This window comes from Gordionus sp. m RMFG-2023, chromosome 3 (assembly GCF_954871325.1).
Source record: "Gordionus sp. m RMFG-2023 chromosome 3, tfGorSpeb1-WG-v2, whole genome shotgun sequence".
Lineage (NCBI taxonomy): Eukaryota > Metazoa > Nematomorpha > Gordioida > Chordodea > Parachordodidae > Gordionus > Gordionus sp. m RMFG-2023.
In genome coordinates, this window is record NC_088777.1 from 29183206 (window position 1) to 29327384 (window position 144179).

Consider the following 144179-nt stretch of genomic DNA (forward strand, 5'->3'; position numbering starts at 1 on the left):
GAGTATATGGTGATAAGAGGAGATGAAACAGAGAGTATTGATATAAATGAATGGCAGATATCGGCAATTGAAAGCTGCAAATATTTGGGCTCCACTATACAAACAAACGGAACAATAGAAAAAGAGATAAAGAGTAAGATTAATCAAGGGTGGCTAAAGTGGAGATCTTAATCTGGAGTGCTATTTGATAAAAGAATCCCACACAAATTAAAGGGAAAAATTTACAGTTTCATAATACAACCAACTATTCTATATAGTTCGGAAACATGGCCAACCATAGAATCAGACGAGAGAAGCCTACAAACCATGGAGATGAGAATGGCGAGGATGATTGCTGGGGTAAAAAGAGTGCGCAGTACAAGAATACTAAGTAGCTTAACGGTAGTGCCCATTAAGACTAAGTTAATGGCAGACTTAGGTGGTATGGGCACACAATGAGAAGGCCTATGAACTACATAGGAAATAAAGTTAAGAGTTTGGAAGTGATGGGCAAACGTAAAAGAGGAAGGCCAAAACTTCAATGGGGCCATAAAGTTAGAGCCAATATAAAGAAGTATAAATTAGATAAAAGAGATTGTATTAATAACATAAAGTGGAGAGAGATGTTGAAGGAGCTTACCACCAGAAAAGGTGAAAGCTAAAGAGAAAAAAAAAATTAAACCCCCATTGGTTACGCGCCTGATCATATTTATAAAAAAATATTAATGATAAAATATAAATTTTTAAGAGTTATTTAGTTATTACAAAAAATATTAGTAATTTTAAAAAAATGTAATTTCTAAAAAAATAATAATTCCAAAAAAGCAAATTAAAAAGTGATTTTTAAACAAAATATATTTTTTTTTTCTTTTGTAAAAAAATGTAAAAACTTTCAAAAAATTTGATTGACGTTGCAAATTTTTAGTAAAATTTCTTTCTTTTAAACCAATCACAAAATTTAAAAAAAAAACAGATTGACATTATATATATATAATTATTTATATAAAAATAAGATCCACGATTACAGGCCACCCCTTTATGGACCAACGGCATTCACCCCAAGAAATAAAATTTATATAATATCAATTAACTATTCGAATAATGACATTGTTTAAAAATTTTTTTAAATCGTCGAGAGTGGTTTTCCTGATCACCTTTATTTTCCTGATTGATATTACGAGGATAGAAACAAAGTCAGATAAAAGAGTCAGCGATTGTATTACATTGTTCCGAAACTGTCGAGTAAACGATGATTCTCTGTGGTCTGGCTTGATAACTAGCTTGAAATGGTGCATCATACGTACATCCGACTGATAATGGGAATACGTTTTTTTTAAACTATTAACAATTTGTTTTTAAAATTACGGCAATTTCATGTTGGCATTTTTAAAATTAAAATTGATCATATGTGATTAGGAAGGTATGGTATATTATATTCGAACTACTTTTACTTTTTATAATCTATTTTATGGATCCTTAATGATGATAATCGCGGCATCAAAAATTTGTGAAATAAAAAAAAAATATAAAATAAAACAACATTATCATAAGTTGCTGTTGAAAAGGGTAAAAAATATTTTATCCATAAGAAAAACTAACCCGGTCATGTGGATCACCAGGTTCCATTATTATTCTTCCCTAAAATTAATACATAATTAAAGGCAACTTCAGTTTTTTTACTTTTCACTTTGCGGCATAAATCACAATCATATATATAAAAATAAGTAGGAGAAAGAGAAAAGAAAAAAAAATATTTATCGAAATATAATTCTAATCGATCAATGGCCGTCATTACCAATAAAAACAAAATTTTTTTTATCAAATGTTATTAACTAGTAATTCCCCTCTTTTTCGCCATAACCGAAATTTATTATCTCGATCAAAGAATATTTTCTTCTTAACAAATGTCATGTATATCCATAGTACAAAAAGTCATTTAAAAATCAGTGAACTCATTAATAATGTACTTTCATTCCAACAAATATGTACTTTTATGTATGGCCATAACACCATAAGTATCAATAAAAAGAGGAGAAATTTTTTTTTTCCTTTCAAACAAATATACTTTCTTTCAAATAAATATGTATATGTACTTTTATTTATGACCATAACACCATAAGATCAGAGAGAAAAAAAAACTTTTCCTTTTAAACAAATGTACTTACGACTGTAATACAAAAAGGTCATTTATACATTAATGAACTTGTCTAAACTGAACCAGGGGGATCAGATCCCTTAATACCAAAAAGATCATTTATACATTAAGGAACTTGTCTAACTGAACCAGGAAAAAGGGAAAAAACCAATATAATTACAGCCGTAATATACATAGGTCATTTATCAATCAATAACCTTATCAGCAATTCCTAAACCTTCTAATCATTTCTCTTTTCCTTTTACTTTTTATATCCTAATCTTGAGGTGATCGTTATGCCTCACCACCCCATTGTCCAAATTGACCAGATTTAATTTCGATCCCATATTCTGTATTATTCTTCCCATTTCCCATTTTTTATTCTTATTATCGAATAACCTAGACCAGACCTTTTGTCCCACATAAAACCTTGCCCCTGCTTTTTCTCCCAACATTAACATTGCCTTTTGGTTTCAAGAAATCGAAAGACCCCTGTGTTCGTCTACCTAAAAATAACTCCACAGGCGTAACCCCCTCTCGATTGCGAGAATTAAGGTAATATAATTGAGACATGTACACCTCATCTTTATGATTACCAGCCTTTTTAATCCAATTTTTAACAGTCGCTACCATCCTCTCAACTTGTCCATTCAAGCTGGGATGATACGGTAGAGCAAGAATATGTTGGGTCTGTGACTCAGCACAAAACTGTTTAAACTCATCACTTATGAAGGATGGGCCACCATCAGACACTATTGTGCCAGGTAAACCAAATCGGGTCTCCTGTAAATTTCCTAATAACAATTTTTGTGGTATAACCGTGAACCTCTGCATATTCTATCCACTTTGAATATGAATCTACCACTAAAAAATCTGACCTTTTATTTAGATCAAAGAAATCAACGTAGACGCTCTCACGGATTCTTTGATCGGGGCCACATTTGACCTATCTCTTTACGGGGCATAGGTTCACAGGTATTAAATGGAAAACATTTCCTTGTAATCTTTTCAATATCATTGCCTATACCAGGCCACCATACATATTCACGAGCCCAATATTTCATTTCATCCCTACCTTGATGTCCAGCATGTAATAAATTAACAATTTTAGCACACAATTTCAAAGGAATTACTGCTCTATTTCCCCTCATTAAACAATCATCTACCACGGACAATTCATTTTCAATTTTTTTAAAACTTTTACCATTATTTCTCCACGGTTTCTTTTCCCTTAAAAATAATTTCATCTGACTCAATTCTTTATCTTTCAAAGTACTGAATTTAAAATCTTCCCAATTGGTAGGATGGATCCCCTTTAAGTATATATGAAAGAGAACAAACCAATGCTTTCTCATTAGCCATAACTTTATTTTTATTAAATTCGAGATCTTCTTCACCCGATCCCAACCTGGATAAAATATCAGGCAAACAATTTTCCTTGCCTCGACGATATCTAATTTCCACATTGACTTCCCAACCATCGTTGTTATCTGGGAGATAACATTAATTCCCTATTATCTTTTTTAAATAAATAAATTAAGGGTTTATGATCGGTATAAATTACAAACTTCTTCCCGATTAAATATTCCCTACATTTGGTTTAACCAAAAATAACAGCTATCACTTCCTGTTTAATAACAGAATATTGCGTTTGCACTTCTCTAAAACTTGAAAAATATAAAATCGGTCTTTCCAAACCATCAACTCAATTATGCCCCTCCAACACCTTTGTTAGATGGCTAATATTATTTCTAAATCGTTCTTAAAACTTACTAAAATGGGTCTTTCCCAATTACTCGTTTCAACGTTTCAAAAGCAATTTGTTGTTCCTCTGCCCCTTTAAAAAGAACTCCCTTTTGCAATAATTTATATAAGGGTACGGCAATCCTTGCAAAATCATCCAAAAATCTATGATAATAATTAACCACACCTAAAAACGATTGAACTTCCGCCTTATTAGTTGGCTGCTTTATATTCGAAATATTTTTCAAATTTTTATCCAGAGGTTTCACCTTTATTCCATTAATTTGATGTCCTTAATAGATAACTTCGGTTACCCCAAGAACACTTTTTTCCTTGTTAGCTCTCAAGCCCTTATCACGAATTCTCCTAAAAACTTCCTCAAGACGCTGATTATGTTGCTCTGGCGTCATCCCAGTGACCAACACATCATCCATATAATAAAATACGCTTTCCAAACACTGGAAAACCGATGTCATTGTACGCTGGGAAATAGGCGCTGATACACTTAACCCAAAAGGTAATCTACAAAAGGGAAAAAATAATCCTTTAGGCGTCGTTATTGTTAACAATTTACTAATTTCCTCCCTTAAAGGTAACTGTAAATAAGCCGAAGAAAAATCAACTTTGGAAAAAAATTTTGCCCCCTTTAAATTGGCCAAAATTTCCTCGATTCTGGGTAATGAATACTTAACTTCCACAACCCAATGGTTTACAGTTACTCGAAAATCAGCACATAGTCTCAATTTTCAATTTGATTTTTTAACTGAAACCAGTGGCGTGGCCCATTTACTATATTCAATGGGAATAATTATTCCATCTTCCACCCATTTGTCCAATTCGTCTTCTATTTCCCTTTTCCATTCAAAAAGAACTTTTCGACAAGCCAAAAAAATGGGTGAAAATCCTCTTTTAGTTTTACACCCACTTGATAATTATTAAAATCCCAAAGTGTTCTCAAAAATTATCTCATATTTCTCCATTAAAATAGATATATTTTCACACATTTTATGTAATTCATTAATTTCAATAGCAACAATTTGCCTTTCATTAATTTTAATATTATTGTCAACCATTAATTCCGTGGAAATTTCATACCAGCATTAACGAGTGAATTCCCTTCCTCGCTGGTTAAATATGTCCTTTCTATTTCACAAATTTTATTACGACATCATCAGCCATAATTTTCAGCTAGGCTTATTCATTACCAAATCATTATTTATTGCATCAATATTTAATGATTATTGGGAGGACCTAGCTTGGTAATCCAATCCCATCTCATAAAGATTTCAACATTTTTCTTTACCACCCATAAATCAAGAAAAAATACAATTTCACCATCGAAATGTCTGACACACATAGACTCATTTTTGAGTGTACCCCTAGGCCAATACTTATAATAATTTTCCCTAGACATTATCGAAATCCTAGCCCCCGTATCGAACAACATATCAATGTCCCTCGAGACTCTTACTTTAACCCTTGGACAAGGACATTGTTCGATTAATCTCTCAGCCATTAAAATCTCATGTTCTAATTGACTGATCAATATTTATTCTATCTGAAACATCATTCATTAGAATTCACATTTGAACATAAATTCAACTCGGAATTTAGAGGTTTTTTAATAACATTGATATATTTTTTAACAATATCACTAGGATATTTTTCCCATAAAATTCTTATAACTCTTTTTATTCGAATTATAATTATAACTAATATTTTCAATTTTACCATCATGATAAAAAAAATTTCTATTACCATTGCTTTCATGAGAATCATATCTCATTTTAGCATTATACTATTTATTAAAATTTTGACTTCTCGGTCTCTTACCCACCATATGATTACACCTGCAATCATATAGTCAGTTTTCGGCACAGTTCACGGCTACATGCCCCGATTTATTACACTTAAAACAAACGATCCACTATAATCTGATTGTAAAACTTCAAATTTATTCGTGTTAGTACCAGAAATTTTTCTAACATTCTAATTTTCCAATAACGATTTCCTTAACGGAAAACCTTCACGAAATTTTGTTCTTTAACAATACCGTTTCTACCTTGTGGCCCTTAAAACCACAGCGGGTACATCTCAAATCATCATCAATTTTTTTGTTCCCCGAAAAACTATTTTTTTCATCGGAAACAGTCTTTCCATCTGAACCATTACTGCCACATATCTGGCCTTTGCCATTATTACTGATCAAATGAATCAATTTATGTACATCCCTGATATATAATCTTGATCACATCTTTCATTTCTTTCAATTCCTGGAGGATAACCACAGATCACTCCACAAATTCCGAACGATTATCGTTATTATATTTCATCGTTTCCACCATTTCTGGTCTGCGGTTCTTGATTTCATTTAAAACCCCGTTTAAACTACTTTTCAAATCCGAAATTTTTTTCAAACAGTCAGCCGACACTCAAATTCCTATACCTTTGTCATCATAAAGGTACATTTCCCGAATAACAATTTCAATGTAATATATAATAAATATAAACTTAATAAATATAAATCCAGCTCCACCCATATGCCATCTTGGATATGAATGGTTAGAAACTATCCCTAGCTCAGGCCTACTACTTATTAACGAAGAACTCAGAATAGCTATAGGCCTTCGCTTAGGCTGCGATATCGTAACCCCTACGACTTGTGTCCTATGTGAATCTCACATTGATAGTCTAGGACACCACCCCCTACACTGTCGTTTCTCAAAAGGCAGACTTCCTAGACATTATGCCATTAATTCAATAATCAATAGAACGCTGAGATCTACAAATACTCCCTCCACACTGGAACCTACCGGTCTTAGCTCCGATAATTAAACCAAACCGGATGGTTTGACGTTAGTCCCTTGGAACCAAGGTTTACCTCTCGCTTGGGACTATACCTGCGTTGATCGTTTTGCCAGATCTTTTTCTGCGAACTCCATCTCAAAAGCGGAGAATACAAAAAACAAATAAATATTGCCACCTTAATAATATTTTATTCGCTCCGGTAGTCTCAGACACCTGTGGATCATTCGGACCCCAAGCCTTAAAATTATTCAAAACAATAGGGCAAAGGTTACGATTAATCACAGGTGATCCGAAAGAAGGTTTCTACCTCCGCCAAAGGATTTCAATCGAAATCTGTCGTTCAAACTGTATATCCATTCATGGGTCATTAAGCCCCGTGGACCACACCTAATTAGATATCCCTCTTCTTTTTTTTTTATTAAATAATTTTTTAATTTTTTTTTTTCTTAATTTTCCTTCTTTTAATTATATGTTTTTATATTGATTTTTTTGTTTTTAATATATATTTTTAATTCAATAGTGTATATAAATGTTCATGTTCATGTTTTAACTTTTTTACCGAATAAAGTTTATTAAATTTAAAAAAAAAATAAAAAAAAATAAATAAAATAAATAAATAGTAATCCTAACGTAATTAATTGATTTCCTATATCCAGTTCATAAATGTTTTTATGCAAAATTTGATGACCCAGATCCTTATATATTGAAATCTTATTTTAAAAAACTAGGCTCATTATACTTATTAAAATACAAACCCATCTCATATTAAAAGTTTACTTTTAAAATTACGTTTTTACAAAAATTTAAAATATTAAAAAAAATTTTGTTTTTATCTTCCGCAACCGAATTAATCAAAAAATTTTCTTACAAAATTCGAATTACTTTGCAAATTAATTCTAAGAAATATTTACAAAAAAAAATTGCATTGTGTATGCACTAAATTAAATATAAGACAAAAATTTTACCTTTATATCCTGATTGTAATAATTTATTCGTCTAAATATTTAATTTAACCAGAATTCAGATCTTGGTCACACGGTCAACACTAAAAAAACTGACTTCAATAAAAAAACTGATACTTATTGACAACAACCTAGAATTTCTTCCGAAATATACTTAACTCAATTACTTTAATACTATGGATATTTTAAAAATTGACAACTTTGTTATATTTTCGAGTATTTTATTTTCCAAATACATCATTAAAAAAAATATTAATGATAAAATATAAATTTTTAAGAGTTTATTTTCACAAAAAATATTAGTAATTAAAAAAAAACGTAATTTCCAAAAAAATATCAATAATTTCAAAAACGTTAAGTAAAAAGTGTTTTAAACAAAATATACTTTTTCCTTTTGTAAACAAATGTAAAAACTTTAAAAAAATTTAATTGACGTTGCAAATTTTAATAATAAAATTTTCTTTCAATCACAAATTTTTAAAAAAATAAATTGACATTATATGTATATAATTATTTATATAAAAATAAGACCCTGATAACAAACCCCTTTTAAAAAATTCTTAAAAATAGGTGATCTGAGAGCGAACGAAAATATTGGTTTGACGATATTGCAAACAATCTTTGCTAGGGAACATAACAGGATAGCTGATCACTTAAATAAGCTTAATAGACAGTGGTCGGATGAAACCATCTATCAAGAGACCAGGTATATTCCTTCTTTTCCTATATAAATTTTTTTAATATTAGCCTAGTCTTAACTAATCCTAACACAAGTTTTATATTTTAGTTTTGATAATTTACAATTTTCCCGATAATTCTTGATCTTAATAATTATTAATTAAATTTGAAGTAGGAATGAATTTCTTCATTCAAAACATCGGATTTAACATTCAAATTATATTCAAAAATTAATTTGTATTTTTTTGGTTATTTATACGAGGAGAGAAATTCAATTCATCAAATAAATTAATAAATATAATTATAAAATTATAATTCAATTTAGGATTATTATATTCTAGAAAAAAATATATATATTGAAATATATAACTTTTTTTCAAAATTTATCTTTCAAATTTAGAAATGACATTTGTAACCCCTTTTAATATATTATTAATAAAGTTACTTCCAAAACATTATATTAATTTTCATTTAAAAAAATATGGAAAAAGTTTTTGAATGAAATTTATCAGCCTCTGAATTACATTTCAGTGTGGGACTCCTTTAAAAAAAGGTTTAGGGTCCTGGTCAGTTTCAGGAACAAAATTTTAAAAAGGGTTCGGGACCGGGTTCAGGGTTTGGAGAAGAAAATATTGACTCAAAATAACACAATTTTTTTTCATTTATTATCTTTTACCGGTCACGTTTGTAGATAAAATTAAAAAAAACAGTTGAAATTATAATTTAAAAATTTTTTAACAAAAATTATTTTTAATTAGTCACTTACTTTTTAAAGCGGTTACTTAAAAGCTTTACAAAAACAGCCTAAAATATCATTTAAAAATTTTTTCAAAATGGACACTAACTTTTTTAAAGCGCTCACTTAAGGAGTTATTATTACAAAAAAAACAACAGGAAACAGAATTTAAATTTTTTTAAAAAAAAATTAATAAAAACCTTTTCAAAGTGGTTACTCATTATTAACGGACACTTAAGCAGATATAACTGTAATTGCAAAGAATAGGTTAAAGAATAATTCAGGAATTTAATAAAAATCTTTTCATCACTAAATAGGTCAAGTTAGCCGACTAAATGGGCTGACTTAGCCGATTAAATGGGTCCACTTAGTCGATTAAATAAATCGATTTAACCGTTAAATTAGTCGTTTTAGTCTACTAAATTAGTCGTTTTAGTAATTATTTGTATTAAGGGTAAATTTCATTATATATATTTATCTATCCTTCAAATAAAATAATCGTTTTTCTTCATATGGTCTAGTCAGGGTCGGGCAAAGCTGGATGAAACCGGAAAAAGAATATAAGGGGCTTAACGGGCTGCCGTGACAAAAATATAGCCCTATTTAAATGAGGATGACATCACAATCTCCATTATTATTAAGTTATCCAAGGTATTAGGCTCATCCCATCTTGGCTGGTTTAGTTGTCGGAGGAAGAGCGTTCTAGTGAGGAAGGAATACTTGTGGCTTTCTACATTCTATTGAGGATTGGTGCCTGGGCAGTTTGCCCTTTGAAAAGAGACTCTACAGAAGATGGTGGCATAGGCTGTGAACATGGGTGTTACTAAGAGTGCATGTCTGATTTTACAATTTATCAGCCTAATCGAAAACCAATGTTATTTTAATCTCTTAATTGGTAAAGTTTTGCAATCCCTTCAAACTCCAGCTGATGTATATATGAAATCTCACCTGTATTATTTGAATCGATTTTTGATATATTTACATGGCCATCCTGATAAATTTTTAAGATGATGGTGAGAGAAGGATAATTCATTTGCGCAATTTTAAAATAGGTATTTACAAAATGCTACGTTAAGGGCAAATCCTAATCTTGCATGCATGAATTCAGATATTCTGCTTCCTTAGCGAAATGATTATTTGTTAGAAATAAACATTGTTAATAATCATATGGTTTGGAGCAGTTATAAATGTTATAGAATCCATAATATGATTTATAAATTTCTTTCTAAAACTATTATTGGCCTTTTAACTGCCTATTGATTAATTCAGATGAATAAAATTTGTTATGCCGGTGATTAAAAATTTATCGGGAGGTTCAGTGTTTTCGTTAAGCGAATAAAATTTACTTGTTGAGATTTAAGAGACAAGTGAATAAAATTCACATTTTTGGGGAATAGATAAAGGAATAAAATTCGCATTTGTTGGGAAGAGACACACCATTCATGTGAGTAAGTTGATTTATAATTTCTGATACTTTAATGATCTTATCGTGGCGGCCTTATTAAATATCAGAGACTGCAGAGGTACCATTTGCACGGCCCGGAGTGGATTATTTTTTTAAAAAAATATTCCGAAATCTTTTTTGGAATAATTTTATAATTTACCTAAATAAATTAAAAGTATAAGCTATTTAATTGCTTTAGTTGTTTGCCATTTAAAAAATAAAAACTTAATAAAAAAAAGTTCAAGGAAAAGTTCTGAACAAAAACGGAAGAGTTCCGATCAAAAAAGAAAAAGATTTGATCAAAAACCTCATAATGTTCAATCAAAAAAGGAAAATTCTAATTCAAAAAGTCAAAATCATTGTTTATTATATTTTTTGCAGTTTAAAATGCACTTCAAAATAAAAGATCTTCAAAGATTTTTTTAAATGAAGATCTTTTTAAGATTACTTAAACAGGATTTTTGATTAAATTTTATCTAAATAAATCATTTTTTGTAAAAAATATTTTATAAATCTTTTGGAATTTTTGTGCATAAATTTTGATCGGATTTTTCTCCATTTTGATCGGACTTTTTTCTTTGTAATTGGCCCCTTTCTTTTTGATGGATACCTATATTTTTGTGAACAGACCTCCTTTTTTGATCTAAACCTTTCCTTTTTTTGATAAGGACCTTTCTTTCTTCTCCGTTTTGATCGGGACTTTTTTTTAAATTAGGATTTTTATTTTTTTTGAATGAGAAACAACTAAAGCAATTAAATAGCATATACTTTTAATTTATTGAGGTAAATTATAAAATTTTAAATGGATATTCCAGAGATTTATTTTTCTCAGACATAGAAAAATATAAAAACAAACCATAGAAATTCTTAGAACAGTAAATATTAAAATGAGAAATATAAATAATATTAGATTTTCTTTAAAATTCTTTATAATATCTCGACCCCAAATAAAGGAAAATTATAGGAGCATTTATTCAGCACATCCAATTTAACGAGTTTTTGCCAATAATTGTGGGCCAGGATATAATGAACGACTTCGGACTCACATTAAACTCGTGTGGATATTTTGCGGGATATGATTCTGAAATTGAGGCTACAGTCCACACCGAATTTTCGACTGCCGCTTACAGGTTTGGTCATAGCCTGATACCTATGCAATTAAATTTTCTCGATGACAGCTTTACACCATTAGCTGAGCCATTGCTTCTGAGAGATGTTTGCACATACTATATACTTATTTATGCATATAATATAATTTATAAATGGTAGAAAGTTGCAGAAGTAAATTTTAAGTTGAGTCCTATTTTTCAAGTTTTACAAAGAGAAAACTAGTATCAGTTGTTTCTAATACGTTTTTTTTTAAATATGATAAATGAAATGCGAAAAAATGATTTGTGTTAATTTTTTATGAATTTAAAAATCTCTAAATTAGGCAATGCTGAATCCACTTTTGCTGTATCAATTCAGCGATTTCAACGTGTTCGATTCTTTGCTGAGAAGTTTAATTTTTGACAACGCACAAAAGTTGGATCAAATTATAACAGGGGAAGTGAGGAATCATCTGTTTGAATTGGCAAAAGCTAAATTTGGTAATATCTAACGGTCTTAGCTATCATATTTTTTATGCTTTTAAACTAGAATATCATTCGTATATTTAACTGTTGATATTCTTTTGCTTTTTCAGTATATATCAACTTTTATTTTTTAACAAGGTCTCACCTTTAAAAATAAATTAAATTTTAATTAAAATTAACTTTGATTTTTTTCGTTTTAACATTTATTAGCAAAATAATAAATTTACAAAAACCTTTATTAAAAAATGGCAGGTATGGACTTACCAGCCCTAAACACAATGAGGGGCCGAGATCATGGGATTCCAGGGTATATACAGTATAGAAAAGCTTGCGGGCTTTCTCCCGTAAACTCTTTCATTGATTTGGTCGGAGTCATACCCAACTCCACTATAGGAGTAGTCAGAAATCTTTACCGAAGTGTCAATGATATGGACTTATTTCCATTAGGATTATCAGAATTCCCACTTAAGGGTGCAATGTTAGGACCAACATTTGCTTGCATATTGGGCATTCAATTCAAGGCTCTCAAATTTGGGGATTCGTTTTGGTATGAAAATATCCGCCCTCGACGAGTCTTTACCAGAGGTCATTTTGCTTCAAATTTTTATTAATTTATATGATCACCTTTAAATCCTTATATATTTAACGCGATCGCGTTATCAGGAAAAATTAGAGCTACTTATATCGATAGTTCTGCATTCACCACTAAATTCAATAACTATTATATATTTTATTTAAAGATCAATTAAAAGAGATAAGAAAAATCAGCTTGGCCAAAATTATATGTCAGAATGCCGATGATATTCCCATGATACCGAGGAACATATTTTTATTAGTAGATTCATTTAGGTATAATAAATTTTAAATTATTTATGCTAATTTTCCCCATGCACTTCTGTTACTATATTGTCTAACAAGCCAATTATTTTACATTAGTTTTTGCTAAGAATAATTTAAATATGTGGCCAAAATCATCAAAAAATCTGAATCTGTGAGCTATGGCAAGTCAATTTAGGTCACCCTTTTATGCTATTGGCTTTCAAATGTTTAAAAATGGGTGTAAAATCTAATGAGCAACAAAAAGATGAGTTAGATGATTTTATTTTGTACTAAATTTCTTTCAAATCTGAAATACGAATTAAAAAAATTAAATATCTTTAAACCTATATGATGAAGATGCGCCGCTGTTTAGATTGGCGGCAGCCTGGCGAAATTTATTATCTTGAAAAAAAATTTTCGATATTTCATTTTAAAAAAATATTGAACACAAAAATTGATAATTTATCTGAAACAAACTTTTCTAAATAAAATTATCAATTCAATTCAAAATTTAAAAATATGATCAGCAAAGAAAAATTTCTGATTTAACTCAATATTTTATCCTGAAAAATATTGGCTAAGCTTCGAGAATTCGTTTATAGATATCCAAACCTTTCTGCCATAAATAAACAAAATATCCAGGCATACGCAATATCTTTCTAGACAAAATATTAAGTTAGCCCTTTTTAAAAATCGGCTCAAATCCAGCCATTTAACAAGACTAGTTCTGATTAAAAAAGAAAACTGCCAATCAAAAAAGGAAAAAGTTGGACCAAAAAAGGAAAAGTTACATAAAAAGGGAAAGATTCAATCAAAAAAATAAAAATTCCTATTTAAAAAAGAAAATTTATTATATTTTTATTGTGGGTTTATTAAATCTGAAATAACTTATTTTTTTTTTAATTTTGGTTATTTTTAATTTTCTTTCTTTATTTTTTTTTAAACTTTTTGCAATCTCCCTTTAATTCTAAGTCATTTTTAACCATTCTTTTCCCCTTTTTTCACCTTTAACTTATTACGATTGCGAGAAATAAAATACCATTAAATTAAATATCATGTTTTTTTTACTGTGGATATAATATTTATTATATTTGAAAATGAGATGAAATTTTTCAATTTTAGTAATAATATATTTTTATTTAGGTATTATAGGTGTTTAACACAATAAAATCGGTCTGGACTACGATTGGTTTCGGTCTTTATATTGTTATTGACTGTTCAGATTTTTTAAACTTTGGTTTACAGTTAGATTTGGTTTTTACTAGATCGAACGGGGCTGAACTGTGACCTTCGCTAGATAATAAATGTTCAATTCATTCTGAATAAAGTAAACTATATTCCAAGTTAAGATTTTTGCGATTAATTACGAAATAAATTTTATTAAATCATAGAAATCCCTTCATTGATTGTTCGAGACTTGCTAGCACCGACCTTTCCAAATGGAGAGTCAATGATAGCTAAAGAACTTTGCTTTCAGATTTTGATTCTGTATTTAATCGTTTTTTTTATTAGATTGCAATTTATAATCTTAAATGATTGAATTATATGCATATTTTGTGGTTATGATATCATATAATAAAATATAAAAGATGAAAAAAAAACGATTTCTAAAGGACTAGTTTTCACAAATTTAATGACTTTATATATCGAAAAAGGGACTATATATTGCATGTAACTAGGAGGAAGCACGGTAGTAACCGGGCACCATCAAATTAAAATTAGTTTAGCCATTCTGGGACCAAAAAGTGCAAATGTTTTTCAAAAAAAGTGCAGAAATTATCACATTCCTTATTTAAAAATGTTAAACTGTCTCAAAAAATATCACTTCCTTTTTTATAAGTTTAAAATCGATTTGTTTAATCAGAACTAGAGGTCTGCATTGGGTGGGGTTTCGGCCCGCCCGCCCACACCCGCCTATCTAAGTGGGCGGGATGTGCGGGTAAAAAATTTATGAAAATGGGCAGGCGGGCGGGTTAAAAAATTTATGAAAATGGGCAGGCGGGCGGGTTAAAAAATTTTGAAACTAAGGGCGGGCGGGCGGGTTAAGAAATTTAAACAATGGGCTGGCGAGTTAAGGAAATTTAAAATTTTTGTTAAAAAACAAACTAAAGAAAATCATAATTAATTGTGATCAGTAACAATCTTTCTTTTTATTGTACCAATCGTTTTTTTGATTGAAGAACACTTTACTAGTTTTTCGACATCTTTATCTAATTTTTCCCACCATATATAATGTCTCGTAATGGATTTCATTGTTGTAATACCCGGATGTCCCCTATGCAATATCTGCTAAACTCTTTTTTGAAGTGAGTACGGAATGATTAATCTGCCATTCCAAAATGAAATACCGTCATCGTTTTCTATTTCATCTATTCATGTTTTAAAAGCTTGAAATTCTGATGCTTGATTTTGTATATTTGTACCATTTCTTTTCTTGATAGAGTTAATGTATCATAGTAAGATTTCTTATATATTTCACTGTTTTATTTTCACTTGTTATTCTATCATCATTTTTCCCTATTGGGTTTCGCGATAAAGGATCTGCAATTATATTATTAGCGCCATTCTTGTACATTATATTATAATCATATGCAGATAATTTATAAACCCAACGTAATAATCTTTGGTTTGTTAATGAGCTTAAATCTCTGTTATTACCAAATATCTTTATTAAAGGTTTGTGGTCTGTTCAAATTTTAAATTTTCGTCCATACAAATAGTTATGAGATTTTTCTACGTATTTTATTATTGCTTTTGCTTTTTTGTCTATTCTATTCAGCTTGTAAAGTTCTTGAGGTGTAAGCTATTAGAAATTTGTTACCATTATCATCAAATCCTTGGTTAGATGCATCTGTTTCTAATATTAACTCGAGGTCTGGTTTATAAAACTGTATAGTATTTTGTTCTGTTACTATTCCGAATAGCATGAAACGATTACGAAAATAGCACGGTGTTTTATTTTGGAATGGCAGATTAATCTTCGTACTCACTTAAAAAAAAGAGTTTTATATATATTGCATACGGGACATCTGGATCTCACTTGAGGAAGGGGATATACTTCAGATGGATATCCTATTTTGGTGGAAACGACAAGAGATTTACCAAAGCTATCAAGATTAGCAAGAAAAATATTGGCGATTCCTGCAACTAGTGCTTCTTCTGAACGAGGATTTAGCATTGCTGGAAGGTTTTTAGAACAAAGAAGGTGTTTGAATCCAGAAAATGTCGATTCATTATTATTTTTGCATTATAATTACATATAATATCAATTTTATATTTATATTTTTTCATAAATATTCTTATTTGGTCAAATAAATTGTTAATAATTTAAATTGAATATTTTTTTTATTCTTAAATTAATTTCCTAAATTATAAACTTTTTGTAGAGGTGTAATGCTGAAATATTTTTATTATATGCTTAAAAAATTGAAAGAATGGCCATTATTAAATTTTATAAGTGGATTGGGTTAAAATTTTTTATAAATAATGGTGGGGCGGGTAAAAAATTTTATACTAATGGGCGGGCGGATAAGAAATTTTAGACAAATGGGCGGGGCGGGTGGGTATATATTTTTTTGAAAACTATGGGAGGGTTGGGCGGGAGGGTTAAATTTTTTTAAAACATTGGATGCAGACCTTTAATCATAACTACGTGATGGTTCTTTATATCTTGAAACACGAGTCTAAAAAAAGAAAAAACCGCAACAGCTAGTCTTCAAAATATATTTTTCTAATTAATTATAATATGAAACAATTGCCTTCTTAATATTTATTGGATTACATTAATGGAATTCAAATTGCTCCTCAAAAATCAATAAAGGACCTGGATTTTGCAGTTACGACAATAAAATCCTTGAATCTTTTTTCTACCCTTAATGAGATAAGAATTGATAAAAATATATCCAAATGGCTGAGGTTAGTTACACCCTTGTAAATAGAATTTATAAAGAATAAATGATATTTACCCCCTTAGTAATATTTACCCACTTGGTGGTAATAGTTCTCCCCCCCCCCTCCCGAGTGTGTAAATAGTATTTATAAAGAATAAAATATTTACCCTCTTTGTAATAATATTAGCTTCCTCAGTGGGCAAATAAAATAAATATAGAAAAAAATAATATTCGCCCCTTTAAGAGAACTGCAGAGATATTTTGCAGGGCCCGGATTTTTTTTGGAATATTTTTCCGCCAACTATGGCCCCAAGTTTATACTTTCAGGTTCTGCCTGGATTTATTTTAAAAAACTCGGCCAACCCTGGATTTTCAATAAATATATTACATTTATTAATTTTTATAGCTAATAATAGCGATTTAAAATCGGGTATGAGATATACGACCCAGCCGGGTTTTTTAAAAAATATTTTAACAGCATGTATATTTAAAAAATTAAAATTGGCCCGACCCGTATACCCGGACAGGCTTGCAGGTCTCTGATAAATATAATAAATTATATTAGCTCACTTGGTGATAATATTCGCCCCCTTAGTAGGTAAATAGGAAAAATGAAATAAGCTCACTTGGTAATAATAGAATAAATTTTAAAAAAAAAATTAGCTCCCTTGGTGAGAATATACTTCAGTAGGTAAATAAAATAAATATAGAAAATTAATTTATTGGTGAAAATATTTGCCCCCTCAGTGGATAATTAGGAAAATATAGTAAATTACCTTCCTTGGTGATAATTAATTGTCCCGTCAGGGCAAAGTTAAATCATATTTGGCTGAAGAAATAAGTAATATTGACATATTGTTTATAAAATAAATCATAATATTAGAGAATACAAATTAGATAAACAATCTTGACTGTATAAAATTCAACAACAAAAATGTAATATCATTGATAAAAACTAGGCTTAAATTATTTTTAAATAAAAAATATAATATAATGTATAATAAAATAAAATATAATTATATTTTCTATATTTTTTAAGAAAAAATTTAAAGTAGCGAATATCGTTTTGCATTACTGTTACTCAAAAAAAGAAACGAGATACTAGTTACTTTGAAACAAGTAACGAATGGCGTCCTCAAAAAGTTAAGGCCATTAGTAACGACTCTATCGTTGTTACCATAAAGCCTTATTTAACGTTTTATAATATAATAAAATAATCTAATCATTGAAAAAGCAAGATTCAATTTTTAAATTTGAGCGTTTCAGTTCTTTTATCAGCAATATCACAATCTAGTTTTTTTATTTGAGCTAAATGATGCTTATTTTATATTATTTTTATTGAGCGTTTGTCATTAAATAAGAAGTTATTTAAAATATATTTTATTTTAACAAATAACTTAATCTAAAAAATTCACGGTCACAGAGAATATACTAAAAAATTACACTTGCTGAAATATCATTTATAAACATTCTTTTTTCGATGATGTTTTTTCTTCTTTGTGCTTAAGCCAGATGGTGGACTCTAGGGCTTTTAAATATTCATCCATCGTGCACACATTTTTCTAATAAATTTTTAAAAATTATTATAAAATATTTTAAAATAAACTAAACAATTATTTTAATACTTTAAGATATAGTGCATGTGCTAAAAACGGTATTTTTCTTAGGGTCCTACCACTGAATCCTTCGCTTATTTTACTGATATCATATAGCCTTATGCTGTGAGTCGTCGACAATTGTTCTTGGAAATGCATTATTCGGAGACATTTTAAGTCCACCAATGTCAATTTTGGTTTTATTATTCCGACCTACGTGTTTAATCATTAAATATGAACATATCATATAATCACAATAAATTTGCACATTTAAAATAAAATAATTGTAAATATTATTTATAAACTCAAGTATTTCAAAAAATAATTTTTTTTAATTGAAAAATTACTCCTAAAAAATATTTTATTTTCAATTTTTTATTTGTGAATATTATTCTACTTAACTTTTGCTCAATATGTAGTGTAGTAGCTAATATTTAAGGGACCCTTTTTGGGAGTGAAGGGTCCCGAACAGGGTTCAAGGTAAAAATAATTCGATTGTGGAAGATTTTCGTTAAATAATTTTGGTTTGGGCTAAATAAGAAAAATATACTAATTATGGATTTACTTTTCAAATATTTATAAAAATAAAAGAGTTTTTAATAATGATTGCTTTATCATTTTGAAACTTATACAAAAGAGGAAAATTGAATTTTTTGATTATAAAATTTCATTTTTGGACATGTGGTGGGCCTGAAGTTTGGTCCCGAAGTAAGTAAAAATTCAAAGTTCAAAAAAAACTAGCGATTTTCAATTTTAATGATGAGCAAAATTCTTCTACGTTCATTTTAACTGTAAATCTTGATTAAACAACCTTTTTTATTTCACCAACTTGTAAAACGTTCATACGTGCATTCTTTGAGATAAAGTAAGTTCACTACATTTTTATATTTAGCTTTCTTATCACATTTTTCTATATGTTTTTTTAATTTTCTACCGAAATTATTAAATATTGATTAAAAATGTTTTTATTTTCTTACAATACTTTTTCCTATAATAAAATAGTTTCCTTTTTAATTTTAAACCTAATCCTAACAAAATAGACTCTAACTCTAACATTATGATTAAACTCATTATCATTCAATGATGAAGAAGTTTTCCCAAAATATAAAGTGAAAATATATAATTAAAGTTTATTCTATTAGCTCAGACATTCATATGTTATATGTAATATTTTAATTTAGAAAAATCGGAATTTTATTTAATTTACATAGATCTTAAACTGAAAATTGGCATTGGCCTGATATATGAAACAGAGATCAATATTAGTTTTAAAAAATTACCCATGGTTAGATAAAAAATAAAATAAGGTTTTAGTCAGGGTTGTAAATTTGACCGGTGAAATATACGATTTGGTCAGTACCAATATTACAATGGTGAAATACGGTAACCAAGTAAATGTTTTTAAGACAAATGAATCTATAATTTTGATTATCACTCCCTTATAAAATGCCTAATTCTTGTATTATATCACATATTTCATTAATTCAATACTTGTAAGATGCTCCCATTGATATTGGGGACCAAATAAATCAGCATTGTGAATACATGTATTTATATAGTATTTTCTTTCATACATATTTTCTTTAGATTTTTTAAAGTATTTGTCCTGATTTGACCAGGTTAAATTTCTTCTGTATTGACTGGTCAATTGACTGAATTTAACCAATCATTTGTTAGAGTTGCCAATGGTTTTGGATATTTATATGTGTTAAAATAACCATTCCGCAGCAAAGAGGGATGCGCATTATTGTACGACAATCCTACTAAATCATTATTGCTAAAGATGATAAAGATAGAACGACATTAAAGAGTATGAGGAAAAAAATGGCCAGTCATTTGTCAGAGTTGCCAATACTGGTTTTGGATATTTGTATGTGTTAAAATAACCCTTCTACAGTAAATAGGGATGCGCATTAGTCGTAAGACAATCCTACTAGATCATTATTGCTAAAGATGATAGCGATAGAACGAGATTAAAGAGTATGAGGAAAAAAATTGTAAAATATTAATACCAGTTTTCACAAAAGAGTTGATACATTTAAAAAAGCTACATGAACCGAGTTTAATATTTGACATGAGTAAAAAAAGATGAAAAATATTGAAAGTTTTTCGCACTAATTACTACATTACTAAGCTTAAACTTGATCCAACAAAATGATATCGATTTGGGCCTAATTTTTTTATTCATTTTATAAACATTATTATAGTTATTGCTGAAGAGAGTAAAAATGAATAAATCAATTAATAAATGTCGAAAAATTACAATTTTAATTATTGAGTTAAGAACGCTTTCAAACAGATTCTAAGCATAACGATTATCGGTTCATGTTTAGGAACAGATAAAAATAACAAGGCTATCAAAAGAAGCAAAGTTCATGTTTAGGAACAGATAAAAATAACTAGGCTATCAAAAGAAGCAAAGTTATTTATCCATGCTTGGTATGCAATGTTTAGAATTACTATACTTTAAATAATATGTAGGTAAATATTTAAAGATGTCGCTCGATTCCGAAACAAATCTCATATTTAAAAAAATACCATTCATAAATTCTTTGGAAAATATAATGCTGTCCCGAATAATAAATACCCTTGATACGAGGAATTTTAAAATAATTATTTTTTGTTTGAGAAATTATTTATGATATATTCTTTACCCAAAATGAAAATCGGCCGATAAACGCTGATGTGCGATTTGGTAAAAATCAAATGAGAATTTGCCAAAGATTTATATTAAACAAATAATTAACTGCTCAGAATGTAGATGAGAATATTCATTCCGACAAAATTAAAATATTTCTCAGCGCCTTATAAGGATTTTTACACTGGTGGAGAATAGGGTGGGTGGTTGTTGAAAAGATTTATCACCACGCCAAGGCTTCGCGCCTTGTCGTGCACCGAATTGCCCCTCCCCTTAAATTTGACGTGTAACCGTGGGAAAAAGAACATTAAGTCAATTATTTTTCAAAAATATGTAGCACAAAAAAGCGAATAAATATTGTGTGCAGCGCAAAATGGGTTATTGTATAGATATTAATAATAAAAAAAAGATTCGTTATTATATTTAAGATATTTGTAAACCATCTTCCCCCCCCCCCCCGCCGGGGCCAACTTTCAGTAATCGTTATATTTATAAAAACGTCTTACTTTTTTATTATGAAGCAATGAATAGTTTAATTGATATTTTACTAAAGAATCATAATATGCATCTATTATAAATAAAATAAGAAAAATTAACTTTCATTAATTCAATCATGCAAGTTCTATAAATGTGAAATATTGCATCAACAGATGGAACTCCTATGTAGATTTTCAAATCAGTCCTATCAAGGAAAGCTATATCCAAGACATCGCTTAAATTAGAGGTTGTCAATATCATTATGTTTGGATGTCTAAATTCATAAATAAAATATATATTTATATTAGAAGATACCAAATGGACTGTGGTAGGTAATTTTCTTTTTATCGATAACAATTTTGTTGATAATCATATTAAAAATAAAATTATAATAACAGCTCTATAATCAATGCATAAAATAAAAAATTCCCTATATTTCTAAATATCATTTTATAGTTAGAAGATATATCCATAAATGTGTTAAGGGTTACTATTTTGCGATTTACTTCATGCCCTGGGCATCGGTACTATCAACTTAAAATAACGGCAATGCTCCTACACGTTAAAAAAATAATTTGATGGTTGAGGTGGCAGCCCTCTCATAAATCTTACTGGGTTTAGGCTTAATTTTTTCAGGAATATGACTTTGTTATATTTTCCTAAACATTATATTGGGTCTGAACTCTCTTTTCTTTCATTGTTCTTTATATAAAAATTTCAATTATTATTTTTGAAAATTATTGAGATATTTTATTCAATTTTGGGGGAGTAGAGGCATTGTAGGAGGGGGTTAGATGTATAATTTTTATCATCTTGAATTGATATTTATGAAAACTTTTAAATTTGCCAAAGATATCTCCTCCCCTTGTCTCTACTCTATTTATGAATACCACATATTGAAACACCTGATTGTATTAAAATATATGTTTTATTTAATTTATTCAAGAAATCAAAGTATATTTATATCCGAAAAATAATAATAATGAAGATTAATTTTTACGATAATTTTTAATTTGGATGTATTTTTTTCTTAGATATAAGAATTAATTAATTTTTTTCATAAAATTTTTGATAGGAATTTTTTACATTAGATGAAATAAAATGAAGATTGAAGTCTTGTATCTGAATATTTAAGTTTGTAAAACATTTATTCTAAGTTCCTAATATTAAATAACTCTTTTTTAGAGAGTGTTATCTCGAGCCCAGTATTTACTTTTCAAATAATTTTAAAACTGATATAACTAAATATTTCAAATTTAAACCTTAATGTATTTTAAAAAGATGCTCCAATGGTTCTTTAAATGTTTCGCAGCAATATGCTCATGAAAAGATTTAAATGCAAATTTAAATTTTAATATGTCAAAAGTAGTTTAATTACACCATTACTAATAAAAAATTTTATAAAAGTTATTTAAACTAATTATCGATTCCAAAAATGATAAAATAATTTCAATTTTATCATGCATAGAAAATATTGACAATATTTGTGGTAATTTAATATCTAGAAATCAAATTTTAATTAAATATGAAGACCGGAGTAGGTTTTGTTGGAAGCATATTGCCCGTTTTTAGGTAGGGATTTATTTTCAATAAAAAATCCTAATGATATATAAGAACACTAGAAGACACTAGTTTTACAAGGGTTATGAATGACAATAAAAATGGTTGACTTGTTTTTATAAATTATATGACAGTTTTAAGTGACAACAAGATCTTCCCGGTGATATAAATAATGCGGAGATGTTGAAACATTTAAAAATGTATTTAATTTATTTACTTAGGATTAGAAAAATCTGAACAATAAAGAAGTGCTATAACATGAACCGCGAAAGATTAAAAGGTACCCCGGGTATTGTTCTCTGATTTTTAAAAAAAATTTAAATTTTCTATAAACAAAAATACTAAAAGATCTTTTTCTAAAATTTAACTTCTACGATAGAGATATGTGAAAAAATAAAACTACTTTTAAATATTTAGGAAAAATTGCTTCGTCTATTTTTTAGAGCACTTCAATTTTTTTTTGTAAAATTGTAAACAAGACTATATAATAAATCGAAAATATGTTATTATATTCCTATTCCACGTCAACGAGTTTAAAATAAACAACAAAGTTCTTTATTCACACTAGGTCTTCAAAAACGAATCGAATATTGCAAATTACTATTCGTGTTCATAAGAATAATATCTACTTTGTATTCTATTCAAATTATTCCAATAATTCGTTTTTTAAAAAATTTTACAAAATAATTTATACGAAAATATATTTATTTTTTTGTATTTAATTTTAAACAGAAAAATTTTTTATAAATAAACTAATAAAGAACAAGGCATTAACGAAATTATAATGCATAATTAATTTATAATACCATAAATTCCATGACAAATCAACAAGAGTTTCAACCCGACCCCGATTTTTCTAAAATATATACTTACTAGAGTTTGCATATATTATAATTAAGAAAATAAAATTTTATCTTACAACTCCAAATAGTGGCTGAGATACGGGCCTTCAAAGGTCGTAAAATTGTGGCATTTTGGGCAAAATTCTCCCCACTTTATTTTGGATATAAATGAGCTAGAATCGTCATTTAAATTTCTTTATATAGTGTAATGGTAGGTCTTTAAAGTTATATAATGTTAAGATTGTTAAAAAATGAAATGTCAAAAATTGGGAATAGAAAACCGGTCTCTCGTTTTTATATATAGATATAGGACTAATTAATAAATGTGCAAAATTTCAAGTTGGGCCGAATTTATTAAAAGATACAGCATTTTAATCATTAGTCAATTGTAAAAATTCATAATAAATATTTGATAAATCATTAATTATAATATATTTAAACTAAAATCTTTTAAATATTTTATTCTTTTAAATAAAAAATTAAATAAGGGTATATATTTATTTAGTTCCTAAAATTCGCACAATTTGGACAATATATACATTGTGAAGTTTAAGAAACGTACCTCTGGGAATGTTTCTCAAGAGGATACTATAGAAATTATTTTAAAATTTTATAATTCCTATGAAAACTGTCGTAAAATGACTGGGAAAACCATGTTATATTAATAAAGGTTAAAGGGGAGAAGTGCCAATTGATTCTATGCAATCTTAAGGAATTATATTCTAATTTTAAGTGGGCTTAACAAATTTGCTTATTTAAGACTAACATATTGTGTCTTAGCTGAATAACCAGAAACCCATGCATGTGCATATGCACTTTATCTAAAATTGATGTTGAACGGCGGAAGATTTGCCCAACTAAAGTCTAGTAGTATATTCCCCATTAAAGATTATTAAGATTGTATTTACAGTCTTTTTGTAATCCTGAAATTCCTGATTTTTACTTTAGAAAATGTAAATTTTGCCCGGGTTTCCATAATCTGAGAAAAAAGTTTGAGATATCATTAGACAATGGTGCAATTGATTATATAACTTTTAAACATTGGTTTTGTTGATCGACCAACTCTTGTTGGATATAGGAGCCTATTTTATATGCCCTTGGAAAAATATCAGAATTACCTGATATATTTCATCTGAAGCTAACACATTATTAGATTTAATAAGATTGCCGATTTTTTTCATTGGAATGTATTAATAAATTATTTATTACACAACAATTTTATGCAATATTTTTCAAAAAAATGGATTTAACTTAAGTTAGAATTGCGAATATTATTATATACAACTTAGAAGGCCATGAGATAATATCGCCCAGGAATTTCTTGATATTAATGTGTTTGTTCAGGTGAAAGCTAAATTATAGGATTTTGGGATTCACAAGTCTCGACTTTGCCGACAAAGAAATCGTTCCAATATTAACGTGAACTCAATTGAGGATCATTATAAAATGACCATTTTCCACATTTGGATTTAATTTTGACAAATCAAGAAAAGGTTTTTAATTTATGAAATTGCTCTATTCAATTTATAAAGACTATACCTCATAACTCCCTCTAATCTGAGGATATATCAAATCTTGATATTGAAAAATTAAATATTTAGCTAAATTTTATTCAGAAGATAATAGTATCTGAAGGCTAATTAATTTCATAATTTAAATGGTATGATTCATTTTTGTAGATAATCCTCCAAGAAATACAATTAAAACATTGCATACTTTTTTATAAATTTTGAACAAAATTACTGAATATTTTGGCACTAGCTTTATTCTTCGAGATCTAATCCCATAAACAAAAAATTATTTAAAAATTGGCGCAATCGCAAAGTAGATTTTTATTTATGAACGCATTATAAATGTTTAATTTTATATTTTATTGTGATTTATATGCCGGTTTATATAACTATAATTTTTTTATAACTGTATTATATTCGCGTGTTTTTTAAAGAAATCAGAGCGTAAATATTTAAAAAAAATAAGGATTTGGGCAAAGCTTAAAAATAAAAAACCCTAGCTGGGTCTAAAATTCAAAAAAAAAATTTAATCCGGCCTAGGCCATGCAAATAGAATCTTTGCATCTCTGATATTTATATGAGAAATTTATTAAAAAATTAAGATAGAAAATATTTTATAAAATAGAAAAAATAAAATTATTCAAATATTATTAGATACAAGATAGGAAAGTCTTGTAAAGGCTCAACAATTCATTACAATTTTGGGGAAATAAATGGTATTAAAATACAAACAAATCAATATTCAATAAAAAAAATTGGAATTTATTTATACAATAAAAATATTGTACTATATTTTAATAAAATTAAATTATCTTAAATAAATTCCAGCCTTTATTATGCCAATCATATCCTCCATAATGATAATAAATCGAATATTATAACCAGGAGAACTCGAACCCAAACCCTGAACCCTAACTCTCGATATTTCGCTGAACCCAAACCCGAACCCTTTTTTAAAATTTAAGTTTCCAAGCTTTTTTTTAAAAAAAAATTTTTTAAATTTTTATTTTTATTTTAAACTTTCATTTTATTTATTTTACCTTGCATGTTAAAAATAATATAATATAAAATACATGTAATTTACGATTTTCATTGTAAAATATTTCTTATTTAAAAGGAAAACAATTATTTTTATTCAAAAATAAAATATTAATTTTAAAAAACATTTTTTGATCATTTTTTCGTGGAATCTTTATATTTAAGAGTAGGCCATTTTTCGTAAAATTTTTAAATTTTACCCAGCAAAGCTGATTTTAAAACTTTTTATAAATGATGATAATATATAATAATATCTATTTTAGGATATTGTTGTTTTGTGGATTATTAAATTGAAAGTAAGACAAACAGAAGTACAAAATAACGAATATATTATAATTATAATTATTTTTATGTCAATCTCAATACTAATTATAAATTTTTTAAAAAATGATGTTTCTGTTATTTTAATTTATTTTAATAAGTCATTATTTTTCTGGTCTCCGAACCTTGAACCCACTGAACCCAAACCGGGTTTAGAGATTTTTCACTAAAAATCCGAACCCATTTTTTTAGAAGGAGGGTTCACATCCCTGATTATAACTTCATTTGATTCAAGCATTCGATTATTTTACTTAAATGACAGCATACATTTAAGATCAAGCCTAGGTGGGTTTTTACCAATTGTTCTTCAGAGAATGATTTTAAAATTAATGGTTGTTTAAAAGGAGAAAATATATTTTTAAAGGTTCAAGATGTTTAAGCTTTTCTGCAGAAATAATTGAAAAATACGTTGTAGGGACATTTTCTTCAAAATTTGCCTATTAGATTATTACATTCGTTATTTCTTTCACCTTATTTGTCGATCTATTAAATTCATTAAAACACTTCATCCTTATTGATTCAATATTGAAAGAATATCATGCCTTTTTTTAGTTGCATTATTGGCTAAAGAACGTGTTTCAGATTCTAAAGTTTTATTCTGACAAAAGGCTAATATTATTCTGCTAACATTAGCATTGAATATTTGTAGGGCAGCACTGCCTATGACGCTACCGCTAATGTACTTCTTTTCCGACTTTGGTGTAGCATGAAAATAACAGATATTATAAAATTTGATTGAAATATGCAGCTGCCTGTTTAAATATTAATTAATTTACATTAATAAACATTTTATGGAATTTTAATATTTATGATTATTTAGAGAGATTATAAGATTTTCTCAATTTTGAGGGACATTCGTGAGACATTTCGCTATTTTTCGATAGACATTAATTTATCTAGCTGGACTACGCAACCTAAAGAGGGACGTTTTATTTTAAACAACTAATTTCTCGTTATAAATAATAGTCATTTAACATGTCAAATCCAAGCAATCATTAAAAAAATTAGCAAAAAAAAAAAATTGATCCTAACTTTAAGTTTAAAATTTGATTTTAGAAATAAATAATAAAGATAAAAATTATTTAAAATAATCACTAAAAAGTAAAAAATGTCCTCAATAGTTAATAGTATCGATCCCGCTTTAAAAATTCAGAAATAAATAATATAAATTAATATATTTTGAAGCACTAATTCCCTATCGTTATACGTTAAAAAATTTAAAAAATATTAATATTGAGTGTTTTTCATTTTTTGGCGCCAAAACTTTAACGGTCATATGTGGAAAACAGTAACTGCACAAATCAAACTGAAAACGATACAAATGATTCTCTAACGACCAATAAACATTTTATTTCTAAATTCAAATGTAGGGGGTTCATGAAGTAGGCCTCCCATTACCAATCAAACTGAAAATGGTACAGATATGTCCAATAGATAACCCATTAAAAATTCAAAAATGTGGAGGGGAGGGGGGGGGGTAGAGGCATAATTTGCAGATCTGATAAATTTGATTCTAAATAACATGTTATAAGATAAGTATAATTATATTCCATAAATTTTATTAGTTAGTATAAAAAATAAATAGATGATTTAATTATAATTAAATTTTATGTATAATAAAAATAAATAATAGTTAATATTGCAAATATGATGACTTAATTTAATTATAATTAAATTTTATGTATAATAAAAATAAATAATAGGTAACATTGCAAATATGATGACATAATAACTTTATTGCAATTCTTTGATTTGAATTTAAAAAATGGTCCACCTCTAAGATTTTGCTACATCAAGGATTAAATCTTTATCTAAATTAATCTCTTTATATATATTTAATAGGCTAATCCATTTAAACGGCTTTCACTGGTAGTTTCTCTTAAATAAGTTTTTATTTTAAAGTTAAGAAAGATCTTTCATTAATGAAGGTACTAGTGGGTAATATAGCTAAAGTAATAAAAAAAAATTAATATTAGGCAAGGAATTCAAAGTGCAAATATACATGGAAAGTGATTGCAAAGAGTTTTTTGGTCTCAGAATACTCAATTTTTCTCAAACTTGCAAAACTCTACATTACAAAGTAACTTATCTACGATCCTTCTAAATCAATTGAGTAAAACTCCGCGACTTTCTAAATATCTACACGCATTTACTGTGTAATCAACAATTCAGATTCTACTGTCTAAGGAAAATAAAAACATTTTAAAATAGAATTATAGTTAATAAATCTTTCCCTTAATTGAAAAAAAATGTATCAATAAGAGGAATAAAATACTTCATTTATAATAATCCTTTATTTTAAAATGGATTTAAGATTATAAAAAATAAATTTTCAAAAATATGTAATTAATTTAAATTTGTAATTAATTATTTTAATAAAATTCTGGGTAATTGAGAGGAACGTTATTCCCACCCCCCACAAATGTCTACGCCACTATCTTTATATATAACATAGAAACGTTGGACGACTTTTAATAATATCCTAGGAATTCTAGAATGAATCGAGCATAATGAATTTTCATTTGTTTATCTACTATTTAAAAAAGCAAAAAATGCCATTAATATTTTTACAAAACAAGTCAAACTAGGAGGCTCTCTTCAAAAGAACACATAGTTGAAACTATGTATAAAACATATATTTGCTCCCAATTTTAGGTAGTGTTGTTAATAGCTCATTTGAGCGGTTTTTAAAAAGAGGCCGACTATGATGTTAGCAAAAATAATGTTTTGCAAGCCATGAGATTTTGCTCATAGATGGCAAAAAAGTTTGAATCTATTTGCCAAATCTCGAGGCTTATATAATATTATTTTCTATAGTCTTAATGGACCGTTTTTAAAGATCGACCCGAATCGGATTTTTTAACAACACTAATTTTAGCCTTCAAACTAACATAACCAAAGAAGGGGTGATCCCCCCTTAGCAAATTTTTCAGTTCGTAAATATCTATTAAGGTATAAATAGCAAAATTATTAAAAGATACTTTTCAAATGAATCTAAATATAGATACATCGTCGAAAATGGATCTAGTCACAGATATTTCGTAGGTAACTAGATACAGATACAATTTTTATTCTACTTGTGTAAGGTGTGCATAATTCTTAATTTAGGATTCTATTATAAAAATTTAAATATATACAAATTTATAATTAAAATAATGTTTGTTAGATTTAAATAATTTATCTTAAATAATTATAAATAATTGTTAGATTTTAATAATAAAACATTCTCAAAATTTTTATCATTAAGGTAACACAGTTTATCTGTATAAACATTTTTAGCAATACTAAACTTTTTTACCGGGGCACCTGATGACAGAGTGGTTGTTATTTAATAAATTAAAATCTAGACACTCCTCTTTATAAAATTTATTCAAAATTTGATGAGTGTCAAAACTTATATCAATATTTATTTTATCTAAGGGATGCCCAAAAAATCTATTTAATGTTAAACAAAATTTTATAGAAAAATTGATCTAAAAATATAGATATATATTTTTTTATAGATAAAATAAATTATAAAGTTTACCATGTTGTCACCCATTACATAAAATAAACCTTGTCTGGTTAGTTTTTATAATGAAGTAGACTTGTATATATCTTGATATATGCAGCTTTATGGGGGAAGCAAGATTTCAACTAGTCAAAATGGATACAATGTCATACTCCTATTTCTATTAGATATTCTTTTTTATGGACGGGAATTACCTCTAACAACAACTTTCTATCGCCATACATAAATCAAATTAGATTATTTTCATTGGAAGCCTCCTTCCCAAGGAGCCAACCTAACTTTTTTAATATTATTTTATTAATTTTTTTCAATTTTTATGTATATGTCGTAATTTTTAAAGGGATCATGACTATCCGGGATCTTCACGGGACTTAAAGGGATCCCTTTAGAATTTCAATTTTTTAAAGGATAAAGAACTATACGGCATTATCACGTTTTAATATGATAAAGAGGAATCTTATTTCAAAAGCGTACACGAGTTTCGTTGCGTTTTATAATTTTATTGTTATTCATTAATTTTCAATGTTGTTTTTTTTTGGCCTTATGATATAAGATATGTCTAAGTACTAAATAAAGGTTCCATGTCAGTTCAGCATAACTTTTATCGCGAAACACTTTCTCACGAAACTTTTATCGCGAATGTCGTTTATCGCTTGCATTCACAGTTAGCAAATAATCAAAGAATTTTAAAAATAACGATTATAAAAATTGTCACTTTTCAATGGTATATCTTATCTTCATGAAATTTTAAATTAGCATGTTACAATCTATATTTTTACACATTTGCAACAAAAAAATTCAAAACACTTTATAAACAACGATTATGACAATTGACACTTTTCAATGGTAGATCTTCATGAAATTTTAATTAAGCATGTTTACAATATATATTTTTACCCATTTGCAACAAAAAAATTCAAAAAACTTTATAAACAACGAATATGACAATTGTAACTTATATCTATGGTACATCTTCACTGAAATTTTATTTTAACATGCAACAGCTTATATTTTTGCCCATTTATTTCAAAAAATTGTAAAAAAACTTTAAAAATAATGATTATGGCAATTTTCGCTTTTATATGGTACATCCTAATTGAAATTATAATTTAACATATTAAAAATACATATTTTTGCCCATTAGCGTTAAAAAAATCTAATATGTTTAAAAATACCGATTATGATTGCCATATTTCCAAGAACATCTTCATTGAATTTAAAATTTAACATCTTTACAATATAAATGATATTTTTACCCTTTTGAGTCAATAAATTTCAAAAATCTTAAGAAATAACGAATATGACAATTGTCAAATTAAATTATTTTCCTTACATAAATAAGTTGAATATAAATATTTAAAAAAATTTTTTTTAGAAAACCCACCCCTTTTAATATATTTAAGAAATAGATAATTTTACAAAAAAATGATAAAAAAAACTATAAAAGATTTTACTTAAAAATTGTATATTTATAATAAATTTCACAAAAGAATTCCTCAAAAAAAATATATTTACAAAGAAGATTTAAAATTTTTATCAAAATATGTTCAAAAATCTTTTTAAACTTCAAGAAATATTTTTTACTTAATATCTTGAGCGTGAAAATCACTAATAAATTGTAACAAAAATAATATTACAATAGTAGCTTATCATTTTTTATTAAAAAACATCAAATAATAAATAATATTGTTTTCTTTTAAATAAATGCATTCGCAATATATTTATTGTTTCGCGGTAATGCGCTCGCGAGAATGACTTCGCGCAAACATATTCGCGATAAAAAATTCGCTGTAAAGTGTTCGCGTAAAATGTTGCGCTAAAATGTATTCGCTCTAATAAATTCGCTGTTAAGGTTTCCCGGAAATAAATTAGCGACAATGGCTTCGCGAAATTGTCTTCGCTATAAATGTTCGCGGAGATAAATTCGCAGAATTGGTTTCGCGATTTTACCTTCGCTATAAAAAACTTTTCGCGATAAACGACATTCGCGATAAAATTTTCGCGATAAAAGTTTCGCTGAATTGACCTGATACATTTCAAAGCTAATTTTAATATGGTTTGACTGAAAGTCTTCATTCTTGGTCTTGATGGGTATGACTTGGTCTGGGGGGTGGGTGTAAAAAAAATATTTTTTTGATATGGGTATCAAATAAAAGCTAATTTTAATATGGTTTGACTGAAAGTCTTTATTCTTGGTCTTTATAATATGACTTGGTCTGGGGGAGGGGGGTAGAGGGGGGGGGGGGTGTAAAAAATATTTTTTTTTGATATAGGAATCAAATAAAAGCTAATTTTAATATGGATTGACTGAAAGTCTTTATTCTAGGTATTGATGGGTATGACTTAGTCTGGGGGGTGGGGGTGGAGGGGGGTGTAAAAAATAATTTTTTTTGTATGGGTATCAATAAAAGCTAATTTTATTGTGGTTTGACTGAAAGTCTTTATTCTAGGTATTGATGGGTATGACTTGGTCTGGGGGTGGGGAGGGGGGGGGGGGTGTAAAAATATTTTTTTTTTGATATGGGTATCAAATAAAAGCTAATATTAAATTAGTTTGACTGAAAATATTTATTCTTGGTCTTTATGGGTATGACTTTGTCTGGGGGGTGGGGGTGGATGTAAAAAATAATTTTTTTTGATATGGGTATCAAATAAAAGCTAATTTTAATATGGTTTGACTGAAATTCTTCATTCTTGGTCTGGGGGTGTGGGGGGGGGGTGTAAAAATAATTTTTTTTGATATGAGTAACAAATAAAAGCTAATTTTAATATGGTTTGACTGAAAGTCTTCATTCTTGGTCTTGATGGGTATGACTTGGTCTGGGGGGTGGGGGGAGGGTGTAAAAATTAATTTTTATGATATGTGTATAGTTGTGTTTTAACTAGTTTATAATAGTTATTATGTCTTTGTTCTATTGATATGTTTTTATATTACCATTTATATTTTTGTTTTCTTTGTTCAATTAGAAGTGATGTGTTTTTCTCATTATCATGTATATCTTTTTTTTCTTTGTTCACGTATACCAAGCTTGTTTTGATTTCATCCTCAAAACTGGTTCTAGCCAGTTTCGAGATGGGCCTGGATTATTAACATTCTTTTCTTTTATTATTTAATTTATCTATGCAAAGACCACGAAAAATGAAATTCGGGATCGTAATTTTTTTTTATGTAATGATTTTATTATTTACTTTTTTTTTAACTATTAAAATAAATTTGTTTTACCTTAATTCGGTTGTATTTACTTTTGATTAACCTTTAAAATAAATTCGAGTTACCTTTATTACACTACGTTGTCCGCTTGATCCCATGACAAAATCAATACCCAAACCCGGCCCCCTGGATCCCATTATCGACCATCCCGGACCCCCGATCACGGATTGTGTTTTCCCCTTTCTGACGGTGGGACCCGTCGGTCAAAATTCAGCAGGTATCAAATAAAAGCTAATATTATATTAGTTTGACTGAAAGTCTTTATTCTTAGTCTTGATGGGTATGACTTGGTCTGTGGGGGTGCAACATTATTAGATGCACTCCTTGTGATTATTTCTAATTGATTATTAAAACAGACTAAAATTGGTTCTTCGCCAATTTTTTATTTTATAATTTTGAAAGCAATTTGTTATTCAATTTTTCACTCAAAATAAATACCTTTCTTTAACAGGTTAAATAATACAACTTTAGCAAAATCCTCCCAAAGTCAATGATAGTAATTCATCATGACTAGAAAAACTTAACATCAACCTTACTCATTGGTTGATGGATGGCTACTAGATTCTTAAAATTTTTATATAGAGGTTGCACTTCAACTTTATTGTTCTTGCGTCCTAAATAAACACTTTAGTTACCTTAAGAACCCTCCTTTCCTGACTGATTTTCAAATTGTCACGAATTAGCATAAAAATCTCTATTTTAATCCTACGTAAATTAATGAAGATCAAATATGTTAAATGTACCTGATTCTTCCATATTATATATATCACCTGGAAAACCTTGTTATCACTTAAAATTATCATTTAAAAAACAACATTGACAAACTCGTGGCTCATGGTGTTTTTATAAATAAAGTTAATTTTTTTTTATTAAAATAAATCCCTGCTTAAAAATGGTTAATACTTACTCCACCAAAACCTGCTCCAGGTCTCCATATTTATTTAAAATTCAATTTCAAGATATTGAATTAACATAAATATCGTCAATATTTTTATATATTATTCAATTAAGATTACTTTATCATTTAGATTAATCTGAGTAACATTTATAAAAAAAAGTTATTCGTAAAGTTTAAAATTAAAAAAGTTACTTTTGGGCATGTTAAAATTAAATTTGCATTTAAAACATTTCATGAGCACAATTTTGCGAAACATTGTTATAACCTGAAGCGTCTAATTAACATGTATGGTTTAAATTTTAAATATAAAAGTTTATTAGTTTTAAAATATTTAAGAAATTACCTATCTCGGGATACTATCCCGGGTCTGCTCCCCTATAATTACATTAATACCATTTTGTTTATAAAACATGTTATGTATATTTAATGACAAAAAATTATAAAAAATAATTCAAATCTTTTGGAGCCCCCTACTTTTGGAAATTTCTGGCAGGGCATGATAATTTTCTTTAAATCGGCAAGAGAATTGTGTGCCCCCCCCCCTCCAACTACATCCCTGCTTTACAGCTACACGTCTCCAGCAACCCTCTCCCAAAAAAATATGTCGATTACATTATATACCATATTTTTTTTAAGAAAGTAAGTTTAAGTTGATAAATTATTAAATAATGATTTTTGGAACTTTTTTTCAAAAAAACAGGTGCAAATATTAGAATGAAAAAAAAGCAAAAATCCCCACCCACTTTTACGATCCTGAATATGCTTATGTCAAGGGGTTAAAAAATCAAATGATTACTCATTTACCCCGCCTGCCTCTCAGTTTCAAGTAATTTATTATAACAATCAAACGAATATTATTTTGTATCCACTTTTTAGGTTTTATTGATACTTTTTAAATAACCTTTTAATTTGGTCTATTTGGGTAAGAATGGCATTGACAACTCTTATTGCATCCGATGGTTCAGAATTGGAAACAGACGTATTTCTGGCTAAGGCCAAGCTTTCCACCTTTAAAATTTTAAATGAATGATATTATGAGATATAAACTTCATCAATCAATACAAATACTAGTGCTTGGGAATCTATAACTAAATCATTAATCCTTTGAAACAATCGCTGAACTAATTTCCCACTCTATTGATATAAAATTTTAAAAAAAATATTACTTTAATTAAAAATATTGGTAAGTCATTGAATCACATAGAAATTTTTTATTGGTTTATTTTATTAATTTTTATAAACCAGTGATTTTATTAAATTGCCAGAATATAATTTTATTAAACCATTTTTTTTATTATATATTTATCCTACTCCATATAATTTTATCTAAGAGATTGGTTTTCGATTCCCCACGATTCAATGACTTACCAAAATATAATTAATTTTTGTATAAAATTAATTTGTTTCACCTCTGAAAACCACTTGGAAAATAAACAGTGGCTATTGACTTCAACTAAATAACCGTAAGAGTAAACTTCTGACATTCTTATAGTAATTTTCTGACAAAGTGCTTTACTTAAAGATGTTTTTCCAGTTCCTGGAGGTCCTATGGAAACTAAGAAAAGAAAATTACATATACTACAAAATACCGTGAAGCAAAATAACTTTGTTCCAACTAATAATAGTAGTATCTATCATGTGACGTGAAAAAAGTATAGTGGTATATGCATAATCTAATAGCTTTAAAAAATATATAAAATTTGATTTTATAATTTCCATAATTGATAAAACTAACATCATTTTTGATATGAGAATCAAAAACTAAAGTATCCCACAAATTATGAAAAGCATAGGAAGGCAGCATCCAATTTTTTGAAGATGATAAGTTTTCTGAACTACCGCTACTGACTTGATCCATATCATCCCCATTTATAGTTTTATTAAATATGTTATTTTCATGAACCATATTTAGATGATATAAATGAACTTGAATATTATTATTATCAACATCTAAAAACTTTCGACAAAACTTATTTAAAATATAGGCAGAATAATGTACTATGCCTTCAGGAATACTCGATTGATCAACTGATATTGAAATAACTTTATCTTTTAAATAATCATCTTTAATCTTTTCGATTAATAAATGGTGATCGATAAAAATCATGTAAAATGATTTTAAGTATAATAATACGCGTTTTTTTATCATATCATATTCATAATTCCTATCAATAACATTTTAAATATATATTTAATAGTAAATAATATTAAAACTTTTTATTTTTCAACAAAACTTCTATATGAATAACTTCATTTTGATCATTTTCAATATTTGCTTCTGTGCTCATAATACTAGCATTAAACATTTTATTAATAATAAAATTAAGAAAATTCGTCTGCTTAAAAATTAAGAAAAATCATCTGCTTAAAAATTAAAAAATTAATTTACTGAAAAAGCAAATCTAAACTAAAATTTGGCATTATTTTAATTAATATTTATATTTTTTAAAAAATTGCTATTCAAAAATGAATCAAATGTACTATTAATCGATTGATAACAATACAAAAAAGTAAATTATTTATTCGAATAACTTGTTTAATTCGAATCGAATTATTCAAATATTCGATTCGACGAATATTAAATTATTCGGAATAATAATATGTTTTAATAAATTTTAATCACTTGTCATTTCTATTGATAAACTGTCAATTTGATAGATGATGTGATTAAAAAGCTTTTCTTGTTTGGAACATATTTATTGTTAAAAAATCGTATGTCTTATAAAAAAGAAACAGGAAAAACTCTTCAGACCCGGCCCAGCCCGGGTTTATTTAAAAAAATTAAAATACGGCTCGGCCTATGATTCCAGGCCGGGCCTGCAGGCTTCTGGTATTTATATTTAATTTTAAAAAATTTATTTATATTTAATTCAATATTTTTTAAGGTGTATTTATATTTAAATATTTAAAATTTGTCCAAAATAGCTTACTGCTTAAAAGTAGTGTTGTTAAACGGCTCAATTTGAGCCGATTTTTAAAAACGGCTAACTCAATATTTTATCCAGAAAAATATTATGCAAGCTTAAAGATTTTGTTCATAGATGGCACATAGGATTAAACATCTATTATCAAGATCTCGATACTTAGGCAATATTTTCCTGGATATAATGTTGAGTTAGCTGTTTTTAAAAATCGGCTCAAATCGAGCCGTTTAACAACACTACTTAAAAGATTGCTTATTTGTATAAATTAAGGAGGAGTAATATTTTGGATAAAAATTGGGTGCATATTAGCATGGAAAGGGGGTTGGCTATGCCCAAAAAAATTTGGCCCCTAAGCCTGGTCTTCAAGTTTTTTTGGCCCCCAGAAATTGCTTCCAAAAATAATAATGACCACCATATTTTTATAAAAATATTATTTATGACTTTTCATTCCATCATTTTTTAAATTAAATAATAACAAACCATATCCGCCTTTTTTAATCCTTGAGGTCTCTTTTCATGTATCTCTTACATTAACTGATTCAGGTAAAAATATAATTTTTCAAGATTTTTTATCGCAATGTTTCCATATACCTGCTAAAAAGCTTAAAAAAAATATATAATTATCAATAACAATAAATGACCAATACACTTCACCTAAACGAAAAGTAGTCATATTTATTTTGGCCGAAATGGTATTAGACTCCATTTCAATAAATTACAACAAAACGAGTTGCTATTTTTTAGTCTAAAAATTATGAAACTCGTCATCAGGAATTTAAAATTAATTATTCGATAATTTATTGTGTAAAATTTAAAAGAATTTAGGCATAATTAAGATTTATTGTAGATAAAATGGCTCCATTATATATCGCCGGGGTGGCCTAATTGGTTAGATGTATGATTAGAAACAGAAGGACGCATTATACGCAGGTTCAATCCTGGTAAGGAGCATAAAAAAAAACTTTTAGGTTTTTCTTCGATGACTGATGTGTAAAGACATATGGTAAGATGAATTTCGGAGCTTAAAGATGACACCCCGGTCACCGACAGGCCTGGACAGCCGGGTGCTAAGGATACTTGTCCAATAAACCAAATGAAGGAAACAAATGAAAATATGAATATGAATATGAAAGCTAAGGCGTTCCCTCCAAGCGACGCGCAGGGTGTAGACCTCCATCCTGTGAAAAGTAAAATAAAGGTCAAAGAAAAGAAACAAGATTAGCAAGTTTGAATATTGGTACACATAAAGGTAAGACGAGAGAATTGGCATCAATGTTGAACAAGAGAAATGTTGATATAGCCGTGCATACAAGAGAAGAAATGGAAAGGACAGAAGACTTTGATGATTGGAGATGGGTATAAATTGTACTATAATGGAATTGTTAGCAATAGGAACGGTGTCGGCATCATTCTCAGTCAAGATCTAACCTCCTCAGTAGTAGAAGTCAACAGGATCTCTGATAGACTAATGAAGATAAAACTCTGCATTGGTCAATCAATACTATACATCCTTTCAGTATATGCTCCTCAAACGGGTTGCAAGGAAGAAGAGAAAGATGACTTTAGAGCTATCCTCGATGAAGCTCTAATGGAAATCTCTAAGGATGACCTTGTCATAATAGGTGGTGACTTAAATGCGCATGTGGGAAAAGCAAGAGATAGCTACAAAAGGTATCTGGTGGTTTTGGATAAGTAGAAAGAAATGATGAAGGAGAGCATGTACTGAAATTTGCGCAAGCCTTCGACCTTGCCTTAATAAACACCTACTATAGGAAAAAAAACAGTCATAGTCATCCCAGGAGAAGATATCGCCGCTCAACACAAGCTACTAGTCATGGATTTACACATCTCAAATAAATCCACTCAAAATAAGATAAAACAGGAACCATGCATCAAATGGGGCAAATTAAAAACAATGATAGATGCCTTTGCAATCAATGCAAACATTGAAACAATAAATTCCTCACAAGTCAATGAAAAAATGTGGACAGACCTTTCATCCAGATTAATAGACACTGTCAAATCGACACTAGGCTTGACAAGGGGAGGTAACAAATCATACAAAAAACTATAGTGGTTGAATGAAGAGGTACAAACCACTATACAGGAGAAAAAAGCCCTTTATAAAATATGGTACAAATCCAAAAACCCAGATGACAAAACAAGATACAAAAAACTCAAGAGATTAGCTACAAAGGCGGTGGCTAGGACCAAATCTATGGCATACAATGACATGTATGAAGAACTACATACCAAAGAAGGACAAAACAAAATATACAGATTATCCAAACAGCGAGAAAAGAATTCTAGGGATATAAACGGAGCTCCAAAAGTAATCAAAAATAAAGATGGGAAATTGATAATTAAGGAAAAAGAAATAATGAATAGATGGAAAGAATATTTTCAGGAGCTTTAATCCCCACATACTACATCTAGATGAAGACTCCCCATGTCAAAACCTTGTACAACCTATAACAGAACAAGAAATAATCACATGCCTGAGGCATATGAAAAACAACAAAGCTAGGGGTCCAGATGATATTCCAATAGAAAGCCTTAAAGCACTAGGAGATGATGGAATACATCTCCTCACAAATCTGTATAATAAAATACTGGGAAACAAAGAGATCCCTCAGGCAAAGCTATCTAGTTCCTATCTTCAAAAATAATGAGGATCCACACAATTGTCAAAATTACAGGGGCATAAAACTAATGTCACACTGTCTAAAACTATACGAAAAAATAATAGAAAAAAGATTAAGAGACATAATCGAAATAGGAGAGACTCAGTTTGCTTTATGCCTGGAAGATCAACAACCGATGCTATCCACGCAATTAGGCAAATGAGTGAAAAATACAGGGAAAAGAACAAAAAGCTACACATGTTTCTCAATCTAGAAAAGGCATTCAAATTTATCTGGTGGGCGCTACACAAAAAGATCCCGTATATAAGAATAATACAGGATATGTATATGGGCCATACAACAATGGTCCGTAGCACAACAGGTACTTCAGCAGGCTTCACAATAGCCGAAGGAGTTCATCAAGGGTCGGCTCTCAGCCCACTTCTCTTCATTACAGTAATAGATGTATTAGCACAGTCTATACCTCAAACAGTCCCGTGGATGATATTTGCAGATGGTATTGTGATACTTGCCTAATCCAAGGATGAAATGAAAGAAAGATTGGTGAATTGGACAAATATCCTAGAAAAGCACGGACTAAAAGTAAATAGAGAAAAGACGGAGTATATGGTGATAGGAGCAGATGAAACAGAATATTGATATAAATGAATGGCAGATATCGGCAATTGAAAGCTGCAAATATTTGGGCTCCACTATACAAACAAACGGCACAATAGAAAAAGAGATAAAGAGTATTAATCAAGGGTGGTTAAAGTGGAGATCTTTAAATGGAGTGCTATTTGACAAAAGTATCCCACACAAATTAAAGGGAAAAATTTACAGTTCCATAGTACAACCAACTATTCTATATAGTTCGGAAACATGACCACCAAGAAATCAGACGAGAGAAGTCTACAAACTATGGAGATGAGAATGCTGAGGATGATTGCTGGGGTAACAAAAAGGATAATGGGCAAACAATGAGAAGGCCTATGAACTACATAGGAAATAAGGTTGAGAGTTTGAAAGTGATGGGCAAACGTAAAAGAGGAAGGTCAAAACTTCAATGGGGCCATAAAGTTAGAGCCAATATAAAGAAGTATAAATTAAATAAGAGATTGTATGAATAACATAAAGTGGAGAGAGATGTTGAAGGAGCTTATCACCAGATAAGGTGAAAGCTAAAGAGGAAAAAAAATGGCTCCAATATCTTCCTTATTAAACCTAATATTGAAATTTGCATCATAAAAGGAAAATTGGAAAAAGACTATTAGCAGTTGAACGGAAAGAAATATACAGGATTAGAGGTGGGTCTCGGCCGTAAAATTAAGCGTGACACGATGGGTCACGTAGTGAAAGTGAATAAATTTTAAATTATTGGGCATTACTGAGTGTGACGGGTTTTCCCAAAATTTTTGCCTACCGTGATTGGGTGTGAACATAAATTTCCCGTGAATCACGGAAATTTTAATTTTTTTAATTGTTTTTTTATGAATATAAATTTGCAATTTTATAATTATAATATATAATTTATTTAATTTAGTTCTTTAAAAAAGAATAATTAGTGAAATCAAAAAAAAACTTCCGCATTTTATAAACAACATTTTTTTCCGTCTTATAAAATTTCAATTGAATGAAAAATAATAAATCTCTCAACTCTCGTTCAGCAATAGAAATTTGGTTATAATAAATTTAATTTATATATGTTTTATTTTCAATTACCTTTACTAAATTTTTTTATCAATATTGAAGAAATGCTCCAATAATCTGAGCCCAGAATCTCGTCCCACAGTAAATGAAGTTTATTTATGGAAACTAGTGTTATTAAACTGCTCGATTTAAGCCGATTTTTATAAACGGCTAACTCAATATTTTAGCCAGAAAAATATTGCCTAAGCCTCGAGATTCTACTAATAGATGTGCAAATCTTTGTGCCATCAATGAGCAAAATTTTAGGCCTGCGTAACATCTTTCTTGATAAAATATTGAGTTTGCCGTTTTAAAAATTGGCTCAAATCGAGCCGTTTAACAACCTAATGGAAATAATAATTAGTAAAATTTTATATACCTTCTGAAGGTGAAACAATAATAACCAAAACCATAAAAAACAGGACAACATTTATTTTAAAGGAAAGATTTATTACGTAGCCACTTTCTAGATCTAATTTCAAAAGTCTTAAAATTTTAATAGCCGAGGAAAAGGAAGATATATATATAAAACAACCTTAAAAATGCGAAATGATATAAAATTAGATGATATGCTTAAGTCAATGCCAACTATCATTTAAAACCTTTCTAATTCATTCTGAAAGCATCAACATCAACCGATGAAAGTTGTGAAGATTATTTTAAAGATTCATAGCTCATAAAAGAAATAACAATTACAATATTTTGAAGCTTTGGGAGCAGGGTAATTTATTTCCTTTTTTTTTGAGAAAATTATCTAATAAAATTTTGTCAGCCCCGGCAAATTCGGTTTCTAGTGAAAGGTTATTTTCCATAGCCAATCGCTTATTAGAAAGGCGAACACAATTGAAATAAAAAAACATGGACATTCTTCTTTTTCCAAATAAAAATTTTGATTTAAATTGTAATTATTTTGTGTTATTAATATGGAATTAGAGAAATAAAAACTATTGATAAAATAAATTCAAAAAAGCGTAAGAGTATACAGGCTCGTACGCAGGAATTTGGTCTAAAGGGGGGGGGGGGGGTAATAAAATTTTTTAAGAAATATAATTGTTAATTAAAAATACTAAGCATAAATTTATTAGGACTAATAACTTTTCTAATACACAATTTTAAACTAATGTGAATTAAAAAAATTATATAAAACCGGCATTGAAAAACTATAAAATAAATGTGAATTATAAAATATAAAGTGAATATAACCCATGATATGAATCACTTAAATGACCTAAAATTGAAATTTGAATTTTTTGAGCTTTTAAAATATATAAAGTATAAAAAATTTAAATGTTGGAAATATAAATTAATACACAAAAAGTTTCTTAGGAATAATTGTATCTTGTATGTTTTGAGCTAATTTTTCAATTATCTATCCTTCCTTGGCGTTAAATGCCTATGAATATTCAAAAGATTCAAATCATTCAATCTACTTTCAGATTTTGTATTTCATAGGTATGTTTTTCACAGACTTGCAGGCCCAGCCCCCGAGCCGGACCGTATTTTAATTTTTTTAAATATACACGGGCGGGGCCCGTAATTTTTTTATAAAAAAACACCCGGGCCGGGCCTGAAAATTTTTTTAGAAAAAATATCCGGGCCGAGCTGTATATTTTAAAACCAAATATTTGAAATCGCCATTGTTAGCTATAAGAATCAAAAATAAATATAATTTTTTTTTTAAAAATTCGGTCCGGGCCTGGAAATTTTATTTTCAAAAAATCCGGGCCGGAAAAAATTTAAAAAAAAAATCTGGGCAATGTCCTGCAAATAGTACCTCTGCAAAGCTCTGTTATTCTTCTTAAAAAAGAGAATGTTCTCTCATTAGTTTACTAAAGAGCTGCTAATATATATAACCATTTTAATACATTGGGAGTATAATCTAAAATGTGTTTGAAATAATGCAAAGCATCCATAGCATTTTTTGGGACTGTATCAACCATAGTTAATCTTTAAATCATAGTTATTCAGCTAATAAGGCATCATAAGATATTTTAACATCTTCATGATAAAAATCTAACAAATATTTATATTTTTTTTCTATCACCATATGAAAAAGGTTGGGAGAGGGGACATTTGTTTTATAATACTCTTTTACTGATCCTATATTAATGTTTTGACGATGAGCTTGCTTGCTGCAAGTCGAGGGAACAAATATTAAACTCGTATACCTCTGCTTTTGACTCAACAATAACATATAAAATATGAAATTCTTCATCAAATTTCCTTGAGTTCTAATAAAATGCTCTCCGCTATTCTCATCTTCTTAAACAAGTCAATGTTATGTTTTTGAAAAGTATTACATAAAGTTGTATAATTAAATAATACATTCTAATGAGAAAAAAAATTTGGAATAAGTATTGAATCCAATAATTTTGCTTCTGAGGAAATATTTCTTTCAAGCCATTGTGATATTTCAGTAATAGCATTAATAATAGGCTCTTCTAACTCCATAAAAGCTGTTACTGCTTGATGGCGGAGACTCGATCTGGATAAGCTTGCGATTTCTTTCTCCCTGTTAGACAAGGAGTTTCAGAGATAATTATTATTTAACTAGAAATTTAGATAAATATTACGCCACTAAAATTTTTAAATAACAGGTAAATTACGCCAAGGAAAACTTGAAATCAAAATTAATTGATAAAATAACTTAGTAGATGAATGTGATAAATAAATGTAATTAAATATATATATGAGATAGTAATAAATATTAACAAATATAAATTAATATTAACAATAATATTTTTGAAAAATATAATCCGGCATCTGCATTTTTTGGCTTTGGGGGGGGGGGGATTTGTCCCCCTGCCCCCTCCCCCGCTGCGTACGCCAATGAGAGTATAGCAATAAAGTTTTACAAAATTTTAAAACTCTGTGAATTTTCGGGCGTGATCAAAATATGGCGGGTCGGGTCAAATCTTTTTTAGTAGTAATAGTGAAAGGGGGTAAATTTTGTATTTCCACCGTGAGCGAGCGGGCCATGAATAAAAAATTAGGCCCGCGCATACCTCTATATAGATTTTAAAAATATTATAAATATTATGTATGAAAAAAGTATCACATTATTTTTAAAAATTAGATAAATGTTATTCAGCAGCGTTTATCATTGTGTATCAACAGTTTCTTGTGATGTCTCATTATCTACACTTTTTACCGAGCATAAGAGAATATGAAAAATAAATAAACCCAAATTTAGTTCTATAGCTTATGAAAAATACACCCAAAACTTGAGTTAAAATTTAAAAATAAAAATCGTGGTGTTAGATTTGAATGTTTATAATTGTTTTCATTTGCAAATTTTCAATAAAAAAACTTTCTTTTGTCTCATTATAAAAAAAAACTATTACCACCCCAAATAAAAATTTGCCCACCCCACTAAGAAGTTGCGGATATCCTGTAGTGATATTAATTAAACTTACAGAAGGGTTACAGGATAGTTATTCGATCCTATTTAAAGAATTGAATTAAGATCGGAATCTTTTCAAAAAATATGTAACAAAAATTTTTTTAAAGAACGCTCCTTTTATGGATATCACAAATTTTTTTAATGAAATATTTTCTATAATCTTGATTGAGACCAAAGCCCTGAAGTTGAAAATTTTTGTACAAGTTGCCCGACCCGTCCAGTTATAATTTTTTAAATAATTTGCCTGGCAAGTTAAAATTTTACCAAAAGCCGCCCTGGCCTGATAAATTTTTTGTACACATATCAATTAAAGCGCTTTTTTGGTTTCTCATTCCAAACGAGAATAGTTACAATCAAAAAAGACAAAGTCCTATCAAAAAAAGGTGTCAATCAAAAAAGGAAAAGTTGCACTGGAAAAGGAAAAAACCCGATCAAAAATGGGAAAATCGTGAATTTATTTGTATATTTTTAAAAAAATTATAATTTTTTTTATTGTTAATTAATTCCCTTTATTTATTTTATATATATTATCCCAAATCTGAATCTAAAAGAAAATGTGTTTTTTAAATTATAAGATTTTTCCAGAATTCAGGATCCTAATAATGAAGAGGAATGTTTATAGAGCATTGAGAGAAAGAAATAACCGAAAAGAATGTTATAGAAGACGGAAAATTATTAATGAGGTATAATATTTTGTTTCTTACAATATATCATAATAATGAAATAATTAGATATACAAAAATTTTAAAAAAGGATTTTATTGCTAAAAAGAAATAAAGAAATTGGGTGAATTTAAAAAAATAAAAATAGGAGGAGAAGAAAAAATTAAAAATGATAAAGGGACAAGAAATTTTTATTATAAAAAAGGGAAAAGAATGGTTAAAAATGGGGGAAAAAATGGGGAATTGAAGAAAACATGAAAAGAAATTACTTTTTAAAAGATAAAAATAAAAGATTAATCAGAGGAGAAGAATAATCGGAGACGTGCAGAGATACCATATGCACGGCCCAACCTGGCCCCTATTCAAAAATATTTTTGGCAGGACCCGGTCCTGGTTGTATACTTTCAGGCCCGACCCGAATTCTTTTAAAAGATTATTCGGTCAGGGGTGTAAATTTTTTATGGCCTGGGTTTTAAAAATTTTTTAAATATAACTATTCGGCATTTTATGAATCGTTTTTCAGCGAATACGAAATTCATATATGATAACTTTTCAAATCTTATCTCCCCATTTGTAGTAAAAAAAAAAGTGTGTTTGAATCATTAAACTTTAAATTTAACATGTTCTTGGTAATTCCCATATTTTCTTTTCCTTTTTTAATTTGATATAGTCTTTGATATAAGTAAGGGAGACAGGGGTAAAACGATTGGTATTTTGCATTTTTACCATAATATCTTGATGAAACATTAACAAAACAGAACAAATAATATATTTACAGAGTATTTCATTCAAAAAAGAAAAAGCCCAATCAAAAAAAAAGTGTCAATCCTTATAATCAAAAAAGGAGTGTCAATCAAAAAAAGAATAGTTCTAAAGGCTTAGGATAAAGTCCGATCAAAAAAGGAAAAATTTCAATTAAAAAAAGAAAAGTGTCAAACAAGGGAAAGGTCCAATCAAAAATGGAAAATTCCCATTCAAAAAAGAAAATATTTTTCTTCTCATTTTTGATATTTCATTTTTGTCTTTTTAAAAATAATTTATAAATCTTATTATTTCCCTTATATTGGAAATTTGATGTTCTTCTATTTTTATCTCCATTTAATTTCAGTACTTAGATGTACACTTATTACATTGTCTTACCAGAACTATTATAGTAATGTAGGCTTATCTGTGCTCTGATGCACCTATAAAAATTATTCAACCTGAATGAGATAAAATAATCATCCTTCCTTTATCTTAATTCTAATGTATATTTGTGTGTACTATGACGTATGCCTGTGAAATTATTCAACCTGAATCAAATAAATAATCTTCCTTTTTCTACCTTAATTCCAATGTAGGTGTGCATGTACTATGACGTATGCCTAAGAAATAAATTCTGGCTCAGATGTAAAATCGATAAACTACCCTTTATTAACTCCTTATATTTTTAGTTATTAACTTCTTTATTATCTTAAAAACTTTATTATAATCTTATTCAAAAAATTCCTTACTTGTCTAATTTATATTATCAAATTTATATCACTGGACTCTAAATATTAATTCATCTTTCATGTAGTTTCAAATTAATTATTTAACTTCTCTTTTTTCCATAGTTTAATCTCCTCCCATTTTCCACTATATCTATTTCTATAATTTAACTATTGATATTTCCTTATAATTATTAATATTTCCATTCTAATATCCCTATATCCTATAAAAAATATATATTTATAAAATTATGTTTTAATTTATACAGATATAAATTACAATTATTCCTAGTCTATCGTTAAAATTCTCGTAACTTTTCTCAAAAGATTAATTACTTTTATCAATTCTTATATATACAATACGTGATACGTGATATATAGCGCTTTTGCCCTCTAACGTTGAAGATTCAACAGAGCTACGCTAGGTTTTCCTCATTTCCATCTAATTGGAACAATTTAATTTGGGTATAAAAATAAAAATATGAGGAGCCCTCCACACGTTTGTGGGCAAGCCGCACGTACTTGTAGGCACAACATTTCGAAAAATGTTGCTTAAACCTCTATAGGCTTTAATTTAGAAGGAGTGGGACAAAGAAAAAGCCTATACCCGAGAACTACAGTATAATTTAATTACTTTAAAGGTGGGTGATGGCTGATTTTAAGCTTAATTTCTTTAATGTAAGTTATATCTGTAAATAAATATGATTAAAATAAAATAATATTTACCACCGGATGAACCGAACCCATCGATTCATTGGTAAGAGACCTAAATAGCAAGTATCATAATAGCCAAAAATGAGAATATTTACACTAATACTCACACAAATATTCACAAAAATGGCCGCCATATTTTGATATGATTCCAACTGTAGCAGATAACCTTAAAAATTATCTTAAATATATACAACTTGAAATAAAAGTAATGAACCATTTTATATGTTTATTATTTATGTTTTCAGCAAACACAGAAGAAGAAGGATTATATATGCTACCAAGGGCATGAATATTTGACCCATACAAGTGGGAAAAAGGCCGTTTACCTTACATGTCGCAAAAGATGTGGTGGTAGGGCCAAATTAATGATTGGCCTCGATTTAATTATCACCATTCAACATTCCTTAGACTGTCAAAACTTAGTAGCTGCACAAACTTCTAATGGTAATTATTTTTATATAAATATTTTATCATTGAATCGATGTTTTAACATTAGCCCCTCTAACTTCCACTTCTGATGTCATAGCCCATCAAAATATTAATTCAAGTCAAAGTATTTATGATGTTATTACTTATAACATTAACTTTTAATAATTAGCTCCACAAATTATAAATTTTACTTCCCCTCTAACTTCCACTTCTGATGCCATAGCCCATCAAAATATTAATTCAAGTCAAGGTATTTATGATGTTATTATTTATAACATTAACTTCTAATAATTAGCTCCACAAATTATAAATTTTACTTCCCCTCTAACTTCCACTTCTGATGCCATAGCCCATCAAAATATTAATTCAAGTCAAGGTATTTATGATGTTATTATTTATAACATTAACTTATAATAATTAGCTCCACAAATTATAAATTTTACTTCCCCTCTAACTTCCACTTCTGATGCCATAGCCCATCAAAATATTAATTCAAGTCAAGGTATTTATGATGTTATTATTTATAACATTAACTTATAATAATTAGCTCCACAAATTATAAATTTTACTTCCCCTCTAACTTCCACTTCTGATGCCATAGCCCATCAAAAATTAATTCAAGTCAAGGTATTTATGATGTTATTTATAACATTAACTTATAATAATTAGCTCCACAAATTATAAATTTTACTTCCCCTCTAACTTCCACTTCTGATGCCATAGCCCATCAAAATATTAATTCAAGTCAAGGTATTTATGATGTTATTATTTATAACATTAACTTATAATAATTAGCTCCACAAATTATAAATTTTACTTCCCCTCTAACTTCCACTTCTGATGCCATAGCCCATCAAAATATTAATTCAAGTCAAGGTATTTATGATGTTATTATTTATAACATTAACTTATAATAATTAGCTCCACAAATTATAAATTTTACTTCCCCTCTAACTTCCACTTCTGATGCCATAGCCCATCAAAATATTAATTCAAGTCAAGGTATTTATGATGTTATTATTTATAACATTAACTTATAATAATTAGCTCCACAAATTATAAATTTTACATTAGCCCCTCAAACTTCTGGTTTTGCCATAGCCTTTCAAACTTTTATCTCAAATCAAAATAATTCAGGTGCTTATCATGTTATTAATTCAGATGTTGGAATTGAAAGTATTCAATACACAAATTGACAATTACTAAATTATATTTATAGGTAATGGTGATCTCCCTTTAGAAGTAGCCAATGTGTTAATAGATTTACATCAAAATATTAGTGGTAAAAATATGTTTATAAGGCTATTTTTTTAAATTTATTTTAAAAAAAAATTAAATACAGAATGTGACATATTAAGTAACCCCTGATGTATAATATAGCTAGGCTATTTTTTAATTATATTTAGGCATGACCTTGGAATAATTAAAAAAATATTACATCTTTTTTAAAGATAAATAATAAATCAATAATTATTTATTTGCTTTATTTATTTTTTTAAGTATCTGGTTCTGTCTGATTAAATATTAGAGCTCCATATTAATCATATTAATATATGATTTTTATATTTATTAAGATCCTCAATTTATAAAATCTCAAAAAGGAAAACTGCTTCTCTTTTTCCAAAATTATTTATATCGATATGCTTATCAAAAAGATGATAGAATACACTATCGTTGCAGAAAGGTTGGCTGCAAGGCTTCATGTAAATTTGATGGAATTTACACAACCTCTGGTTTGCATGAACACCAAAATGAAATCGGTCAGTTTGAAAAACTGAGAACTCACAAGGTTCTAGAGGATATTGTTGCCGAAAATCCTCTAGAGACAAGGCACAATATTTATGAAAAGGCCTTGAATAAAAGATGCCTAGAAACGCCCTCCATCGAAATGTATCCAGAGGCAATGCCCTCATTTGTTTCAATTAAGAGTACAATTGACAGATTGTTACAAAAAAATCGGCCCACTTTGCCTCAGTCTGTGGATGAACTAGTATTATTACCAGAATACATCACCACAAATAAGGGGGAGATTTTTTTAATTAATAATGATAATAATAATAATATGCTGGTGTTTGGTACATGTGAAATGCTAAAACTTGTAGAAATATGTGATGGTGATAGCATTTACATGGACGGCACCTTTTATGTCGTTCCTCGACTGTACTGTCAATTGTATAGTATCCATATAATGTATCAAGAAGTTATGATACCGATTATATATGCCCTCCTCCCCGATAAAAATAGAGGGACATATATTGAATTATTTCAAATTATCTTACAATTTTGCTCGATGAAAAATATCCGATTCAATCCTCGATTTGGACAAACTGATTACGAGGCCGCAGCTATATCGGCGCTTAGGTTTGTTTTTCCCAATATGTCCATAAAAGGTTTATTTATAACATTGTATATTATAATTAAAAAAATTTAGGCTGTTTTTTTCACTATTCCCAGGCTCTTTGGCGTAAATGTCAGGCGCTGGGTTTAGTTAGCGGTTATTTGCACAATACTACCATTCATCAAGTTGTTAGACGAATGACCACTTTGCCATTTTGCAAAGAAGAACATATTTCCGAGGTACGGGCATCATGCCATGCTCTGTCTGCTGAATATCCTTTGCTCAAAAATTTTATGGAGTATATGGATTTTACATGGCTCGGAGTTAATGCCATATTCCCCCGAAATATATGGACCAGGTAATTAAAACATTTAAATATTAACTTTACTTATAATCAATTTAGGTATCAAGTTGACGGCCCTAGAACAAACAACCACCTGGAGGGGTATCATCATGCCCTCAAGAGAAAAACAAACGTGGCTCACCCGAATATTTATTGTCTGATAAATATTTTAAAAAGACATCAACATTCGAGTGAGCTTAAGATCTTACAAATTAATAGTGGGTTGAACGTGAGAAGAAAAAATAAAAAATATGATCAATTAAATATTAACATTGATAATCTAACTCGTATATACGAGCGTACAAATGAAATATATCCTTTTTTAGATAATGTTTCATATTTTATAAAACAACAATCATAACCCGTATTTATTTATATTTCTTTTATATATTTACCTTGCTATATATGGTATACTTTATTTACATTTTTATAATTATTTTGTATAATAATGTAACTTTAATATAAAAATTTATAAATATTTTTTTTTCGCGCATATTGTATACATCTTTCAGTAATAAAAATACTTATTTAGTAGATGCTTTGACCTAAAATTGTTGCTTATAGATGGCAATGACATATAATAATACATAAACTGATGATTCATTCATTAAACCTTACTTTAAAATGTATAGTCGTAACATTATGTAAATATATTTTTAACTGCTTGTCAAAATTTTGATAAAATACGAATCCTTTGGGTGAAAATAATTTTTTATAAAAAGAAAGACCAAAGCATTTAAAAGAGTTTTTTATTCTGCCAAAATATTGTAAAAATTATAGAATCTTTATAAAATTCTAGTGACTCACAGGATTGTTTAACACACATGTTCAAGTGGTGTCTTATGATTCTTTTCCGATTTGGGTTGATTTAAAAAATTATTTTTTTGTGAGTGTTTATTTAGTCTTCATTTTTCTAATAAATTATATCAGCGTCTACCTCGACATGATAGAAAAAACCCTAACTCCACCCAAAAAAGATTTTTTACTGCCTATCCCCAAGAAGCATACACTCTAATTCTGAAATAAAAATAATATATATGTATACTATTTTTAAAAAATTACTATTATTTTTACTACCTTAAAAAATTACATGAGTGAAGCAAATTTAATATTATCTATTTTTTAAAATAAATAAGGAGAAAATAAATAATATGTGTTGGGGAAGTAAATAAAAAAATGCCTATTTTTTAAATAAATAAAAGAGGTTGAGAATATTTTTATATTATATTTTTATCTGTGTCTAATAATTGCAAATTGTATTATTGAAAATTTATTAAAAATGATTTAATTTAAAAATTTTTGATGTGAAGCAATGGATTATTAATAGGAAGATAAAAACCAAAAGGATTAATATGAAAAATATGAATGGCTCACTGGATGTGGATTTTCTATATCCCTATATTGTTGGTCGCCTATTATTCTTGAAGGAAAAATATGTTTGGATATGAATAATTTTTTAAAGGCAGTTTTACAGCATGAAGAATCAACCGCTTATTTGAAGTCGATAATTCTATTAAAATCATTTGCCAAAAATTGAATTAAAAATATGATAGATTCCAGACGCAAAATATGAAACGAAATTTTACTCAAAAACAAGGACGAATTCTGCTTATTTATAAATTTTAATTTTTTGTATGGTTAGACTTATAAAAAGAAAAAATGATTTTCTATTGCTTCCCTGGTAGTATTTGATGCTTCGTCACTGTCTGAAGATTTTGCGTAAGAAGATTTGTTAGGTTACCTAAAATTATTTTGAATAAAATATTATCGGGCCATTTTAAAAAATCGAAAGCGGGCTTTTAACAACACTAAATTACTTAATAAAGAATTAAAATATTTATATATAATAATAGTTAAATAGTATAGCCATAATTTACAAAATTGTAATATTTATTTTAGATTATATAATTAAAGTTTTATAATATTTACTACAACTTTTTATATAATTAATCGTTTAAAAATTGTATAAAAATTATATGGGAATATATTTATAATTATATAACAATAGTCTCATAATATTATAATGATTTTTATATTAATAATTTATAATTACATATTATAATTTATAAAATTATTTATATATTAATAATTTAGACTTCTTTACATTTTCATCATTTAATATCTCGCTATTTTGATAATCGCTATTGGGTTTAGTTAGCTTATATTTGCATAATTTTGCCATTTTGCAAGGAAGAACATGTTCCTGAAGTACAATCATCATGCCATGCTCTGTCTGCCGAATATCATTATTCTGCTTTACCGTTTTAATAAATCAAATGAGAGATAAATGTTTTTCATTGTTTCCCTAGTTTCGTCACTGTTATAGCTATTCACCATAAGCTATGTTAAAAGTAGCGCGCTACATTATTTAAATAGCGATAGTTAGTTACTATACTATTTTGAAAAATAGTAGCTAATTAATAGCGCTGCCATTTATTTAGAGTAGCCATAACTAAAAAAGAGGGGAAGCTTGAGAGGAGATTGTAGAAAAATCTCTGAAAATATTTAATACGTAACTTATTAGGTTTATTTTAATATTTAATTATAATTTTTTATAGTGTAGTAAAATTAGTTTTCATTTTTCTAATAATTTATGATTTGCTCCTTATCAACGTCTACATAGAGAAAAATAACTCTTACCTCCTACCCCTAAATGATTTTTTATTCACTATTCTTAAAGGCGATATGATGGCATGTACCTTCTCCCCTGCATGTCGCTATTGCTTCTTATTAGTATTCTTCTTTATTAAATTTGTAATTATATTATAATACCCCCCCCCCCCCCCCTCATATAATATAGAAATTATTTAAATACAATTGCAATATACATGTTTATAATATCATATAATAAACATAATATTAATATGGATAAATTATAGTTAAAATTTATAAAAGATATATGTGTTTATTTATAATTTAAAACAATTTATAAAATATTATTAGATAAAAATTACCCCTAATATATTATATTATACAACACTATTAATATATAAAACTTATATATGTAATAATATAATTATATAATTAAAATAATATAATAAAATGATTTACATTTTAATAATTTATAAAATAATTTATATATTATTAGGCTTCTTAAGATTTTCATTCATTTAATTCCTTGCTATTTTGATTCTTGCTATTTAGAGGTGGAACCGATTCATTTTCATCTTTGAAAAAAGAGGAAAGAAATAACAAATTTTTTCTCTCGTATGATTTATGATTTAATTCTATTATTACTCACAAGTGCTGTTGAAAACTGTCTCAAATTTGATATTATATCGTTGTAATATTAATATCTAAAACTGATATTAATAGACGAAATAGGGTAAAAATCTTAAAAATATTATATTGTTGTAGCTGTCGAAAATTGTTATGATAAATCAAATTCCATTTTTTATAGTGAAATCTTGATAAAAAATCTATTATATTGTTGTAATAAAGCTGTCAAAAAAATTGCTATGATAAATAATGATATAAGTTGTCTGAAAAACTTTATTTTATATAGTGAAATCTTGATAATATATATTGTCGAAATCTTGTTTTATAAATCGTTAAATAAATTGTCTGAAAAACTTTATTTTATATAGTGAAATCTTGATAATATATATTGTCGAAATCTTGTTTTATAATTCGTTAAGTAAATTTATTTTATTGTATAAGTTGTTTTAATCTAGTAATATAAATTGTTTCTCTAATTTTTTAATTACTAAATAAATTTACTAACATTACAATGAACGATTTTTCTGGTTCTCTAAGAATTATATCGCTAAATGCTAGATCCCTAAATAATAATAAATTTGCTCAACTAAGAATAATATTAGACACCCTAGCGGTTGATATTACTTGTATACAAGAAACACATTGGATAGATACTAAACTAAATTGCAAAGGTTACCTCCTCTTTAACTCGGGCGAAACTGAAAAAAACTGGTGTGGAGTTTGTATATTGATCAAAAAGAATCTATCGGGCTACATTTCAAAATTCGATGGCGTAAATAGTAGGGTATGTAGCATAAAAATAAATACGAGATGTAAAACCCTAAATATTGTAAATATTTATATACCAGTGAACTAAACTAAAAAACAACCATTCTTCATTTTTCTTGACGAATATCTAAATAAATTTCCGAAACGCGAAAACTTACTAATTGCTGGTGATTTTAATGCGAAAGTAGGAAGAATCGATATAAAGAATCATATTTCCCTTGGTTCAGGAACACTAAATATTAAATCCGATATTGGAGGAAAACTACTATTAAAACTCTGTCATAAGTTAGATTTTCTAATAGCTAATACTTTCTTCGAACTTCTGATAAAAGAGAGATATACACATATTTTAGCCCAACTTACAATACTTGGTCTCAAATCGACTATTTTATTTGTAATAGGTCGACTATGAGTTGGATAAAAAATATTAAAGTTCTTCATCAGGTTTTATTTAACTCTGACCATAAAATTATAGATTGCTCTATGGTAATAGACCCGAAGATATGGCATATGAGGAAGAAAAGAAATGGAAAGTCACTTATGAAACGTCCCAAATTAGATATCGAAGCATTAAATGATCACAATATCAAAACAGAATATATAAAACTAATCAGAAATAATTCTCATAAATTTATCGATCTAACTAACAACTTATCCTCGGACACACTATGGGAAAATACCCGTGACATTTTCAACAAAGCGGCATCAAATTCCTTACCAGCCAAGATGAATTATTCGGACTGAATCTCAATAGAATCAAAAAATCTTATTTCAAATCTAGTGGGGAGTGGTCATTATAGGAGAAACAGAGCTATGTATATCCTAAACGATATAAGTCATAAACTCAGAAAAGATAAGAGGAAATTCCTTGAGGATCGTGCCACTGAGATAAGTAATTCGTTCAGTGCAAATGATTCATATAAAGCTTTTAAATTATTGAAATCCTTCACTTCTTTCAAAAGAGAGCAATTTTTTAAACTTAGTCACAACTCAAAAGAAATTACAGATCCAGAGATACAAATGAAAATATGGGTTTCACATTACTCTAAAATATTTAATAGTAATGAACCCTCCTCTACATCAAATAACCAAATAGTAATAACTCCCATTGTTCAAAATCCATCTACCTCAAGTTTCTGGCCTCCAAATCTGTTGTTAAACCTTGGACTTCCTCAATACCTTCCCGCTCAAAATTCTTATATCTCAAATCTTTTATCTAACTCTACGAACAACTTAAATTTAGAATCTCCCATTGACCAAAATTCATCTACCTCAAACTCCTGGCCTCCTCAGGTGCAATTACACCAGAACCCTCCTAAATGGCCTTCTGATCTATGTCTCGCTCAAAATTCTTATATCTCAAATCTTTTATCTAACTCTACGAACAACTTAAATTTAAAATCTCCCATTGACCAAAATTCATCTACCTCAAACTCCTGGCCTCCTCAGGTGCAATTACACCAGAACCCTCCTAAATGGCCTTCTGATCTATGCCCTCAAAACTCTTCTTCCTTTAATCTCTTGCCATCAAAATTATTACATTTACCAAACCAAAGTGAGTCTTTCATTCATCATGGTCCATCCACTTCGTACCTCTGGCCCCCACAATTATTTCTCCCACAAGATAATATTACTCATAATACTACATCTTTATCTACACATTCTTCCCTCTCTACCTTATTCCAAAATACAAATAGAATCATAGATCCTATCAAGAGTGAAACAGAGTTGTACAAAAGATCTTCTTTGAAGATTTTTGAGCGAGATCTAGCTCAAAAATTTGAGCAAGATCTTTGAAGATCGTAAAATTTGAAGATCTTTTATTTTTTAAAAATTTTGTGTAACGATCTTCAAAAATCTTCATGATATTTATTTTTTTACCCCTTTATTAAAAGCCCAGATGTTTTTCAATTTTCATCAAGGCAGGAGGAGAGGTATAAAACATAAAAGAAATATTATATTAATAAAATTGAAAAACATCTGGGCTTTTAATAAAGAGGTAAAAAAATAAATATCATGAAGATCTTTGAAGATCTTTACACAAAATTTTTAAAAAATAAAATACTTTAAATTATACGATCTTCAAAGATCTAGATCTTTGAAGATCTTTTTATTTTGAGCAAATGTACAACTCTGGAGTGAAATAATAAATATAATAAAGAAACTAAAAAATCACAAGGCGTGTGGTCAAGATAATATTCGTAGTGAATATTTAAAAACGGACCCTATATTATCCGCCGAAATACTATTCCCTATCATATCGAGAGTATAGAAGGAAGGGATTTGCTACCCTAATTAATTTTCCCAAAAACTAAGTACCCTAAAACTCTAGAGGATTGGAGAGGAATTTCACTAAATTCTATAATATATAAGATTTTCACTAACATTATCCTAAATCGACTCAAACCTTTTATAGAACGAGATTATGTGGATTCAATAGTTTCATTTAGAAAGGGACATAATGCTCTTGAAGCTATTCTCAACTTAAAGATTCAAATAGAAAAATCTATAATACGGAAAAGGCAATTAATAATTATAGCTCTTGATTTTAGGAAAGCTTTTGATACGATTATTCATGATAGTTTATGGAAAGCATTAGAAGAAGTTAATACTCCAACTTCTTTGGTAAAAATATTAAAAAATATCTATAATGATTACTCGATACAAATTATCCATGCGGGTCATAAATCAACAAAAATACCAGTTAAGATAGGTTTGAAACAGGGATGTGTCCTTTCTCCTCTTCTTTTTAATTTTATTACAAACTATATCATAAAAAGAGTGACTAAACAATATTTGGCTCAGATTCTCATCGTGAAATTTAATATTCTTGCTTTTGCCGATGATATTTGCATTATAGGAGATTCTATATCACACCTCCAATTGCTAGTGGACATGATGACCCAAGTTGCTGATTTTTTTGGTTTAAAAATAAATATTGATAAAACAAAGTTGATGACATCAATATTCTCCCCTCCAAACATGAATCTAACGATACAAGGGAGAAAAATAGAAGAAGTTCAACAATTAAAATATCTAGGAGTGATACTGGATAGAAAAGGAAATACTAAACTAGACCTAATAGCTAAATTAAATAAAGGCAGACTGAAATATAGATCTTTTATGAAAATATGGAGTTCGAATCAAATATCAATTCCTTTAAAGATTCGATTATTTAAAACTTTAATATTCCCCTCCTTAATCTATGGTATAGAAACTTGGAAAGATACCAAACAAGAAAGTAAAAAGATGCAAACTTTCATTAACAAATGTCTTAGATATATTACCAAAACTTTCCACCCGTATAATACTTCGAATCATAATCTTTGGTCCAGATGTGACATCCTCCCTATATATAGACTATGTGAATATAGGAAAATCGAAATATTAGGGCACATTCTCAGACAAGCCCCAAACAACCTAGTATATCAAGCCCTTTTTATTACCCCTTTGGAAGAATCATCTCTCAAACCTTTCCTATCCTACAAAAATAGTTGGTTTGGTAGAATAAATCGATCATTATCGGACATAGATCTATCTTGGGAATTCATAAAACGTGCTTCGTTGGATAGAAAAACTTACAAAATCGCATTAAGACTTATATACGAACATTTGACGAATAATTGCTGAGAACGTAACAAGTAAAGAAGAGTAAATTAAATTTATTTTAGTATATTATTTAAAAATACAATTTCATATATTACTTTGATATATAACAAGTAAAGATGAGTAAGTAAAGTTATTTTATTTTATTATTTAGAAATACAATTTCATATATTGCTTTGATATATATCTAAGAGTTGAAGTTATTTGAATAGGGCTAAGTAAATGAAGGCAGATTAAATTAGTGCACATTGTAAGAAAATTTCTAAATAGATTACAATACATTATGAGATTTAAGGTCTAATAGATTAAATAGATAGATATTTTAACTAAATAATTATAAAAATTTAATATAATTATATCTTCTAACTAAATAATTGGGAACAAATCGTAAATAAACTAAATGAAATTTAATAATCATAATAATAATAATAATTCAAGACTAACAATAAAAAAATAATTTTTTAGAAAAATAACTAATATATAATAATTTGTATTGGATGATACAGTACTACTATTTTTTTTTCTTTTAAAATATGCTCATAATCTTATTCCCTACGCTATTATTATTATTGGATTGGGTGAGTTCCACTCTTAATAATTATATCTGGGTTACAAGGTTTGTTGGTATCCTTGAGGAAAAAATCGGCATAATTATTATGGAGGATAGGGCCTCTATAGTAATTCACGTTCGCTCATTTTGGGCAGGTCCATGACCAACGTGCTAGATAAGATAAGATAAGAGATATAAAGTAATGAAAGAGAAATAGTTGGCTTGAGGATTTAATCTAGAACGGTTATTAGGATGGTCGCACAGGATAAAAATTAGACAGAAAAAAGACACTTTATTAAATTCGATAGTCTTTATTGATTATATTATTAGAATATTGACGTTGATGTAATATCTTTTTATTTTATAATATGGTTATACAAAAAAGAGCAAGTGGTGTTCGAAAATGAAAATATATATCAATATATATATATATTTAATCCCCTTGAGATGTATTTATATACATGTTAATTTCATTGAATAAAAAGGTAATATGAACATATTTAAATATACAATTACAACAAATTGAATAAGCGAAATATTTAAGAAGTATTTAAATATACAATGAATTACAACAAATTAAGCGAACATGTAACATGCACCACTTCCAAAAAAAAATATATATATATAAAATTAAAGTCTTGAAAACACAACATGGTACAAAAAATGGGGAAGGAACGTTTGGCATGCGGGAGGTAACTCTTATAATGTTAAATGAGTAATAGGGTTAATATTTAATGTTACAATAATGGTTTCATTATTAAAATAATACCCAATACTTACATTAAGATTAACAAGGAATTATATAAAAAATAATATATATATGGGGATAGTAGGAACTACAATTGGGAAGGGAGAATTATTGTCATTATTTCCTTCTTTTTTTTGGAATATAATAAACAATTACATTTGGAAAGGGAATTATTGACATTATTTCCTTCTTTTTTTTTGGGATATAATAAACAATTACATTTTGGAAGGGGAATTATTGTCATTATTTCCTTATCTTGGAATATAATAAACAATTACAATTGAGAATGGGGAATTATTGTCATTATTTCCTTCTTCTTTTTTTTTGGAATATAATAAACAATTACATTTGGTAGGGGGAATTATTGTCATTATTAACAATGTAACATTAATCATAATTATAATAACTAGGAAAAATGGAATATGTATGATGTTTTAGTAACCAACAATATATAAGTAAAAAAATATAATGCAATATATTCCTATTGATAATTTCTAATGTGATCAATATGAACAAAGAGAAGGAATTATTGTCATTATTAACAATGTAACTTATTAATCATAATTATAATAACTAGGAAAAATGGAATATGTATGATGTTTTAATATTTGTAACCAACAATATATAAGTAAAAAAAATATAATGCAATATATTCCTATTGATAATTTCTAATGTGATCAATATGAACAAAGAGAAACTTATCATCTACCTGAATTTCCCAAATGACGTTACTAATTCTCCTAACGACAATCCCCACACGCCATTCTTAATTGGAGCCCACTTTAATAAAGACAAAGTTGCTTAATGTTAATTCTCTGAAATTTATTCTTTTTACATTGGGTCTATTATCACAGTCATCGTCTTTTAAAAAACTCCATTTCCATCTTAACTCCCTTCCGAATAATCTAAAAGCAGGTGATGACTTATTAACCGCATGTTTAGTGTTGCGATAATTTAACAACACATCTTCCAAAATGTCATCCCAGCCTCCTAATTTATATATCATATTTTTTGCTGAGCGTACAGCTCTTTCAGCCATACCATTTGACGCAGGATGGTATGCAGGAGTATATATATGTAGAATTCCCTTTTCTTTTAAAAAGTTATTAAAATCAACAGGCCTAAAAGCTGGTCCATTATCTGATACCAATTCTACTGGATACCCAAATCTGGAAAATATATTATTTAATACCATAATGGTGGTAGTCGCATTAATGTTTTTCACCTTAATTATCTCTAACCAGCGAGAGTACCCATCAATAATTACTAATCCGTAAAAATTTTTAATAGGTCCAAAAAAATCAATAAGACTTGGTACCAGGGTTTGTTAGGTTGTACCCAATAATTTTGTTTAACTTTTGGGAGTTTAGGCGCATTGATCATGCACATATTACATCTAAAAATTATTTCTTTAATATCTTTATTGACTCCTGGCCACCAAAAATACCTTTCCATAGTATCTAACATCCTATACAACCCAATATGTCCCTCATGTAACACACTAAGAAACTTTTTTCTTAACCTTCGAGGAATAATAACTTGTTCGCCCTTAAAAATACAATAATTCTTAATATTCAACAACTTACCGAATGCATTGTAACCTTTAATCAGCGTATCATTTTCACCTTTTTCCAACACAATTTTTTTAACTTGGATTAATTCTGAATCTAGAAAGGTTTCTCCTTTAATCAATTCTAAATTGTTAATTATTCTTACATCCTTCATATCATTATTAACATTAACAAAACAAATGATATCTTCCTTAATTAACCTTGATAATCCATCAGGAATGATTTGATCCTTACCCCTCCTATAATTAATGTCAAAAGCAAAACCGGCTAAACAAAAAGCCCATTTCTGTAATCTTGGAGACATATTGTAAAGCTTAACTGGATCTACTCCAAACAAATTCACCAGTGGTTTATGGTCCGAAAAAATGTTTTTAAATCTCCTACCTACTACATATTCTTTCCATTTTTTTACTGCCAACAACAGACAATCCTTCTTTTTCAATAATTGAATATCTTTTTTCAGCTCCAGCCCATGCCTTAGACATAAACTCAATTGGCCTTTCTAAACCATCTTCTTCTACCTGAAATAAGACTGCACCCATGCCTTTATTGGACGCATCCGTTGAAATAAACAATTCCTTATTTCTATCATAATGTGCAAGAATTGGTGCATTACACAATTTTTCTCTAATTTCGTAAAAACTAGTTCTTTCATTGATTCCCCAACAAAATTTCTTACCCCTTATAAGTAAATCATATTAATTAGCTGCTAATTTATAAAAATCTCTTATAAATCTAGAATAATAATTCATAAGACCCAACCAAGAATGTAATTCATCCTTATTCTTAGGTTCGGTCATTGTACTTATAGGATCAATTTTTTCTTTGATTGGCAGTATGCCTTTGTCACTTATTAAATAACCTAAATATTTTATACTCTCTTTGTAAAACTCACTTTTTTTTATATTTCCAATCAGCCCAAATTTCAACATTCTTTCAAACACTATTTTCAATTTATAAAAATGGTCTAACTTATCCTTACAAAAATTAACAAATCATCTAAATAATAAATGACCCCCTTAATATCAGCAAATATTTCGTCCATAGTCTTCTGGAAATAAGCAGTTGATACTTTAAGCCCAAAAGGTAGTCTAGTAAATTGAAAAAGACCCTTGTGGATGGAGACGGTCAGAAATTTGGAAGTTTCTTTAGATACAGAAATCTGCAGATATGCCGATGAGAAATCTATTTTTGAAAAAAACTTTCCATTACCTACTTTAGCAATTATGTCATTAGTCCTTGGAAGCGGATATTCGAACCTTTCTAATTGTCGGTTTACACTAACTCTAAAGTCAGCACAAACTCTCAACGTATTATCTTTTTTTTAACTAACACTAATGGAGTGGCCCATTGTGAAAATCTGACAGGCTTAATTACTCCCTGCTGGCGCCATTGCTCCATAGTGTTTTCTAATTCTTCTTCTAACTCGAAGGACACTCTCCTGGCTATCACAAATTTTGGCTTAAAGTCATTTTTTAATAAAATATCTATTTCCAAATTTTTGACTTTTCCAATTCTATCATTAAAAACACAATCAAATTTCTTAATTAGTTTGTTGATGTCACAACTCTCTTCAAAATACCCTTTTTTAGTAAATAACGATTGAATGACATAATTTTTTTTATAAAATTTATCAGTATTTTTGAAAGGATTGTTAAAAGTTAAAAAATTTACCCTATCTCCTATCTCATTCTTATTAATAGTGTTTAAATCAACGTTGAATTTGATTATGTCAAATTCTTTAATCCAGTCTTGACCACATAGCGGTGGTCCCTCTCCATCCAATACATACAAATTTAAATATTTAATTGTATTCAAATATTTAACCTTAATATTTGAGACCTGACCAACGACTGTGATAGGAGAACCCTCATAAGAGAATAATTTTTTAGAACAATTTTCCAACTCAAATTCTTCATAATTCTCCAATTTTCCAATATCTTTAATGGGCAAGGATGTCACCGGAGAACCCGTTTCTATCAAAAAAGAAAAATTTAGATTATTAAGTTGCATATTAATCATAAAATCATAAATAAAATTTATCTTATTCCTTGGCCTCAAATTATATGGAGTTTGTATCATTTATTGTTTTTTGAAATTGTTGTTGTTGTTGTTATTGTTGTTGTTATTGTTGTAGTTGTTGTTGGCCTTAAAATCCTGCTTGTTCTCTTTCCAAGACGAATAGCTTTGCCAATCGGCTATATCCTCTCTTCACCAAGAATCTTTCTCTACATATGTTTTATTATTATTAATCTTCAACGATTGAAATTTGACAACAATGTCCTCTATAATATTAAGCTCTGTAGTATTTTCTTCTATCAACCTTGTTTTTAGCTTGATAAAGTTAGCTAAAAAAAGGTAATTTTGTAAATAATTAAAAAAAATTTTTTTGAACCCCTGAAATTGTAAAGGCTAATGATGCCCCTTGCCCTTAGCCGTGGTTGTAATGCAGTTGTACCCTTCATTTACGCCGGTTTTGGCCAGCCCATTATTACCAACATTGTAGGTTCTCCCGCAGACGTAACTCAGCCATAAATCCATTAATAACATTCTCCTATGCCCTCAAAAAAGTATATTCCATTTACTCTTGAACCATTGGGTCTTTCAAATGATAACACTATACGCCTGGATGGTATATCCTTTCTTCTGGACGAACAGTCTCTTACTGAACTGTTAGGAATGTTCGGAAAGGAGGTTCTAATTTTATCAATGCTATTGGTAAAAAATTAAGATTTAATAGAGATGACCTCAACGAAGGATTCTACCTTCGTCAACAGATTTCACTCAATCGCCTGTCCAGGTGATAGTTTCCTTTTTTTAAATGTTTTTTAAAATATATTTTATTTTGATAATAATCCATATTGTATCTCTTTCTTATTTTTAAATTGAAACCCTGTTTTAAAAATTTAATAAATAATATATATAATTTTTTTAAAAAGTTGCAAAAGTACAAGATACCTAGCATATATCACCGTTTTCCCCCACTAATAATAAATTTTATTAAGCAACTGAAATTTTCTTATATTTAAATTGCTGTTATATTATTACTTATTAAGTATATACAAATTATTATTATTTTTAGGATCAATTTTAATTTATCAAATTCAATGCAAATTTGTACCATATCATATAATTCCTTTATTTAAATTAGTAAAATCATAATTATATATTTATTCATACCAATATAATTTTTGAATTCTCATAAAAATCTAAAAAAAATTTAAAATAAAAAACATATTTAACATAATCACGATATAATTAATTTAAGTATAAGGGGATGTTGATAATCTTTTAAATCCTGCAGTTCAATAAAAACCATGGCATTTTTTTCATATTTAATTTACAAAAATAAATGTTATAGTCTTATGATTATATCAAGGTTGTCAAATAGAAATAATAAGGGATTAATAAATTGCCTTATCAACTTTCGCCATAAGCTTCCATATTTCCCAGTCAATGCCAATCATTATAAACACACCCTTTAATTTCATCACTTATTCCAATTATTTGAACTTCATCTAGTTAATATGGTGAAGTTATAATTAGAAGCATACAGCGATCAATACAATTATTAGCCGTATACTCTCATGAGGGTCTGTATACCGAACATATTGGAGCCTGTTAATTTATCATCAGATTAAGGAGGCTATTTATTTAACTTCAGAACCTGAATCTTTATCTATAGGTAAATTCTTAATTTGGGCAGAGACAGTAAGAAAGACCCAAAGAATTTTATATTCTTAAACAAAAAAATTCAAATCATTATTTTAAAATAAAATTAAGCTTGTTTTTTGGGAACTGGGAGTCCTCCATTCATTTTTATAAATGACCATTTTTATATTTTTATTTTAAATTTTGTATGAATATTACATAATAAAAGTTTAACTTATTTGAAATATGAATATTATAACTAAGCGCAGTAAATGTTTTCCATCAAACAAAGAAACAAAGATTTTATTTAGATGACCTTGTCCAAAAAAAAGTTAAAGTCCTTGGCCAAAAGTCTACAACTTCTACGAAATTAGATACATTTTAGTAAAGGAGTTTTTTAAAAATACACTATAAATTTCAAGATGTTCTGTCAGTCATATCCTGCCATAAAGAAATTCTGCGGTTTGATATAAATGATTCTACGAATCTCGGTATACACTATAAATTTATGTTCTGTAGTCATATCCTACCATAAAAAAATTCTGCGGTTTGACATAAATGACTCTACGAATCTCGGTTCTACGTCACCAAGCCTACATTGCCGATAAAAGTGTAAATAATACCAATAGTTAATCGTGTGATATAAAACTCACACATGATAGAATAAGATTTAGGTCTTCATTTGGCACATTATTTGTGGTGCCTAAGATTAATATTAAATAATTAGATAAAGAATTTGCATATTTTGCAACTTTTGGGGTATAAAAGCTCTTATTAGTATAAATTAATAATAAGTTTACCTGAAAAAGTTATTAAATATTGAGAGGTGTGCATCATAATTTGTTATCTTACGATTAAATTTCCGACCTTAATCTTTATTAGTTTTTTTTAAACATATCACATGTTCTGGGGACCTACCCGATCTCCCCTATATGTCCGTTAAATTTTATATAATTTGGCTATGAACTCTCTATAATATTAAGCTCTGTAGTATTTTCTTCTATCAACCTTGTTTTTAGCTTTTCATTACAATTCAACATAAATTGCACCGACAAAAATTCAGGATTGAGCCCCGAACCATACCCTTTCAGCCTATCGAGATACTCTCTGGAAGAAAGTCTGTCCGGATAAACAAAAAAGAGAAATTATAGGCTTGAGGATTTAATCTAGAACGGTTATTAGGATGGTCGAGCAGGATAAAAATTAGACAGAAAAAAGACACTTTATTAAATTCGATAGTCTTTATTGATTATATTATTAGAATATTGACGTTGATGTAATGTCTTTTTATTTTATAATATGGTTATACAAAAAAAATCAAGTGATGTTCGAAAATGAAAATATATATCAGTATATATATATTTAATCGCCTTGAGATGTATTTATATACATGTTAATTTCATTGAATAAAAAGATAATATGAACATATTTAAATATACAATTACAACAAATTGAATAAGCGAAATATTTAAGAAATATTTAAATATACAATGAATTACAACAAATTAAGCGAACATGTAACATAAAGAAATAATATTTATTATTGAAATTGTCACATATTTCTAACAATTGAAATAAAAATAATCAGACTTCCAAATAAAAACCATATATCCAAAAATAAAAATTAAAAGAAAAAGAAAAAAGAATATGCAATTTAAAAATAATCAAAAATGTATGTATTCAATATTCCTTTTCTTCTTTCTATTTGTCACCACATATATCTTCATATATGACAGACCTCTCGTGGTAATTCATTAAGCGGACTTCAGCCGTAGCTTAGGCTAATTTACGATCATCTGATGAACGACGGGTATGACTAAATACTGCATTGTTTAATTGCATTGCTAAAATGCATCTAAAAAGTAATCATAATCAATCAAAATTTTATTATAAAATCTTTTTTTAAAAATAATTTTCAGAAACATTTTTTTAATATACATAAATCAATTTTTTATTATATAAAACATGGATATTAACAAATAATTTATAATTCTATTCAGAGACCTGCAGAGGTACCATTTGCACGGCTCAGCCCTGCCCGGATTTTCTTTCCAAAATTTTTTACGGCCCAGCCCGGCCCGGGTTTAAAAATTTTAGGCCCGGCCCGGATATTTAAAAAAAAATTGTTTGGGGCCCGGCCCGGCCTGGATTTTATAAAAAATAAATTTAGGCCCGGCTCGGAATTTTTTAAAATTATATTCGATCTTGTATATTCAAAAAAATCATCTATTTGGTATTTTATCATATTTTTAGGCGAGTATTATCATTTAATAAGCAAGCATATTAGCTAATGTTGTTAAACGGCTCGTTCTGAGCCTATTTTAAAAACGGCTAACTCAATATTTTCTCCAGAAAAATATTGACTAAGCCTCGAAATTTCGATACTATATTTAAATTAAATCTAAATTTCGAAGAACTATAAAAGACCTTTTATGTAGACCTTTGCTCCTTCTATGAACAAAATTTTCAGGCTTGCATAATATTTTTTTCGATAAAAAACTGAGTTAGCCGTTTTTAAAAATCGGCTCAAAACGAGCCGTGTAAGAACACTACGTACATATTTTTTTTATTATTCTAAACAGATATTTAGTATATTACAAATTGATACTATAAAAAATTTGTGTAAATAATATTTTGAGAATATACTATATAAATTGTATTTATAAAAAAAATAAAACTGATATTTTAATTAATAAAAAATATAACATATTATTTATTGTATTTAATTTACTATTTATAATTAAAAATATATATATATAAAATCTAATGATATATAAAAAAGAAATATAGTACATACTCGGAAAAAAAATATATATATATATATTAAAACATAACTGTTTAATTATAACGAAAAAATATTTTTTTTTGTGGTTAAAATCTAAATAGAGTTGCGATGCAAAATATATATAAAATTAACAATGACTATATTTGATAAACTAGGAGGGAAATGGGAGTGTTTCGAAGAAACATTTGTAGTTCCCCTTTAGGATTTCAAATTGGACTTTTTGTTTAAGAGATAGGGACTCGTTTTTGACCCCTGTCCTTAACGAAATTCTTCTACCCAATTGATTTAAGAACTTTAGGGATTGGGGACCGGGGTTTCCAAGGACGCTAAAAATTAGGGGAATAAATATAAAAGAGTTAGGGAGGAATCTATATTTATTAAACTTATTGGTTTCTTGTAGTTCCAAGGGGTCGGTATTTCCGTTAGCCGGAAAGGAGGTAACACAAGAGACGTCCCAGACAAGTCTTTTGCCGCCGTGCCAAGACGTTAAAGACATGCCGTCAGGGCGCTTACCGTCAGCATTTAGGAGCCCCAATGGCTCCAAGCTATTGGGGAAACCGGCCGAAATCAAGGCTTTGCCGATTAACCTATTAAGGTTGTCGTGCCTCAGGAAACGGCCACTGACTTTGAGGCACGAGAAACAATGTCTGGATCAACCTGTTTGTGACAGGCGGCACAGGTGTCCACAGAAGGGATAAGGCAACCAAGCCTATGGCCAATGGCAGTTTGAAACTCATCGTCTGTGAGTAACGTTTCCTTTTTACCACTCGGAATCGCGTCTAGCCATTCATGGCCGTTAGAGTTTTTTTTGCGTTTCTGAGCAGTTGAAGGTTAGTTAGCTCAGGATACATACAAAGTTTTTCAAACGAGCATTGATAGCATAGGGACCAGGAAGCTCTTTAGATGGCAGGAAATTGGCTGCTCGGAGCCTTGGGTGATTAGAGTAAGCCACTCTTGTTTAGCTGAAGATAGAAGGGGATCCAACTCGATAAGCGAGGAAATAGAATCGGCGAAGGATATTCGAGATGAAAGAAAACACGCAATTGCCATAAGGAAGGGGGGTAACAATCCAAGTCCACCCTGGTAAGCGGGCATAGAGGCGAGGGACCAATTGAAATCGGAAAAATTTAAGCCTAAAAGGGATTCGATAAAATGTTTAAATTTTAATTCGAAGACCTTAAGGAGAGTATTGTACTGGAAAACGGGGGAAGATTTAAATAAATGTAAGAATTTAGGTAGAAAAAGACATTTTTTGGTGAGAAAGAAGAACTGATGTTTGGGGAGATGAGGAAGATTCTTGAGTGAATTGGAAAGGGAATGGATCAAATCGTCAAAAGTTTTTTGACAAAAGGAGATTGAAAAACCAATAGGGGAACCTAAAAGACAGAGTTCCTCATGCGGAATGATTGTAAAATCTAAGGGAGGAATAAAATCCTTATTGTTGAGGGAGGAAATTTCACACTTTTTCCTATTTAGGGAAAGACCAATTTTCGAAGCTTCCATTTCAACGTACTCTATGGCCGACATAACATTGGATAAAGAACCGCCAAAAGAGCCATCGTCGAGATACCATAAATTAAGGTCTAATTGGAAATTAGTCTTTAAATTTTTGATCAAATCATGAATCCCTATAGTAAAGAGCAGGGGGCCTGAAAATTCCCCGAATTTGAGTAACGAAGGGAATCCATAACAGGAATTAAGGAAATTCCCATATTTTGGGAAATGGTGTAAAAAAGATGGTAAGAATGCCCTCCTATGGATGGTGTTGAAGGCATTTCTGAAGTCTAACTTGCAGAAAACCTTATCGGCCTCAGTATTTATAAAAATACGCGCAACATGTGAGGCCACTTCACACCCACCTCTCACTCCAAATCCTAACTGTGAAGGAAATAAGAAGGAACTAGCCTTAGGCCGAATCCTATTTACGATAGCCTTGGCGACTAAGCGACGAAAGAATGACCCTATGGCTATGGGTCTAACGCCTCCATCCGGTTTGGTCAAGGAGACAAGACGGGCGCCAAAAATAATAGGACGAATGCAAAGGGGAACTTCGCGTATGAGGATATTATTGCACAGTTCGGTTAATGCTTTCAACAAAGGGTCAATGAAGCCACTATCAGGGCATTGAATTAACTCCACAAAGAAACCAGGTCTGAAGCCGTCCAACCCCCCTGTCGTCCCTTTTTTAAAGGACTTTAAGCACTTAAGTACTTCGTCACAGGTAAAGGGAATAGGGGAGGAGGCATGCGGGTGGATGTTAAAAGGGGACGCTCGTGGATGTTTTTCAAGAAGTTGTTTAAATATGGTAACGTTGATAGGAGAAATAGAGTCATCGGAAGACAATATTCGGTCCGCACCGCTAATATCTCCAAGATCTAATTTTTCGGAGATCAATTTGTGACGGAAGGAGTTGGGGTTTAAAGCGTACGAAGGAGAAAATTCATCGATAATTGTATTTTCAAAATTGGAAACTTTTTCCTTAATTAAGGCAGATAAGTTATTTATTTTATTTTTGGGTTTAACTAGGACTCGAAAACAAAAACTAACCAGGTCTAACCATAAGGGTAGTGAGGAGAAATCCGAATTCAAATTATTTATAAGTGACATGAGGAACCTAGAGATAGACTCTCGGGCGGCTATAGGGATCCTAGAAAGAACTGGGGGCTTATGCGAATTAAGGTATAAATCAACAGAGCTTGAGGAACATGGTGGAATGGGGTCATACGAGTGAGGAGCGTTAATTAAAGGATCTGGGCCGTAAGAGAGGGGAAATTTTCCAGAATTGTGGCACGCGGGTGAACCATGTTTCCTAAACACGCCATTTAAATTAAGCGAAACTATTTTTAAGCATACTTGACAACAAGAGTTAACCATGAGATGGCTTTGAAAGGGAGAAAACACAAAAAAAAATATATATATTAACGGATATAATTTTGATTGGAAGAAAAAAAAAAAGATGAAATGGGGGAAAAAAAAATCAAAATTGGGAAGAGAGGAATACCTGATCTATCCTTTCAGAAGTATTATCGAGATTAGAGGGGTTGGTAAATTTGAAAAAAATAATAATAAATAAACAATAATATTTATAAAATAAGACTAGGTACAAAAAGTATAAAAAGTATTATTACGAACAAAAAAAAAGGGGGGGGGGGGTATAAACAAGAAAAAAGGGGGAAAGAAAAAATCAAAAATTGAAAGAAAAAAGAAAGATTATGAACAATCGAAATTAGGAGGGTTGGTAAATTTAAAATAAAAAAAAAAAATAATCGAAAATACTGGTAAACCAAGAAATGCAAAAAAAAAAATTAAACTTTGTCGGGGAAATCTTTAGGGTGTGGTGGTAAAAAGAATTCAAACTTAAGGAAATTTTTCTACGGCCGCAAAATAGGGAAATCTTAAGGTTGTCTTAGAACTATTCGTTACACAAAAGAAGTTAAGCGCTTCTACTATTTGAAAAAGAAAGTTTTGATAGGACAAGCCTCCCTCAATAGTGCTTTCAGCGAATGTTGATATGTAGTTGGAAGAGCGATAATTGATTATTTCGAATATGTTGGCATAATATTATATCATCTTTGAAGAGTGTAGATAATTATATTTTAGAAATCGACATTTTAATTGGACAAGATGTCTTTTTTTTGGGAGAATTGAAAAGGGACGATATTTTCCGTGAATGGAGAGAACATTATCTACGACCTTATATAAGAAATTGTTGGAGAAAATCATAGTAGGAAAGAATAGTCAATTTCGATAACTATGACCGGGCATTAGTAGAGGCTCAGGGAATAAGAAAATCCAGAAAATATAAAAACCGGAAGAGGAGATATGCTCAAAAATAAATAAAATATTGTTTTTTTTTTATTGCTCGAAAATTGTGCTTTCCGCGAATGTTGATAAGTAGTTGGAAGAGCGATAATTGATTATTACGAATATGTTGGTATAATATTATATAATCTTTGAAGAGTGTAGAATTATTATATTTTAGAAATCGACATTTTAATTGGACAAGATGTCTTCTTTTTTTTTGAAAGAATTGAAAAGGGACGATATTTTCCGTGAATGGAGAGGACATTATCCACGACCTTATATAAGAAATTGTTGGAGAAAATCATCGTAGGAAAGAATAGTCAATTTCGATAACTATGATCGGGCATTAGTAGAGGCTCAGGGAATAAGAAAATCCAGAAAATATAAAAACTGGAAGAGGAGATATGCTCAAAAATAAATAAAATATTGTTTTTTTTTTATTGCTCGAAAATTGTGCTTTCCGCGAATGTTGATAAGTAGTTGGAAGAGCGATAATTGATTATTACGAATATGTTGGTATAATATTATATAATCTTTGAAGAGTGTAGAATTATTATATTTTAGAAATCGACATTTTAATTGGACAAGATGTCTTCTTTTTTTTTGAAAGAATTGAAAAGGGACGATATTTTCCGTGAATGGAGAGGACATTATCCACGACCTTATATAAGAAATTGTTGGAGAAAATCATCGTAGGAAAGAATAGTCAATTTCGATAACTATGATCGGGCATTAGTAGAGGCTCAGGGAATAAGAAAATCCAGAAAATATAAAAACCGGAAGAGGAGATATGCTCAAAAATAAATAAAATATTGTTTTATTAAGATTTTTGTTGTTAATAAAATATCGATTTGGTTTTTTTTTACTATATATATATTTTTAATTATAAATAGTAAATTAAATACAATATATTATATTCTCAAAATATTTTCCATTTTTATAAATTAAATATTAGTTTTATTTTTTTTTAAACATATATTATAAAATAATGTATTTAATTCTTTTCGTATTTATTCCATGGCAGGAAAACTATAATTATATTATGTAATAGATACTATGAGTGTTAGCTAGTGTTAACTTTCACAAAACATTATATTAATCAGAACTATATATAATCATTATAACCATATCTAATTGACAAATATAATAATTCATGTTGTATAAATGTTTTAAAAAAATGCGGCTGGGCTGGCCCGGGTATTAAAAAAAAAAATTTCAGGCACGGCCCGGTCCGGGTATATTTTAAAAAATTTTAAATACGGCCTGGCCCTGGGACCCGGGCCGGGAGGGGGCTAGTGCCGCGCCTGCAGGTCTCTGATTCTATTTTTACTTAATATTAATGGGAAAAAAATATATTTACCAGCCTTATTTTATTTTAGATTTTAAAATTTAACATATATATATACATATCAATCCAGAATGATTATTGGTTAGCATTTTTTTATATTGGGGTGAAATACATGGGGAAAACCTAAAAATTAAAAAAAAATGATAGGTTACTTTGATATTTAATTTATGAGTAGGTTGAGAATCGTAAAATAATAGAAAACTTGTAAGGCACATATTGCTAGTGTTATTGATCAAAATCTCTACATTTCTGTTTAAGAAAGAAAGAAAGAAAGAAAGAAAGAAAGAAAGAAAGAAAGAAAGAAAGAAAGAAAGAAAGAAAGAAAGAAAGAAAGAAAGAAAGAAAGAAAGAAAGAAAGAAAGAAAGAAAGAAAGAAAGAAAGAAAGAAAAAGAAAGAAGACCAAATTTGCTAGTAATATCAATTGAAAAGTGGTCATTTTTGTTATATATATCTATAAATACGTGTAAAACATTATCCAAAAAAATATTTTAAAAATAGATTTGCAGGATAACGACTACACTTACTAAATATTTTATTTTTTCTCTAATATATCATAAAAACATTCAAAAAATAAAAGATAATTTTATTAAATTAATGTCAAACTGAAATTGATTCAATAATTATCAAAAAACATAGAGAATAAATATATATAATTCAATGAGGATCAGATATTTTATAGTGTTTTCCTCTGTATTTAATATACATCACTTCCTCATATATTTCAAAAATTATTTAACAAATAGAAATTATGAATAATAAATTAAAAATATTTTTTAAAAAATTTAATATTTGTGGCGATATGAATAAAAATTTAAAAAAATTAACATTTGTATGCGATGTGAATGTAAATTTTTTTAAAAAAATGGTATTGTATGCAGGGTTGCCATGTCTCCCCCCATCAGTGGGAGTCTCCCACAATTTTTTAGTTTACCCACATACATCTCACTCCCACAAAACTCCCACAATTAGAAATCTCCCACAAAAAGCTCCCACAATTTTTTAATTTCTCCCACAATTTTTTTTTTAGCATTTTAATGTTTTTAATATATAAATAATAATTTTGAGAGACAGTATTTGATTATTTTTATATTTTTAAAATAAATTTTAAATATTTATTCGAAAAATATGTCTAGTTCTTTTATTTTATTTTTCCTCTCTAAAATATATTTTTTATAAAATTCTCCAATTCTCCACTCGACATTTTCAAAATTTTTGTGTTAGAAAGAATAGAAGTTAGAACAGTATGTATAATTATTATAAATATATTTTAAATTACTTAATATATTTTATATCGTTATCTAGAATTGCAGTGCTCCACTCGACATTTTCAAAATTTTTGAGTTAGAAGACTAGAACTTTTAGAAGTGGATATTATATCCCATATACCAAACAGATTTTAATAATAAAATGTTCTATTTTGCTAATAATTTTATCTTACTGTAAAATTAAAATAATATATTAAGCACTAAACATTGATAAAATTTTCAGAATAAATTATTTCAAATGGCTGTTCTGGCCAAATTAATAGATATTTAATATAACTTTGCAAGAAAATATTCAGGGCATACTTTTTAAATAATTTTTTACTTTATTTTAAATTTACAAAATTTCGATTTAAATCAATTTTGTATATGCCATATACTGCATAATTCTTGCAAGAAGGCAATGAATGTACTATCTGTAGATGTCGAAGTAATTGTGATGAAATGTTTTAACGAATTTAGTTCATCAACTAAAAGAGTCACTGAATTAAAAGAATTGGTGGAGTGGTCTGATTTGGAATGGTGTGAGTTGTTGCGATATGTTTCTATCAGGTGGTTATCATTAATACCTGCCATCGAGAGAATTTTAAAATTTTACGAACCCTTGAAGAAATACTTCTTAAATAAAGATATTAAAAGCTGTCCTAAAATTTTGAAAAATATTTTCGAGGATGAAATGTCAGAAGCATATTTGGGATTAGTTTCACATGTAGGAAATCTACTTCATGTAGTTAATATTCAGTTGCAATCAGAAGATTCTTTATTGATAAAGGTTCACAAAATCATGCTACAGCTCTGTTCATCTCTACAGTTAAAAATAGATAATAAATTTTATGGCGCTATTGCTAAAAATATATTAAAATGTTCAAATATTACTATAATTAACGTATTTTTAAATGAAGCAAATATTTTTATTAAGGAAATTTTGGAATATTTACAATCAAGATTTGATTTTAATAACTCTATTTACAAGTGTATAAATATTATGACCTTGGAACAGAAACCATCATTTGATGGTTTTTGTAATTTAATAAATATATTAAAATTACCGATAGACATTGAAGCCTTGTTTGAAGAGATTGTAATTTTTTCCATTTTTCATGATTCGCCAGAATACTTAAAGTTAGATGGTCTAAAAGCAGAGGAGAAATGGGTTGAATTTTTTCGTAATAACGATAAATCCCCATGCTTGGAAAAAATTTGCGAGTATGTTTTTTCCTTACCTCATTCTAATGCCTCATCGGAGAGCATTTTTAGCCTGATGAGGACTGCCTGGAGAAAGGAGAGAAATCGAATTGCTTTAACAACATTAGAAGCCGAGTTAATGGTTAAACAAAATTATAAAATGTGATGCCAGGAATTTTATAAATATCTTAATAACGACGGTAAACGTTTAGTTCCATTATTAAAATCTTAAATAAAATATAATTAACTATAACTATTTGACTTTCTATATTTTATAAAATCTTATTTATACATTTGCATAAAATCAAATAAATTTATTTTTTACATTGTAAAATTAATATTTTGGCAAATCTTAAAAATAAAGAAGCATTATAATCTCCTCAAACATGACATCATATTAAATCTTATTAATAATTATCCGATAATAGTAATAATATTCTTACTTTGGTATTTCTGTAACATAATTTAGTGAACCTTTATTAAATTATATTCTTCTGATTGCAACTGCATATTAACAGCATATAGTAGATTTCCTATATGTAAAATTCCTAAATATACTTCTGCCATATATTTTTGAAAATTTTTTTGAAAATATTAGGACAGCTTTTATAATCTATTTATTTTTTTAAGGTTTGTAAAATTTTAAAATTCTACGATGGCGCGTATTAGGAGGAACCTGTCAACCAACATTATGCTGACTCAATTCTGTAAATACACTCTAGTTTTTGCCAAATTCACTGAGGAATTATCAGATCAGAAAGCTGCCATGCAATTCATTGGTAATGCCAAATCTGCCATATTTACCATTATATATGGTTAGCTATGTCTTTGGATATTTCATATCTGGAGAAAAATTTGTTAATAGTTTTATTGAAATGACATTAATTTTGTTGAAATAGGGGAGGATCAAGGGAAATGTTTTGATATCTCCTTATTAGATGCATCTGTTAGAATTGCATATGTTTGCACATCTTTCAAATCGTCAAGAATTGACCTTCTGGATTTATATCCTAAAACTATGATGATAGCCTTGCTCATTTGTGTTCTACAAAGTATACTTTTCATTTATATTAGTCGTTAAATATTATGGGGAAAGATTCTACCAACATTGTGATGTTAAGTAGCTCTCTGAATGTTGTACTGCATGATAGGTATTTACCATTTCCGCAACTGTAGTTGCATCTGTATTATTTCTTATTTTTGAAGAATATTTTTGTTTTGGATGTTGATAGATTGCCCTGTACTGATTTATGCTTTCAAGATTTTTGATGCCTCAAAATATCATATTCCTTTCCCCCATTGTATTAACTAAATACTGTAGAACAACTTCCCCGCACTGATTATTAATATTTTTTACATTGTAAATTTAAAATTGTTTGTTTTTTTATAAAATCTTATTTATACATTAACATAAAATATATTTTTTTACATTGTAAAATTACAATTTTTTTATAAAATTTTATCTTGTTTACATTCTTTTGTATTTAAAAAAGATCGTTGGTTAATATTTTAAAACAAAATTAATATATTATAATAAATCAATATGTTATTTTAATAATAAAGATAGTATTTAAGAAATTTTATGTCGTACTATAATTACCTATTTTGAAAAATAGTTGCGTATTTTATTTTGGAAAATAGTTACCTATTTTATTTTGAAAAAGAGTTGGATATTTTATTTTGAAAAATAGTTGGCTATTTTATTTTAAATAGTTGGCTATTTTATTTTGAAAAATGGCCCGCAAATTTTTTTTTTAGCAATTTTCATATTTCTCCCACAATTTTTATATTACTACCACAAAATACCGAATTTCTCCCACAATTTGAAAATTTTGACCTGGCAACCCTGATTGTATGTGATATGAAAAAAATGAATAAACAAATTGATTATATTGTCGTATTGGGATATGGAATCATGTGGGATTCGGAATCCCTACGTTTTATTCGGAATCTTCTTTTTTTAAATATTTTTTAAAAATATTTAAAAAATATTCCGAATCCTCATGAAAAAAAAATAAAATAGTATAATTTCTTTTTCTTCTCTTTTTTTTGCGGCTGGCACCATATATTTAAAAGGCCAAAATAAGGGATTTAAAAAGAGAATTTAAAAAATAGTATAAAATTAAGGCATATAATGAAAGAAAAGGGATGAGGTTATAAGACATTTTTGTTTTAAAAAAGATTAAAATATATATTTATAAAAAATCCAAATTATTGCAACAATTATTCAATGCAATATGGCATTTCGTTGAGCATTTAAGATTGTTCTTCTAACATTCGCAACTTTTATTCATGCTTTTAGCCAGGGATCCAACCCGAGCCTGAACCGAACCGTCAAACCGCTAAAAACCGATCCCTTTTCATTTATTATATGCCTTAATTTTATACTATTTACTTTTTTTTAAATTCTCTTTTTAAATACCTTATTTTGGCCTTTTAATTATATGGTGCCAGCCGCAAAAAAAAGAAAAGAAAAAGTAATTATATTATTTATTTATTTTTACATGGGGATTCGGAATATTTTTTAAATATTTTTTAAAAAAATATTTTAAAAAATATATCCCGAATAAAACGTGGGGATTCAAGTGGGATTCCGAATCCCACATGATTCCATATCCCAATTCGACATATATATGAAAGAGAATACGACGTTAAGGGCCTTATTATTTTTCAATTTTAATTTTTTTTATTGATACTATACTATTTTTTTTATTCTAATTTTTTGACAAGGTTTTTTTTAATTTTTAGGCTATAAAACTACTAGTTCTTCTAACAATGACATAACCTCTTCTCTTTCATGTTTTTTTACCATCTTTTATTAAATTTTCTACCTCATATTTTTTATCTTCCTCGCTAAATTTTTCCCAGATAAATCTAATTAATACCCCTCAGCCAAATATTATCCTCCTTTTCCTATCAAAGCTCTTTCGAGATCTTTTTCTTGTATTTGTACCTTATTATATATTATATCAATTAAGTTCATTAAATGACGTGATTACCAATTAGTATTACTTTTAAAAACAACTTATAATTTTATTTTTTAATGAGATATATACACATAATTGTACCTATTATTTTCTAAAGTGTAAATATATTATATAAAAAAAAATAGTGAATAATTTTGCAAAATTTAAGTAAATTATTGTTTATAAAAAAAATATCATCAGAATTGGAAAATGCTATATGCATTTAACGCCCTCTTATGGATATATATATTTGTTAAATTTTAAAATCTAAAAATAAAATTTAATAGTAATAAGCTAGTAAATATATTTTTTTTTCCCCACTAATATATAGAGTAAAAATATAATTAAAAATTATTTTATATTTAATCTCAATTTTTTAAAATTGATTTATATATTTTAAGAAAAATGTTTCTGAAAATTATTTTTTAAAAAAAATTATATAATAAAATTTTGATTGAATATGATTAATTGATTTTTAGCAATGCATTGTTTAGTCATACCGGACGAACGATTGTTGAGGCGAGAGGTTATTATATATTTATTTTATGAAAGGATAAATACTTTATTGACTGTTAATTTCAATGTTTATGATATTATTGCGCTATTTCGTCGCATATAGATAATGATAATTTATAACTATTCGTAGTAAAGATCTTAAAACCAGTAAATTTATGGCCAAAGTTAAGTAGCTCAAGGAAATAAATTTGACTATTATTCCATAGATTATGAGAAGCAAATGAACTTTATAAATAATTTTTCTGATTACAATTGAAATAAAATTATAAACGTAAGAATTACATATTACGCCACAATATGTCTTTTACTAATGATAAAATATTTATAAAATACTAAAAATACCTTAATGTAAAATAATTAAATAGATAAAAATAAATAGATATTTGTATATAAATGAAATAGCTTTTTGTCTTGATTTTTATCCCTCACATTCATAGCTATACATCACTCTAATACTTCAATTGGGTAGGGTGTGGTTACACTCTTTTTTGTTAACTATACATCTGTGTTACCGGGTTTGTTGGTATCCTTGAGAAAAAATATCGGCATAAGAATTTTGCCAGATATTTATTTTAAGAATTGACACAAAATTAAGTATTTAATTTTAATAAATTACATTATTATTTTATAGGAACTCAAAATAAAATGCAGGAGGTAATTCTAAGAAAATCGAATATTAGTTCAGAATACAGGAAACTTTATTCATGATATGGAAGAAGCCATAAGTTCTTCGTTTATTGACAATATGGAAAAGTTTGAAAAAACTATATCCTTGTTAACATCCTCTTTACGAGGATGTGGATATAGCCGAATGTCTCGGCATTTATGGCTTTGGCATTCATAAGGCTTTATTTTAATTACAAAATAGAATTTAATAGTTTATGGTGATATAAAAATAATAACACAGCAAGTTTTCTCGAAAAAGACAATAATAATTTAACAAAGTATTTATACAAATAAATATTATAGGATGAATCGTTCTTATCAATTGTTTTGCTGTATTATTGATTCGATTTTGTTTCTTTTAGCCTTCTAAGTCCTCGGAGTCGATCGAAATATCCTCGATATTGTATGTTATTGTCGAGCTGTCATTGTCGATATTGTTATTGACTTCGTGGTAGTAGTGATAGACTGGAGATTAGCAAAGGGGTACTTGTGATAATTGTATCTGACGTATCGAAGGCACTGTTTCTTCACCTAATAGAGAGGTCTCTTGTTCTTGTAGTAATAGCGGCCGTTGTAGCGTCACAACGGTAAATAAGTCTCGGTGTTCCCTTGCCATACCCTTGATGGCTCGTCCGCGGGATTTTCATCCGTCGGAATCCATTGGATGTTTTGGGATATGGCCGTAAAGTTCGTTAGTCCCACTTGGGTAGCACTTGAGTGATGACTGTTTCGATGGCTGGGGATCTAGATACTCCTTTTCTGTATGTATAGTAGGCCCCCGTGGAATAGGTGGAAATTATTGGTGCTTGGTTATCCTTGTGGATTGCCTTATCGCACCAATTCCTACCGCTAGGACCTCCTTTACGTTGGTGTGTTCGATCGCATGGGTCGGAATGTTGAACAGGAGGCAGGCCTCTTAAAATGATACCGACAAATCATCGATCCCCCAGAAAGATATGCCGATATGTGATCCAGATGCGTCCGTATATACCGGATTATTAGCGTGGTATCTAATTAGTGGCTCTTTCCGCATTTATAATTGTAGCAGCTTTCTGAAAGGTAAGATACGTATCCACAACCAGCGCTAGCATTAGCATCCCACCATTCATGGTCACGTAGAAGGGGGAGAAATGTCTTGACATACCCGTGATCGTGTAAGCGTAATGGTTGACTACCCATAGGACCTTCTGCTAGTAGTCGCCTCTCTAAGTGCTGGTAGGCATGCCGTCTGAAGATCTTATAACACTTTTCTAGCCTCCTTCTTGTGCCGGTGTTCGCGCTGATTGTTTTCGCCTCAAGGTCAATGGGAACCCCAAGGTTCATGATGCGCGGCGTGGGGTCAAGGACAGACTTTTCCTGCGATATTTTTAGTCCCCATTTTTCGATGGTACATCTCAGTGATCTGGTTGACCACTTTACATCACCTTCATTGTCTCCGTAGATTCGAATGTCATCTAGGTAGACGTTTGTAATGGGCCCTTCTGACTGTTTTCGCACGCATCTAGGATGATGGATTGCAGACAATAAACGATGCACCCATTGGTAAGACCTTGTAGGCGTAGCTGGTCCCATTTATGGTGAACCCAAAGAATCTCTGGACCTGTTGCCCTAACGGTATGGAAAAGAATGCCGATTTTATATCGATTTTGCAGGCGAATTTTGTTCTTTTTAGGTTTCCCGACATTAGAGGTATAGACTTTAACCGAAAGGGATAGTGCAGGAAGTTCTTGGATACTTAGGAGAAGTCACCGATGACTCTGGGGTACCGTTCGCCTTGGGGATCACGTATAGTGGAAAGCAGATTTGGTCGGAGGACCTCGTACGTCAGCTTCCAGCATCTGTCTTACGATATCCGCATACCTATTTGCTATGAAAAAGTTGTTCCGGTGGCGGAAATAAGATTGTTGTTTTCGGCGATTCTGAGTTGGTCCAATCTCGATCGGATTCCTCTCATCGCCACTTTCTTGGTAAACCTGGACGTGAGCGGCCCTGGCTTTAACCTCGCTCTACTGATGTCCAGGGTGGGCAATGCTCGTTGCTCGCATGTTTTTTACCGATACCGTTGAGGATACCAGGCAAGTTCAGTGACTCCACCTGGCGCATACCAGAATCATCGTCGATGTCGAAAATAGAATTCTCGAGGTCGAAGATGATGGATTTAACTCCGCTGTCATTCCTGCTGCTCGAGGCCCACGAGGTTGTAGTTGGGTCCTGGATCAACCATTCTGGGATGCCGGAATCTTCGGACTAAAAGGAGGCCACGTCCGACTAGGAGTCAGCTGGTCGACTGATTGATTATTGTCGTTTTCGCTTTCAGTATCCAAGCCATCGTCAGGGGAGAAGAGTTGACGCCTTAGTTCCCTTAGGTAAATGTTTACCCTTTTTAACCAGTCTGGAAACTGCACTGGCTCCCCTCTTCGGGCCGGTCAACCGTCGCCCGGATTAGCACTTACCTAGGGTGCTTGCGGTGGTAGCCCTGAAAAGGGTTGTTGGGCAATAGGTAGCCCTAAAAAGGGCTGTTGGGTATTGGGGGGGGCGGTAGTGTGTAGATGAGGAATTAGAAGAAAAGTGGTTAGCGGGAGGAGTGTCACTATCGGTTTGTGGACTATTTCCTCTTCGCGCCTCTCGTGGCGGGCGCCTTCTTTTTTCTGGGAGGCTTCGATAGGAGGTTGAGGGGCTTGCACGGCCCCTATTCCGAAAGGACCGAGCATCTGGGACGATTTTTTATCTCTTCGGCCCCTAAGATTAGCTCCTAGTAGGACATGTTAGACCAATTCCAATGAATCGCCAGGACTAGGACGCGGATACGCTTGGTCATTGCGTCTATCACACGGGTCTGAGTCTGCATTGAGGATTTCGACTACCTCTTTTATATTCTTGTTCTCATGCCGATCGCATTGGCCTTGCATTTGGGTTTAGCCAGATCCGTGTTCAGCCCTGCCCAAACTTTTGTGAGTTTGGCATACCTCTCCTCATTTGTTAGAGGCAATTTTAGCGGCTACGGCGGCGGAGGAGTCGGGGCTCTACTCTCTCTACGAAGTGGAGGTTGTGCTTCTGTGGCTTGTCTCTGCCAGACGGTGATCTATCCCTGTGGCGTGACTTATTTCTGTACACTCTGGTAACCAAAGTTTTCAGTCGCAGCGAGATTGATTGGATTGTGCCATCATTGCCACCATTGCATCACTAGGCGGAACCTCGAGAGTTATTTGGCATCAGCTCGCCAGACGCATGTCCTAGGATGTTTGGATTGGGCTGTGACGTTTGCGGGTTAGCCTGTCCCAGGATATTAGGTTGCATGACTTGCGGATTTTTGGCCTGACCATAATGAAGGTGATATAAAAATAATAATACAACAAGTTTGCTCGAAAAAGAGGTATGTTAAAATCATATATTATAAAAAATATTATTTTGTGGTATAATAGCTTTAAATCTAGCAGAATAAATATCATATTTTATATAAATTTTTATGTTTAAAATTGATTTACTTATATCTTGGATATACTATCACAACCAAAATAATTTAAAGGTGTTAGATATTTGTAGTGTTAAACCTTAATTGATATACATATCATGTCCATGTTAAATTGGGAATGTGTAATTGTACAAAGGGTTCTCAGGTTAATATATTTGATGGTTCCATGTCAATTTGGCGCGGAAAATTCAGCGCGTATCTATTACAGTTGCAATTTATTATAAATTACTTAGTATAAAAATATAAGGATGATTAAATAGAAGTCATTTTGAATGTAGGTATTATTAATTATTTCTTCATATTTATTTTTACAAAAATCTCAATTTTATTTACTAAATGTGTAATATCAAAAAAATTAACTAATATTTATACCTATTTCTTTAATGGACCAATTTACCACATTATAAGGAATGTTGATTAGTAGCCAATATTATGTAAGCCTGGAGATTTTGCGTATAGAAGGAAGAAAGAAAAAATATTGGTTTATTTTTTTTGATATTACACATTTAATTTTTGATTTATAAATTAGCCTAAGCATAATATTTTTTTTAAAATGAATTAATAGAATTTAAGGAATTTTATTAATCTAGAAAAATGAGTCAGTTCTTAATTTGATTTTTTTGGATCATGTCTGGGTCTTTTTTAAAAATGGTCGATTTAAATTCTAGCCAAAATAATATGTAAGATTCAAGATAGAGGTCCAAACTTTTCTTTCTTCTATGGCCAATCGGCTTACATAACATTGGCTATTAATCAACATACCTTATGTGGTAAATTGGTCAACCAAAGAAATAGGTATAAATATTGGTTGTTAATTTTTTTTGATATTACACATTTAGTAAATAAAATTGAGATTTTTGTAAAAATAAATATGAAGAAATAATTAATAGGACCAATATTCAAAATGATTTCTATTTAATCATACTTATTTTTTTATACTAAGTAATATATAATAAATTGCAACTGTAATAGATACGCGCTGAATTGTCGCCGCGCCGAATTTTATGCGCAGAATTTTCCGCGCCAAATTGACGTGATACCATATTTGATACATATATTATGAAAGAATTCAAATAAATTTTTGTAGTACCCCTCTATACGAGACACTTGTTGCCCTAGTCCCTCCTTTTATCAACCCTTGAAAGATATTGAAAATTATTTTTAAGTCCTGATTTATTAAAAACAATAATAATAATAAAAATTCGAATAGCTTCCATGAAATTGAAACCTTTTCCAATAATAATAATATTATTACTGAAGTAGAATTAATGACATCAGAGGATTCTGAAGATTTAATCAAGAATATATGCAATATTCAAGGAATAAAATTATTTTATCACATAAATTAAGAAATGATTTAAAAACCCCAACTCAATTTCAGCATTATTTTTTAATTAAAAAAACTTATTATTGAAAGGGATCAAAGATCCATGTCCAACCTATTGCTATGGCTAGAAGAGAAAATAAAACACAAATATAATATTAGCTAATCTTTTATATATATTATTTACATAACTAATTTTTTATAACATTTTTGGCAACTCTTTTTGTAGATTTTTAGCTTTCATTATATTTTCTTATACATCTTATATAGTTGAATAAATTTATTTTAAAAATAATATTGCTGCATTTATCACAAATTAATTATATTATATATTTTTTTTCTATAACAGAATAAATTTATTACAAATTAGTTTGTGTACACAATTATTTTCATTTCAATTTAAATGCTAGATATTATTTTGAGGTTAATTTTGAAAATATTCTGATGATTGAATTGATAGTTTAGGGATACAAGTTGGTTGATAGTTCTTTTGATAATCATTACTAAATATACACTTTAGGGTTTTAATAGCTATATTCATAGGAAGTCTTAATCATAGTCTATCAAAAAAATGAGAACCAACTCCCTTTATTGTTTAAAAACACGTAAAGCAATATAGGTAAATCGAAAGTTAAAGACTCAAATTGGTATCTAATTTTTTTCTTATATAGACTTTTAGAAATTTTTTTTATCTACAATTTGATATATTATATTTATTTTTACTAAGAAAAACCTGTAACTGATAACCTCTACCAGAGTTGGGCAGTACAGTGAATATTTGTATCTAAGATACAAGATCCTTTTGTATCTTGTACTCAGTATCTTTTGACATTTTTAATAAGATACTAGTATCTGTATCTAAGATCTTTTATTCTGAAAAGACTTGTATCTATTTCATTTTCTTTACAAAAGAAACAGATACAGATTCTTTTTAATATTTATGTTTAAAATTTTACATATCACAGTTTATATTTTATTTTCTTCGAGAATCTTGTATTAATTTCCTTACTTTTTTAATATGATGACAATCAAAATTAGCTGGAAAATTTACAACTCATATTAAAGTAGATAGATAAAAATAACAACACCAAAACTAAATAAGTTAAGATTATATTTTATATATAAATTTTACTCGATAGAATATCATTACCAATTTTATTTAATATTTTTTAATTTGTAGGATGATTAACACTCATGGTAGTGAAATTTTAAAGAAAATAAGTTCCCGTGGGAAATTTTTATAAAATAATAGTTAAAGAGAATGAACAGGTTAGATGTAAAACCATTATATACAAAAAATGATAAAGGTTCAAACACAAATTTTGTTAAACATATAATATTATTTATATGTGGTTAAAAGGGGCATAGGTTATCTTAAAAATTAAAGTTTACAAGATGCAGTGTCTACATGACAGGATTTTCACTGGATGCAGACACCCTTCAAAAACATATGCCTACCCCCCCCCCCAAAAAAAAAAAATTACCACCATCGAAGGCGGCGATGTTTTCTTATTATTAATTTCACCTTTAATTATAATAATACTCCATTAAGAAGATTTAAAAAGAATAACTTAATGTTAAATATTAAAATTGAATATTATAATTTTTGTTTAAAAGTCTAAAATTGAATATTGTATTTTTTAGTTTAAAAGGTCAGTGTAATAAAAGATAAATAAAATCGGTAATGCAAGATGAAATTGTAAAGGACATATGTATTTTTACTTTGTTAACATGTAAATACGCTATTATAAAAAATGTATATATATGACAAGATTTTGTATATAGATATATATAATAAAATTGAATTTTAAATATCAACAAAAGTTTTCCCGTTGCTTTCTACTAAAACAAAATGGTGGCAGCGTCGTTCCAAAGAGCCAGATATCATTACAGAACAATTATTTTAAATTATATAAATTAAAGAAAGGTAACAATATAATATTTTATAAATTTATCATGACAAAATCGTTATCTAATGTAAAAAGTAATATAGAATATCCTACATACAACAACAATATAGATACTTACATTAAAAAATTTGAAAATTTATTAAAGGACACGCAGGTTCCCGAGGCAGAAAAAGCTAATGCGCTCATTCAAAGATTACCAGAAGATGACTATTTGGACCTGGAATCCATTTGCGTTCCATCTGATTACAACGATTTGAAAACGTTACTGGAAAAATACAGGCTAATACATCCCGATAAATCAATAGACACGTACAAAACGGAATTCAATGCAGCCGTTCAAGATAAAGGGGAAACATTTGGTAAATGGGTAACTAGACTATGTAAGTTGAATAATAAATGCAATTTTAAGGATCAAGAGAGAATAATTGAGAAGATAAAAATATCGTCGAATAATAAAAAAATTAGGGAGCAGATATCGAAGTTAGAAAATATAACTATCACAGACATATTAAGAATTGAGAGAGAGATAAATGATGGGGATGATTATGAAAATATAAATATTAAAATGGATAATATAAAAATAGAAGGTGATGCAGCATCAACTTCGACGATAAATTTAGTACAAGGAGAAAAAGATGAAAAGAGAGAATCAAATAAACAAATAATAAAATATGATTCGAACATACCAACGAATAGGAGTTATGGACAATCCTGGACACCTAGATACAACAATCATCAACAATGGCAAAATAATTACAATTACAGATATCAAGGTAATTACTATCCAAGACATCAGAACAATTATGAACCAAGGTATAATTGTCAAAATAATTTTAATAATAGATTTTACAACGACAGAGAATATTACACACCAAGATCGTATAATAGATTTTCGAGATTTAAAAATAATTATAACAATAATAATAATTACAATTTTAATAAATATTATGATGAACCAAGGTTTAGACCTAGATACAATGAATATCAACATTATCGTCATCAGAATTTCGATCAATCACGTAACAATCGATACCAAAACTATGAAAATAATGAACAGAGATACACGAATAAAGTTAATAAAGTGAACATAGAAGAAATAAACGAGGAAAATAACGGCAAATCAGAAAACAAAGAAGTTGAGAAAATAGAAAACAAGGAATACAATTTATTCAGCTTGGATATCAACAATTTAAATGATGATAATAACAAAGAATATGATGCATATAAAGTCACATTATATTTGAACGACACACCTATTATTATGCAGATTGACACCGGATCCCGTTTCACAATATTACCGATAAATATTGCAAGAAAGATTGGGATAAAGATCTTAAATAAATCGGATACTAAATTAACTGGATATGACGGAAGAACAATAAAAGTGATAGGCAATGCCAATGTAAAAGCCAAATACGATGACAAAACCAAAATTTTGAATGCATATGTAGTACAGAGTGACAAGATTGCACTCTTGGGAAGGACATGGATAAAAGTTTTTAAAAACATACTTAATCAATTTGTGAATTTAGTAGAAGAAGATAACAATAACGACATTCAAAAACTGATAGACGAATGTAAATCAAAAATAAATATGAAACCAATAAATCGCAGCTACGTCAAACTACATTTGAAACAAAATGCAATACCAAAAATTATAGCACCAAGACGTGTCCCGTACAAACGTTATGATTTAATTACAAATGAATTACAAAAATGGATTGACGATAAAATAATAGAACCGGTAGATGATGTGCGATGGGCAAGTCCACTCACACCAGTTTTCAAAAATGATGGTTCGCTAAGACTATGTGCAGATTTCAAAAATACGATAAATCCAGCTTTGGAAGATTTTAAATATCCTATACCACGTATCAACGACTTGATGGCAAAACTATCTAAAGGGAAGAAATTTTCAAAAATAGACTTCAAGCAAGCGTTCCTTCAGATTCCTATACACAAAACATCGCGTGATTTACTTACAATATCGACACACAAAGGATACTACAGATTTACAAGACTACCATTCGGATTAAAAACTTCTTCGGCAATTTTTCAACAATCTATGGATAAAATTTTTGGTGATATGAAAAATGTTATTTTCTACATTGATGATTTATTAATCACGGGTGATAATGATCAAGATCATTTAAACAATATAAAAAAAGTTTTTGACCGAATTTCCAAATATGGGCTAATACCAAATTTCGACAAAAGTATATTTTTCAAAAAAGAAATACGTTTTTTAGGACACGATATAGATGATAAAGGTATTCATGCAAACGGAGACAAAATTAAAGCAATTACTAACATGCCTACACCAACAAACAAAGAGGAATTAGCAATATTTCTGGGCATGGCCAGTTATTACCGAAAATTTTTACATGACTTCGCAGATAAAGCAGATTCCTTGTACAAAATAGTCAACAAAGATAAATGGATATGGGAAGAAGCACATCAAAAGAGTTTCGATGATATAAAAAAATTAATAAGCTCTCCGCCAACATTAAATTTCTATAATCCAGAATTACCGATAGGCATAGCAACAGACGCTTCGAAAAAAGGCTTAGGAGCCGTGTTATTTCATATAGAGAAAAATGGTAAAGAAAATCCCATAGCTTTCGCATCACGAACTCTATTAAAAGCGGAAATAAATTATACGAACATAGAAAGAGAAGCATTAGCAATAATATATGCAATAAAAAAATTTCAAGAATACTTGATAGGCACCAACTTTAAAATCTACACCGATCACAAACCACTCATATACATATTTACGAAGGGATTAAAAGATAATAACACGATATCAATGAGACTTCAAAAATGGAATTTAGCAATGGGAGCTCATGATTTTACAATAATTCACAGACCGGGAAAATACAACATAGTACAGGATTGCTTATCTAGATTACCACAAATTAACTCCGAAGACACTGTACAAAATATAGAAAATGAGGACGTAAATAATGATTTATGGGATATACCAATAAACTTCAAATGAATATCAAAAGAAACAAATAATGATAAGGAATTAATGGAAATAATAAATAACATCAGGAATGGAGAAAACATAAAGAATAAAACATACAAAAATATGGAAGTAGAAATAAGTTTGATAAAAGATTGTCTTTTTAAAGATAACCGAATCATCATACCATACAAAATGAGAAAGGAGATATTAGAGGAACTTCATAAAGGACATTTAGGAGCTGGAAAAACCAAATTGTTAGCAAGAGATTATGTATGGTGGCCTGGAATCAATACCGATTTTGATCAAGAAATAAAAAATTGTGAAACATGCAACAAATGGGCAGATAATCCACACAAAATACAAAATCCATGGCAAACAGCTACGAAAAATTTCGAAAGAATACACATAGCTCAATTTGAAGACAATAATTATATGGTAATCGTCGATGCTTACAGCAAATTTCCCATAATCAAAAGAATAAAAAATATAACAACCGAATTGACAGTAATAGACAGGGATGCGAACCCGACAAAATTTTAGACCGGGTTCGGTTCGGGGTATAAAAAAAAGAGTTGGGTTCGGTTCGGGTTCGGTTCAGGGAAATATTTTTGAACCCGGGTTTGGTTCGGGTTCGGTTCGGGTTCAAGAATTTTTGAGTTGATAAAAAAAATTCTATATTTAAATCATAATAAAAAACTAGACATAAATTTGATATAAAAAATAAATTTTTTATTTTCTTTATAGGCAAATATAGTTAAAAATACAAAGCATATAGTCATGTATCAATTTTAAAAATTTTATAGACGTATTAGCATAATATCTTCCAAGAGTTGTTCACTCATCCTCGATCTATGTGGTGAAAGAATGAATTTCAAATGTGAAAAAGATCTTTCAACGCTAACCTATGTTAAATGTATTTATATGTGAAAATATGAAAAATTAACTTGGGTTGCAGGAACAGCAAATAAGATTATAGATAAAATATATAATTCAGGGTGTTCCAGCTTAGCAGACTCCCAAAAATGCAAAATATTTTCCTTCTTATCTAATCTTATATAATCGCTAAATCCAGTAATTATTGTTCCAATACTTTTCTCAGCAATCGTTGGCCCTCTTTTAAGTATTTTCTCCTGCCTTTCTTTAAGTTGTATCAATTTCTCTAAATCATCTTCTTGTTCAATAACTTCATCGGAACTAATATCATCAGATAAAATTGGCGTTGTTAAGCTTTTAATTCGTCTCCATAAATTGACAAGATGTTTTTTCGCACAAATCTTATCATCATCACTAAGTAATACCTGTAATATTTAAGGATTTATATTGTTTATATTTAAATATTTCATAAAATAACAATTTTAATATAAATCTAAAATAATTAATTTACTAAGCTTTTAATTAACCTTGTATCTTGGGCCCAGGTATATGGCAGCTAAGAGAATTTCGTTCTTTATAAACCTTTCTTCTCTGTTCTTAAGACAAGAATATAGTAATTGAGCAAAATGGTTTGGATTTTTTTCCAGTTCGATGCAGCATCTTAACCATGCTGCATAAAAATCTGTCAGTGTTAACTGTTCAGATTGGAATTGTTTGGTTGCGATTTTTAGCGGTTTTAAAATTTCAACAATCGTTATTATCTCTTTCCAATCTTCAGTCAATAAATAATCAGATTGCTCTGTAAAAAAATCTTCGATATTGGGTTTTAGTAAAATCAGCCTTTCTAACATATCATGGGTTGAATGCCATCTGTGGCAATCTAACACAGGCTTAGGGAGTTTCATATTTTTTAATAACTTTTGGTAAGTGGGATGTCTTAATTTTAAATTTAGGCTCCTAGCTTTTGCAATGGTTTCCACAATAGGTGATAATTTTATAGCATCTTGAAGTGCCAGCTGAAGTGTGTGCACACCGTACACTATAAATCGGATAGGATATAATAGTTGATAAAAAAGTATTTTGTATATCATCAATATCATATTTATATACATTTACATCCATATTTTCCTCATCTGCTGATTCACTCCTTATATCATAATCAGTTTCAGGTTGCAGGAACTTTATAGCTCTTAAAAAATTACAACCATTATCAGAAGTAATTGTGTATATTTGTTGAATATTAATTTTAAATTTTAGTAAAGTTTTTAATATATTCTCTTTTATATATTCTCCTGTACATCTCTCTTTCACCTCTACAATTCCAAGAGTCCTCAAATTTATAATGGACTTTGATATAAATTGAATATTTACACCAAGAATTGACCTATCTAGTCGTTGAACTGCATCAACTTTTAAACTTATTAATTTTCCTTCTACCTCTCTCGATATTTTGTCTCTAATTGATTGGGCTGTTTTATTAATAGTTCTGGATAAATTTTCTTTGTTTATAACTAAATTGAGCCCAGATAGGAGTGGATTTATAATTCTTTGAAATCCCGAATCTTCAATAATTGATAAAGGCCGGCCATTTACAGTAACAAGTTCTAGTATAGAACTCATCAAATCATTAGATGATATATTTATACTTATATGCTTTTTTGGAAAAAAGGTTTCTATATTAATTTTAGGTTTTTTGCCAATAACAATTCCTGATATTTGGTTTTTTCATTTAAATAATTTAAATATTCATTGTTGTGATTTCTTTCCAGGTGTCTTTCTATATTTGACAAGTGATTACCAGACATTTTTACTTTGCAATATGAACATATTGATTTTTTTTTCTATTTTATTAAGGGTAAAATGCTTATCAAATATGACTTTATCTTTAATCTTAAATCTATAAAAAGAGAACAATTTTTTTAAATAGCAATGATTTCAGAATTAAAAAAGAGATATTTATAAATTTAATTTCATTTATAATATGCACTTCATTAATATCTTGTAAAAATTAAACTAAACCAAAAATAAATGATTAGCATATATAAATTTTAAAATCATTTTAATAAGTTCACAAAAACTGCCCTACATTTAACAATTTTTAAGTTAGATGTTTAGAATTTTTTAAATTAACAATATAATAATTTTTACTTTGATTTGTTAACCATTTTCTTCTAATTAATAATCTTTAAGAATAATAAGATAAAAATTTAAAAATAAATGGCGTAAATTAATTCAATTGTTTAAAATTTTTTAACACTCCAATAGGAATCGAGAATAAATTTAAAAATGGCATAAATGAATTAAATTGTTTAAAATTTATTAAGACTTCATTTAATTGGAAATTTGAAAATATAATATTTGTATTTACATATATTAATATATGATTTTAAATAATACACTGAACCCGATTGAACCCGGGTTCAAATAAAATTCTTGGGTTCGGTTCGGGGTTTTGGAAATTTTATAAATGGGGTTCAGGTTCGGTTCGGGTTCAGAGTTTTTTTCTAAAAACCCGGGTTCACTTCTCCGGGTTCGGGTTCGGTTCGAATCCCTGGTAATAGAATTAATGAAAATAATTAGCTTATTTGGAATACCACACATAATCGTGACCGACAATGGTACGAACTTTACCAGCTATTTGTTTAAAAAATTCTGTGAAGACCATGGTAAACACATACTTACAGCTCCACTTCATAAACAGTCAAATGGACAATGTGAAAGAATGATAAGATCTATGAAAATGAACATGATAAGGAACATGAAAACCAACAAAAAAATAGATTTAGACATAGCTTTGGAAAAATTTTTGTTATGCTACAACCAATATAACTCCGAACAAATTAATGTTTTCAAGAGAGATTAGAACAAAATGGGACTTAGTTAAACCAAACATAGACATAAACAACGAAATAAATCGCAAAATATCAACAAATAGAATTATAGAAAAAGGAGATAAAATTTGGTACAAAATGTTTAAAGAAAATATTTGGGATAAAGGAGTAGTAGTACAAAAAGAAGGCAACTTGACATACAGAATAGACAATGGACATCATATTATCAGGAGACATTTGGATCAAATAAAAAAGAGAGCATCAATAAATAATACTGAAAAAATTTTTAGAGGAGGAAGAAGTGAACAAGTTCAAGTTCAAAATTCGAAAATTCAAAGTCAAGTTCAAGTTCAAAATTCTAAAATTCAAAGTCAAGTTCAAAAGCGAGAATATGACCTACGACATAGAAAATGATTGTTATAAATAAATAAAATTTTGTAAAAAAATAAAATATATATATAATTTTGAAAGATAAATGGGATGATCAATACAAACAGCAAATCAACCACAATGTTCAACTAACGTTTCAACAATGATGTTCAACCAACGATGTTTCATGATGTTCGATAATCGATTCAACTGGTCAAACAAACAATCTAAAGATATACGAACAAATGACTAATGGAGCAATTGAGAAACGAATGACTGGAAGTGAAGATAAGAAACTGAGGAAAGAAGAAATTTAAAAAGAAGGGGAAATGTTAAATATTAAAATTGAATATTATAATTTTTGTTTAAAAGTCTAAAATTGAATATTGTATTTTTTAGTTTAAAAGGTCAGTGTAATAAAAGATAAATAAAATCGGTAATGCAAAATGAAATTGTAAAGGACATATGTATTTTTACTTTGTTAACATGTAAATACGCTATTATAAAAAATGTATATATATGACAAGATTTTGTATATAGATATATATAATAAAATTGAATTTTAAATATCAACAAAAGTTTTCCCGTTGCTTTCTACTAAAACAAAACTTAATTTATCGACATTTTGTGAATATAAAGGAGTAATTTTTTAGATAATAAATTCAATTAAAACCCACATCATTTACAATGAATTTATTATTATAGCATAATGAACTTGCTAGAAAGTTTTATTTGGAAAATAATATCTATGATTGTTTGCAATATATAGATTTGGTTGATAAATTGTTATATATTTATAGGTCTACTAGAAGATAGCCCGTCAAAAATGAAGGGGAATGAGAATTTTCTTCTTACTTTTTTTTATGATACATCTTATTTGAAAATAATATCCAATTATTATTCTTTTAATCCCCCCCCCCTTCATGCCAGGTTTAATCTATTAAAACTAAGTGTAAATACTATGGTTTGGTAAAATTAAATTTAAAGCTTTTACTTGATAACCAATATTATTTGATAAATATTACTGATCATTTATACCTAATATTTAATATTAAAAAAATTCCCAGGCAAAGTACAAAGCCATAATAATTTTGAAAAATTCTTTCAAGCCCAGTGAATATAATAATTTTGGTAGTTGAGAACTGAAATAAAATATTTAAATAATCATAATGTTAAAAATACATTCAAAATCAGATTTTCATGGGCCTAGGTTTTTTGATCAGGCCGAGCCCAGGACTGCATAAAATTTTTTTTAGGCCAATGTCTGACTCATAGTTACTAGCTCATAATATTTTTGAAAAATTTTCCCCAAGCCCAGCCTAATATAATTTATAAAAATATTTTTCAAACCCAGCCCAACCTATAAAAATTTTATAAAAAAAATTTTCCCAAGCCTGGCCAACCCTTAGTAATTTTCAAAATTTTTTCCCAACCCGGGAGATAGGTAAATCTCTAAAAACCAAATCTATTTTTTATTCTATTTTAACCCAGCTCACCTTCAGACAAAGGCCAACCCTTTAAGACTGAGAATGAATACTATTTTTATAAAAATATATTTAAATTAGCTTTTACCTGAGGGCCATATAAATATTCTGTGTTAAATATTACATCTATGCCTAATATTTAAAAAATTCACAAGCCAGGTCCACGCACTTGGGAAAATTTTCTCAAAAAGACCATAATAATTTTGATAGTTGAGAACTGAAATAAAATATTTAAAGTCACAATGCATTTAAAAATACAATCAGAATATGAAAGTTGCATGGGCCTTGGTATTTGATCAGGCCTGGACATGTCTCCAAAAGAAATTTTCAGGCCAATTTCTAGCCCATATTTAAAATTAAAAAATTTTCAGGAATCTAAGCCTATATTAATTTTAAAAAATGTTTCCCAAGCTACTTCCAAGTCCATATTAATTGTGAAAAATATTTCCCAAACCCAGGAAAACCCATAATTTATTTTTTCCTTGATCCAGAAAAATAGGTGTGATGTAGGGGTTTATAAGAATTAAATCTGTCTAATATATATATTTTTTTTGCCATTTATATTATTGGGAAAATTTTTCAAAATTAGGATCAAATGAAGGGGAAATTTCTGATTTACCTATCATTCTACTGGTTAGCTCCTGCCTGGTATTTATATGAAAATCATGAATACATATTAAAGTACCATGCTAAAAATATGTTCATTCTAATTTAAATTTTAAACAAACCACCACCCTTCCAAATGATTTATTACTTAGTTACAAAATATAAATTTAAGACATTGTTATTAAATTACAATAGAAAAAATAAAAAGATATTCTAAGTTAACAAATAATAGGAGGTTAACTTTAATCATAGTCAAATTATATATAAGTTAAACAAAAAAGTTATACATTTAATCAAAAATGTTATAAGTTATGAAAAATATACATTCTACAATTAAATTATAAAGTTATGAGAGAATGCATGTAGAAAGGCCAATTTCAGAAAAGATAAGAGAGATGCAAATATTTACTTATGCATAAAAATTACCTAATTAAGAGATATAAAGTTGTATAAAATTCAATGTGGAATGGATCCTTCTTAAGGGTTTTAACATAAAACTCTCATCTGCAAGAATAAATTTTTAGATTATAAAATACAAATGAATAAAAATTTATAAAAGACTTTTTAATTGTACACATAAATTAAAATTACTAAATATATACTTTATTAACATATTTTATAAAAATAATGGAAAATTTTAGAATAACCCTAAATAAATATAAATTTTTAAATAACACCTCATAAGATAGGGAAATTTCTGATTCATCCCTCATCAAATAAAAGAGAAAATTCTGATTCCCCATATAATGGTTTAAATTTTAAATTATACATAAATTCAAGAATTAAAAAAGTATTTAAATAAATCTCATACTCTTTGAATCGTATCTATTTGATTAATTTTGTCAGATTAAGAAAAATTTTTTTTTTACCAGATTAAGAAAAAAAACATTTGCCGGGATTCGAACCCAAGTCCACTAATCCTGGGCAACAGGCAATTTTCAAAATTAACGATTTTTTGAATATATATTATAAAGAGGGACATGAAAAGTGTGACATGAGAGCGTAACGCTATTTTTGTGACAAGGCTTTTATTAATAAAAATATTAGATTTTAAAGCAATAAATTTTTTCCTATTTCATCTCAAAATTTAATAGATAACTCCCCGAAAAATTCCTACCCCCATTAAAGTCGTCTACCCCCTACCCACCTCAAAAAAATTGGAGCCAAAACCCCCTCCGCTCATGTATACGCTTCCAAGATGGTGCTTTTTTAACATCAATATCACATCCATATTTTAAGAACTTATGGATTGAGTCAGTGATAAAATAAATACTTTCAAAATATATTAATAAAAGAAGCCCTAAATATAGTACCAGGTATATAATCAAGCTCAAACTATAACACCAATAGATTTAACTCTAATAAAAAAATGATGATTATTTTTCTTTTGGTAAAACAAATGTTGCTGAGTTCAATAATACAAATAACATTGAAATGGAGGTTTAAATTATATTAAAGGAAGTCGAAATACATTATAAATGCTTAATTATTATTTTTTCATTAAGGAAATTTTTTATAAATATATTACTGCAATACCTATATCAGCTCCAATTGAAAGGTTTTAATTTTGCCATAATATTAAATACACCGAAACGGCAAAGGACTAATGATAAATTATTTGAAAAATTTGATTATTTTATAGAATAATGAATCTATTTTAAATAGTCTTTTGCAAATTAATATTTCAACTCCCATTAAAAATACTAGTCTCCCTTCCCTATCTATGCTAAGAATGGGCTATCTAATATTAAAATGTCTGATTATTATAATTAGCTAATCATAAATATTTTATTAATTATTGTAAATATTAATTATTATTATATAAGTATGTGATGTTCTTTACAAGTAAATAATAAAAATTGTATTTTATAAACTATTCTAATTTAATTGATAATAATAATTTAAAACTATCTTGTATTTAAGATACTCTAATTAGGCAAGAGATACAAGTATCTTTTATCTTGTGTCTTTTTGATTATTTGAAATAGATACTAGTAGTATCTGTATCTTAGATTCATTTTTTCACATAAAATCTGTATCTGTATCTAGATTCTTTATCCGGCGGACCTGCCCAACTCTGTCTCTACTTACATTGAAATCAATACTTTATGAGGCAAATTTATATACTAGAATAAAGATAAATGAGCATCTATCATAACTTCTTTTTAATGTATATTTATATAACATTCGCTTGTAAGGAAAATTTAAGATAGTAATCAAATATTCATATACCCATTTATTAAAATTATAAAATTAAGAAATAACGAAAGGGGCTTTAAACAATTTTGATAATTTTTGAGCCTTTAAAGTTCCTATTCCGGGCAAAATTTCCAGATCTTCACCTTCCCTTATGGTAGCTGTTTGAATCAACTTCGATAAATTTCCATTGAAGGCTTTTAAAGGAATTGTGTTAAAATAAATTTTTTTAAAAAAAGATTAACTGGTTGAGTCTAAAACATTTATGTTTGCAACTTATATAAATTAATCTAAGCAATCCTTTTATTATTCATTTATTATTTAACAAATATATATATATAATTTATAAAACCTATTTTATACCTTTATAAAATGTTTGACTATCGGTTTTATTGACGCATTTTGAAGCTGACAAGCAGTTAATGTATTGATTTAAGTGTTGTTGATTGGATTTTATTTCTTTATCAGTAATATTAACATCACCCATTACATCATCCTCAGAGGGTGAAATAGTATTTTCACAATCTTTGCCCATTATAAGATCAGCTGGTTTATTTTCGTAAGCCTTAAATGTCTCTATGTATCTGCCTGCTTCATCTTGACTTTTGCATGTATTTGATTTTATTTATAAAGCAAAATATAGTAGTATAATAGAATTCATTGGCAAGCGATTTTGAGATTCATTATTTATTTTACGAGAGAGGCTAAATTTACTTATTTTATTTTCGGATTGTTCATTATTTTTCTAATGTTAATGCTTTATATAAAAACAGGTTTTTGTATACAATGAAGAATATTTGATTAGTTTTTTTGAATAAGAATAATTAATTATAAAAATCTTTAATTTTACTGTTTAATAGTTTTTAAAATTCATTTATTTGAGAAGAAAAATGTTCAATTGTAGATAGAAAAATTGGGATGAACATATAGTTTGTCCACACAGTCAAGGCCAACACAGTTGCATCTGTTGCCTGACATGACCAAGAGCTATCCGACCCGAAAAATAAATATTTATATAAATATCCAAAATAATCATTATAATTCATAATGTCAATTATAAAACCATATTTTTTTTATTTATTACATTTATCCTTAAAATGTCAATGAGAATAACATGTCACAATATTAATTTTATAATTTACATAACAATCTTATACCTATTTTATTAATTATAAAAAGCTTTAATTTTACTGCTTAATAGTTTTTAAAATTAGAAGAAAAATGTTCATTTGTAGATAGAAAAATTGGGATGAACATATAGTTTGTCCACACAGTTGCATCTGTAGCCTGACATGACCAGGAGCTATCCGACCCGAAAAATAAATATCCTAAATAATCATTATAATTCATAATGTCAATTATAAAACCATATTATTTTTTATTTATTACATTTATCCTTAAAATGTCAATCAGAATAACATGTCACAATATTATTTTATAATTTACATAACAATCTTATACCAAACTATTTTATGTGATTCTATTTTAGTAAATTGCATTGCATAGTTAACGATATTATTATATACTTTACTTTCATCATATTCTATCAAGTTAAATAAAATATATTTTACTAATATCTATTAAATTAATTAGCCTCATATTTTCATATTAAAAAAATTATTTCAATTTTAAAAAATTGGTGAAAAGATTAAGAGCAATGAATATAAAGTAAGGGAAAATGGCAATGGGAAATCTGAGGTCTGGAAAAAGTTTTCATGAAAACAAAGAAAAATTTAATTATAAGTTGCAATTTTTACAAATATATATGTTAATAATTTTATAACAGGTTAGTAAATTTATATTAAATTATTTTAGGAATAAATCATATAAAATATAATGTAAAAAAACTCAATTAATAATTGATAGCCTTTTTGGTACTGATCCCAAAAAACTCAAAAGTTGTACCAAATTAAAAAAGGAGTGTGTAGATGTGATTTGAGATCATTTGATACTATTCATAAGGAAGGCTTTGTTGATTGTTGCCATAATTTGCAAAAATTGGCTCAAATTTATTTTGCCAAAATTGGCTCAATACATGGAAATATTGATCTTAAAACCATCATTTCAAATCCCATGACAATTTCGATAAATTTAATAGATACTATGATGCTATACGCAATAAATTATTTCCAAAATTAAACACTTATGAAAAAGGATAACTTTTTTATAATATTTTTACAAATTATATAAATGCAACATATATATCTTGTTTAGATTACGGTCATCAAATAAACTTTTATTTAAGGTGGCGATGAATAAACACACATAAATTTTTTTTGGTTATTATAATATTTAAACTCAAATTGTATTATTCAGGCTCAATTGGGCTCTGACTAAAAAGTGTTTTAAAGTTGAGCTCGGATTGGGCTCTGGCTGTGAAACAGACCTCTACATACAACACCCAGAGAATAGTGAGAAATAAGAAGAGCTGATTCAGAAACAAGTGCTACTTATGGAGATATAACCTCAGTTTACATTATTTCTCTGTTAAAAAATTTTTAAAAAATTAATTGCACATTTTTTGATAAGCCAGTGCTACATGATGAAAATTTAAATATAAACTTAAAGTGTTTGCAGAAAAACTAAAGATATCACTATTTTTAATAATTTTCAGTATTTAACAATTCATAAAATATAACACTATTGATACATTTGCAGATCAGTGTTGCTAAAATATTTTTTACTGATAGAGAGTGATGTATATCTCATATATATTTAATTTTCTTTTTAAATAATTATTGATATAATGTCAATCAATAAAATAATTTGTATTTAAAAAATAATAGATTTTATTATATGATATAATATTATTAATTGATGTTTTACTTGGAAAAAAATTAACTTTTTACTTTTTGTGGATTGAATTGATAAAAATTGAGATATTTTATAAAAAAGAAGAAAAATTATATTGTAATTTATTGATATATGAAGAATAGATTTTGAAATAAAGAAATTGAAATATAATAAATTCAATAATATGAGAAATATTTTATTGGTACCGAACGACCAGGAATCGTGAACACTTATTAGGGAAAAAATAAGTTAGAGAAAAATATAAAAACTAAGATATTTAGAAAAAAAAAATAAAACAAAAGAGTGTTTTATAAAAATAGATTTCAGACGTTATTAATCAAGAAAAAGATTTTCTAGGACCGGGTTCCTCAAAATAATAGTAATTCCGGATATATACAAAGGTAAGAAATTTTTTTTGTATTATAAATTACACAACGCAAAGTAACATTTTTTGGATTAAAATTAGAAATATATGAGATAAAATTTTAAATTTTGGGTAATTAATGCAAAAATGGCTTTTTATTTTAATGATAATTATAATAAGCATAATATTAATAAAATGGCAAATTTTAAGAGTAATTTTAATAAAATTTTTAATTCAAACTTTAATAAAGTGGATGTGACCAATAATGTCATTACTGCAGTAATTTTTTTTGTGTTTTATGTAATCTTAATTATAATGAAAAAAGTAATAAGGAAAATAAAAAGAAGATCTCTTAAAAATAGAGAAAATGATATAAAAAATACAAATACTGAAAATTTAATTCCTAAAGTTTTGGTGAAATATCCAGATATTTCTGAAGATATCAAAAATAGTTTACATTTAATTTTGTTAGAATTAAAAAATTTAAATGGTAAAAAAAATGTTATACTGGAAGAAAAATCCGAGAAAATATTAGATACGGGTGAAGTATTTAATTTTCCTCAAAATATTGACATATTGGAGGATATAAATAAAAAATTAAATTCAATTGTGATAGAATTTAAAAAGCAAATATCTGAGGTTTTAATCGAGAAACCAGTAGAAATTTTGAAATAAAACAAATAATACTTTGAGACAAAGTATCGAGGAATCTCTAATTTTAAGTGAAATTAGAGAAATGAGAGAAAATATGAAAAATTTGTCCAGAGATGTTTCCAACTTAAAAATTAAAAATAGTAATAATGTGATTGAAAGTTGTGAACTTTCTGGAAGAAAAGGACATATCGGTAAAAATTGTTATTCAAGGAACCGAAAAACTAATGAGAATGTGACTGCAAAACCAAGTGAAAAAAATGACATGGTGTGTCATCGATGTGGTTTTGTGGGACATATAAAGCGAAATTGCATGGTGAAAGAAGCCAATTTCAAAAGTGGATTTCCGCAACGAACATCGGTAGTGATAAATCGAGTAGTTCGAAATATACAAAATCCTAGTATTACAAATATGGATAAAGCAGAAATATACAATACAGACAATGATAGAATGTGTTTCAAATGTGAAGAAATGGGACACATTGCCATACATTGTATCCAAAGTGTGAGTGGGTCACAGTGACTATATGATTTAAAAGAGAATCATATAAAAATAGAAAAATCATATTTAGAGAATAATAAATATTTTGATATATATAGTTTTATTAAAAATTTTGTGGATATATATAATAAAATTGATAATCATCATGGGAATGATGATTATACATTGAAATTTAACTCGAATAAAAAGAGTTTTAATGTAGGAAATTTTTATTGTCATTTTAATGAAATAAAAAAATTTAAATTAACCAATAATCTGAATAAAAAAGATTATTGTAATCAAACAAGTGAGAAATATCCATGGGAGATTTTTAATAAAAACATAAATGAGATTCAGAGACATTTAGATTCTGAGATGAATTTAGGTATGAATATTAATTATAGTAGAAATTCGATTATAATAAATACTATTCAGCCAATGAAAGTAATTGAAAAATTAAGTGATGAGAAAACAATTGAACAAAGTTCATGTCCTCATATAAATTTGAAATTGATTAGTCCTAAAATAATTGTATCGGATGGAGGTCCGGCTTTTATAAGTAAAAATTTTAAGCAATTTTGTAATTCAATTAAAATTAAACATATTTTGACTCCACCTTATCATCCTAGCTCTAATGGCCAGGCTGAAAGAATGGTAGCCATAGTGAAAAATTGGTTAAGAAAATCGAAACAAGAAAAAAATGACGTCTGGTTAGCCCAATTATATTATAATAATTCAAGGAATAAAGAGGGAGTTACTCCTGTTGAATTATTTTCGGGTAGAAGAACCAGATTACCCTTAATTTTCTTAAGTCAAAAGAAATTGACAATATATTATCTTATGAAAAAACCAATATAAAATTTCCTGTGGGGAAAATTATTTGGGGTAGACTTTTTGACCATAAAAAAAATGGGAGAAAGGTTGTTATAGATAATATTGGGAATAAATTGTGTACAATACGATTTGATGATGGTACTGTGGGAGTAGGTCATAACGATTTTATTAGGGTATATAATAAAGGGGGAATTAGTCCATAAAAAACGGAATTATGGTTCCTATAATTTTTTAGGACAGAACTCTTATCTGATATCTGTATCATTTTTTAAATATTAATATAAGGCTATGGAAGCCAAAAGTAATTTTATATAAAATAGAAATGTTATTTAATATCATGTTATTGTGATATAGAGAAGATTATCATTAATTTGATTTACACTAAACAGAAAATAAATCATTTTATGAGGGAATATTTTTTTATGTTATCTTAAAAGAAAGAAGATAAAATTAAATAAAATGTTTTGTGTGTTTTTGTTTCAGAGAAAGAAAAGTGAAAATTAAAATATGTTGAAAACACAAGTGTATTTTAGTGAAAGTTTATTTATATATATAAATGACTTATATTTAATGCACTTTTAGGGAAAGAAAAGTGAAGAGTAAAATTTTTTTTTTAAAAGAAAATAAACGAATGATGTTTTCGTGAAAATTGTTTATTAATTTGAATGGCATAGGAGTATAATAGTAAATAATTTATATGTTAATAAAGAGAAAGATTATTAAAAATGATAATTAATAATTAGTGATTTTCTTATTTTAGGGAAAAGTGAAAAGTAACATATTTTTGTTAAGAAAATAACACGAGTGGTGTTTTTTGTAAAAACTGTTTTTCTTTTAATTTGAATTATACAGGGGCCATATATAAATAATTATGTATTTAAAAAAAAAAATTTTATTAAAAAAAAAATAAATAATTAATAAGTATTAATTTTATTTTAAAAGAGAAATTTAATTAATTATATTAAAAATAAATTTGAGTATTTATTTAAAATAAAAAGAAATATCTATAACTTGTGATGAGTTACAAAATTGAGACGCACGAACAAATAATCTATGTGAGGATAATAAAAAAAAAGAAATTGGGAATAAAAAAACCTAAATCTGATGTATTCAAAAGATGCTTCGCTGTCAAAGTTTCGGACATAAAATAAAGGACTGCAATATTCCGACTCATGTGTTACAAAATCAGGGACGCGAGGATTATCTTAGTGACACAGATGAAATTCCGGGAACTAGTTATTTTTGTGGAAAAAATAATAGGGTACAGCCGGAGGTAGCGTACCAAAACTACAATAAAATAAATGAGATAGAATCTAGAAGTAAACAATATGGAATAGGCAGTGGCCACCTAATAATTATGATGGAATGGTTAAAAGATCACATGGTATACAAGCTAGGACAATGGGAGGAATACCAACTACAAGCCAGAATTTGATCAAAGTGGGATCAACCATATCTAAGGTGATCTACAATAATGATTGGCAAAAGAAATATAATGTTATGGAAACTGAAGAGGAGGAGATATTAAAAGATAAAGAAAAGGACATATAATGTAAAATTTAATTTCGCGTTTTTTTTTTCATGTCTTGGTCTTTTGTAAGGCGGACGTGATGTATATCTCATATATATTTAATTTTCTTTTTAAATAATTATTGATAAATTTAATGTCAATCAATAAAATAATTTGTATTTAAAAAATAATAGATTTTATTATATGATATAATATTATTAATTGATGTTTTACTTGGAAAAAAATTAACTTTTTACTTTTTGTGGATTGAATTGATAAAAATTGAGATATTTTATAAAAAAGAAGAAAAATTATATTGTAATATATTGATATATGAAGAATAGATTTTGAAATAAAGAAATTGAAATATAATAAATTCAATATTATGAGAAATATTTTAGAGAGGAGGCATTTTTTATAAATATTTGAAATTTATTGTTAAAATTGAATTAATATCCATTATTATTATCATTTTATTTTTAAATCATAATTTAAATTTTATTATATGATATATTACATTTTTATTTTTCAACCCCTAATTACATATTTTTTATCTCTTTATATATCTTTTTTTTAAACAATAATAAAAATAATAGAAATTGATGTATAAATAAAAATGTTAATAAAAAATTTTCACCGATTAAATTTAAATATAAATTGATATAATATAAAATAAATCAATAGCCAAAATAAATAATAAAATAACATCGATCAACATATTCAACATTCCACCCTCCAAAGAAATTCGGCTTATGATTTCCTTGGATAGGTTTGGTAACATCATTAACATTCATGATCACCACGCAATACACCACCCATGTTCATGGTGCAGTCTTCTTTTCAAACCGAACGATGGCTAGGTAAAGTAAAGACAACCCTTAGCTAATTTCCAAACCGGATCGCTTGTGCATGGTATCGGACATCTAGATTCCTTTCGAGCAAGGTTTATTTTGTTGTGCTTCAGCTAGCAATCCAATTTCTGAGTCGTTGCATCGATCTTGGCGCATGGAATTCTCCTTGAAGGTATGATCTTAGGCACAGCATCGGGCTTCAAGTGAACTTTCTCTTGTCTGACTATTTTGGGTTTGTAGGAGTAAGTTGATTCGAGGTCTTTTTTTGTTGTCGAGATTATCTTCTCGAGATCAAACGTTTTTAAAATGTTGTTGAAGGTGTGGGCCACATACGTCCTAGCAGGGGAATCTTATCATTATTCACTACAATGGCCTCCAGTGTATGTGAGTTTCCTTCATACTTAACGTTCACGTTGGTAAGACAGAATATCTTGATAGCGCTGCCGTCATAACCAGTGAGTCTCATGTCCGCCTACAGTCTTAGCTGTCAGCTTCGGAAGTATAATGTACTTGGTACCAGTGTCAACTTGCATCAATGTGGGTATGTTGTTAATGCTCACTGTCACGTACACGTCATATGTGGTATCCTTGACCCCCATATTATACACTTCCAATGCAGATTATATTCTTTAAGGTCTGTGTTTGAGTTGTCGTCATCATCAATTGCTTCGATGTTCATAGCATGGTTCGTATTCAATTGATAATCACGATCTTTGTAATCAGAAGATCTATTGTAAGTTTTATTGTCATTTTTGTACTGGTTAAGCCTCGACGAATATTTCGGAAAACAATTAATATTTTGAGGGTTGTGTCTGTGCTGACCAAGACGGGGATAGTTGGTTCGGTTATTACCTCTATAGCAGTCATCCCGCCGATCAGGGCTTTGATGGTCACAATGAGAGTCGTGGCGATTGCCATGGACGTTGTACCCGCTATTGTTGTATCGATCGTCGTAGTAGTTATCGTTGCGATTATCGAAACGGTTGTGGTTATAGTGACAATTATCGTAGCTTTGATCAAAACGATTGTCGTGGAAGTTGCTGTGCCGTCCGTTAAATCGTTTGTTGTGGTCGTTGTCGTAGCGTCCGTTGAATCGTTTGTCGCGGTCGTTGTTGTAGCGTATATCGTAACGTTCATCAAATCGTTTGTCACGGCAATAGTCGCAGCGTAAATCGTAATGTTCATCGAAATGCTGTGCGGGGCGATTGTCATTGATGAACTGGGGTTGCTTGATAAGAGACCATGTGCGTGAGAGTCCTGAATGGGTTTTGTTGTTACGTAACTATTTTTGACTCTTCATATGTGAATAACCTCTTGTACATCAGGTGATTCATTCAAATGTAACAATTTCATCTCGCCCTTGATGCCACTTGGGTCCGCGGTGTCTTTCTCTAGACCTAGATTGTAAATGTCTTCTATGGTCATAGAGCTCTTGACCGCTTTCCTGACATCTTTGGAATATGAGGATACCCTCACTTTCTCAATAATTCTTTGAATGCCATTGAAATTACATTCTTTATTGAGTCGTGCTACGCGCGTGACCCAAGCCGAGAATATCTCATCCTTGCCTTGAGTTGCAGCATAAAATAATTATAGTTTAGCGTTCTCGGTCTTCGATGGATGTTGTAACTTGAATTTGCCAAGCAGGGCGTTTGAATCTTGGAATTCTGCCTCAGTGCAAATTGCCCCAATATAATTGAATTCGTTATCAGGAAGACTTTGGAGAAATAAAGCGGCCTTTTCTCCGTTGGAGATCTTGCTGGTATTTAGAAAATTCTGCAATTTCCCTATGTAGGCGTTGTCATCGCTACTAAATTTGGGGAAATCCAGCTTGACAAATTCAGTCATATATGTGGAATTGTTCAAAGCATCCATCGTAAGAGAATTATAATCGATAAAGGCGTGAAATAGAATAAATGTACATTGTAAAATCAAGTTCAAATTTTAAGATAATACTTATGCAGAGTTCGGACGTAGATTGGCCTCCATGTTAAAATTGAATTAATAACATTTATTATAATCATTTTATTTTAAAATCATAATTTAAATTTGATTATATATATTACATTTTTATTTTTCAACCCCTGTGCTGATAACGAGAAGGTCGCGAGTTCGAGACTCGTCTTGGCCACCATGTTAAAATTGAATTAATATCCACATTTATTATTATCATTTTATTTCTAAATCATAATTTAAATTTTATTATATGATATATTACATTTTTATTTTTTAACCCCTAATTACATTTTTTTTTATCTCTTTATATATCTTTTTTTTTAAACAATAATAAAAAAAAATAACTAATACAATTTGATGTATAAATAAAAATGTTAATATAAAATTTTCACCGATTAAATTTAAATATAAATTGAAATAATATAAAATAAATCAATTGCCAAAATAAATAATAAAATAACATCGATCAACATATTCAACAAAAATAAATAAATATCAGTAATTCTAATGAAATCAGGCCTTCCTGTTCCCACCCTCAAAATTCCAAGACACTCATGGATAGTCAATTCCTAACCCACCCTTCAATTCATGGAAACCCCGTACTGGGCACAGATAAACTCTAACAGATTTTCTAAAGCTATTTTTTTCTATAAGAATTGGTTTATAAATAAATTGTGTTTTGATATCTGTATATGTAATTGGATCATATCATAAATAACTTTAATTATTTTGTAAAATTATTATTTTATTTTAGAATTATTTTAGTTAGATAGCTTATAAGATAGAAAGAAATAAAGATATTTAAATTTATTTTCAATAAAAAGATATTAGCTTGAAATTCAAAAATATATAACAAAATTTTAATGCCTTATTAAATATCTAGCCAAACCTATAATTTACTATAAAATAAGGAATAAACTTGTGGTAATGGCTCAATTACCAATTTTATTTTTTTACAACTATTTTATTTTTCTAAAATATGTGGTAAGATTCAAAAAAATGACAAATTTTCCTTTTTTTTAAAAAAACTATTTTTTTTTTTTTTTCAATTCAATAAAAATATATCTTTTTTATATCCGAAGAAATACAATAAAAAATTCATTATATTCTTTTACATAATTTCTAAAATCAAAAAAAAAACGATATTCTTTTTTTTTTAAACTTTTATATAAAAATCGCGAATAATGTAATCAATAATATACTCTTTTTTTTAAATACCAAAATACAAAAAATCGATATATATATTTATCAAAAATAAAAAATCGATATATAATTTTTCTTCTACTACAACATGTACCCCCTTCTAAAGATGAACTACAGGGTACATGCTAAAAAATAAACGCAATACAACAGGGGCGTTAATGATCAACTCCTCTAGGGAGTCACTTATCTCCACCTCCGTTCCATTAACATTAAAATTAATATTTTTTCGAACCAACATTTTCGAATTTCCGACTTCATTCTGAATTTCCTTCTTTTCAAAATCCATCGTTGTCCCACTTGGCACCTTATCATTTTCAGCTGCTTGGCGGAATTTATACAACAAACGTCTTCCTGCGAACTCTTCGGCTTCCCGGGCTAATAATCTTGCGTCATCAAATACTCTCCGCTGTTGGCCCCCAGCCCAACGATTTATCCCATGGTTTAACGTATATGAGCTGCTTGTTCCACTTGCACATTCCCGGGCTTTATGTCCTCTTCCCCCGCAATTGAAACAGTTTAAACTGAGCCCCCTCATTCCCATTTTCCGCGATTGAATAGTTGCTGGCCCTGACGCGTAATTTGCTTGTAATGTTGCCCTACCTTGCGAGGACGTTGGACCATACGAGGTTGTCGACGGGGCTCCTTCTCCAGTCTGTTGATCAATCCACGCATTGTGCCATTTGTCCGCTAGTGGATTCGTCATGTCTAAAGAATTAATCTGCGACATAGTTCTATTGGTCTTTATGTATTAGGTCTCCATAAATTTAAAATATTTTTCTTTCTCTTGATTTAAATAAAAAATCTAATAACAACAATTTACACAAATGGATACTACACAATAATTTCTTTCTTTTTTTTTACCACCAACAAAAATAATAAAAACTATTATTATTATTTCTTCCCTTTTTATCCAAACACTAATATACTTTGACTATTTTGATTTGAAAGTGAAATAATTGGAATTATTTTGTACTGCAATTAATAATATTTTAATTTTAAAGGCTAATTTATTAATATCTTATATAAAAATTTTATTAAAGATTATTTTGCAGTGTTAAAATATTAAGGTTATGTTTTTTGAGCAGTAAATTTAAAATAATCAAAATTGGCAATGTTTTGCAAATATATAATTTTATTATAAGTTATCAAGAATATTAAAATCCATGAAAAGGCAAATGGCAATTTTAGATTGCACAATACGTTGGTCCTCTATATGTATGATGCTAGAGCGATTATTAAGTTTGAAAGATTTCTGTAATGATTTTATTATAGGAGCATGTGAAATCATTTTGTCAGAAGATGATTGGAATCAAGTAAAAGAGCTTACTAGTGTGCTGGCTCCTTTAAAAATAACAACATTAATATTGCAAGCAGAACAATTATGTTTATCGGATTTTTATGGCATATGGTTAAGATGTCGATTAGAGTTAGGGAGATTAACAAGTTCTTTTTCAATGAAGTATTAGAAAATATGAAAATAAGAGAGCAACAATATTTACAAAATAGTGTTGTATATGCTTCGATATATTTAGACCCGCGATATCAGGTTTTATTAAGTAGTGAGCAAAAACAAATGGCTCTAGACCATCTTGAAGATTTATGGCATACCCAAAACTCTATTATTTACAATATATTGGATGCTACAACAATATCTTCTGGTTGTAGCTATAACAATGATAATGATAACGATATTGATGATCTGGAAATTTTACTATTAGATAGAGAAAAAAAATAAAATTATCATCTGATAGAAAGGAGCAAAAAATATCAATTGTATCTTTAATTGAAAAGTTCTCGGAAGTTAAGAGAATAAATAGAGATGCAAACATTTTAAAATTCTGGGAGGAAAATTCTTCAATATATCCAGAATTATATACCTTGTCTAGAATCGTCGGCGACACAAGTACAATAATTTATGTATTATAAAAATGACTATCTATTTTAGGTAAGCGTGGATTTTCATCGTTGAAATTATTTTGTCTAATTTACGTGGAAATCTGAAGGATGTTTAAAGATATCATGATTGTGCGATTGAATAAAATATTTAAAATATAAATTATCTCATTTCGAATTAAATGTGTATATAATGAAGTATAATAAAAAATGAATGAAAAAAAGTCTTATTTTGAGTCATTATTTTTATGTATTCTCTGAACCCGGACCCGAACCCTGGACCCGGGTCCTTTTTAAATTTATTACCGGACCCGAACCCGGACCCTTTTTTTTGTCGAAGGGTTCACATCCCTGCTTGGAATACCATCTCGAAAACAATTTCTTGCAATGTCTTATTACTATTCCCGCTGTTAAACCATGTACTTCTTCAAACTCAATCCATTTCGAAAATGCATCTACACTCAGAATAAACTTTTTTCCTTCCCATTCAAAAAAATCCAAATGCAATCTTATCCAGGGTCCTTTAACTTTTGGCCAATTACTACCCTTTTCCTTCCGGGGCATATCGGACGAGGCATTGCAAACCCCACAACTTACCCAAATCATTAATTTCTTCATTCATTCCTGGCCACCATACATCTTCCCCATTGCTTCATTTTTTCTATTCCTTGATGCCCCGCAGGTTTATTGATTTAAGAAATGATGATAATTTGGTGAATACGGGAACTGTCAATTTTGTAGAAATTTGTGGAAAGGAATCGATTTTGGAAGAGGAAAGTAAAATAATTTCAGAAAAATTTAAATTGGAAAAAAGTTATATAAATGATGAGGAAATATGTAAGGATTCAAATTTAGAAAGGGAGAAAATACCTGTATCACAAAAACGGTGAAATTGGTAAGGAAAAAAGGTGATGATAGTGTAATAACAGAAGAAATTGATGGAAGTCATGATTTAGGAATTTTAGAGGAGTCAGTTAGGGATTTGGTAAATAAATATAAAGATATTTTTGATGAAAAATTAGGTCGTTTAATAGATTATGAAGTAGATATACGTTTGAAGAAAAGATACATTCCAAAATATTGTGCAGTACGTAGAGTGCCTTTTGAATGGAGAGCAGAAATGGAAAAAGAATTAGATAAATGGTTAAGAGATGGGATAATTTGTCCGATTGGATATAGCGAATGGGCGACTCCATTAGTTCCAATAAGGAAGGCGAATGGCAAGTTAAGGATTTGTGCGGATTTCAGAGTAACTTTAAATCCGTGAGTTGTGGAAGTAAAGTATCCGTTACCGAGAATTGAAGAAATTTTAGCGAATTTGAAAGGGGCGAAGTATTTTTCAAAAATTGATTTTTCATGTGCGTATTTGCAGTTACCTATGAAAGAGTCTACGAGGAAATTGTTAACCATAACGACGTTTAAAGGATTGTTTATGTTTTGTAGCTTGCCATTTGGATTAAGTGTTTCGGCACCGATTTTTCAAAGAACAATGGCTGCGGTGTTTCAAGGGTTAGAAGGTGTTTTTTATTATATGGATGACGTATTGATTACCGGAATAACGGTAGAACAACATAATCGAAGGTTGGGAGAGGTTTTTGGACGAATAAGGGTTAAAGGATTGAGGGCAAGTAGCGAAAAAAGTGTTATGGGCGTTACCGAAGTTGTATATTTGTGACATAAAATAAATGGAATAGAGGTAAAACCGTTGGATAAAAATTTGATGAGTATTGCGAATTTGAGAAAGCCGGTGAGTAAGGCAGAAATTCAATCGTTTATGGGAATGGTGAATAATTACCATAGATTTATTGAAGATTTTGCAAGGATAGCAGCTCCCTTATATGAGTTATTGCGGAAAAATGTGTCTTTTGAATGGAAAAATGAGCAAGAATTGGCATTTGAAAAATTGAAATCGGAAATTAGTAAAGAGCCTGTATTAGTGTTTTAATAGTGAATTGGAGGTGATTATGGCTGTTCATGCTTCTAATAAAAAAGTGGGAGGAGCTTTATTACATTTGATAGAAGGTATAGAAAGACCGGTAATATTTTTATCGAGAGTATTTAGAGAAGTAGAAACAAGATATTCGGTAATAGAGCAAGAAGCGTTGGCAGTTATTTTTGGTTTGACGAAATATAGGGAATATTTGATTGGAAGGAAATTTGTAATGTATACTGACCATAAGCCATTGATACATTTGTTCAGGAAAAATAATAATGAGCTGATGATGTCGCCGAGGCTTCAGAGGTGGCTATTGTTAGCAGGTAGCTTTGATTTGGAATTGAAATATAGACAGGGTAAAGAGATTACCAAATCTATTATCGAGATTAGGTATGGGAGAAGAAAGTAATTGTGTAATGAAGGATAAGATGGATGAAAAAGCATTAATTCGGATATTAACGGGAGGTTTTAAAGGTAACCCTACTACTTAAAAAGAAATACAGGAATATACTCTGAAGGATAGAGAATTAGGTTTGATAAAATTATTTTTAACAGGTAAAAGAGCGTGGAATGATAAAGGAAATAAATATAAAAATATAGAAACTGAATTGGTAAATGTTATAGTCCCACGACGATTAAGGGAAAGAGTTTTAAATATGTTACATGCGTGGCATCAAGGAATAGAAAAAATGAAGCAATGGGGAAGAGAATATGTATGGTGGCCATGAATGATTGAAGAAATTAATGATTTGGGTAAAAGTTGTGAGGTTTGCAATGCCTGGTCCGATATACTCCGGAAGGAAAAGGGTAGTAATTGGCCAAAAGTTAAAGGAGCCTGGATAAGATTGCATTTGGATTTTTTTGAATGGGAAGGAAAAAAGTTTATTCTGAGTGTAGATGCATTTTCGAAATGAATTGAGTTTGAAGAAGTACATGGTTTAACAGTGGGAATAGTAATAAGACATTGCAAGAAATTGTTTTCGAGATTTGGTATTCCAAGTATTATGGTGTCCGATGGAGGACCGGCTTTTATAAGTGTGTTGTTTAAAAATTTTTGTGTAAAGATGAATGTGAGACATATAATGTCACCACCGTACCATCCTAGTTCAAATGGGCAGGCTGAACGGATGGTAGCGATAGTGAAAAATTGGTTAAAAAGAATAAAGAAAGTAAAGGAGAATTGTGGATAACGCAATTGTATTACAATAGTGCGATTGGAAAGGATGGCAAATCACCAGCAGAGAAAATGATGGGAAGAAAAATTAATTTCTTTTTGGATAGTTTGAGACCAGTAGATACGGATGTAGAAACGGGAGATAATGTTGTTTTGAAATTTGTGGTTGATCAATTAGTATGGGTTCGGATGTATGGAATGAATAAAAATGGGAAAAAGGAATAGTTATAGAGAATGTGGGAAATAAAGTACTAAAAGTTAGATTAGAAGACAATAGTGAGGTCACGAGACATAGAAATCAGTTAAGAGCAAGGGTATAAAGGAATAGTAATATATATATATGAAAAAAAATTTTTGTGAAATTTGAATAGGATCAAATAGGAAAAGTTTAATTAAAGTAGAAGGAAATTTTGGAGAATTTACACTCTTGTAGGGCAGCCAATTTTAATTTGTTGATCGTGAATGTAGATATGTATAAATAGAGAGTTTGTAGAAAATAAATAAAATCAGAAGAAAGATTAAATATATAGGGTTAAGTGGCCATATGACGATCGCTAAAGAATTAGCTATGTGATGTATTAAACACGTGATGTTTTTGAAATTATTAATTGAACAAAGAATTCAATTCAGGAGAAAATTTGTAAAAAAAATAAAAATTGAGGGTAGTGTAAAGAGATAATTAATTAGAGAAGTTGGTAAAATAAGAAATTGTAAAAGTTTAAATAGAAATTTGTGATAGTTAAAGAGTTTAAATTGTAATCAATTTAGGCGGTGTGTAAAGAGAAATTTTTTTACGAAAGGAATTGAGGTTGAAAGGAAAAGAAAAAAACAACTGGTAGGGTAGTATGTAAAATATTTTGTAAAGTTAAGGAAAAAGATTTTTAAAAAAAAATTGTGTTATTTTCAAGTTAGGTATGTGTTATATATAAAATGTTTTGTAAAGTTAAAGAAAGAGATTTTAGAATAAAGAAAATTGTGTTATTTTCAAGTATGGTATGTGTTATATTAGTGTTTGGATAAAAAGGGAAGAAATAATAATAATAGTTTTTATTATTTTTGTTGGTGGTAAAAAAAAAGAAAGAAATTATTGTGTAGTATCCATTTGTGTAAATTGTTGTTATTAGATTTTTTATTTAAATCAAGAGAAAGAAAAATATTTTGAATTTATGGAGACCTACTACATAAAGACCAATAGAACTATGTTGCAGATTAATTCTTTAGACATGACCAATCCACTAGCGGACAAATGGCACAATGCGTCGATTGATCAATAGACTGGAGAAGGAGCCCCGTCGACAACCTCGTATGGTCCAACGTCCTCGCAAGGTAGGGCAACATTACAAGCAAATTACGCGTCAGGGCCAGCAACTATTCAATCGCGGAAAATGGGAATGAAGGGGCTCAGTTTAAACTGTTTCAATTGCGGGGGAAGAGGACATAAAGCCCGGGAATGTGCAAGTGGAACAAGCAGCTCATATACGTTAAACCATGGGATAAATCGTTGGGCTGGGGGCCAACAGCGGAGAGTATTTGATGACGCAAGATTATTAGCCCGGGAAGCCAAAGAGTTCGCAGGAAGACGTTTGTTGTATAAATTCCACCAAGCAGCTGAAAATGAAAAGGTGCCAGGTGGGACAACGATGGATTTTGGAAAGAAGGAAATTCAGAATGAAGTCGGAAATTCTAAAATGTTGGTTCGAAAAAATATTAATTTTAATGTTAATGGAACGGAGGTGGAGATGAGTGACTCCCTAGATTGATCATTAACACCCCGGCTCCATGATTTTTTTTAAGTTGCGTAAATGTTTTTTTTATATAATAAATAAATTTTAAGGAAATTTAGTTTTTGTTGTATTGCGTTTATTTTTTAGCATGTACCCTGGAGTTCATCCTTAGAAGGGGGTACATGTTGTAGTAGAAGAAAAATTATATATTGATTTTTTATTTTTGATAAATATATATATCGATTTTTTGTATTTTGGTATTTTAAAAAAAAGAAGTATATTATTGATTTTGTATTAAATATATTCGCGATTTTTATGTAAAAGTTAAAAAAAAAGAATATAGTTGTTTTTTTTTTGATTTTAGAAATTACGTAAAAGAATATAAAGAATTTTTTATTGTATTTCTTCAGATATAAAAAAGATATATTTTTATTGAATTGAAGAAAAAAATAAAATAGTTTTAAAAAAAAAGAAAAATTTGTCATTTTTTTGAATCTTACCACATATTTTAGAAAAATAAAATAGTTGTAAAAAAATAAAATTGGTAATTGAGCCATTACCACAGTGGTCTTTTTATTTATATTTATATTGTTAGATAGTTAGTTCTTAAAATAAAAAGAAATAAGCCATTGATATTACTGCAAAGAATATTAATCAAATTGAAACCAGAGTTTTATGAGATACTGCACAATTTTTTATAGGAATGAGAATAAACCCAAACCCTCAATATTTTGCTGAACCCAAACACTAGCCCTTTAAAATTTAGAGTCCAGGGTCCAAGCTTACTTTTTTTTGTGGAAGTCTTAATGACATATTTTAGAAGATATTATGATAATTTGCCTAAATTTATATTATTTTTTAAATTATATTGTAGTATTATATTATATTTCATAATTATGATGATTATTTTTATGGTCTCGAATCCTGAACTCACCCAAATTGGGTGAAGACATTTTTTTACTGAACCATATCCATTTTTTAGACGGGTTCACAGCCCTAATTTTTTATGTGTGAATTGTATAGTCCCCCTTTCAATCTTTATGCATGAATTTTTCAGCCTGACTTGGTCTTAAATATGTTACCCTGCCATTATGAAAATTTCAAATTTGTCCAGCCCAAACTGTGGGCTAGACTTGATGAATCATACTAGACTTTACAAATTCCTGGTGTATAAAATACATTATGAAAGTATTTTGTGGCTTAAATATTTATGAAGAAATATTAATTTTAAGAAATGGTTTAATAGTTTAAAATAATAATATAAATGTAATATATATAATTTAACCTCCAAGTCAGAATTAGTGTGCAATCAGATAATATGGATATTTTTGTTATTTCTTTTAACAAGTGAGTAGGATCCTTTATATCAACCTTATTAAAAATTAGATAATATTATTAAAATAGAAACTTGAATAATCAAAACTCTTAATTCAAATAAATGTCCTAATTCCTTCAATCTTTCATGTATATAATTTTGATTTAGTTGATGGTATCTAAGACTAGTAAATTTGATTTTATAAATACTATGCAACATTCTACCTTAGGTACAATATACAGGCTGTTTCACCAACTATATAATCAGGAATAATTGATGCATATTGCCAGGGTACATTACGAATAAACTTTAAAACTGGATTACCTTTCTATATTGAGTATTCAGTCAAAAACTTTAATTTGTGTTTAAAACTTGTCTAATATTAACTAAGATGGAATTCGTTTTGGTAGAGGGTTTATTCATTTCAAGCAATCAGTGCGAATTCGAGGTGAAGAATAGAAAATACGGGTGTAACTAAACTGAGAATTGACAGGTAAACTGAGAATTGACAGGTAAACTGAGAATAGACAGGTAAAATTTATTTATGGCCATTCAATTATTTTTTAAAATATAAAATTTGAAAAATTATCTTTTTATTCGTTATATTATATTGAGTTTATAATTATATTAACAAAATACAACTATATTCTTTTTTAACATGGCTAATATATTTTTATTCTTATAAATGTTATCACACAGTTATATAAAATGAAAAATATATAATTTGTAAAATTAGTAAACGATTAAGAAAAAAAATTCATAATAAAAAAGGACAATATTGATAGATCATAAAATAATCTAAAATACAAAATAAATAAAAGCGAAAGCAGCAAAAATTATTCAAAACCTCCTTCATCTAATCATCAGGAGAGATAGAATTAATAAAACAAACATAATTAGCCTTAAAATGGCTATTGCGATCCTCTGCCTTAAGTAAAAACCATCGTGAGGCTCCCCTAAATTTTTTCTGAGTAGGCGGTCAACATCTTAAATAAGATTTTAGCCAAATCACCATATGTAGTTAAAGTGGAGCAGGGGCGTCGCTAGCCCTTACAATCTCAGGGTGCTCAACTAAAAAAAAATTTATTGGAGGCTTCGCCTCCCCTCATGCTCCTAATTTGCTGGCTTTCGGTCCGCTTTTGCCCGGCCTTCGGCCGGTTTTATATTTATATATTATATTCAGGCGCGTACGCAGCGAGAGGGGGGGGTACAGGGGGACAAATCCCCCCCCCAAGCCAAAAAATGCAGATGCTGGATATATTTTTCAAAAATATTATTGTTTATATTAATTTATACTTGTCAATATTTATTCCTATCTCATATTAAATATATACTTAATTACATTTATTTATCACATTCATATAATAAGTTATTTTATCAAATAATTTCAATTTCAAGTTCCTTGGCGTAATATTTACTTATTATTTTCAAATTTTTAGTGGCGTAATATTTATCTACCATTTTCAAATTTCTAGTCAAATAATAATTATTTCTGAAACTTGGTCCAACAGGGAAAAGGAAATTGCAACCTTGTCCAACGAGATAGAGCCTCTTCCATCAAGCACTAACAGCTATTAAGGAGTTAGAAGAGCCAATTATTTGCTATTACTGAAATATTACAATGGCCTGAAAGAAATATTTCTCAGAAGCAAGAAAATTATTGGATTCAATGCTAATTCCAAAATTTTTTATCATTAGAATGTATTATTTAATTATACAACTATTTTATGTATTACTTTTCAAAAACATGACATTGACTTGATTAAGACGATGAAAATAGCGGAGAGCACTATTAGAATTCAAGGAAATTAGGGCTAATGTTGATGAAGAATTTTATATGTTATTGTTGAGTCAAAAGCAGAGCTATACGTGTTTAATATTTATCTCCCTCGACTTGCAGCAAGGCAAGCTCATAGTTAAAACATTAATATAGGATCAGTAGAAGGTATATCTTAGATACAGATAAATTTATAACCCAAATAAATGAATGTTATAATTCATCATGCAGGGCTTACCAATCTGCAAATATTACTTCCACAAAAGCCTTCCCAACCTTTTTCAGATGGTGATAAAAAAATATTTGTTAGATTTTTATCATGAAGATGTTAAAGTATCTTATGATGCCTTATTAGCTAAATAACTATGTTTATAAGATTAACTATGGATGATATAGTTCCAAAAAATGCTATGGATGCTCTGCATTATTTCAAACACATTTTAGATTATATTCCCAGTGTATTAAAAGGGTTTATATATATTAGCAACTCTTAGTAAACTAATGAGAGATCATTCTCTTTTTTAAGAAGAATAACAAAGCCCTGCAGAGGTACTATTTGCAGGGCACGGCCCGGGTATTTTTTTAACAAGCAATGCCTGGCTTTTTTTTAAAAAAATTTCAGGCCCGGCCCGTCTTTTTTTTAAATAAAATTTTCAGGCCAGGTCCGGATTTTTTAAAATAAATTCTATTTATTTTTTATTTTTATAGCTAATAAATAATAACGATTTCAAATATAGGCTTTTTTAAAAAATATACAGCCCAGCCCGAATATTTTTTTTTAAAAAAAAATTCAGGCCCGACCTGGGTGTTTTTTTAAAAAAAATTCGGGCCTAGCTCGGGCATATTTAAATAAATTAAAATACAGTCCGGCCCGGGGGCCGGGCTTGCATGTCTCTGAAAAACATATCATGAAGTTCAACTTCTGAAAGTAGGTTGAAAGGTTTGGATCTTTTGAATATTCATAGGCATTTGACGACAAGCAAGGATGAGATAATTGAAAAATTAGCTCAATCTCAACGAAGATTGATTTTACATTGTAAATATATAACATATAAAATATAATTATTCCTAAGAAATTTTTTGTGTATTAATTTATATTTCTAACATTTAAATTTTTTATACTTTATATATAAATTTTAAAGGCTCATAAAATTCAAATTTCTATTTTGAGTCATTTAAGTGATTTTTACATATAATTTTTTTATATTTCACATTAATTTAAAATAGTGTATTAAATATAGTTATTAGTCCTAATAAATTTTTGCTTGATATTTTTATAAAAACCAATAATATTTCTTAAAAAAATTTATTATCCCCCCACCCCCATACAAACCACCTGCTTACGCACCTAATTATATTTTTTAAATTTGCTAACTCTGAACAATTATTCTGAATTTCATATTTTGTCATTTATTATATAATGCATACAAAATAAACTCATATATAAATAATTAAACAATAAAATACATTTCTAAAAATAATATTTTTATAATACAAAATCTATTTATTACCTAAAATATTTTCGATCGCTGATATAAAAAATTTTGCGTCTAAAAAATTACAAGTGATAAAAAAACATATGGTTCAATTGATAATGGTTTTTAAAAAAAACATAATATAATATAATTATTAGCAACTTACATTGACAAAAGGCAAGGGCGTCGCTAGCCTTTACAATCTCAGACGTCAACTAAAAAAAAATTTATGGGGGCTTCGCCCCCATATTTTCCAAGCCCGCTTTTTCCCGGCCTTCGACAGGGTTTTATATTAATATATTATACTTTTTAAAAATTTGCTAACTCTGAATAATTATTCTGAATTTCATATTTTGTCATTTACTATATTAAGCATACAAAATAAACTAACATATAAATAATTAAAACAATATATGACATTTCTAAAAATATTATTTCTTAATACAAAATCTATTTATTACAGTATAAAATTGTTATATATCAATAACGGTGGTGTTGTATGGACAAGGAAAAATGTTATATTTATTATAAATTTATCTAAAACTAAAGGTTATTAATATCAATTTTTTAAAATTGTTATTATCATTATTATTATCATAGGATGTTGGGATATATGAATAATCAGAGAATTGATCAAATTTGGATGTTAGAATAATAAAAGGATGATAAATCAACAAGATTGTTAGATAATATTTTTAGCGTTTTTATTTTTAGCGTTTTTATTTTTATTTTTGCGTTTTCCAATTTATTTTTTCGCGTTTTAGTATTTAATTTAATTTTTCGTGTTTTAGTATTTAATTTATTTTTACATGTTTTAATATTTTAAGTTATATAATCTTTTAGATAGACAGGTTTTTGTTTACTTCGTATCGGTTTAGGAGTCGGTATTACAATATTTTTATAATTAGTTTTAATATTTTTGTCCACACTTCCGTCCTTCTTAGGAGAGTCGTGGTATGCATGAATCCCCTTGTCATCTATATCGTGACCCAGGAACCTAACTTTGTTTTTAAAAAATAAACTTTTGGCGAAGTTAGGTACTAACCCGTACGATAATATTCTCTCATTGGTAGTATCCCTTATGTGTGGATATAGTCAAAAAATTTCTGCTATTTTTATCGATCGGAACTTGTAGAAAAGCATTTTTGAAATCGAATTTGGTAAATTTTTTTGCTTCTGGAAGTTTAGCTATAAGATCATTTATACGTGGAAGTGGGTATCTAAGTCTTCGAGAGCTAGGTTTATAGTGTCTTTAAAATCTGCGCAAAGCTTGATGCTCCCATCATCTTTGTATACGGCGGTTATAGGACTCGCCAATCACACATCATTTACAGGCTCAATAATTTTTCCGTGTATATCTATTCAGTTCTTCGCCCACAGGATCAATCTTTGAATATGGTATACGTCTTTGTGGTATTATTTTAGGTTGGGCGTCACATCTTAAATGTAATTTGACATTTACTTTGTTAATTGGTTCGCTAGTCAATTTGGATTCACAATCTTTAATAAGTTCATTGATATCGTCTTCATAATTGGTGTCGACATTTCCTATGAATTTATTTAAAATATTTTTAAAGGCATTGATCCAGATTCTTCCTAATAACGCGTTCTTTCTCGACTCTACAACTACTGCTAGTAAATATTTAGTGATTCCTTCATAACTTACTTTAACTCGAGTTGTCCCGATGTTTTTAATTAAGTTTCCATCGTAGGCTGTAAGCCGCAAACTGGATTTCTTCATTTCTCTTATACCAATTTTTTTAGCCATATCATGAGGAATGATGGTATACTTTGATCCAGTGTCAACCTGCATAGTTGTAGTAACATTATTTAATTTCAAAGTAGTCATAAAAGCACTGTCATCACCTTTGTCTGTATTTTCAGCCAGGTTGTTGACATTGAAATCATTCTCATTGTTGTCTTTGGCAGTGCCAACTTTATTTTCCCCAACTTCTTCAATGTTCATATTACAATTATTGCTATCGTAGAGGTTTTGATTATCATACTGGATTTGTTTTCTTTGATTAAAATCCTTCCACCGATTACGATCATCATATTCGATTTGTTTTCTTTGGTTATCATTATTATGCCACCTGTTGTTTCCTTCATAATTATTTGAATTGTTGTTATAAGATCGGTAATTATTATGATTTTGATCGTCACTTTGAATCTGTCTCCTCTGATTATAATTAAACCAGGCGTTGTTCCTACTATAGTTGTTGTTATAAGATTGATAATTATTATTATGAAAGTTTCTGTTGCTATTGTTATACCGATAATTGTAATTTTGATAGTTACTATCATTATACTGAATATTTCTATAGTTGTTAATATTATAATTGTTATTGTTTCTAACGTTACTAAAATTCCTATTCCTGTTGTCGTTAACATTACTAAAATTGTTAACACCATAATTTCTATTCCTACTGTCAAAATTTTGCCTCGAGTAATAATTAGGTCTATAATAATTACTATTAATCTCATTCCTATTAGAAGTACTTTGAATATTTAAATTCTTAACATTATTTCTATTATTGTCATTATTTTTATTAAATTTTTTATCCGTACTAAAAACATAATTAACATTGTCACTTTCTGATTTAATGTTAATACTATCTAATTTTCTTCCTATTTCAATCCTTTCGTCTAATGTGTAGTTAATATTTTTATTTAATTAATTTATTATATTGTCATTTTAACTAGATGTTCTCAATTTTTCCTTTATGCGATCATTAATAAAATTACATTTTCTACTTAACTTAGACAGTTTAAAAAACCAATCCAAAAAAGATTCCTTAACACCTTGTGAAGCAAGCTTAAACTTCCCAGTCAATATCCAAACATCTTGACTGGGTAATAAAAATTTTAATTTTTTAATAATAATTTTATAATCTTTGATATCTTCCTTAGTACATAATGACTTAATTTTATCGTATAGTTCATCAGATAAATGCTCATCAATGTTTCAAGTTTTACTGAGTCGGATAAAATTGTTTAAGAGAAATAATCGTCAAGTCTCTCCAAATAGGTGTCCGTCAAGCATCCCTCCAATTTTGGGAACTTAACTTCGCTGTTGTAGGATATGCTAATTTTATCATCCATAATGCAGATTTTTATTTTAAAAACTTTATTTAAATTAGCAAAGATAAATATTGTCACTATTGTGTATTCAATTTAATCCAAATTGCAAATTTTTATTTTAAAACTTTATTTAAATTAGCATAAAGATATATATTTTCACTATAAAGTCATATAATTATGTAACTTTTTTTATTATCCAAATTGAAAATTTTTATTTTAAAACTTTATTTACATTAGCGTAAAGATATATATTTTCGTTGTAAAGTCATATAAAAAAAATTTTTTTTTTTTACTTTGTGTGTGTCCTTTATATCGAATAATTTTTATAATTTATTACATAATTCCAAAAAAAATTTTTTTATATATTTATCGGCATATGCACAATATATGTGAGATTTTTTATATATTTGTGCGTGAGTTACCATACAGAGCAGGGCACCATGTTATGTATCAATAACGGTGGTGTTGTATGGACAAGAAAAAATGTTTTATTTATTATAATACTAAAAATAAATATAAAATAAGGTATATATATATGTATTATAAAAAAACAATTTAAACGAAATACATAGTTAAAGGCTATAAAAACAATTTAAGTTAAAAAAATTTAAAAAATCAATCTCGATTAACAAAAATATTTTCGATTGTTGATATAAATTTTGCGTCTAAAGAATTACAAGTGATAAAAAAGGTTAAATAATTCATACATATGCATCAATGGATTATGGTTTCTTATTATAAAATTAGCACATTGACAAAAGGTTAAGCTAATCAAATCAACAATTCTTAATTATCCGATATTTCACAATTAACCGATTCGCAATTATAAATGTAATTTAACATTATACCATAGTAATTATTATCAAAATCGCGGGGTTTTTTCGCATTTAAAAGTTTTTGCACTTAAGCGATATGCAATTAAACGGTTTTGACTGTATTTGGATTTAGACCTTGAAAACAGGGGCGTCGCTAGCCTTTACAATCTCAGGGGCTCAACTAAAAAAAATTTATGACGGGCGAAGCTCCCCATACCCCAAATTTGCGGACCTTCGGCCTGCTTTTGCCTGTACTTCGGCTGGATTTTATATTAATATATTATACTTTTTTAAAATTTGCTAACTCTGAATAATTATTCTGAATTTCATATTTTTTCATTTATTATATTATGCATACAAAATAGACATTTCTATTTAATACAAAATCTATTTATTACAGTATAAAATATTTTCAATTGCTGATATAAAAATTTTTTGACAAATGAAAAAAGGTTAATTAATTCATACATATGCTTCAATTGATAATGGTTTTTAAAAACTACATATTATAAAACAACTTAAAAAGGTCAAGAAACCAATATAACACTCTGTTACCATTTTTAGACAATGTTTTATAGAATGGACTTATAAGGAAAAATTTATAAGCCTAACCAAATCAACAATTCTTGGAAAAGATAATATAAACGACTAATCCAAATCATAAAACTATATAGTGGTTAGAGCTTCCTCTTAAATGACATGATGGAAGTAGATAAGTAATTGAGAAAAAAATTGTGAGATATTAAATTTCTAAAAGATTATCTTCCATTTTTAATGATATGTAAACAACTACACAGTTGACCATTATTGCTTATAAAATATGCAATATATGCTCTCAGCAGCTGTAATAATAATCTTAAATTACATAACCACACAAATATGTAATGCTGGTTAATTTGCAGTCATAATCATGACACTCACTATATTAACTTATATCAGAAATTATTATGCTAGATAAATTGATAAAACAAAAACACTAAAAATCTTTAGAAGAAATTATGCGAATGTATTGAAGCCTTAAGTTATTTACATGGCAGGGATGCCATATTAGAAATGAAACATTTTGTAACTATAAAATAAGAACCAGAGTGATATGATATGATAAAAGAAATTAATTATGATTTTATATATTATTTTTCCAACACCTCTAGTTGGTATATTATATCTTAAAATAGTAGTAAGTAGTTTGTAATAATATCAAAATTATACTAGTATTAAAAATTTAACTCAAAACTGTTTTTCGAATAAGAAAAAAAAAATAGCTTTCCTAAAAACACGTAAAAAAGAGAAGAAAAGTTATCTTATTTATTACATCCATTCTGGGATAAATAACATGGATGTAAACCCGGACCCGGACCCTGAACCCTCATGGACCCTCGTATTTTAGCTGAACCCGGACCCGGACCCTTTTAAAAGGTGTAGAGTCCAAGGGTTCAGGGTGTTAAAAATTTTTAACTTAATTTTTTTTTTAAATTAATGTAAAAATATAATTTTTAAAAAATAATATAAAATTTTTATAATTTTATTAATTTTTAAAAAATAATATAAACTTTTTATAATTTTATTAATTTTTAAAAAATAATATAAACTTTTTATAATTTTATTAATTTTTTTCGTGGAATCATTTATTTTATCTTCTCGTTTTTCTTCCTGGACTTCATTTCATTTTATTTAGATATTGATGATACCATACATTATTTTATAGTGTAAGTAATAATATTTTATTATGTAAATTTATTTGTTCTTATTAGAAATACTTTCACTCTTTTGATTTGAAAGTGAAATATTTGGAATTATATATTTTAATTTTAAAGGCTAATTTATTAATATCTTATATAAAAATTTTATTAAGTGATTATTTTGCAGTGTTAAAATATTAAGGTTATGTTTTTTGAGCAGTAAATTTAAATTAATCAAAATTGGCAGTGTTTTGCAAATATATAATTTTATTATAAGTTATCAAATATATTCAAATCATCATATCAAAAAAATTTGTTATTTTATTTAGGCTGCATCCAGGTTTTGAAAAAATCCTTAAAATTTTCACAAATTAATAACAAAAAACTTTGGACACATTTAAGTTTTAAAAAAATTAAAATATTCGAAATGCTTGATAAAGATATGTAAATATTTAATTATATTTATTATTTTATGTTACCTTTCAGTTATTTAACTTTGTATGAACCTATTTGATAATTGATAATAGTTATGTTTAGATTTTATTTATATATTTAATAAATACTATGTTGTAAATAATTATATCAATATTTAATAAATAGTTGGAAAAATCTATTTTGAAAGATAATTTTTCCATAAAATATATATAAAAAATTATTATTTAAATAAAATTGTGATAGAAATTATATAATTTACCACCTTTTAAATTAAATTATAATTTTTTATTTTTACCAAATTATAATTTAATAAATTTAGCCTTTACAGCTAAAATTTTCTTTATCACTTGATCATAATTCAAGTTTTGTTTTTCCTATTTCCTCCCAAATTTTCCTATTTTCTACAGAATATCCAATTTTTAAGTAATTTTTGCACCAGAGGTTCCTATGCATTCTTAACCTTTCCATAAAATTATTTTCTGACACTAATATATATTAATATAAAAGGCTATAATCGTTTGGGTAGTAAATTTATAAAATTAACAGCATTAAGAAGAATTGTACTTACTAATTTTTTATAAAAATTTCATGAAATTGGACACTATTTTATTTTTACATTAAAAATAGATTATGTAATTTTTTTCTTCAAAATTTATTTATTTATATTTTTAAGATTTTAGATGCAGCCTGATTAAAAAATATATACATTCTATGTGTCTATACTTTTAAGTTTTAAACAAATTAAATTTTGTTTTTTTTAGTATGAAACTAAAAGATATTAGAGTACTATAATGCAACTAAAGGGGATTCTGAGTGCAAAACCACCTAATGGTAAAAGGTTCACACAATACTAACCTGGAAAGACATTTAAAAAGACATTATTCTATAATCTTTGAGGAATATTTAAATAGAAAAACCAAATTTTTGGAAGAAGACATTGTTACAAAGTCTACTGTCAGTATTGTAGAGAAGGATGAAAATAATATTGAAAAATTTTGCTTTAAAAAAAGCATTCATATCATATTCAAATGTCTGAGGAGAATTTGATGAATGCTTTAGTTGAGCTTGTTACAATAAATGGAAGGCCTTTCAATATTATTGAGGATTCTGGTTTAAAAAAAAATTGGAACATCAATTAAACGTTTTAAAATTAAGGACTTAGTGGTTAATGAATCGAAAAAAATACAAGCAAAATTAATAAAAGAAACAAAAAACAAATTAATTTCATTAAAAATTGATTCCGCCCAAAGATTAGGAGAAATATTCTAGGAATAAAAGGAAATAATATAATATTAAGAAATTTAGCTATGAAGGAGATCAAAGAGAGTTCAACTTCTGAAAATATAAAAAGAATGATATTAGAAACATTAAATAATCATATTCCTATAAGAAACGTTTATTCAATTACTACGGATAATGGTGCCAATCTAGTAAAATCAATCAAATTATTAAATGAATGTTCACTGGAAGAAATTGACGATATAGATGATGATAATTATGAGGAAATAAGTTAAATTGATAGGATAACAAAAGATTTCTCCACAAAAATATACTGTATCAGATGTGCGGTCTGTGGTATTTCTCACTCTTTAATAAAAAGAAACGATTAACTCTTTCAACGCAATTTATTTTAAAATATTTTGTTTCAACTCTTTAAAATTTAATTTACTTCCACACTTAAATTTTCGATAATAATTTTCTTATTTAAAAAAAAAAACTTACTTCAACTCCTTTTTTTTTTGATTTTCTACAACTCTTTATCTTTTCAATAATAATAATTATTATTTTTTACAACCCTTTTTTTTTTATCCTTTATTAATTTTATTTTTCAAAAATTTAATCAAAAAAATATAATGCACTAAAAAAAATTTTATTTTTTCAACAACTTCTTTTTTTAAAAAAAAAACAATAATAATAATAATTTCAATATTATATTTTTTTTTTAAATAAAAATCACTAATATGTAATTACGAATAGTAATAGTAATATTATATATTTAAGATTAAAAAAAATCAATAATGCGTAATCAATTTAAGATAATGCATAATCAATTTAAGATAATTATAATACGCCGCCGCCAACAGAAGACCATTCCTTTATTCCCCCCCCCTCAGGAAAGCGTCCAATTCCAAATCCGTCATTTCTAAATCTACTATTTCTGGTGCTTCCACCGGTCCATTGCTTGTAGTATACAATGCTTCCGCTACCGTAGGCGCCACCCTCGACACAGGTACCTCCTGTATCACTGGTCCCGTTTGGATATCTCGGGTTGGCTGTCTTTCTAGTTGTCGCCTCGGTCTCCGCGGACATCGATCTTGTAGGGTCTCGGGATTGGCAGAGATAACAAGTCCGTGGAGGATTTCGTCCTCTTCGCATCGGGCTGGATTGAACCGCCGGCGTAGGGAATTCGGATAAACGCTCCTCAGTATTTTGCGTTTATTCTTATGATCATCCCGGGTAAATATATAAATTTATGTACTAGCATTTTTAAATTTTTTTTTTAAAAAAATGTTAATTTTCAAAAAAAAAAAAAATTTTAATTATAAAAAAAAAATTAATTTTCAAAAATATTTTAATTATATAAAAAAAAATATGATATAAACGCCAATTTCTTTTATTCACAACATCGTGACACCCCATAATTATTTTGCCAAAACTTGCCACGCTCGTAAATTTTAACATCTCTTGTAATTTTTCTCCACAAACATCCCAAATTTTACATTTTCTTTTCCTTGTGTTCAATTACAAACAACCCCTTTTTTTTACAACGACCTTGTTCACAACTCTTTTTACTCCCTAAATTGATTAATTAATTATAAAAATTAATTTCCTAAAAAAATTTTTTTTAAATAAATTAGACAACCCGTAATAAGAAAACATCCCGTAATTAAATAAATTAGACAACTCGTAATAAAAAAACATCCCGTAATAAGATATAAATACTGTTATTGACCACAGCGATATATCTTAATCAACTCCTTTTATATTTAATCCAAATGATATATTTAAATCAACTCCTGTTTAGACAACCCATAATAATATATAAATACTGTTGTCGACCAACGCGATATATTTTGGTCAACTCCCTTAATTACACATCCCTTAATAAGAAAACTCTACGCATTAAGGATATATATGTCTATATCGAATACGATTATCCAACTCTTTGTCCTTGGACATTAACAATTTCCCAAGAGATAACTCTTGTTTTACCTCCCCTTTTTTTATATATTACCACCTTTTAGTCAGGCTTGCAACTCTTTGTCCTTAGATATTACAAATTCACAAAGATAGAACTCTTGTTTCACACCCTCTTTTTATATATTACAACTCTTTAGTCCTGATATTTCTCCCTTAATAAGAAAACCCTACGCATTAAGATATATATGTCTATATCGAATACGATTATCCTACTCTTTGTCCTTGGACATTAACAATTTCCCAAGAGATAACTCTTGTTTTACCTCCCCTTTTTTTATATATTACCACTTTTTAGTCAGGCTTGCAACTCTTTGTCCTTAGATATTACAAATTCACAAAGATAGAACTTTTGTTTCACCCCCTCTTTTTATATATTACAACTCTTTAGTCCTGATATTTCACTTGGTCAATCAGGTTTTGCATCTCTTTGTCTTTATATATTACAAATTCACCAAGACATAACTCTTGGTTTCACCCCTTTTCTTTTATATATTACAACTCTTTATTCCTGATATTTCACTTCTCTCTCAATACTTCACCTCCCGATCTCAATCGTCTCGGTTCACTCCCCTCCGTATTTGATCGGAATGTCTTATACCATCTCTTCCATCCCCAAACTTGACTTTATATAATCTGCTCCCCAATTTCTCCATTATTATTCCCAACTCCCATTTCCTTGAACCTCCATAATTTCTGATCCACACATTTTGACCTATCACAAATTCGCAGGTCTTATTCACCACTTGCTCATCATTAACCTTTGTCATTTGCAACTCATCCGGCGTGGGCTTCAATAAATCCAATAGCATACGAGTCCAACGCCCCAAAAATTTCTCCGCTGGAGACCTCTCCTCCCCTTTTTTGCTATTATTGTAATACGCTACCGCTATCCACATTTCACCCCCTCCATATTTAGATTTTCTTAACCAACTCTTTACTACCCCCACCATTCGTTCCGCCTGACCATTGGAACTAGGATGGTAAGGTGGAGCTAATATATGCTTCGCACCCGTTTCAGCACAAAAGGTTTTAAAATTCCTACTTACAAACGCTGGCCCTCCATCCGAAACAATTATTTTTGCAACCCCAAACCTGGCCCACAGATTTTTTAATGTTTTTATCACCACTAACGTCGTTAAACCTCTCACCTCCTCATATTCTACCCACTTTGAATAAGCATCCACCACAAGTATATAGATCTTGTTCTCAAAATCAAAAAAGTCGATGTGAACCCTGTCCCACGCCTGAGTAGCTTTCGGCCAAACACTTTCTTTATCTCTACGAGGCATACTGGCCCAAGAGTTACACATCACGCAACCCCGGCTTATATTTATAATCTCCTCATTCATTCCGGGCCACCACACATATTATCTTCCCCATTGTTTCATTCGTTCAACCCCTTGATGCCCAGCATGAATCATGTTCAACACGGCTTCCCTTAATTTCCTCGGAAATACTCCACGATTTCCTCGCACCACACATTCATCCACTATTGTCAACTCTTTTTCTACATTTTTGAACCTCTTGTCCTCAATTCTCCATGGTTTTCTACCCCCTATACACGCCTTAATTCGCGTCAACTCTCGATCCTTCAATGTAGCACTTTAGCCCTTCCCATGTTACGGGTCTTCCTCTAGATATTGCCGATACCGTTCGAATCATCCCTTGCTCATTCTCTTCCTCATCCCCTTTTTTTCATCACAAATTTCTCCTGCTCCACATCTGGATAAAATATCCGGTAAATAATTCTCTCTCCCACGCCGATATTTGACTTGAACATCAAAACTACCCACCAATAATAACCATCTTTGTAATCTTGGCGATAACATCAACTCTTTATTATCCTTCTTAAAAAGATGCACTAAAGGTTTGTGATCTGTATATATAACAAACTTCCGCCCAATTAAATATTCCCTACACTTGGTCAACCCAAATATTACCGCCAACGCTTCTTTTTCAATAACCGAGTACCTCGTCTCCGCTGATTTAAAGATCCGGGAGAAAAATATCACCAGTCTTTCCAACCCATCTATATAATGTAATAAGGCTCCACCAACCCCTTTATTGGATGCATCCACTGCCAACACAACATCCAAATCATTGTTATAACACACAAGCACTGGTTCCTTTCCAATCTTACATTTCAACGCTTCAAACGCCTCCTCCTGCTCGTTCTTCCACTCAAAACGTGCTCCTTTTTTCAACAATTCATATAATGGTGCCGCTATTTGCGCAAAATCCTCCACAAATCGATGATAATAGTTGACCATCCCTAAAAATGATTGTATCTCCACTTTATTACTTGGCCTACCCATATTTGTTATTTCAACCATATTTTTATCAATGGGTCTCACCTCTTTTCCTGTAATTCTGTGTCCCAAATACACAACTTCTGTGACCCCCAACACACTTTTTTCAGCACTTGCTCAAACCCTTTTTCTGAATTCTCCTAAACACCTCTTCCAACTTCTGTTCATGTTGTTCAGGCGTTACTCCCGTCACCAATACATCATCCATTAAACCCCTTCCAACCCCTGGAAAACAGCCGCCATGGTCCGCTGAAAAATCGGAGCCAATACGCTGAGTCCAAACGGCAATCTACCAAATGCATACAACCCTTGCGGAGTCGTAATTGTTAACAATTTTCTCACCTCTGGCCTCACTCGCAGTTGTAAATACGCATTGGAAAAATCCACTTTGGAAAAATATAAACTTCCCTTTAAATTGGCCAATATCTCCTCAATCCGTGGCAACGGATATTTTACTTCTACAACCCACGGGTTTAAGGTTACCCGGAAATCTGCGCACAATCTAAGCTTCCCATTTGCTTTCTTCACAGGCACTAAGGGCGTTGCCCACTCACTATATTCCACTGGACATACGATGCCCCTTCCCACCCATTGATTCAACTCTATTTCCACCTCCTTTCGCCATTCAAACGGTATTCTTCGCAACGTACAAAATTTTGGTACACAATTTTCCTTTAATTTAATATCTACTTCGTAATCCCTTAAGCATCCCAACCCTTCGTCAAAAATCTCCTGATATTTGTTAACTAATTTCTCAACTCCTTCCGGCACTCGCGTCATTCCTAACTCAATATCTTTTTCACTTCTCAATTTTTCCGTCTCCAACTCTTCTCCTCGCAACCCAATTTCTCTTTTTTGCAACCCATTGCATGACATTTCGCGATCCTCTCCCCAAGTCCCCTTTTTAAAATTCTCCCCCCCCCCTTAAACGTCTCCCCTATTTCCCCCCCTTAAAATTCTCACCTATTTCCCCCTTAAAAGTCTCCCCTATTTCCCCCCTAAATTTTCCCTTATTTCCCCCCTAAAATTCTCACCTAATTCCCCCCTAAAAGTCTCCCCTATTTTCCCCCTAAAATTTTCCCTTATTTCAAACCTTCCCTCCCCTTCTCCTATCTCTTCTCTATTAAATATAGTCTCAACCCCTGGCAACCTTTGATTACCCGAATATATCATATTTTCATTTTCATCATCACCTACAATGGGCAAAAATATACCACACCATGCAAATACACCCCAAAAACTATACCAAGGACCAATGCGTATAATCGATTCCCATCCCAAAACCGTTTCAACTCTTTTATCAATGATCCATAAATCCAACACTTCCATTCTGTTCTCTATCATCACCTCAATCTCGATTCTTCCCATTATTGTCATCTCTGATCCATCGAATTGTCTAACCTTTATTTCTTCTCTTTTTATTCTTCCATCTGGCCAAACACTTTGATATGTATCATATCCCATCACTGTGATCGCTGCTCCTGTATCAAATAACATTGATACAAAATTTCCATTAAAATTTAACAACACTCTGGGACAAATATCATACGCCCTTCCTTCTTGTAACATATTTATACATTTTATTTCCTCAACACTTCTATTATATTCTTTATTTCTCAACCCCTTTTTTCTCCTTCTTATAATGATATCCTTGGATTTTATGTTTTTCAACCCTTTTTCTTGCCCCATTTTAATAATATCACCCTCACTATCATATAGTCACCAATTTAAACAATCTCTAGCCACATGCCCTTCCCTCCGGCATTTAAAACACATCACAACGCCTTTCCTTCCTCAGTATGTTTCGACACAATTATTTCTTCGCTCCTCTTATTTTCTATAGTTCGCACAATGGGAGTATTTTGTTGATCCATTCCCCTTTGTGGGAAACCACCCCTTGTATTATATCTATTTATATTACAATCCTCTTTATTATGACCAAATCTCCCGCACCCGGCGCATCTCAATTTTTCTTGTTCTGCGGACAAAAGGGGGCTATATGACCACGTTTGCCGCATCCAAAACACTTTGTTTCTTGACAATCCCTAACCATATGTCCTTGTTCACCACAATTATAACAAGTTATGTCTCCTCTCCCTCGAGAATTAAATCTCGGTCTCATCTCCGTTCTATTTTTCACCAGATTTTCTCTGTCTCCATATGGTCTCAACACTTGACTTCTATACCCATGTTTTCCAAATACATCGCCTTCAGCACGTCTATTTATTAAATTATTTTCTGATAAATCTAATACCTCACTATCAGTCCAACCCTTTATTAATTCCTGCACTGGTAACCAAGTTACCTTTCCCATCACATCCTCCTCTCCATTATTTCCTTCTATCGTTAAAGTCTGCCCTTTGATTCTAACACTTCGATTGCGCCTAGTCCTCCTTCCTAGGATTAAACTACACATCCATATACCCAACACCAGCAACGCTCCAATAATATTATATTGGACCTCCCAGTATTTTATAAATTTAAAACTTTTCATCTCACAAAAAATTGACAATCACCTTTAAAATAAATATTATAATAACTTGTAGTGTTAATAAATAAGACACTATTAATAACGTAAATACTCCAAATATACACTTATACATATATTCAACTCAAAAAATTTTTTTTACGCTAAATTCGGTTCGAATCTCTTCTCTAATTTTATTTAATATCAATTTATCAACAATTTCCTTGTAAAACAACTCTGTTTTATGCCAATTTATTATTACAACCTGTTATTACAATATAACAACCTTTAATACAATTACAATATAATTTCTCAACACACTGTATATTCTGTTCAACTTCAACTCTTTAAAATTTATTCATTAATTTACAACACTTGTATATTTTGTTCAAATTCAACTCTTTAAAATATTCAATAATTTACAACACTTGGGCTTCGGTCACGGCACCAATGTGGTATTTCTCACTTTTTAATAAAAAGAAACGATCAACTCTTTCAACGCAATTTTCTTATTTTAAAATATTTTGTTTCAACTCTTTAAAATTTAATTTACTTCCACACTTAAATTTTCGATAATAATTTTCTTATTTAAAAAAAAAAACTTACTTCAACTCCTTTTTTTTTTTCTACAACTCTTTATCTTTTCAATAATAATAATAATTATTTTTTACAACCCTTTTTTTTTTATCCTTTATTAATTTTATTTTTCAAAAATTTAATCAAAAAAAATATAATGCACTAAAAACAAAAATTTTCTTTTTTCAACAACTTCTTTTTTTTTAAAAAAAAACAATAAGAATAATAATTTCAATATTATATATTTTTTTTTTAAATAAAAATCAATAATATGTAATTACGAATAGTAATAATAATATTATATATTTAAGATTAAAAAAAATCAATAATGCGTAATCAATTTAAGATAATGCGTAATCAATTTAAGATAATTATAATACAGCCCATACGCTACAATTGGCTATTAATGATTCCCTAAAAAATAGTCACTTTAAAACTATAATTGATAAAGCAAGGATAATGTAAAATATTTAAGAACTCCCACAATTGTTAGAATAAATCCATGAAAAGGCAAATGGCAATTTTAGATTGCACAACACGTTGGTCCTCTATATGTATGCTGGAGCGATTATTAAGTTTGAAAAATTTCTGTAATGATTTTATTATAGGAGCATGTGAAATCATTTTGTCAGAAGATGATTGGAACAAGTAAAAAAGCTTACTAGTGTGCTGGTCAGCATCTACATGACATGATTTTCACTGGATTCAAACCCCCTTCAAAACCCTTTGCCTACCCCCTTAAAGAATCCCGCCGCCTTCGGTGGTGGTGTCTTCTTATCATTATTTTCACCTATTTATTTATTGATACTCTTTTCAAAGAATTTAAAAAGGATAACTTAAATTAATTTATCTCTACTACCAACTATCGATATTTTGTAAATATAAAGAATTTATTTTTTAGATAAAAATTCAATTAAAACCTCCATTATTTACAATGAATTAATTATTATGCCATTATGAGCTTGCTGAAATATCTAAACCTTTTAAATTACTTAAAGGATAGTTTATTTGGAAAAAAATGTGTATGATTGTTTGCAATATATAGATTTGGTCGATGAATTGTATTATAATAATACTATAATAAAAGTATTAATTTATACAGCAATAAATTTTGTCCTATTTTATCTCAAAATTTATAGATAACCCCACAAAAAATTTATCCTACCCCCATTAAAGCAGCTTACCCCTACCCCCTCAAAAAAATAAGATGCAAACTGTTCCTACCCCTCCCGCTCATGTAGATGCTGGTGCTGGTTTCTTTAAAAATAACAACATTAAGATTGCAAGCAGAACAATTATGTTTATCGGATTATTATGGCATATGGTTAAGATGTCGATTAGAGTTAGGGAGATTAACAAGTTCTTTTTCAAATGAAGTATTAGAAAATATAAAAATAAGAGAGCAACAATATTTACAAAATAGTGTTGTATATTGTTCGATATATTTAGACTCGCGATATCAGGTTTTATTAAGTAGTGAGCAAAAACAAATGGCTATAGACCATCTTGAAGATTTATGGCATACCCAAAACTCTATTATTTACAATATATTGGAGGCTACAACAATATCTACTGGTTGTAGCGATAACAATGATAATGATAACGATATTTATGATCTGGAAATTTTACTATTAGATAGAGAAAAAATTTATATTATAATCTGATAGGAAGGAGAAAAGAATATCTATTGATCTTTAATAGAAAAGTTCTCGGAAGTTAAGAGAATAAATAGAGATGCAAACAAAAATTCTGGGAGGAAAATTCTTCAATATATCCAGAATTATATACCTTGTCTAGAATCGTCATGGCTGTACCGACACAAATACAATAATTTATGTATTATAAAAATGACTATCTATTTTAGGTAAGCGTAGAACGTGGATTTTCATCGTTGAAATATATTTTGTCTAATTTACGTGGAAATCTGAAGGATGATATTTTAGAAGATATCATGATTGTGCGATTAATAAAATATTTAAAATATAAATTATCTCATTTCTAATTATAAATGTGTATATATTGAAGTATAATAAAAAATGAATGAAAAAAAGTATTATTTTGAGTCATTATTTTTATGTTCCCTCTGAACCCGGACCCGAACCCTGGACCTGGGTTCTTATTAAATTTATTACCGGACCCGAACACGGACCCTTTTTTTTTGTCGAAGGGTTCACATCCCTGATAATAAGATGTTAAATTTTTTTAAATATTTCTAAATAAATAGATGGCGTTAAATATTTAAAAGCAATTTATTACTTATATTTATTATTAAAAGCATTTATTAGCAAAATTTATTAAAATATTAACTGTAATATATTATATAACTGTCAAATACGTCTGTAAATTGGTATTTAACCTAATCTTTTATAACCAATTATATGTAATAGAGGATTATAAACAATATGTTTACTTACTTTTTATAAATAAATTTCTTATACATACAGTCAAAACCGTTTAATTGCGAAAGCTTGGGACCGAAATATTTAAAAATTTCACAATTATCCGATTTTTCGCAATTATACGATTAAAATTCAACAATTTATTTATTAAAAATCAGTTTTTGTTTTTTATAAAGATATTTATCATCTATATATATTTTAATAAGCCATCAAACTTTGCAATAAATACAATTTTTAATTAATGTAACCAACTATATATTTTAATTTAAATAAGTTATGTAACGAATAAAAAAACTAAATTTTAAAAATTTATCTTATTTGTTGAAACATATGATCATAGCTTTTTTTTCGGTTCCACCTCTACAGCAAAATAGCGATATTAAATGAATGAAAACCTAAAAAGTTTAAAATATAATATTAAAAAAAATGTAAATTTTTAAAAATTATAAATATATAAATCATTTTAAAAATTATAGATATATAAATCATTTTATTATATAATTATAATATATTAATACTGTTGTAAAAATTATTTTATTATATAAATTATTTTTTTATTATAAAACTATTATTATAAATGTATATAACACATAATTTTTATCATTGTTTTAAATTATTAATATATAAATTGTTTTAAATTATCAATATATAAATTAGTTTTAATTATAAATGAGCACATATATCTATTATAAATAATAACTATAATTTTTCAATATTAAAATTTTTGAGTTAGACATTAATTTCTGGGGGTAAGTATTTATTTTTGAAGGGTAATCTTTACTTGTATTATGATGTTTTTAAATCCAATAATTGATAAACCAAATATACCTCTTTAAAAATTAATCATCTTATATTTTTACAATTTATAGAAATGAAAATGAGTTATCACACTTAATCTAAAAATAAAGTGATTATCAACCAAATGATAAAAAGATTGCACTATTAAAATATATATATATTTCCCATTTTTAGAAAAAGGATAGTAACATATCAATTATAACCTACAAATTTGAAAATCCTTATCTCCTAAGGCTTAAAATATTGTTAATAGAAATATGTTATAAGGTTGTATATGGTGGCTTACTGTAATATTCTTTTTATTAATATCACTAATGCATTATGGATTGGCAAATATCGCGGCCAAAGGGCGATATATTTTAGGGGGTAAGGGTAGATTTTGGAAAGTGGCTTGCATCCATCAAATTTTCTACCATGTAGATGTTGGTTATTGTTATTATATTATAAACATTTATATTACAATTTTATTTAAATCATTTGTATATTTTATTAGGGGGGAAGGTACCTTTTAATAGCATGTGGGGATAGGGTAGGGGGTATTTTTTTTCTCTCATGTATATACCAGTGGCGTAGTCAGGATTTTCTCATGAGTGGTGGGGAGGGGGGGGGGGGGTACTGTGATAAATTTATGTGTAAAATGAATATGTTTGATACCCTTTCCCTTTAATTAGAGTCTAATATTTTTTTAATGTAAATTAAAATTAGTTTCTATAGAATTATAAATTATTGTTACTTTTCAGAAATAGTATTATTCTGATAATGGCTCATACTTGAACTTTAACTGCTGCAAATGGCCAATACTCAAAATTGATAACTAATCCTCTAATAGTAAATGATTATAATTCTATTTTCCTACTCTTTTATTTAATGTTTTATCAGTACAATATAGGGTTTAACTTCATAAATTAATTTTATTAGTCAAAGTTGTGTAGCCAGGATTTTCTTATGGGGAGGGGGGGGGGGTTAAATGTTTTTTAGTAGGCTTTAGCCCTAATATTCTATTTTTTATGAACACTCAATTTCTTATATCTTAGATTTTGTTAAAATTATCTGAAATATTTGCACATAATAAAATTTTAGAGAGTATTATAGATTTTATTTATTATATAAAAATAAAAATACTTTAGCATATAGTATTAATTGCATAAATTTTAAGAGTTAATATAAAAATTATATAAATGTTATAATTAAGAATTCAATTGACGAAAAAATTTGATGGCTAAAATAATTAATAATGTTTTGATATTTGGCAGGGAACTAAAATACAATTACACATGGAAAGGGTCTGAAGAACATTTTTTGATCTCTAAGAATGCTCTCTTCTGTCAAGATTTTAATACCAAAATTCGACATCACAAAGTAACTTATCATATGATGTGTTAATTAGTCTAGTTCTTCCTACTATTTGAGATATCAGAGAAACCAATTTTTATTTAATGTGTTAATCTATTTTTATTTATTAAAAAATATTATAAAAAGGTGAATGGTATTTGTTCTATAATTTTTTAAAACATTTCTTATTTTCAAAAATTTATTGCAAAAAAAAGAAATATAGTTCAATAAAGAGTTACCGACTCTTGTCTTTCAATGAATCTAGTGGGACAAAATCTTTTTAGTTTCTTTTTTTTTGATTCTTTGAGTCAAATTTTAAAAAAATCTATTTTTTAAGGGGGGGGGGTTGAACCCCAACCCCCCTTCTCCCATGCCTACGCCACTGGTATACACTGATAAGATCATAATTATTTAAAAAAAAAAAAATAATTAAACAAAATTTTTTTTATCATAAAAATAAATAGAATATCATAAGTTATGTATTAAATATTTTCAGAGTTGGTTCTACAATCAAATAACAAGCTTCCTCTCTTTTTTAGTTATAGATATTCTATTAATTAGCTACTATTTTTGTAAAAGTAACTACCGATATATTTTTTAAAAAATGTAGCGCGCTACTGTTAACAACATAATTTATGGTGAATAGTTATAACGATGACGAAACTAGTGAAACAATTGAAAAACATATATCTCTCACTTAATTTATTCAAAAGGTAAAGCAAAAAAATGATATTCAGCAGCAAGAGTGGCATGATTATTGTACTTCATAAATATATTTATCTATGCAGAATCAAAGTTATTCAAATATCCGCTTATTAAACCCAATAGCGAGTATCAAAATAGCGATATATGATTATCTTTTTATCTATTTTACATTCGTATTATATAAATGTAAATCTCTATATTATAAAGTTACGATGTTGTTACGTCATGGCATCACTACGTAGTGTCATAGTGACGTCATGCTTTATTTATTTTATTCTCAAAATTAACTTAAAAATATTTTTATAAATTATATTGGGCATAGCTTTGGGAAAATTCCGCTTGCTTTAAACAAATTTTTTGCAAGCCTGGGCTTGCAGGCCAATGAAAGTCTGATATAGATTGTATTTTTAACATTATGATTTTATAAATATTTTATTACAGCTCTCAACTACCAAAATTTTCATGATCGTTAGTTGGGCTTGGTGAATTTTTTTCAAAATTATTATGGCCTTGGACATTGCTTGGGAATTTTTTTAATATTAAATATTAGGCATATGATCAGTAATATTTTTAAAAGCTTAATATATATTTTGACTTAAAACATAGTATTTACTTGGTTTTAATGGATTGGACCTGGCCTGAAGAGATAGGTGGGTTATAAAGAATATAAATTGGATATTATTTTGAAATAACTGGTATCAACTATCATAAAAGTAAGGATTCTCATTCCCCGTTAATTTTGTCGAGCTATCTACTAGTATATATAAATTTTCATATTAAAATTATATACTAATATTTGTTATCACGAATATATTTTTTAAGATGGGAGATAGGGAGTATCTTTTCTCTCATATTTATGCTGTTAAGATACAAATTACATTTTATAAAAAAATGAAAACTAAATAAACTGCAATGTTGCCTTCTCAAAAATATATAAAAATTATATTTAAAATATTTATAAATAAATATTAAAATAAATCGAATATCATGAGTTATATATTAGAAATTAGAAATAAGTGGTTAAAAGATACTTTTTAAATGTATATAGATTGCTTTAAGTAATTTTCTTTTTTCTCGTGTTCAAAGTTAAGTCATTGTTATCATTAATATTATGATTTTATTTTTTTTGTGATAATAAATATTAATTTTTTTAAATTATATATAAGAGATAATGTTTAAAATAAGATTCATTATGATTTTTTTTTAAATAAAATAATATATCTCGAAATATCAATTCTGAACTTATATAAAAAAAATATTTAAACCAGTGTGAAATAATTAAGAACTGGGAAATTAAATAAAAAATAAATAAGGAACAGGAAATAGATAGATAAAATTTTTAATATACTCTAATATTAGGTTAGCATAAACTAAAATTGGAATTTTATTGTGAAAATTTATGAAATAAGCTAAAAAATTTGTTGAATCTCGATATCACATTTATCTAAATATAAAAAATATCTACTTTATTACTAAAAAGTTCATAATACACACGCAAACAATTATTTGAATTTATATTTCATATTAATATAATATAAAAAAAAAGGTTATTTAAATAAAAATATAATAAATGGGAAAAGATTTAGAATCGCGAGTTAAGATTGCAATTTGATTAAATAGGATATATTATCTAAAAAAATAAACACATCCATATCCCGTTCGTAAAGGGAATATAAATTATCTATTAAAATATTAAGTTGAATATATTTTCGATTTTTTCTATTTATATTCAACCCGCTATTAATTTGTATATATTTGAGCTCACTCGAGTGTTGGTGATTATTTAAAATATTTATTAAAGAATAAATATTAGGATGCGCGCAGTGTGTTTTGTGCTTCAAGCTATGATGATAGCCCTCTAGATGGTTGTTTGTCCTAGGACCATTAACTTGATATCTAATTATAAATTTATTTTGTATATACACATTAAAAATTTTAATACCTTGTCCATAGGCTATGGGGAAATAAAGCGTTAATGGAAAGCCATGTCAAATCCATATATTGCATAAATTGTATTAGCAAAGGATTTTCAAGCGACATGGCAAGACATGATGACCTAACTTCTGAAATATCTTCCTCCCGGCAAAAGGGTAAAGTAGTCATATGTCTGACTACTTTGTGGACAGTGGTATTGTCTCTATATTCTTTTGTTAACCCTAATCCCTGACAATTTCGCCATATTGCTTGGGAAAAATGAAAGAAACAGCCTATAAAAACTTATAATAAATACACGTAATAAATTAACCTTTAATGACCATTGTAGGGAAAACAAATCTTAAAGCTGATATTGCAGCAGCCTCATAATCAGTCTGCCCGTATCTAGGATTAAACATAATATTATTTTCACCACAGCATCTTAGAATTATTTGAAATAATTCTATATAGGTGGCCCTGGTTTTATCGGAAAGAAGGGCATAAACTATAGTCTCACGATATAAGACATGAATTGTGTATAGTTGGTAATAAAGTCTTGGCACAACATAAAATATGCCATCCATATATATGGTATCGTTATCACATGTTTCAATGATTTTTAGCATGCTCGATGTACCAAACACCAATATATTATTATTATTATTATCATTATTGATTAAAAATATATCCCCCCTATTTGTGGTGATATATTCGGGCAACAGAACTATATCATCCATGGACTGTGGCAAAGTGGGCCGATTTTTTTGTAATAATCTATCTATTTTACTTTTTATTGAAATGTATGTGGGCATAGCCTCTGGATATAAAATTATATTTGGTGTTTCCAAAAATCTTTTGTTTAAAACTTTTTCATAAATATTATGCCGAGTTTCTAGAGGATTTTCAGCAATAACATCCTCTAAAACTTGATATGTCCTAAGCTTTTCAAAAACACCAATTTCATTCTGATGTTCATGCAAACCAGAGGTTATATAGATTCCATCAAGTTTGCACGAAGCTTTGCAACCAACTATTCTGCAACGATAATAAACTCGGTCACCTTTTTGATAATCATGCCGATATAAATAATTTTGAAAAAATAGAAGTCGTTTTCCTTTTTGAGAATTTATAAACTGAGGATCTTAATTAATAGAAAAATTATATATTAATAAGGGCTCCAACATTAATGGAAAAATCAGACAGAACAAGATACTTTAAAAAAAAATTCGAGCAAATAAAAAACTTATCATTTAAAGATGTGTTAAAATTTTTAAAAATTATTTCAAGGTCATGCCTAAAAACAATTTAAAATATCTCTATGCTATATTAAATATATAGGGTTATAATATTATGTGACAATATGTATTTAATTAAAGCCATTTATATTTTTACCATTTATATTTTGATGTAAATCCATTAATACATGGGCCACTTCTAAAGGCAGATCCGTATTACCTATAAATATATTTTAGATATTGTAAATTAGTGTATAAGATACTTTCAATGCCAACATTTGAATCTTGATAAGTTCCTGAATTACCTAGATTTGAAATAAAGGTTTGATAGGCTCTGGCAAAGCCAGAGGTAGTTTGAGGGGCTATTGAAACTTGGGCTAATAATTTTAAGTTAATTTTAATAAAAGTATATCATAAATACCTTGATGTGTAATGGCTAGGCCAACTGAACTTGAAGGTGGAGGGGCTAAGGCTAATGCTAAATCTTTAAATCAATGTTAAAATTATTGTATGGATATATATATATATAAATACCTTGATTTGCATTAGAAGTTTGAGGGGCTATTGAAACTTGGGCTAATAATTTTAAGTTAATTTTAATAAAAGTATATCATAAATACCTTGATGTGTAATGGCTAGGCCAACTGAACTTGAAGGTGGAGGGGCTAATGCTAATGCTAAATCTTTAAATCAATGTTAAAATTATTGTAAGGATACCTTGATTTGCATTAGGAGTTATGGCTGCTACCAAGTTTTGACATTCTAAAGAATGTTGAATGGTGATAATTAAATCGAGACCAATCATTAATTTGGCTCTACCACCACATCTTTTGCGACAAGTAAGGTAAACGGCCTTTTTACCACTTGTATGGGCCAAATATTCATGCCCTTGGTAGCATATATAGTCCTTTTTCTTCTGTGTTTGCTGAAAACAAAAATAATAAATATATAAAATGGTTTATTACTTTTATTTCAAGTTGTTTATATTTAAGATAATTTTTAAGATTATCAGCTACAGTTGGAATCATATCAAAAATATGGCTGCCATTTTTGTGAATATTCTTATGAGTATTATTGTGATTATTCTCATTTTTCGCTATTTTGATGCTTGCTATTTAGGTCTCTTACCTTTTTTTCTTCCCACCAATAATCCATTCATCTATCCATCCCAAATGGCGAAGATTTTCCGGTTCATCTTTTGGAAGAATATAACCTAACAAATGAAATGGAATTTTGATGTCTATGGATTCAAATATTCTTAACTAATTCCTTATCATGAATATAACTATTCAAGATTAAAAAACAAATAAGAAATATATGTCTTTATATTATTAATTTATAAATTACAATTACAATATCGGAAAGGGTAAATTCCACTCATTTAGTTAAACTACAACTGGGTACAAGGTTTGTTGGTATCCTTGAGAAAAAAAATCGGCATAATTTTATGAAGGGTGGGCCTTCATAAAATTCACGTTCGCTCATTTTGGGCAGGTCTATGACCAACGTGCTAGATAAGATAAGATAAGATAAGAGAATCCTATATTTTTATTGTCAATTCATCAAGTTATTATTTTATAAAAAGTATTCAATTAATTTAGATCAATCAAATAATATTAAAATATCTGAAGCACTTGAAAGTAATGTGAT

The 144179-nt window shown here is 28.6% G+C and overlaps 7 protein-coding genes and 1 long non-coding RNA gene across 11 annotated transcripts; 3 read left to right on the forward strand and 5 right to left on the reverse strand.

The window, feature by feature from the left end:
- Positions 1-4654: 4654 nt before the first annotated feature.
- LOC135926863 (peroxidasin homolog pxn-2-like) lies at positions 4655-14338 on the forward strand. Its single transcript, XM_065462796.1, has 8 exons — positions 4655-4751; positions 6387-6671; positions 8197-8332; positions 11438-11699; positions 11917-12073; positions 12311-12643; positions 12799-12907; positions 14269-14338. The coding sequence occupies exons 1-8, from the start codon at positions 4655-4657 to the stop codon at positions 14336-14338; spliced, it is 1449 nt and encodes a 482-aa protein (XP_065318868.1).
- A 1310-nt stretch (positions 14339-15648) lies between these two features.
- LOC135926864 (pachytene checkpoint protein 2 homolog) lies at positions 15649-36476 on the reverse strand. The gene is made up of 9 exons (XM_065462797.1): positions 36105-36476; positions 35959-36049; positions 35779-35915; positions 35417-35503; positions 35271-35377; positions 21598-21751; positions 18393-18575; positions 18236-18329; positions 15649-15866 (listed from the first exon to the last, which is right to left on the reverse strand). Exons 1-9 carry the CDS (start codon positions 36474-36476, stop codon positions 15649-15651), a joined length of 1443 nt encoding a protein of 480 aa, XP_065318869.1.
- Positions 36477-48349: 11873 nt separating this feature from the next.
- Positions 48350-48661, forward strand: LOC135926253 (uncharacterized). Its single transcript, XR_010571811.1, has 3 exons — positions 48350-48407; positions 48453-48533; positions 48579-48661. It is a non-coding gene; the product is annotated as an uncharacterized LOC135926253 (long non-coding RNA).
- Positions 48662-49059: 398 nt separating this feature from the next.
- On the forward strand, positions 49060-51325 carry LOC135926865 (uncharacterized). The gene is made up of 7 exons (XM_065462798.1): positions 49060-49159; positions 49205-49285; positions 49331-49459; positions 49503-49565; positions 49858-50673; positions 50715-50979; positions 51025-51325. The coding sequence occupies exons 5-7, from the start codon at positions 50172-50174 to the stop codon at positions 51323-51325; spliced, it is 1068 nt and encodes a 355-aa protein (XP_065318870.1). The 5' UTR covers positions 49060-49159; positions 49205-49285; positions 49331-49459; positions 49503-49565; positions 49858-50171.
- A 10481-nt stretch (positions 51326-61806) lies between these two features.
- LOC135925835 (uncharacterized) lies at positions 61807-70765 on the reverse strand. The gene is made up of 7 exons (XM_065461355.1): positions 68730-70765; positions 68488-68678; positions 68246-68449; positions 66868-66932; positions 63101-63402; positions 62760-62887; positions 61807-62107 (listed from the first exon to the last, which is right to left on the reverse strand). Exons 1-7 carry the CDS (start codon positions 70734-70736, stop codon positions 61807-61809), a joined length of 3198 nt encoding a protein of 1065 aa, XP_065317427.1. The 5' UTR covers positions 70737-70765.
- Positions 70766-79966: 9201 nt separating this feature from the next.
- LOC135926061 (uncharacterized) lies at positions 79967-94988 on the reverse strand. Of its 2 annotated transcripts, none has more exons than XM_065461726.1 (2): positions 94933-94988; positions 79967-82925 (listed from the first exon to the last, which is right to left on the reverse strand). In XM_065461726.1, exon 2 carries the CDS (start codon positions 81180-81182, stop codon positions 80625-80627), a length of 558 nt encoding a protein of 185 aa, XP_065317798.1. In that variant the 5' UTR covers positions 81183-82925; positions 94933-94988; the 3' UTR covers positions 79967-80624. The 2 variants fall into 2 exon arrangements, with proteins under 2 accessions (XP_065317798.1, XP_065317799.1); XM_065461727.1 differs by lacking the exon at positions 94933-94988 and adding an exon at positions 87003-87020.
- A 2683-nt stretch (positions 94989-97671) lies between these two features.
- Positions 97672-116815, reverse strand: LOC135925728 (DNA excision repair protein ERCC-1-like). 3 transcript variants are annotated; one of them, XM_065461192.1, is made up of 6 exons: positions 116704-116815; positions 116556-116659; positions 116440-116515; positions 116302-116387; positions 98010-98248; positions 97672-97843 (listed from the first exon to the last, which is right to left on the reverse strand). In XM_065461192.1, the coding sequence occupies exons 1-6, from the start codon at positions 116752-116754 to the stop codon at positions 97704-97706; spliced, it is 696 nt and encodes a 231-aa protein (XP_065317264.1). In that variant the 5' UTR covers positions 116755-116815; the 3' UTR covers positions 97672-97703. The 3 variants fall into 3 exon arrangements, with proteins under 3 accessions (XP_065317264.1, XP_065317263.1, XP_065317262.1); XM_065461191.1 differs by having other exon boundaries at positions 116302-116375; positions 116425-116515; XM_065461190.1 differs by having other exon boundaries at positions 116425-116515.
- A 16251-nt stretch (positions 116816-133066) lies between these two features.
- On the reverse strand, positions 133067-133519 carry LOC135926866 (uncharacterized). The gene has a single exon (XM_065462799.1). It carries the CDS (start codon positions 133517-133519, stop codon positions 133067-133069), a length of 453 nt encoding a protein of 150 aa, XP_065318871.1.
- Between the last annotated feature and the right edge of the window lie 10660 nt (positions 133520-144179).

Bases quoted from the DNA above. Each gene is read 5' to 3' on its own strand.
- LOC135926866 (XM_065462799.1), bottom strand. From the start codon at position 133,519: ATGTGTAGTTTAATCCTAGGAAGGAGGACTAGGCGCAATCGAAGTGTT.
- LOC135925835 (XM_065461355.1), bottom strand. From the start codon at position 70,736: ATGGTTAACTCTTGTTGTCAAGTATGCTTAAAAATAGTTTCGCTTAAT. The intron at 68,679-68,729 runs GTTTGAAAAACT...TCAACTGCTCAG, and splicing joins TCCCTATGCTATCAATGCTC to AAACGCAAAAAAAACTCTAA. The intron at 62,108-62,759 runs GTTAGTTAAAAA...TTTACTTATAAG, and splicing joins CAATGGGCCACTCCATTAGT to GGGTAAGAAATTTTGTTGGG.
- LOC135926864 (XM_065462797.1), bottom strand. From the start codon at position 36,476: ATGATTTTTATCGATCACCATTTATTAATCGAAAAGATTAAAGATGAT. The intron at 18,576-21,597 runs GTTAATTTTTCT...TTAAACACGTAG, and splicing joins GCATGATTGAATTAATGAAA to GTCGGAATAATAAAACCAAA. The intron at 15,867-18,235 runs GTTTATAAATGA...CTTTTTTTTAAG, and splicing joins AACATCATCGAAAAAAGAAT to TGAGTACGAAGATTAATCTG.
- LOC135926863 (XM_065462796.1), top strand. From the start codon at position 4,655: ATGGGAATAATTATTCCATCTTCCACCCATTTGTCCAATTCGTCTTCT. The intron at 8,333-11,437 runs GTATATTCCTTC...CCCCAAATAAAG, and splicing joins ACCATCTATCAAGAGACCAG to GAAAATTATAGGAGCATTTA. The intron at 12,644-12,798 runs GTCATTTTGCTT...TTTTATTTAAAG, and splicing joins TCGACGAGTCTTTACCAGAG to ATCAATTAAAAGAGATAAGA.
- LOC135926865 (XM_065462798.1), top strand. From the start codon at position 50,172: ATGTATCCAGAGGCAATGCCCTCATTTGTTTCAATTAAGAGTACAATT. The intron at 50,674-50,714 runs GTTTATTTATAA...AAAAAAATTTAG, and splicing joins TCCCAATATGTCCATAAAAG to GCTGTTTTTTTCACTATTCC. The intron at 50,980-51,024 runs GTAATTAAAACA...TAATCAATTTAG, and splicing joins CCCCGAAATATATGGACCAG to GTATCAAGTTGACGGCCCTA.
- LOC135925728 (XM_065461190.1), bottom strand. From the start codon at position 116,754: ATGAATAAACCCTCTACCAAAACGAATTCCATCTTAGTTAATATTAGA. The intron at 98,249-116,301 runs GTTAAATTATAT...TACATGCAAAAG, and splicing joins ACACTAATTCTGACTTGGAG to TCAAGATGAAGCAGGCAGAT. The intron at 97,844-98,009 runs GTATAAAATAGG...TTCCTTTAAAAG, and splicing joins TAGTCAAACATTTTATAAAG to CCTTCAATGGAAATTTATCG.
- LOC135926061 (XM_065461726.1), bottom strand. From the start codon at position 81,182: ATGGGACCAGCTACGCCTACAAGGTCTTACCAATGGGTGCATCGTTTA.